Below are 102,684 nucleotides of genomic sequence, written 5' to 3' on the forward strand. Positions count from 1 at the left end.
ACCACCGCTACCATCAGCTAAAACAATGATAAGGGAAAATAACAAGGGAAGAGAATACACTACCACCGGCCAAGAAAATGAGTTCCACCCGGAAGCCCCTGTCCTTCTGGGTAACTCCCAGTTACCCCTCACCCCGGGCATGACGTGCTGTGGTATGGAATACCTCCCCGGCTAGCCCGGGTCAGGCGCCCCGTCTCTGCTTCCTCACAGCCTCCCCTCCTCCCTGGCAGAGCATGAGCCTCACAAAGTCCTTGGTCAGGGTAAACATCACTTAGCAACAACTGAAAACATCGGCTTCACCAACACTGTTCTCAGGCTGGAAGTCAAAACACAGCACTGCACCAGCTAACACAAAGGAAAAAACATGACTGCTACTGCTGAACCCAGGACATTATCCACCCCTTATTCCATACCATTCACGTCGTGCTCAGATCCCACATTTTCAATACACCATCGCTCTCCCATATATATACATCCGTATACATACAGACCAAGAGGAAAAGATCATTTTCTTAGTGCATGGACCAATCCCTATAATGCTGCCGAGTCCATTCGGTCCATGATGTTCAAAGTTCATTCTCTGTTGGGATGATGGCTGGAGGGAAGTCAGGGCCAGTCGCTGGTGACCTGGAGACATCTAGTTGATGGGCTATAAAAGCATTACACAGCAGGCAACAGCATACAATTGAGTTCACTGGCTGTTTTCCCCTAAAATCAAATCCCCTTGAGGTATACATCGGACTTCCCCATCTTCCCGCATTACCCACCAAGTATATCCAGGTCCCTGAGCAAAAGCAATCCCACGAGTGGGTTTGCCTTTACCTGAAGCGGGAATTACCCAGACTGTCTTCCCCAGCAAATTCTTCATATGCACCACGGGAACTTTGTCCCCCTCTACAATATGTAAAAGTTCTGACTGGGCTGGGCCGGCCCTGTTGGCAGATCCTCTGGTGTTGACCAACCAGGTGGCCTTTGGTAAGTGTGTATCCCAATGCTTGAAAGTTCCCCCACCCATTGCTCTCAGTGTAGTTTTTAACAGCCCATTGTACCGTTCCATTTTCCCAGAGGCTGGTGCATGGTAGGGGATGTGATATACCCACTCAATGCCATGCTCTTTGGCCCAAATATCTATAAGGTTATTCTGGAAATGAGTCCCATTGTCTGACTCAATTCTCTCTGGGGAGCCGTGTCGCCACAAAATCTGTTTCTCAAGGCCCAGGATAGTGTTCCGGGCAGTGGCATGGGGCACGGCGTATGTTTCCAGCCACCTGGTGGTTGCTTCCACTATGGTAAGCACATGGCGCTTGCCTTGGCGGGTTGGTGGCAGTGTGATATAGTCAATCTGCCAGGCCTCCCCATATTTATACTTCAACCATCGTCCTCCATACCAAAGAGGCTTTAACTGCTTGGCTTGTTTAATTGCAGCACATGTTTCACACTCATGAATAACCTGGGCAATAGTGTCCATTGTTAAGTCCACCCCTCGATCACGGGCCCATCTATATGTTGCATCTCTGCCCTGATGGCCTGAAGTGTCATGGGCCCACCAGGCCAAAAATAATTCACCTTTATGTTGCCAATCTAAGTCCATCTGAGCCACTTCAATCTTAGCCGCTTTATCCACTTGTTGGTTGTTCTGGTGTTCCTCAGTGGCCCGACTCTTGGGTACATGGGCATCTACATGACGTACCTTCACCACCAGGTTCTGCATCCTGGCAGCAATATCTTTCCACAGTGCAGCAGCCCAGATGGGTTTACCTCTGCGTTGCCAGTTGCTCTGCTTCCATTGCTTCAACCACCCCCACAGGGCATTTGCCACCATCCATGAGTCAGTATAGAGATAAAGTACTGGCCACTTTTCTCGCTCAGCAATGTCCAGGGGCAGCTGGATGGCTTTCACCTCGGCAAACTGACTCGATTCACCCTCTCCTTCAGCAGTTTGTGCAACTTGTCGTCCAGGACTCCATACAGCTGCCTTCCATCTCCGATGCTTTCCCACAATACGGCAAGAGCCATCAGTTAACAAGGCATACTGCTTTTCACTTTCTGACAGTTTATTATATGGTGGGGCCTCTTCAGAGCGCACCACCTCCTCCTTTGGTGACATTCCAAAATCTTTGCCCTCTGGCCAGTCCATGATGACTTCTAGAATGCCTGGACGACTGAGATTTCCTATTCGAGTTCATTGTGTAATTAGTGCAGCCCATTTACTCCATGTAGCATCGGTTGCATGATGTGTAGAGGAGACCCTGCCTTTGAACATCCAGCCCAGCACGGGCAACCGGGGTGCCAGAAGGAGCTGTGCTTCAGTGCCAATCACTTCCGAAGCAGTTAGAACCCCTTCATAGGCTGCCAGTATCTCTTTCTCAGTTGGGGTATAGCTGGCCTCAGATCCTTTATATCCCCAACTCCAAAAGCCGAGGGGTCGACCTCGAGTCTCCCCTGGAGCTTTCTGCCAGAGGCTCCAGGTAGGACCGTTCTCCCCAGCTGCAGTGTACAGTACATTTTTTACAACTGGTCCGGTCCGGACTGGTCCAAGGGCTACTGCATGAACTATCTCGTGTTTAATTCGCTCAAAGGCTTGTTGCTGCTCAGGGCCCCATTTAAAATCATTCTTCTTCCGGGTCACATGATAGAGAGGGCTTACAATCGAACTGTAATTCGGGATGTGCATTCTCCAGAACCCCACTGCACCCAAGAAAGCTTGCGTTTCTTTCTTATTAGTTGGTGGAGACATTGCTGTTATCTTGTTGATCACATCTGTGGGGATCTGTCTACGTCCATCTTGCCATTTTATTCCCAAAAATTGAATCTCCTGTGCAGGTCCCTTGACCTTACTCCGTTTTATGGCAAAACCGGCTTTCAGCAGGATTTGGATTATTTTCCTCCCTTTCTCAAAGACTTCTTCCACTGTATCGCCCCACACAATAATGTCATCAATGTATTGCAGGTGTTCTCGAGCTTGCCCCTGTTCCAGTGCAGTCTGGATCAGTCCGTGGCAAATGGTAGGGCTGTGTTTCCACCCCTGGGGCAGTCAGTTCCAAGTGAACGGGACACCCCTCCAAGTAAAAGCAAACTGTGGCCTGCACTCTGCTGCCAAAGGAATTGAGAAAAATGCATTGGCAATATCAATCGTGGCATACCACTTGGCTGCCTTTGACTCTAGTTCATACTGAAGTTCTAGCATGTCCGGTACGGCAGCACTCAATGGTGGTGTGACTTCATTCAGGCCACGATAGTCTACTGTTAGTCTCCATTCTCCATTAGACTTTCGCACTGGCCACATGGGGCTATTAAAGGGTGAGCGGGTCCTGCTGATCACCCCCTGACTCTCCAGTCTACGGATCAGCTGATGGATGGGAATCGGGGAGTCTCGGTTGGTGCGATATTGCCGCCGGTTCACTGTTGTGGTCGCAATTGGCACTTGTTGTTCTTCAACTTTCAGCAACCCCACAGCAGAGGGATCTTCTGAGAGACCAGGCAAGGTGGACAGCTGCTCAATTTCCTCAGTCTCCAAAGCAGCAATACCAAAAGCCCACCGGTACCCTTTTGGGTCTTTGAAGTACCCTCTCTTGAGGTAGTCTATGCCGAGGATGCATGGAGCCTCTGGACCAGTCACAATAGGGTGCTTTTGCCACTCCCTCCCAGTCAGGCTGATTTCAGCCTCCAGCACAGTCAACTCTTGGGATCCTCCTGTTACTCCAGAAATATAGATGGATTCCACCCCTTGACAGCTTGATGGCATCAGGGTACACTGTGCACCGGTATCTACTAGAGCCTTATGTGGGACTGATGTGCCAGGCCACCTGATCCACGCAGTCCAGTAAATCCGATTGTCCCCTACCTCCACCTGGCTGGAGGCAGGGCCCCTCTAATGGTCGTCACAGCACTGGACACTTAAGTCATGGTGAAAGGGATTATTCTTCGTTATCACAGGAGCTGGAGTAAAATCGGCTCTTCCATTCCATCTGGGAAACTGCTCACCAGAGACTGAAGCCGTAGCTCTCATGGGACGATCAGTCTTGGCCCTTGCTCCCCTCTTCAGTTCACTCACCCGTTCCTCCAAAGCTGAAGTAGGTTTTCCATCCCACTTTGTCATGTCTTCTCCGTGATCCAGCAGGTAAAACCATAGGGTACCCCGTGGCGTATACCTCCTGTATCTCCTCTCTTGAACAATAGGACGCCTTTTGTTAATAGCTGAGACGTGTGTTGGTACACGTGAGGAGCTGGATAAATCAGATAGATCGTCCCTCAATTGTTTGAGGTCCTGGGACAGTTTTTTCACAGCTGAGATGATGGAAGGGGTGAGATTGTCTTCGAACTCTCGGAGTTTATGAACCATTTCATCCACTGTTAGTGGTACTATGTCATTCCAGGTTACTGTTGCCAATGAATGGGCATATGATGACGGTGCATTCCGTGTAAGTTTTCGCCACATGGGTCGTGTACATTCAACTTCATCTGGATCTATAGGTGTATCCCCGTTATTCGGCTTGATGTGATAGAGCATCTCTACGATGGCCGATTCCCTCAGAGACTGGATGCCTTTGTCTATAGTAGTCCACTTGGCCGAACGACTCGTAACACCGTCCTTGTACGGAAACCTTTCTTTCACAGCTGCCAAGAGCCGCCTCCAAAGGCTGAGGGACGTTTTCTCTCTTGCAATTGCTTTGTCAATTCCCCCTTCTCTAGCAAGTGATCCCAGCTGCTTGGCTTCTGTACCTTCTAGTTCGTGACCATCGGCCCCATTGTCCCAGCATCGGAGTAACCAGATGATGATGTGCTCCCCTGGTTGACGGGTAAAATCTTTTTGCATATTCCGCAGCTCGGTTGAGGTCCGAGGTCGAGAAGTTACCTCTTCTTCTTCTTCGTCATGTGATGATGACTCCTGATCAGATTCTGGACCGGGTGGTGAATTCATTGGTTCTTCATCTCGCTTCACCCTTTTTGCCTCCTTTTTGCTTGTTCTCTTGCGTACAGGGGCAACCGATATTGGTACGAATTGGTCCTCTGGTTTGGCTGCCGTGATTATCACTGTGGTTTGAGTAGCAACTGTACTTGTTGCTGGGGGTGGTGTAGCTGCTGTGCTTGGAGCTGGGGTAACCACGCTGTCGGTTGCAGTTGAAGTTTAAGCAGCTGCTGTACTTGCCACTGGGGTAGCTGCGCAGTTCATTGAGGCCAGAGTTTGAGTAGCAACTGTACTTGTCGCTGGGGTTGGTGCAGCTGCTGTGCTTGGAGCTGGGGTAACCGCACTGTCTGTTGCAGTTGAAGTTTGAGCAGCTGCTGTACTTGCCGCTGGGGTAGCTGCGCAGTTCACTGCAGCCAAAGTTTGAGTAGCGACTGTTGCTTTGCCCTCAGATCCGCCGACATTCTTTTGCTTTTGAAGGTGCTGGATAGTGTTGAACAAGGCCCTGTAAGCATAGGCCAAGCCCCAGAACGTTGCCATGATTTGTCCATCTCTGGTACGGCCAGAATGACCACACACCTCATTTAAGTGTTTTACTAATTCTTCTGGATTTTGCAGTTGTTCGGTAGTGAAATTCCAAAGTACTGGAGGGGCCCACTGACCTAGATACTTGCCCATACTATCCCACACACCCTGCCACTCATGGCTGTCCAGCCTCAGGGAAAATCTCTCGGTCCTCCTACATCGTCGTTTGACCCCAGACAAGACCCAAACCTGACTCTGCTTAACTCTTGAAATCAGTAGTGGGCAAAACACACTCTGTATGCATGTTAGCATGGTGATTCCCATCACCATCAGCAAACAAGTCTCAACAGCATTAAAATGCCATTCAAAAAATTCAAAACTCTCAAATGTAAATGGTCTGGGGGGACGACTGGGAGGGTAAAAGGATGTCTCCTTCACAGGTTGAGCACCTGAGAAGGAGAAAAAAGATGTGTAATTGCTAAGCACCTCCATCATATATACCTCCCAAAGTATAAAGGTGGTGACCACACTGGGAACATAAGCCAGATCAGTTTCATGATCAATGATTCTATTGTATTACAAGTCATTACCATAAAGTACAATGGGACAAAAACCTTAGCCCAAGCCCCACACTTGAAAAACACTAATACAGCAAATACCGGATGGACGTAAGATACGATATACTGAAACTGTGAGATCAAGAGGAACAACCTTGAGAGCCAATAAATCAGCATTGTGACGAGTGACTATCAATCCAGTCAGATCTGTTCTTATCTCAACCCCTCGTGCCCCACGTTGGGCGCCAAAAAGAACTGTCGTGGTTTAAACCCAGTCAGGTAACTTGTTCACTCACTCCCAGTGAGTGGTGCCGAGCTGACAACAATCGAGGTCCGTGTCCCCCCCCCACCGGGGTTCTCCCCTTCCCCACTCCCAGAGGAATGGGGAGGAGGATCAAAAAAGTGCAACTCCCACGGGTTGAGACAAGAACAGTCCAGCAACCAATGTACACAAATCACCACCGCTACTATCAACTACAACAATGATAAGGGAAAATAACAAGGGAAGAGAATACGATACCACTGGCCAAGAAAACGAGTTCCACCCAGAAGCCCGTGTCCTTCCGGGTAACTCCCAGTCACCCCCCACCCCGGGCATGACGTGCTGTGGTGTGGAATACCTCCCCGGCTAGCCCGGGTCAGGCACCCCCGGTCTCTGCTTCCTCCCAGCTTCCCCTCCTCCCTGGCAGAGCATGAGCCTCACAAAGTCCTTGGTCAGGGTAAACATCACTTAGCAACAACTGAAAACATCGGCTTCACCAACACTGTTCTCAGGCTGGAAGTCAAAACACAGCACTGGCCCAGCTAACACAAAGGAAAAAAAAAACATGACTGCTATTGCTGAACCCAGGACACCTCCCTTGCTGCCAGGGCACACTCTGCCTCCTGTCTAGCTCCTGCCCACCCAGACCTTTCCCATGGGCTGCTCCCAGCCAGGCAGCCCCAGGCTGTGCCATTGCAGGGGAGAACCCTGCAGGGACCCCTGTGTCCCCTGCTCCCCTGCCCAGGACACCCTGAGAGCTCTGCAGCACCCCCCCCCCTCCCCCCCGCCATCCCATCTCCCCACACCAGCTCAACAGCCCCGGCCCTTGGGCTCCCCGAGAGCTCTTTCTGCTCCAGGCACACAGCAGCCATCCCAGAGCTGGAGCAGCCAGAAAGCTGATTTCATTCCCCTTCATTCCTGCCATGTGAAGACACATCACAGAGAAGAAGTTGCTGCAGGATCATTTTTTTTGCCTTAAACAAAATGAGAGACTCCCAATGACACAAAGTCTGTGCGTCAGGCAAGGTGGGCAGATACTGAAGAAGCCTGGGATGAAAATTGACATGTCTTTGAAGACAGCAACATAACAAGTGGAAAAAGGAAAACAACTGGAAAGCAGAAAAGACAGACTTGGCCTGGCAGGACCTACACCCGCAGGTGCTGAGGGAACTGGCGGAAGTCATTGCTAGACCACTCTCCATCACCTTTACCAAGTCTTGGGAAACGGGAGAGGTGCCTGAGGACTGGAGGAAAGCAAATGCCACTCCAGTCTTCAGAAAGGGCAAGAAGGAGGACCCGGGTAACTATAGACCGGTCGGCCACACCTCCATCCCTGGGAAAGTGATGGAACACCTTATCCTTGGTGCCATCTTAAGGCATATCAAGGATAAGAGGGTTATGAGGGGCAGTCAACATGGCTTCACCAAGGGGAAATCATGCTTGACCAATCTCTTAGCCTTTTATGAGGAAATAACACGGTGGATGGATGATGGCAGAGCGGTGGATGTAGTCTACCTTGACTTCAGCAAAGCATTTGACACAGTCTCCCACAGCATCCTCACAGCTAAATTGAGGAAGTGTGGTCTGGATGATCAGGTAGTGAGGTGGACTGCGAACTGGCTGAAGGAGAGAAGCCAGAGAGTTGTAGTCTATGGGGCAGAGTCTAGTTGGAGGCCTGTAACTAGTGGAGTGCCTCAAGGGTCAGTACTGGGACCAGTATTATTTAATATATTCATCAACGATTTAGATGAGGGAATTGAGTGTACTATCAGCAAGTTTGCTGATGACACTAAGCTGGGAGGAGTGGCTGACACGCCAGAAGGCTGTGCTGCCATCCAGCGAGACCTGGACAGGCTGGAGAGTTGGGCAGGGAGTAACTTGATGAAATATAACAAGGGAAAGTGTAGAGTCCTGCATCTGGGCAGGAACAACCCCAGGTTCCAGTATAGGTTGGGAAGCGACCTGTTAGAGAGCAGTGTAGGGGAGAGGGACCTGGGGGTCCTAGTGGACGACAGGATGACCATGAGCCAACACTGTGCCCTTGTGGCCAAGAAGGCCAATGGCATCCTGGGGTGTATTAGAAGGGGGGTGGTTAGTAGGTCGAGAGAGGTCCTCCTTCCCTTCTACTCTGCCCTGGTGAGACCGCATCTGGAATATTGTGTCCAGTTCTGGGCCCCTCAGTTCAAGAAGGACAGGGAGCTGCTGGAGAGAGTCCAGCGCAGGGCAACAAAGATGATTAAGGGAGTGGAGCATCTCCCTTATGAGGAAAGACTGAGGGAGCTGGGTCTCTATAGTTTAGAGGAGACTGAGGGGTGACCTTATTAGTGTATAGAAATATAGAAATATAGAAAGGGGGAGTGTCACGAGGATGGAGCCAGGCTCTACTCAGTGGCAAACAATGATAGGACAAGGGGTAATGGGTACAAACTGGAACACAAGAGGTTCCACTTAAACTTGAGAAGAAACTTCTTCTCAGTGAGGGTGACAGAACACTGGAACAGGCTGCCCAGGGAGGTTGTGGAGTCTCCTTCCCTGAAGACATTCAAAACCCGCCTGGACACGTTCCTGTGTAACATTATCTAGGTGTTCCTGCTGCGGCAGGGGGATTGGACTAGATGATCTTTTGAGGTCCCTTCCAATCTCTAGCATACTGTGATACTGTGATACTGTGACAGCAGGCAGTGTATGGCTGCTGAAACACATCCAAGTCACCAGCTTCCTCAGAGCATCCTTGAGATCCTGCTTCCTCAGGCTGCAGATGAGGGGGTTCACTGCTGGAGGCACAACCCAGTACTGCACTGACACCACCAGATCCAGGGATGGGGAGGAGATGGAGGGGAGCCCCAGATACTGCTGGCGTTTCAATATTCCAGTGCTCCCAGTCCCTGCTGCAGGTGCTCCCAGTATCTCTCAGTCCTTCCCAGTGCTCCCAGTCCTTGCTGCAGGTGCTCCTGCTCATCCCCCATCAGACCTCCTTGGTCTTTTTGGGGGGACACCCCAAATTAGGCACCCCTCTACTCTGGGGCTGCCCCCCAGTCCCCTGATACCACAGGGGAGCTGGAATGCCCCATGGGGAGTAGTTTGGGGGCAACAAGGAGCGTTTTGGTGCTGGTGGCTTTTTTTGCAGCTTTTTGGGGGCATCCCCATTTGGGGTGGGGATGTTTGGTGGAGCCCCTCCAGGATTTTGAGTCCCCTGGGTTCATTTGGGGTTGGAGGCTCTGGGATGATGGGAGGGTGCAGGTCACTTTTGGGTTACCCCACTTGGGGGTTCTGCCTGCTCTTGTGGTGCTTCAGGGAGATTTGAGGTACCCCAGGATTTAGGGAGGCAGCACAATTGCTTTGGGTGCCTCCTGGGCCCTTTGAGGGGGCAGCATGGTTTTGGGGTGCCCCTTTATTGTGGTGCCCCTTTTGGGGGGGGGGGCTCTGCCTCCCTGAATTCTCTACTGAATCCAAAGCAACGTTGGGTTCCCCCAAGTGGATTTGGGGTCCCAGAGCATCTTGGGGGACCCCCAGGGTGGATGCTGGGGGGACCCCACTTTTTGGGACACCCTTTTTTTAGCAAGTCTGTGCCACTGTGCTGAGATCACAGCTTCTCCTCCCTTCACAGCACGCACCCACAATGTTTCAAGCCAACACCAAAACAGCATTGCAAAGTCAAAGAACACATACCTGGATGCGCAGGGCTGCCATGGGAGATGCAGCCTCCCAAGGGAGGGGTCTCCTCTGCACTGGTTACTGCAGGGCTCTGGCTCCTTAAATAGCCCACGCTCACTGTGGGGGCCCCGTCACAGCTCCTCTGGGCACCCTGAGACAGTTTCCCAGCACCCTCACAAGTGAAGAACTTCCTATGATCTCATTTTGATCTCCCCTCGCTGTCAGGTTAAAGTTGCTCCCCCTTGTCCCATTCCCACAGGCCCTTGTTCTCCCTAGAAGAAATGAGGGGAGATCTATCTATCTATTTATATCTATCTATCTAATCTATTTATATCTATCTATCTAATATATCTGTATCTATCTATCTATATCTAATCTGTCTATATCTATCTATCGATATCTAATCTGTCCATATCTATCTATCTCTCTATCTCATCTCTATCTATCTCTCACCCTTCCGCTGCAGCAATCGCCCGCAGGGCCCGCACCCTCCCCCCCCCCCCGTTTCCAGTGGGATGGCTTCTGTGCATAGAAACACGCGCGCACCCCGTTTCGTTTCCTATTCTCCTTCCCTTTCTGCCCTCGGTTCCGGTCTCGCTCTCCCCATCCCTCCCTCCCGCTTTCCGTTACCGGGCTGTTTCTCGATCCTGTTTCTCGCCGCCGGGGGCCCGCCCGTCTCTCCTGTCCCGCAACGCTACGGCTCTGCCGCTGGGGACGTGGACGTGCATGCCCACGCCATGCGGGTGCGGAGGTGGGTGGGTGCTGCGGCGTCTGCGGCACCCCAGCCGCATCGGCTGCTGTATTTCAGTGTCAACATAACCCAGCCTCAATGACAGGACACGAAGGAGAGTGATGCGACGATGCGAGGGACCAACCTCGACCCCCAAAGCACGCTCCCCGCTGTGCACACACAGCCCCGTCCCGTCCTACCCCTCCAACCCAGCAAACGAAACCCGCACCGCACAACCCTTGTCTCACGCCAGGGGCCACCGCCACTGCCCGGTCAAACGCCCCCGCCAGGGAGAGAGTGTCCCGGGAGGGAAGGAAAACCCAAAATCCCCCCCAAACACCCACAAAACCCTGAAGCAAAGAACAATCACACCCAGCAGGCAGTGAGGCTGTCCAGCCCGTATTCCTTTATTGCAGCGCTGGGGTTGCACTGGGATTTCTCCTCGCAAGTGCTCCCCAGTAATAGTCTATCAGTGCACAGTTTAGATTTTCTTAATACAGAAGTATTACTTTATGCAGAAACTTTCAGAGAATTAGTTAGCATTCCCCCCCCCCCCCCCCCCCCAAGCACTGGGTACGTTAGCCATGAGGTTCGTTATTTCAGGGTCTCTGCTGCCGTCTATTGACCTGTCGCTGGAACTTCAGTCCCTCTGGTGGTCCTTCCTCAGACGGGTTTTCCTTCATCACTTGCCCTTCAGTCACCTTAGCTTAAGCATGCACAGGTTCTGTTCTGATTATATAAGCTCTCTGGACTTGCTTCAGCCTTTGTTGCGGTTGTTTCATAGGGACAAAGAGTCTGTTTTACAACATAGTTACATCCATCCTATTCTAGCAATGTGGTTACATTTTCCAGGCCTTCCTTACAATAGATTTGATTTGTGAACAACCAAGCAAACCAAGCAATCACTGGATCAAAATACAAGTCAACAAAATTAAAAGTCCAACAGTTATCACAAAGATAAAAAGTTGTTTTAACCATGCAAAAATTGGAAGCCAAGATGTGATTTTATCCCATAATTCTTTAAATCCCCAAGAGGCATCATCTTTAGTTACCTCATGTAGGGCCTTTACGTGGTTCCAGATGTCCTCAATACCCGTGGAAGTTCTTTTGTCCTGATCTATATATGTACAACAGCTACCATTAATCACAGCACAAACTCCTCCCTGGGAGGCGTATAACATATCTAATGCCATCCTGGTTTGTATAGCTTTGTATATAGGAGAGACTTGTTATTTCTTTCTGTTGCGCTATCAGGGCATCCACTGTATTATTTATAACAATTCCTATGGTTGCTGAAATATTGACTAGTGCCTTTTCTAATCTCTTACTCCTAACTAAGGTTAAAAACCATCTGGCAAACCCATGGAAAACCAACAGTCTGTCTATCAAAGGGTTGAAGGTTCATTTAGTATGTTTCCAAAAGGACCTAACCAATCTCACCTTTAACTGGGATTCAACTGATATATGGGGAAGAAGTGGCCCCTAGGCACATTCTCCTTTCCACCTCAGGGGTAAAACCTTTCGGGCCTTCTTGCCACATAACCAATACCATTCTTCAGGTCCTTCAGGTGCTTTCTTTACTCGAGAATAGTGTCACCAAGTCAACTGTTCTCCAGTCTTGATTGCAGTAAAGGTTGGCACCTCATAAGGTCCATTCCACTTTTCTTCCAGTGGTTGTCCTAAAAAAGTTTTAACATATGGCCAATGTGTTGATTGGTCCAAACCCCTGTTTCTAGTACTTAACACAGTTTTGTGGAGTTTGTTCAACTCTTTCCCTAAGGCTATTACATGCAGGTCCCTGATACCCGGTTCCTTCAACTCTCGTAGCTTTCTCCCAATATCCTCAGACAACTGTCCTAAAAATAAAGATCTTCCCTCCTCGTCAGAGCGATCCTGGGTGGTATCCCCTGGGAGAGATCCCATAGCTTCCCATAAAAGGGCTTGTATCACCAGCCCCATCTCACTTCTAGTTCTTATCAGGGAGAACGTGGGCTCTTCAGGTTCTCCCACACTTCCCCCTTTGGGTGTTACAGACTCGGGGGTGCCTGAAGTGGAAGGCGGAGCTGGAGGGGCAGGAGACACATGGTCCTCCAACCTCTCGTCCCCTTCCTCTGCTTTCTTAGACCCAGGCTAGTTTACTTTTCCCCACTCTCTTTTTTTCTGACTCCCTTTCCTTTTCTAATGTTAACACAAATGGATCCTGGGCAGCTAAATTAATCTCACATTCTTTTTGCCACCCTGGATGATTCCGCAAAGTAAAGAATATATCTGCATTTAACACTTCACCCCATTTGCGATCTCAGACGACTTATGGGGTGCCCCCTTATAGCCAACCTGGGCCCCTACAGATCGATCTTGCCCAAAACTCCATGTAGAATGCTTTTTTCCTTACCAGAGGTCCTCGCGTTGCTTGTGTTCACAAGATTAATGCATATTCACTACAATGCTCGGAAGTCATTCCCACGAGCGTGCTGGTATCTCTGGGGCGCTCTGGGGCTGGTATTTCACAGTCTTCGCTGCCATCTGGTGTCGAAATGATTTCTTCCCGTTCCACTTAGCTCAGCTAAAGCTCCTCCTAAGCATCTGTTGGGTTCAGATACCTTTAACCTAAGCATCCTGCTCTGCTTACTGTTGGCGTTGTACAGTGATTTATCTTATACAAAGTTCCTTATCATGTTCCTTGGTCACAGTTCACAAGACTGGGCAGCATCTGGAATGCAGTGTTTAAATTCTTTGTCTCACCGTGGCCACCAGAAGAGACAGGATGTTCCTGCACAAATGACTGCACCTGATCCTGGGGCTGACTCAGTGCTGAGAGCTCTTCTGCAGCCAAATGGGGATTGTATTTTACAGTCAGACAGTCACAGCCTGGTTTGGGGTGGAAGGGACCTCAAATCTCACCCAGTCACAACCCCCTGCTGCAGGCAGCACCACCTTCCACTAGAGCAGCTTGCTCCAAGCCTCATCCAGCCCAGCCCAGTGGTGCTGCACTTTGGCTTCATTACTTGTCCCAGAAGCCTTGCTAGTGGGCATTAGGGCTAAGTTCCAGTGCTTTAGGAGTCAAACCCCTCTCATAGGATTCCTCCCCAAACAGCCTCTGCCCCGTCCAGAGCAGCATATGGCAGCCATTGTCAAAGACAGAAAAGGTCATTTTAATCTCAACAGCAACAGCAAAGCTGCAGTGGGTAGGTGGGTGGATGGGGGCAGCAGGAGTGCCAGGGCTTCAAAAAGCAACAGGAGGCTGGCACCTGCAATGAGAGAGTCAGAAAGCACTGAGAAATCCACAAAGGCAGGAACAGGCATGACTTGGTTCCCCTTTCCTTGGCCTTTACAAGGAATTGTGTTGCACTGAGAAGAGAGAGCAATTGCAGGCACTGGCTGGGGGATGGCTCTGGCACCTTATCCTCATGGGTGATGCACTTAGAGAGCCATTCCCATGCAGAGACGCACAGTACCCCTGTGCCATGAAGCAGGGCTGGGTGGGGAGCCCCTGGGGAGCTGCCATGGCATTACTGCCAAACCCTGCCAGCAGCAGTCCCCACCATCCCTTGCCAGCCAGTTGGATGGACTCTTCCCAAATGGGAAGACTACCACCTCTTGTAAGGGGACAGGGAGAAAGAGGGTGAACCTTGGTGACAGGGCTTCTGTGGGCACTGCAGAACCTACTAGACCCTCCTCCTCACCTATCTCCTGCTCCTACAACTGGGATGGCAGCAGCACCTGAAGTGGCAGCTTTCCAGACAGAGTGGGAAGGTGACCTTACACTTGATCCGATGGGAATGAATCCTGGTCCATTTTTACAAAAAGGAAGCAGAGCATTTTACAAGAAGGAAGTGGACCAGGACTAGAGGGGCCCTGCCTCCAGCCATGTGCAGGACAGGGACAACCAGGTTTACTGAGACTCCCTGATTCCCATCCAGGAGCTGATCCATTGGTTAGAGAGCCCAGGAGTGACCAGCAGCACCCGCTCACCCTTTAATAGCCCCATGTGGCCAGTGCGAAAATCTAACAGAGAGTGGAGACTAACAGTAGACTGTCGTGGCCACCGAGTGTTGCCATACCGGACATGCTAGAACTTCAGTATGAACTAGAGTCAAAGGCAGCCAAGTGGTATGCCACGACTGATACTGCCAATGCATTTTTCTCAATTCCTTTGGCAGCAGAGTGCAGGCCACAGTTTGCTTTTACATGGAGGGGCATTCAGTACACTTGGAACTGACTGCCCCAGGGATGGAAACACAGCCCTACCATCTGCCATGGACTGATCCAGACTGCACTGGAACAGGGGCAAGCTCCAGAAGACCTGCAATACATTGATGACATTAGCTTGTGGGGTGATTAAGCAGAAGTCCTTGAGAAAGGGAGGAAAATAATGCAAATCCTGCTGAAAGCTGGTTTTGCCATAAAGCAGAGTAAGGTCAAGGGACCTACACAGGCGATTCAGTTTTTGGGAATAAAAAGGCACCGTGACTCCTGGAGCACCCCGTTTGCCCAGTGGCCATGGGCTCGATGCTGCCACCATCACAAAGCCATGGCTGTCGCTGTGGAGACGCCCATTGTGATGGGGCCCCCACGGCAAGTGTGGGCTATTTAAGGTGTGAGAGCCCTGCAGTAACCAGTGCAGAGGAGACCCCTCCCTTGGGAGGCTGCATCTCCCGTGGCTGCCCTGCGCATCCACGTACGTGTTCTTTGACTTTGCAATGCTGTCTTGGTGTTGGCCTCAAACACATTGTGGGTGCGTGCTGTGAAAGGAGGAGAAGCTGTCAGGAGATGAGCTGGTGCCATCCCAGCTGTAGGAGCAGGGGATGGGTGAGGAGGAGGCACTGGCCTTGTTCATGTGCTTGGAGCTCCCCTCTGCCTGCAGAGGTGCTGGGGGAAAAGCAGGAGCCTTCTGTGTGCAGGAGCTGGTGGCTCCTTCCTCTTGGGCATGACATCAGGTTTGGAGGGTGTGCATGGCTGGTGCTGCAGGAACCCGGTTGTTGTGTGTTCTGGATGCTGCTTCTTACTTAGGCGTGTTCTGCTTGGGCTCATGCAGTTTAGATACAAGTGAACAACTGCCCAGAAAGCCTTGGCTTTAACCTAGACATTGCACAGTGCCTGAGATTAGACGACACAAATTCTCCTCGCCACCAGGGTGTGAGATGCAGGCACCCTGCTGTTCAGATCCACTGCACTGTGTTGGTTCCCAGTTGCTGCAGATTCTCTTGGGAGTTCACTGTGACAGGAGCTGGTTTGCCTGAGGACTGCAGCCAAAGCCGTTCAGAGGCAGCAGCAGCTGTTTGCTGTATTAAGGCTCCTGGGTGCATTTAAAGACATGACAGACTGGCTGTGGGGGTATTTGAGAGCAGGCACACTGCTGCGGGAGGAGAGTGTGCTGCTTTATCTGAAGAGCATCACGCTTTAAAAGCACCCCCTCCACTTATTCATGGCTCTCACCATCCGTGTGCACTTGAAGTGAGAAACTTAACAGATTTCTTGTGTCCAGGGAGAGTGTCATAAGGGGAAGGCAGGTATCCTCAGTACCCTAAGCAACATCCAAAAGCAAGCAAACCCCATGAATTGAAACATGAATTACTTTGAATTGCTTACTATTTTGTGCAATGAAGGCTCTTGAGTTTGGTCTTCCTAGGGGTGGCCAAAGGTGATGACAGGCTTGTGTGTCACTGGCAGCTTTTGCAGACCATTGTCTCCAGCTGTGTTAAAGGGGGCTCTCTTGTCCAGGACATGGATTCTGTTTCACTTTGCTGCTCCTGCATTCTGTTCCCTGGCTGGAATGTACCCAACTCTGAATTTATGGGCCCTGTGCCTTACTACTGGCAGAGCTGAGGATGTCATAAAAGGCCATTCAAAACTCTTCCCCAGCAGACAAATCCCTGCTTGTAGACCTGAAGAGGTCCCAATTGCCTTTTGCTATGAGCTTGACCTTGTGTTCCATTTCTTGTTGAAATGCAGGGGAAGGGAGAATTTGTGGTGCTCAGGGGCGCAGGGATGAAATTTGCACATCACTTACCTAAAGTATTCCAAGCTGAGTGGAACAGAGTGTTCTGTTTACCTGGGAAGAGCAAGGACCTTGAGTCTCCCCTGGAGCTTTCTGCCAGCCGCTCCTGGTAGGACCGTCTTTGCTGGCTGTGATGCAGAGCACACTTGTCACATCTTGCCTGGTCTGCACTGCTCCAAGGTCCTGTTTAGTTTGTTCAAAGGTTTCTTGTTACTTGAGACTCCATCTGAAACCGCTCTCTGGGTCGCTTGGCAGAGAGGGCTTACAATAGACTGATTTTGGATGTGCATTCTCCAGAACCCCACAGCACCTGCAGACTTTGCTGGTGTCCTGTTGATCCCCCAGTGACATCCGTCTTGCCATTGCCATAGAATCATGGCAGTGTTTGGGTCGAAGGGACCTTAAAGCTCCTCCAGTTCTGTCTGCCCGCAGCGAGGGCTGGGGCGTCCGCGTCTCCACGGGGCACACAAGAAGGGCTCTGTTTGACCCTGCATTATTGGTTGTCCAGAAGAGTTTGTGCGAGCGCGTTCTGTGACAGCACCGCTGCTGCCTCTGGAGCCGTGCCGCCCATGTCCCTTCTCCCCACGGACCTGTGCCCAAGGCTGCAGCCCAGGGGCAGGTCCCCGAGGCTCCAGGCGGCCTCCTCCGCTGCCGGAGCTGAGCCAGAGCCCCCGGCCTTCGCTCGGGCCCTCAGGATCCCTGGCAAAAGACTCGCTCCGAGGCCCCTCCCGCCACGGCCGTGCCGCGCTTCACGCTCTGCGCCTGCGCACGCAGGGACTCGGACTCGGGCGCGGCGCGCTGAGCGCAATCAAGCGCCGGAGCCCGGACTACAACTCCCGGCGTGCCCCGCGCGACGGGGGGGGGGGGGGCACGCGTCAGAGAGCGAGAGGAAGGAGGGGGGCGGGAGCGGGGCGGGGCTGCAGAGCCCGGGGGGCGGGGCCGGGCGCTCCGAGGGGCGGGGCCGGGCGCAGGGGAGGGGGGTGCGGCTGCTTGGGAGTGTGGGGGGTGCTGGGAAGCCCCCCCGGAACGTCCCGGAGGCAACTCGGGAGCCCTGAGCACAACCCAAAACCTCTGCGGGACAACGGGAACACCTTGAGAACATCCGGGTGGAGCTGGGAGTGACTGGGAACCCCCAAAAGCTACTGGGAAGCTTTCTGGGGCAGCGGAGGGTAACTGGGAACCCCGTGTGAGTCTATGAGAGCCTGGGGGGGGGGGGGGGGGGGCTCCTGGGAACCACTGAGGGCAACCCAGAACCCTGCTGGGGGCAACTGGGAGTAACTGGGAATCCCTCAAGAGCCTCTGGTGGCAACTGGGGCTAACGGGGCACCCCTTGAGAGCCTTTGGGAGACCCTGGAGGTAACTGGGAATCCCTCGAGAGCCCTGGTCAATCCTATGGAACACGCCTAATGCAGGTGCTGAGCCCTGCCTACCCCTGCTTGTGGCAGCCCCAAGCAGAGCCTGCTCCCCAGCCCAACCAGTTTGGAACTGGGCTGTTGAGGAGCTGGGCTGCCCAGGAGCACCGGTGTGACCAGCACCACTTCAGGCTTCTCCACGGCCAACATCCGACAAACTGGGGGTTAATTGGGTTCTTTATTCCCATCTTCCCCCAAGCAGGGAGCATTTCCTCAGTCCCGACTCTTTTAAACAGAATTTCTCTGCTTCCCAGCAAATCTCCATTAAATCAATGGCAAATCCATGCAGAGCTGCTTCTCTGAGTGCCTTGAACCAGGAACGGACCTGCTGCAGGACAGATACTGAGGTGGGGGCTCCTCCTGGCCTGGCCTTATCCCAGCTTTATTCCCTTATTTATCACGGACCAAGACCTTGATCTGCTTGAGGCCATGGGGCACAGCCCATATCCCTGCACATGGCGACTCGGGCATCACAATGACCACGGGGACCAAAGGGAAGGCTGATTCTGGAACACCACACGTTCAGGTGTGCAAGGCCTCAGAACCCGTCACCGGAAGCAACAGGAGATGACAACTGCCCCATGGAACACAAGCTACCACATGTAGGTCACCATGGAGGGCACCACGTGTAGGCAATGCCCAGCACCAGCTTTCTGTCCTGGTCCCTTGTGTGTGGGAGCAGTGGCTGGACGTTTGCACTTTGGGAGCTGTTTTGTGGGATGCTTCAGAGCACTGCTCAATAGGCAGTACACAGAGGGAGTTTTAGGGGGCAGAGCAAGGGTGGTTGGCCATGTTGGTGGCACTCTTCTGGTGCCCCCCCTACAGCCTTGTTGCTCGTGGGTGGGGACAGCAGAAAGTGGCGTGTTCCTCCTCATGCCCTCCTCACACGCTTTCCAGGTGTTTGGGTGTTAAGAAAGGTTTTCTCCAGGCATTTGAACCCTTTTTTAAGGGAATCATTGAAGTGAAAGTGGGTGATTAACCCTGCTGCATGTGGGCTTAGGGCTGTGGTTTCTCATGGCCTTTCTCCTTCCAGAAAGGCCAGGCTGGAGGAGGTCACTGGGCAACAGCCAGAACTGTCCAAGCTGTGATTTATCAGTGTTCAAACAGCCCTGCCTCTTGCTTCTGTCCCAGCCTTGGCTGAAGTACCCCATGAGGCTCTAGTCATGGAGCAGCATCTCTATTTCCAGCCCTGGCTGCCCTAATCCAAAAGCATGCCTCTACCTGTGGCATAGCCAGCTCCTTCATGTCACTGGCTTGGGCAGGATCTGGCATCTGCTCCAAGGGCCACGGAGAACCAGAGGGGAGTTAATCCTTCTGCTCCTCTCCACAGCTGATCCCGAGCTTCCCAGCACCTGCCCAAGCCCCTTCCCAACAGCACTAGGGTTTCCCTCCACTCCCACCCGGGAAGGGGTGATGGAGAGAGGGGCTGCGCCCCAAAATAGCAACATAAGGTGCACATAAGGGCAAGGTGCAGGGGAGTGGCTTTGCCTTGCTCACTGTCCCATCTCGCACTGTCTGGGCTGGAGGAGGTAGGAACAGGCCCCCTCTGCAACCCAAGCTGTACATATATATAGACATATAAAATGTAATATGTATATACATTAAACCCAGCACCCCATCCTGCAGCAGGGATGCACAGACATGAAAGGAGACAACCCCTCCCCTGCACATTTGGTTTGCCTGTCCCTGCTAATCCTCAGCAATCCAACATGATGGGAGACCTGTAACCTCATCACAGTCCATAGTGGAGTTTAGAGATGAATTGCCAGAAGAACCAGCTACTGCTTGCGAGGCTGGACGGGGAGGCTTCCAAGCTTGGAGGGTTTGGGTTCCCCTTTCCAGTGGCTGTGGAGCAGGAGCAGCTCCAGGACATGGTCGCATGTCCTGGTTCCTGTGTGTGGTGCTTTTCCCTGCTGTGCTGGTTTGTGCCTGTGGAACACCCTGACCTTGGCATCTCTGGGCTAGGGCTTGCATGATGCCATGAGTCCAGGAGGGGGTATTTAAGGAAATAAAAGCCCCAAACTTCTCCAGCCCTCTGTTGTTTGCAGGGGGTTTTGTCCAAGCAGCAGGACTAAAGACAGGGTGGGGTTTGGGACTCAAGCAATCCCAGCGCAGGAGCACACAGGTCCTGCTGCTTGGCTCCTGAGAAGGACCCATCTCCTGAGTGTGTGATGGCAGAGCTGAGCTGTAGGGAGGAAGGATGGGAAGAAGGGAGGAAGGAAGGATGGAAGAGGAAAGAAAAGCAATCTACACTCATCTTTCCCTTCCCTCTCTCAGCCTGCAGGGGTAGTGGCCCTGCAGCACCAGTGAGCGCATCCCATGCTGTGGGATTGCTGACACCAGGACTCCCATCCTTGTCAGATGGAAACAGCCCCTGGGCAGGGCTCTGCAGCCCTGCAAGGAACTCCCAGGCACCACTGAGACCCAGTGACGTGCCCAGGGTGCCCCTGCCTGCTGCTGGCCTCGGCCCTGCTGACGTGAGGCCAGGCTGACGCTGGGGACTATATCAGTCAGTGACAGGCAGGAAAGGAATGCGTGGAGGGAAGCCAAGTGCAGGCTCCTCTCGGAGCTCCCTGTCACCTCGCCTCTTATGGAGAGGAGCAGGAGGGAAGAGGGACCAGGAGCAGCTCCCGTTATGGAGAAGCCCTGAGGAAGCTCTGGCTCACACGGGCATCCAGTGGGGCCCTGGTAGGACACGGGGAGGGGAGAACATGCCTGGAACACGCCATGGGGACAGCCCTGAGACACAGCTTGGAGCTGCCCGACCATGGTGGGACAGGAGGTTGTGTCCCCACCCCAGCTGTCAGGGGAGGTTGGTTTCCCCTGGAGATGCACTAATTCCCACCCGGGTTTAGGCTCACTGTGCACAAGCAGAGAGGCTTGTTGCACTACAGCACACAGAGATTTAAAACCAGCAGGACCACAGGCAGGGCTGGCACCTTCACATTCCTGCTGGAGAGGAGGAAAAGGAGGAAGAGCTCACAGCGGGTGCTGGTGACTTGGCTTGGAACAGCCAGGCCATTAATCTGGGGCTTTCCATGTTCCTAATCCCCATTAGCACTGACCCTTGATGCTTGGGGTCAGCCAGCTTCTGCCAAAGCCCTCATGGGTGCTCAGGGCGGCTGGGTGCCCCGGGGGGCTGGGGCCAGTGCTGGTGCTTCAGCCTTTGCCTTTTGTGCAGGCTCATTCCCCGATTCCCATGTTGTTTCCAAGACAAACTGAGTGGGTGGGAAATGTGCTGCTCCCTGAGCCCAGGAAATGGCTGTGGGGAGGGAGCAGCATTGAGCCAATGTCACTGCACTGGTAGGGCGGGGCAGGAGGGGTTTTTGGTGGTCAGCTGCAGGACAGTCTTGCTTCATAAGCAACAGAAAATGATGCTTTAAAGTACCATTCCCCATTACCCTGTGCAGCCACAGGGAAAAGCCTGAAGCCCTGGCGAGCCTAAAGAGTGGGTGGGAACGCCCAAGCAGAGGGGCGAGGGGCTGGGGGCAGTTTGGGTGTGCTGATGGCACCAGCAAGGATGAGCATCCACCATCCAATATTTAAAGCCCCTTTCCAACAGGTTGGTGCTGCCACCACCGAATAGTGCTCAATTTTATGAAGGATTTTTGGGTAGATTTGGGGTCCTTGCAGACTTCGAGCATCTTTGGCACAGGAGCAAGGTCCTGGTACAGCCGAGGTCCACCTTGAACACCAAGTGAAGTTTCCCGAGGCAGCTGAGCGCGATGCCCCTTTGCTGTAGTACATGGTAAAAGCCTCTTCGTGCAAAGCTGCAGAGCATGAAGAGGTTCAGAACCTGGGCAGCTCAGCACAGTGACAGGTCAGGGCACGGCTGAACCCCCCCCCCCCCAGGATCAAGTGCAGGTCCCTGGGAACCTCCCCCTGGTGCCAGGGAAACAAGCACTCCTCTTTCCCCTCTGGTACTGCACTGGGCAAATATTTGCTTTGAGAAGTGCTGCCTTGCCCCAGGCCCCACAGCCAAGGCCAGCCCTGGCAGGAGAGCTGCTCACACGAGGCAGCGAGGCTGAATCCTACTCACAAACAAACCCTGCTCCTTATCGAAGGGAAGCAGCCAGCCTGGAGCTGGCCCTGTGCTCCAGGGATGCTCTGCAGGAACGTGGGAGCCTCCTCAGAGCAGGATGGGGAGGTGCTGCCACAGCCCATGGAGCTTGTGGGCTCTGGGGAGGGGACACCCCTCCTCCTCCATCCCCTCCTCGGCCACCTGCATGGCCAGGAAATCATCCAGGGAAGGGAGACATGGGGCCAGAGGGAAGGTCTGCAGCACCCTGGGGTGCCAGGAGCATAGGAGAGGCATGCAGGGTGCTCAGGGGTATTGGGTGTCCATACTGGGTTTGGATGCCCCAGGGGAAAGGCTAGAGATAGACCTGCAGAAGGAAGAGCACTGGGAAGGACTGGGAAGCTGCTTGGAGGACAATCCCAGCCCTTGTTGGTTTTCAACCCCTAGAAATCCACTTTTGGCTGGCAAAGGGCAGGTGGTGGGAGCTGGGCAGGAGTTCAGGGCAGGAGCCCCTGCAGCAATGGTGGTTCTAGCTCTGCCCATGCTCCCCGGCCCTGGCCTCCACAGTGCTGGGAGCTGGAGCAGCCCTCGGCGCCTGGGACACTGCCCTTTGTTTCAGAGAATAAAGTTAGTGCTGTTACTCAGCCTGTCGCTATCCCAGCAATTCCTGCCTCCACTCCCGCTCGGCAGCAGGAAACATTCCTGCCTGGGGACTGCCAAGCAAAACATGCACCAGAGGGATGCAAAGGGATGGGGGCTGGCAGCACCATGGTGGCTTCCCTGGGATGGGCATCCCACCCTGTCTCTGAGGTGGTGCCTGTTTTGCATCCCCTAAGATCCCATTCCCAGTGTGGGTCACTGAGTAACCCGTCCTGGGATAGCAATAATCCATCCCATCAGCATGACAGGTAACCTGTGGTTCCTTGGGTGACCAAACAGCAAGTGGTGGACATGGGGACAAGGTAGGTCACCTCCAGCGTGTCCCAGCCAGAAGGCATTATCACCAATGGCCACCATGAAAAGTTCTGCTGATGCCAGTGGGATTCCACAGCCCTGCACTGTGGACAGGTTTGGTTTTGCACCCTGGTTTTGCTGGGAAAGAGGATGCAGAGCCTTCAGGATGCGGGAGCTGCCAGACTGGGGGGCTCCTGTGGCTCAGCACATCCAGCCTGGTGGTGGCAATTCCTCTTTCAGTTCTTGCTGCTGCCAGTGCAAAACATGAAACTGAAACCCAGTAGTGGGGGGAGGCACCGGCACCCTCCTCCTGCACCCATGTACAGGGGAGGCCCTGATGGAGGAATTTAGGTTCTACCAACCCGTGTCCTACCCAGCACCTCCTGCTCGTGCTGGACTAGGACTCTATGACACATTGAGCAAGCCCTGTTCCACCCTTCCTTTGGCATGGTGCTCTCCACTCCCACCACAGAGCATAGCATCCTCCCCCCCTTCTCTGTAAAACCCCCAAGAGCAGACCCCTGCCACATGCATAGCCCTAAACCCCACTGCAAAGCCTTGTGAGCACCAAACCAGCTTTAATCCAGCTGAGCAAAGCCCAAGCAGAAAGCCTGGGGCAGTGCACCCGCAGCTGGGGCTCTGCGCCACGATGCCCAACCTGGGAACAAAGGGAGGAATGTCCCTTCCCAGCTCTGGGGACATTAAACAAACCCCAAGAGCCCATTCTCTCTCTGTCAGCCCTGCAGCTCACCCGAGCTTTGATCTACAGCCCAGCACAGCAGATGGAATAACTCCCAGGGAGGGTTTTGAATCTGGTTCCTGCTGTTTGCTTCTGGCAAAGCTGCTGTGAGAACCCCAAAACACTCTGTCCATCCTTTTGAAGCCCTTCTGAAATGCATCATAGGGTTGTGTTTTCCCCTCCTCCCTTCCTTCTGAAAGCTTTTCAGTCCTTCCTACCTCTGGAAATAAACATTTGAGGTATGGCTGCTGAAGCACAGACCAGCTCAAAGCCTGGACACAGCCTCAAGGTAAGCTCCAGGGCCACAACCCTTTGAGCTCCCATCACCTGCTGTGCTTCCAGCCAAGGATTCTAACACAAATCCCTACCTGCTGCCAACAGTTCCACCAATGTGAAGCTGTATTTCCACTGGAGAAGAGCTGCCGAGGGCTCTGGGGAGAAAACCTCCTTTCTGCGGTGTCCCTGGGTCCTGGGATGCACAGAGAAACAGCCACGTTATTTTCCTCCTGGCTTGTCAAAACACAACAAAACAAGTAAAAAGGTAAAAGCCTCACTTAGCTTTGCCTGACACAAGGTTGGCTGATCCTGAGCGAAGCACAATATTCACACTCACTGCAGCTGATGCTCTTTAGGAACCCAATTTAGCCTTATAATTGCATTATAACCCAAAGTTATTTTAATGTTGCTCTCTCTCTCCAAGAGATAACCCCAAAGTTAGATATATATGTATATGTATGTATGTGTGTATATATGTATGTATATACACACACACGTGTTTAACACTAAATGGCTGTAATTTCCCAGACTGCACACTAAAGCCCACACTGGGAGAAAGTATCAGGATACAAAGGGTGCTGTAATCTTGAAAGACCAGAAGAACAAGGCATGGTGAAGGGAATTTCTTACCTGCTGCCCTGCTGTGCTCCTGTCAGGCCTGCCCAAGCCATGGAGTCATTGGGATGAGTACAAACAGCACCTCTGATAGCAAATAACCCGGCCCTGCTGTGGCTTTAGTGCTGTGATGGTGGTGCAGATGATGCTGCATTACTGGGCTTGGCCTCAGAGAGATAAGAAGGGGATTTTCTAGGCTCACCTCATCTCACCATGCTTCATGGGATGGAGCTCATGCTGGTAGCAGGGTCACCAGCACTGGGGACAGCAGGATCCAACCTCTCCAGCATGCACATGTACACGAGGTAGCTCCATGCCATGCTGACACGCCAGACAGACATGTGGGGTGATGGTGGGGACCCACATCTCTCCTTGGGTGGGCTTGTTTGGTCCTAGGGTAGGACACAACTCACACGCCTGTCCCAGAACACATGTGTGCAGCGGGAACGCTTATCCCCTCTCCCAGGAAGGGAAAGGCTGGATTACCCCACCTCAGCCTGCGTTCAGCGTGCGGACACCAAGTCCTTACCCTGGCTGCCCCTATCACAGCTGGGTACGGTGTCAACCACCACGTGGGGGACAGGCACACGCTGCCTGTGCACAGCCCCTGTGGCACTGGCTGCAGAGGAGCCAGGCAGATGGGTATCACAAAGCACCTCATCACTGCCTCTTTCCAGGCCATGTCCTACAAGGGGACAATTAAAAGGTCTTCCCTTGGTGTGACACGTGGCGTGGGGACTCCCAGAGCTGCTCGGTCTGGTTCAGGAGCGTGATGCTCCCCTGACACCCCCACCCTGTGACCAGCACCCCACTGTGGGGCCCTGGTCCTGCCCTGGCTGTGGCAGCAGGAGGGTGCCTGGGCCCCTCCAGCCCTTCCCAACACCCAAAACCTCATGCTGGCACTTCAGCTCTGCCTATGGCACCTTCTGCACCTCTTCATGACATGAAGAACCAGCCCCAGTGCTTCAAACACCTCCTGAGCTCCCGTGTGACCTGAAGTCAGCCTCAGGGCAGCCCTGGGTGCCCAATGCCCTCTCCATCAATAGTGCAGGTTGAAATCATTCTCCAGTTCTCACACAGCTGGTCCTGCCTGAACTCACCTCTGCATCCTTCCTGATGGATCTGCTCAGTGCATTCACATGCCTGTGCTGGGAAGCCCAGCTGAGGGCTCAGACCACTGGGGAGACCCTGGGGAGTGTCCAGCTCATGCTGGGTGGAACCAGCACATGCATCTCTCCTGTTGCCTCATCCCACAGCCAAGTCCTCCCTGGGAATGGCCCTGGGAGTACTGACCCAGCCTAACCGTGCATGGGTGATTGAGCTCAACTGGCTCTCAGCCGTTTGGCTGAGATCAGGCAGAATTCCATTTCCCTTGCCATAAGGCAGGAGGATTGAGGTTTCCAGGAGAGCTCAGTGCTGTTTTCCTCATAGGCAGCTGTGCCACATCTGGACCTCCCTGGTGAAGGTGGATTCAGATCCAAGTCCCATTACAGGAATGCCCAGAGCCTGGGATAGCCAATGCTCACTGCTCACCAAGGGATGTCCCAGCATGGAATGCAGGAGCTGGGGTGCCAAGGGCCAGGCTCATCAGTGTCCACGCTCCCTTTGGAAGGCTGCAGGGAGGAGCAGGCTCTGCTGGCAGCTCCCGAGGGGAACGCTTTGTGCAGACGATTGATCTTTACCCCAAAGGCAAACGCAGGCAGCTGCGGTGAGAGCAGAGAGAACCAAACCCAGCCCAGCCCCGGGGATGCCGCAGCCTCAGTGCAGCCCTGACGGCTGGGGGAACCCTGCGGCCACACAGCAGCCTGCCAGGCTCCCCGGTCCTGTGCAGGGGCTGAGGGAGCAGGGGGCACCCACTCTAGAAGCAAGGAGGAAAGGGAGTGATGCAGCAGCCACCGATGGGGCTCATGTGAGGGTGGATTCCTCGGTGATAGGATAGCGCCAGAGATCCTGGCTTTCCAAGGTTCAGGCAAGTGACAGCTCCTGTGGGATGAGCCTGGCTCCCTCCCACCCACAGCACGGCCAAGGAGCCTGGATCCTTTGCAGTGCCAGGGAGTGGAGCAGCTCCTTGCCTGCCCACAAACACCAGCACCCAAACACCCTGCAGCACCCTAGCTATCAGCTATGAACCATCAACTGCCCAGGGCAGAGGGACCCTCCAGCCCATCCTGGCAGCACCTAGCCACCAGGTTTTGCACCTACCTTGTGCTGCATGGAGCTGTTGAGGCTGTTGCATGGGGAAGAGCAGCATGCCCTAGGAGCTGGATGCATTCCCTTTAGTCCAGTCAAGAAGACACCATCCCTATTGCTGGGGCAGGATAGTGGGACAGAGCTCGAGGAGCACTTGTGGAGACAGATTTGAAACTGTTTTCCCCCACTGCAGCCCGCTGATCTCCCACAAAAGCCCAGGCTATCTCTTTTATTCTTCCCACCCCAAGCAGCAAAGAAAGAGGTCCTTGGTGATAAGAAGCTGGGTGGATGGCTTAGAGATGAGGCTTGGTTTTGGCACTGGATAAATCATGCTCATCCAGCTGGGAGCTACTGGGAAAAGAGAGATCAATCATAGAATCACCAACTCATTTGGGTTGGAAAGGATCTTAAAGCTCCTCCAGCCCCAACCCCTGCCCCAGGCAGGGACACCTTCCACTAGAGCAGCTTGCTCCAAGCCCCTGTGTCCAACCTGGCCTTGAACACTGCCAGGGATGGGGCAGCCACAGCTTCTCTGTTCAACCCATCCCAGTGTCTCAGCACCCTCACAGGGAAGAACTCCTTCCTACGAGCTCATCTCAATCTCCCCTCTGGCAGGTTAAAGCCATTCCCCTTGTCCTGCCCCTGCAGGCCCTTGTCCAGCTTCCTTGTTGGCCTCTAGCGCTGCTGCCCCAGAGCTGGATCAGGACTGCAGGGGGGTCTCCCCAGAGCACAGGAGGCAGGGGCAGGATCCCCTCCCTGAGCTGCTACTCACACTGTGGGGGTGCAGCCCAGCACGGGGCGGGGGGCAGAATCTGGGCTCAAGCGCACAGTCATGGGCCATGGGGAGCTTCTCATCCACCAACACCCCCAGGTCCTTCTCCTCAGGGCTGCTCCATTCTATGCTTGTGCTGGTCCCCGCACTCTCCTCACTCCCCTGCACAGCCCGGGATGGCCTTGGGCAGATGAGTTGAGGTTGGATGTCAAGCAACCCGCCTGGATCAAACAAATCATCAACTAAATAACCACCAGGCAATTACTGCCATTAGCAATGCTGACCACCTTCAATTCCCTGGGCATTAATGAGAGGTGGAGGGCACCCAGCCGCTCCCAGGGCTAGGTCACCCATGACGTGGGATGGGGGCGAGGATGCTCTTACTCACATCTCCCTGTGCTCTCCATCACGGGCACCTACCGAGTATGAGCTGGAACAGCAGCATCCAGCCCCAAACAGGTTCAAAGGCTCTGCCTTTGGGAGGGCACGTTACAACACTCCTGAACTGCTTGTGGTAGGAGCAATCTCGATGCTGCAGAGGACATTGGTGCTCCACATCCCTTGCAGGTGGGTGTCACCATAGGGAAGGGCTGCATCCCCTCCTGCCTTCCCACCAGGCACCATTAGAGTTGGGTCTTAGCCTTCCAAGGATGGCAGTGCTGCTCATATCCTCACCCAGGCAGTAGATCACCTTTTCAGGGACTGATTCCTCTTGAGCTCCTTTGTGGTTGAGCAAACCCTTCTGCGAAGGGGGGATTCCTCCCTCACTGCTCCACCAGAGCATGCAGGGAATGTGGAGGGCTGCAGGGAAGGAGGAGGAGCAGAAGAAACTGGCTGAACTCGTTACACTGGTGATGTTTGGAAAGGGTGGTAAGTGCTATGTTAACATTATGTCCAGTCTTTAAGGAATGCATCCAGGATTCACCAGGCAGCAGTAGTTAGGTGAGTCAGGCTGCGGACATGCGGATTTAACCAGGATTTCAAGCCCAAGCGACCTCTAATTGCATAGTAGTAGAGGAATGCTTAAAGTAATCAGCTGTTCCAGCCGTGCCGGCCCCATGGCTATGATGGGGGGGAAGGGAGGAGGGCTGGAGGGGTGTCCTGCATCCAGCCCCTCCTTGGATTACAAGGCAAAAATATAGGGCACGCAAATACCCCGGGGAACGCGATGCTTGGTGGCTTTCCCTTTGAAGGGAGGGTGACACTGCTCCTGCTGACACTGGGAGTTGATAGCGGCATGATAAGCAGGGTAAATACGCTGTGGTAGCAGGAGAGGGCAACCATCAACCACCCCAGTGCTGCTGGCTGAGAGCTGCCCCATCTCCATCCATCACCAAAGCTTCTGGCTGGGCAGGAGAGGTGGGAATGGCTCTGGCGCTCGGGAGGAATGCTGTGAGCTGTTAGGATTGAGAATGCGTGTCCTTGCTTGTACACTGAGAGAGATAACCCATTCCACATCACCTGCACCTCCCCTGGCACTGCTCCAGCCTAACGCCTGTCTCCAAAACTATGGTCCCACCTACAAGAGGCATTCTTTCCTGGAAATGCCCTTGGCGTCACCAAAGGAACGCACAGTGGGTCAGGGGAGGGGGTGCAGGAACACCTCATCCTTGGCTGATCTCACAGCTCGGATGTGCCGATTGACTTGTTTCCCTCCTTCCCCAAGAAGACATCCCTTAGCTCCAGTGGTCAGGCATCCCCAGTAACACCTTGGGATGCCAGAGATGATTTCTATCACATTTGTCAGAGCCACCGAGTCTCTACAAGCTAAAATGGGCAGCCAAGCACAGGGATCCACCCAGGGGAGGGAGCAGCAGCTGGATGCTGGGCACACAGCCATTACCACCAGTGCTGCATCTCCCTCCTCAGAGCAGGAGCTCCAGAAGAAGAGGAGCAGGGAGCTGGTGTTGGCTTCTGCAGAAGCACAGAAGAGTTCTGGGGGGAGCTGCGCTGCTGCCCTGGGCAGATCAGGCTCTGCACAAGCCTCTGGTGATGGCTCAGGAGGGAAGGGAACACCTGAGCCTGGATGTGCAAAGTCACAGATGGGAGAAGGCAGCTGATGAAGGGGGTTCATGGAGCTTCCCACTGTGCCTCCTTGCCACCAGCGAACAGGTCTGCAGCAAACTGCCTTTGGAGCTGAGCAGTGCCAATGCCCCACGCACAGAGTGGGGGGAAAAAAAGCCTTTTAAACCCTCTTCCTCCTTCTCCAACATGAGCTGAAAGCCTATTTGTAATACAAGAGCCTGAACCAGAACCTTCAGCAGACAGCAGCCAGGAGATAGGGCAGGAGAGGTCAATGAGAGAGCAAGCTGCAGGGCTCTTCCCATCAACCTTCACCTCCCCAGGGCTCAGGACTACAGCAAAAGGGACCAAGTTGGTGCCATCCTCCAGCAGCTCAGCTCTGCCACAGCCCTCCTGGTATGTCCATATCAATGAAGCATTTGTCTCATGCTTGGCACAAGGCATGAGAGCACAAGGGTCCGTGTGCTGGATCGCCCAACACAGCTATAAATGGAAAGAGAAGCTGCAGACAGACTGTTCTCTCACCCTGCATCATCTCAAATAGCAAAGCGAGCACCCGCGCTGCCCCAGCAGCTCCTGGGGAGAAGGAGGTGGACTACAAGAGAGAGACTAAATACACACACCGAGACACAACTTGGACACAAAGGCTAGGTCTAGCACTGTGCCTGCATAGAGATGGTGCCACCCTTTGAGCAGATTGAGGGAGATTGGAGCAAGATGCTTCCTGCATTACACAGATCCAAGACAAACTACTCCTGTTTCAGTGATCCTGCAGCACGGCTCCATGTCCTTCCAGGAGGAAACTAACCATGGGCAGGGCCGCAGCTGTAAAATCTGCATTGCAAACCCTGGAAATGATCCTGCTGATACAACACCAAATGGTTTTGGCTGCATTTCAAGGCATCACCCCAGCAGCCCTTTGCAGGGGTGCTGCAGGGCACATGCTGTGCTCACACACAGGTTGCACTATGGGCTTGTTATCCAAGCTGGACACTGTCAACGTAACACAGACCATCCTCCTACAGGCACACCACCGTGGTCTATCCCAACACATGCCTTTCCTCAGAGCGAAGCTCCAGATCCAAGGCTGAGAGCAGCACACACCAACACACCCAGCACTGGAGCCCAGATCTCCTCCACCAGATACTCGGGCACATCCCAACTTGTCCATCAGCCTCTGTTCAAAGAGAAAACAACAGTGACAGGCTACAGGCTGTGAGAAGAGAGATGTTGGCTTGGTTTGGGTTTGTTTTTAATTGGCAATTAACAAAAGAGGGATCCAACTCCCCGCTGTAAACATTGATACCTCCTTTCTGATCACTACTAGTACTTTCCACCAATGTCCTTTTGTAGCGCCTGATCCGCTCCAACAATGAGAAGCCGACTCTGTCAGGGCTTTTGCTGCTCAGGGTCACAAATCCAGAGGCAGTTTATGAGCATCAGCAGCACTGACCAATGGCACTGAGAAGACAACTGAAAGACAAAGCTGATGCTTTAGAGCCACGCTCAGGGAAGGCAGCAGCTTTGTGCTGTGTTGTAAGAATCCCCTCTCACTGCGAGCAGGTTGAGAGAAGAATCAGCTTGGCCAAAGCAGAGTCCTACTCAAGCAGGCGACAGAGACACGGTCTTACGTGGTGCCAGGCACAGCAGAACAACCCAGACCTGTCATCAGAGCGAAGCTCAGCCCTCAACAGTAACCATCTGGAGATGCAGAGCCAGCAAGTTTGTTCCAGAGAGGGACTGGCACATCAGCAGTGATTGCTGCAGTGGAACCAGAACTGCCTGTAGCTTGACAAGGGGAAGTGAAACTTCATCTGAAGCTGGAGGGCAGCCAGAGCTGGAAGAGCGTGCACCCAGCTACAGGCAGGCAGCTTCCAGCTATCACACAAGACACTGGCCTGACCATCAGCAGATCCAAGCTCCTGTGGGAGACAAACCTTTCAAAGCCTCCCCTTTCCAAGAGGAACCATCTAGCAGGTGGGTCAGCTGCACAGGAATAAGCAACTCTCAATCACTCAAGCCACCTTCTGCTTGAGAACAAAGCCATAGGAAACACAAGTCTCCCAGTAGCATTCCCAGCAGCAGGGCCCACAGATCACCACCAGTACCGAGCAGGCTCCATGTCAGGCTCCCTCCCCCAGCAGCAACTTGAGGAGCTTCCAGGAAAAGGGAAGACGCAGAACACTAAAGAACACCCTTATAAATAGAAACCTTCCTCACCATGGCAGTGACCTGCCAACAGCGACACCCTTCCCAGGCTCCAGTTCCTTCACTTGGAGGGACTAAGCAACCCCAATGCACTTGGCCAGGTCCAGAACCAGGCTTGCTCCTCTTGAGGCAACCAGTTGGTTCTCGGTGGGAGGAGGGTCAGCATCTCACACCACACTGTCCCCATGGACAAGCAAATAAAAACCCAACAGATTTGAATACACTGTATTTATTTGCAACAGATTCTAAAGAATCTAGTGAGTTTATGTCAAGCCCATCGCATGACAAGTGATACAGGTGTAGGGGAAAAGACATTTAAAACAAAACCCAAGCATCATTCAAGTTACTGGAATCTTCCACTTGCCCCCTCGCGGGAGGCAGCACAGGATCACTGCAAGGTCTAGAAAAAACTCAGGTTCAACCCACTCACAGGAGTCCCACCACACACACGCTGTAAATCAAAAGTGCAATCTCAACATAAGTTGCCCTTTAGGGAACCTTTCTGACATCTGAAAGGGAAGGAGGGAATCTGTTCAGTGTGTCCATGTGCCTGCAGGTAAAGCAGCCTGTAAAAAATAAGCATGCTACAAGTTCAACTGAGATTTCAAATGAAAGCAAAAGCTATCTCCCCTTGCAGCTGTGAAGGCTGCATCCTTTGGATCTCAAAAGCAGCCCTTAAACCAGTTTTACCTCGCACTGGACAAAGCTCAAGCTCCCACCACAGGGACCAGGCTCTGGGCACTGAGAAGTTCCTGGGCTGTGGCACAGCCCACACACCAGCCTGGCCCATGAAGGCAAAGCTGTTCCACGGGAAGGCAGTTAAACATATAATAACAACAATGTTAGTGACACTTCTTCAGCTCTAACTGAATCGGAAGCAAAGCTGGACCAATTTCAAACACGTTAGTTCATGGTAAGTGCAAGAGCCCCCATATCGCTCCCCCCAACCCCTTATGCCCAATCCCCAAAGAAGGTAGCAATCTGGCTATAGACATTCCAAGGATCTAGTCTTTATTAGAGCGTTCAATCTGCCCAGCTAGTACAGTTGTGTCACAACAAAACAAACCCCAAGATAAAGATACTCAAATACCTCGGAGGAAGCACCATGGAGTCACAGTGTTCCCAGAGCAGCATCTCTAGGGAGCACCTGCTTTGCTGGCCCACCTCTCACTCCATGCATAGTTAAAGCCGAGATGATGATTCCAGAGAATGGGCACGGCAATGCAGGCACTGCAGTGAAAGACTGATGCTCCAGACACCTGACTACTTCAAAGCCACATTTGGCTGAGAGAGCCAAACCCTGAACACACAAGAGGGTTTGTTAAGACATACTTTTTCCCCTAAGGCCAACTGACCTTTGCATGCTCACCCACCCCCCCAAGCTCCATTTCTAGCTAGGGAATGAATTTCAAATGCTATCAGTAGCTCACATGTGGAATCACATTGCTGGAAATCGTCTGCTTCTGGAGATAGGCCCTGGCAGAGGGAAGATCCCCACCACAGGACGCTGGAAGAGGTCTGCCTATCTCCTAGAACACCACTGGCTTCAGCCCCCAACACAGCAACAGCTGGAGATACCTGACTAGTGAACAAGTTTGTTTGTGCTTCAAAGGACAAGCCTCATCTCTCCAGATAACCCAGCTGGTCTCTGGCTTTGTACATTAACACCACACTGCACGCCAAAAACCAAGAAAAATCAGCAGCATTTCAAATTCTCCTACAAAACACAGGATTAGGTAGAGGAGCCCGGGGCAGGCTCCTGGACAGATCTGCCTCATCGTTCCTGTACATGATTACACTTTGGCACTGCAGACTTGAAGTAAATTCCTGTATGTATCTTCCTGCTGCCTCCTCTCCAGACAGCTCTGCACAGCATTGCCCACCATGCACGCCCCCTACCCCACTTCTATTTTGGCATTTACATGGAATCCAAGCCCACCCCTGTTAATACAACTCCACTTGGAGAGCTCTTTGCTCCAGCTGGCCCTTCACAGGCAGAAGCCATGCCAGAAAACCTCAGCAACACGTAACCTGCAGCCCCAGTCATGCTTCAGCAAGGTTACTAGAAATGATCTTATGACCCCCCCCTCCCTCCCCAGCAGAAACATTTGCCTCTTCAGATACCCCCACTTGAGCTCCTGGGATGTCAGCCCCTGCAGAGGTTTACAGTACAGTTGTGTTTGTATGGTTACAGGCACTTAAACAGGATTCTTTGGTCCTTCAAAGGAATTCGCCACTCTGGCTCCTAACTTCAGAAGCCACAAGTCTGCACACCCCTAACACCTCCCACACTAAAAACCAGCCCCGTTCAGAGCCATTCCAGGGCAGTGCAGCTCTACCTTAGTGTAATTCTACAATCTCCCCTCACACACACCCCCACCCACCCCCATGACCTCCACAATTCAATAAGCAATTGAGTCTTCCTGTAAACGTCCAGGTCATCTGGTTTCCATAGCACTGCACTTCCCATCACAGTGTACAGGCCTCATTCCAACAAACCCAGGAACGAGGCACTCGAGTCCAGGAAGCTTCTTTTCATTGCAGTTCTAGGAAGGTTGGTTGCTTTGTCTCTTTTTCTTGCCCCCACCCTCCCCATTCCCCCCAAGGTATGGGATTACCTTGGAGGAAAGACCCTGAAGTCTGTTCTGGCTCAGTTACAGGGAAGCCATGTTGGGTAAGACTGATTGCAAGGCAGGAAGGGCTGCACGTGGGTGACATAGTAGTTGAAGTTTATTTCACTGACGTAAGGGGCTGGCTGGTAGTAGCAGGTAACGTTTGTGACCGTGGGGATGATGTTCTGCTCAGCCAGGACTCTCACAGCCAGCATGGCAATGAGGTTCAGGGTCTGTCTCCTTTCGTGTCCCATAAGACAGACTGTGCTTTCATTGACCACCCTGTGGAGGGTCATCAAATAGTCATATCGTTTGTTCTCCATCCCCACAAAGTGGCTCTGAAGGTAGCACTCTAGCTTCCTCTGCTGCTCACTGATGTCAGAGAAGTCTATGAAAAACCTGGAGCACATGTATCTCTGGAGCGCCTTCATATCCACTTCTGATTTGGGCTTAAATCCCCTCACCAAGAGGTTGCAGTATTTCAGAAGCCCCCCACCTCTGATCTCCTCTGGGTTCCTCGTGGCGATGACCCTGTTCCGGAGATGGTCCATTGCCTCCTCAAAGTCCCCGTACATGCTCTCCCCAGTGACCGTTGGGTGGAAGTTCTCGGCCATGGGGTTCTCCGAGCACTCTCCGAAGAGCAGAAGCGAATCCAGGATGATCTGGAAGGAATCCACGCTGAACTCGAACTGCCGCCTGAGGGAGTCCACAAACTTGAGCTCCACGTTCTTGCCGCTGTTGTTGGAGAGGGATATGAGGCTCCAGCGGTCGGTCTCATTGCACACCTTCACCAGCTTCTGCACGTACGCCTCCTTCAGCGTCATGGGTGTGATCTTGTCTTTGTTGACACCTTCGGGGAGGAAGTCAAGCAGGCAGTCCATGACCACATCTTTAACAAGCTGGAAGACGTCTTCGGTCTTCAGATCCACGCCAAAGATGAGATCCAGGTCTTTGTACCCCAAGCCACTGTCTTGATGTAGAACGTGACTAGCTGCTGAACCATTCAACCTGACGTTATGGACTGCAATTCCTTTCTTCTCCAGGCGACTACGGACAACCTGAGATATGGAGAGAGTCAGTGAGAAGCAAGAAAACATTCCTGGAGCAGCCTGGTTACAGCAGCAGGATTCACTCCCGGCACTTAATATGGGTCACTCCAGTGCAAGACAGTGAAATAAAGAGCTAATCCATCAGAAATAGGTCACTTTGGAAAGCATCCAGAGTTTTGCCAACAGCCAAGGGGTGGTTCTCCTTTACTTTTTCCCCTTGCAGTAGAGGTCTCCTACTGCACAAGTGGCTCTTTGCTCTTCCCCTCCTTCCCCCACCAAAGCCAGGTTACCTGCACTCATCTTTGGGGTGGTCTCTGCTCCCTTCATCCCCCCCCTCCCCAGGTTGCAGCCTTTCCAAGCATCAAGAGAGCAGCCATTCCAACAAGGATTCCAACTAGAAGGCAGCAGCAAAGTCTGCAGCTGCCCCTGGTGATTTAATGAGGGTGGCTCACTCCTTTCAGCCATCCCCTTTGCCTGTCAAGATTCATTAAAGGCAAATCAAGATGCCAGAACTGCTCCAAAGCCCCAGCCAGGCATATGCAAGTTCATGTCCTAACTAGTAAGTGTATCCTAACAATTTCCAGTGTGTCAGAGCTTCGCGCTGCACTTGGCATGCTATCAAGCACAAGAGACGGCTTTCATCTTGCGGGTGTTACTCCAGTGATTTTAATGCTGCCTGCTCAGTCCTGGCACACCCACCAGTACCTCCAAAGCTTTGTTCCTTCGGAGCAAAGCTGAATCACTTGCCCGATTACTTAACATGCAAGAGGCTGAAATAACCCCAAGACCATAAAATAAACTATCTAGACACCAGCTTATAATTTGAGTTTAACTAAACTCAAAGATCCCAGGAAGATTAAGTTCACCTCTTCCCATCTCTCATCCTTTCATGTTCCTCTCCAGCAATTACCCACTACCCTGGGAGCCCCACCGAGCCAGCCAGCTCCCCCAGTGCCCAAAGCAAGGCTAGAGCTTGAAAGAGCAAAAGCTTGGGATACAGATGGACAAATCATATCACTGGGAGCCAGTGCGACCAGGTGAGCTCTGCCAGGCTGTCCTACTTTGAGAGGCCCCACTGAAACTCAAAGCTGGGAACCTGCTTGCTGGACACAGCCCTGAGCAGGTAGTTTGGGGGTCACCAAAGCGTTACAGCTCCATGGGTCTCAGCAGGTATCAAACTGCCCCTCAGCAAACAGCACATCTCTTGATACAAATTGAGGAGTGGTTTTCAACAGGGACTTGGTTAAATCTCATGATGCAGCTTCTCCACTGGTGTTTCCCTATTGCTCCCCGACATAAGCCACTGCTGCTTAGTCCAGAAGTGCACCCAGGCTCTTTGCCAGCCCAATGGTGACAGCCACATGCCAGGCAACAGTTAACCAGCAAGCTCCCAAGTCCCCATCAGCACATCCAATCCAGCCATAAAAAGGGCTATTTCCAAAGGCAGAGAATCTGGAAACTGAATTTACCCCTGGAAGAGACACAGGGTTATTCCCCCCTATAGAACAAACATCACAGAGGCCACCAAGACAACTCCTGGTGCGTGTCTGGTGCCAAGAGCCGCTGGAGCTGCTCACCCAAGGCACAGCTCCAGCACTACTTGTGGAGTTGGGTGTTGTGCTATTGGGCTTAGAGAGAGAAGACAGAAATCACAAAAGTGCCTGCTGCAGAACTCGGGCCAGTGCTTTGAGAGGATCTCAGTCCACGTTAACTTCCTAGAGCCAAAGAGCACCGGCTCAAGCCCTTTCTGGGCACAGCTCAGGACCAGCAGCACCACAGACCCATAAGCTTCAGACTCGTAGCACACCTATGAGAGATGTACTCAGAAAAGGTGGAAACCCCCCCATCTGCTCAAACGTGCTTTGTCCCAAATCACCCCAAGGCAGCTCCAGCCTGCAGCCTCACCACTGCCCCCAGTTCTCCAGCCGGAGCACATCTCCCTGGCTGCAGGCAGTGGGCTCAGGTATGTGTCTTCCCCAGAGGGTTGGATATTTAGAGGGTTAGGCAGCTGCTGACCTGCTTCCCAAAACAGCACCTCACATTATGTGTGGTTCACATAATTGACTCTGACAGACAGGCAGGAGCAAAGCCTGCCTGCATCCTGACCGGCCGCTTCCCACCTCCCACAACAACAACAGCACGCAATAAAGAACTGCCTTTTAGGTTACTCGTTTCACATTAGTCAGCCCTAAATACAGGGTCTGCCGGTGTGGCTGGTCCGAATGACAGCCCTCAGTTATGTGGTGCCTGAAGTTGCCAGTAGCAACATCCTTTTCAGCAGCTCTGACAGCAAATGTCTTTACTTTGGTAGAATTAAGCAGTAAGACACTGTGGAACATCTGATGCTGCACCACGCCAGGCTTCGCTGGCCTTGCACAACCTGAGGGCAATGTCCTGACAGGAGCTCTCACACTCACTTTAAAGTGTCATCAGCCAAGATTTAGCACTTCTGCCCCCACCAGATGCAGCAGGAACTCGAGGCATTGGGATTCACAGAGCAGCCTTTCAAATGTCACCTTCTCATTTTCCAGGCTCTAGCAGGAATATTTCTCAAGGCTTCAGAATCCCAACGATGGGTTTCTTGTGAAAGCCAGGCTGGGGTGAGCTTTGTGAAGAGCCCTTTTAATTAGAAGCCAACATGCCCGATTTTACATTTGATGAGTCATTACTGAGGCATGAAGTTGCCTCCCAAATATGAATATGCATCAGCTCATTTGAACTACATCCTTAGTTCAACATTAAACACAGTTATTACCTTATGGTTAAACTAACAGGAACTCTTTAGCAAGACAGAGTCTTGGGCAGGCCCTGGAGGATACAGATGACAACCAAAGGGCCACTGACACTCGATCTAACACAGCAAACAGTAACTGCTCCAAGACATCCAGCCCAACAAGCCCACCAGCATGAAGCAATCCTATGGGAGCAGCTCTGGAGAACCCACTCTGCCTCAGCCACCAAAACAGCTCAAGAACAGGAGGGCTGCAGGGTGGGAGCAAGTCGAGCAGGATCAGGCATTAGGAACGCGTTCATTTTCCTATACAAGGCTATTTCAAGGTCGGTTTTCCTAAACTTAGGCATTACCGGGGAGGGGGCAGCAGCCACACCACCGACACCAACAGCACCGGGAAGCGGGACCCAGCCCTCCCGCACCGGGAGCCCGGCCCTCAGCCCGCAGGGGGGGCCGGGCTGGCCCAGGGCCCGGTAACCGCCGCCTCAGCACTTTGGCTCCTTCCCGCCCCCCCCCCCCGGGACCGGGGCAGAGTCCAGCGGCAGAGCGGCTCCTCCTGCCCCCGCGCTCACCTGCACGATGGTGCGGGGTCGCACCGACAGCGTGGGGAAGTTGCCGCGGCCGTGGATGGGCACGGCCTCGCCCAGGATCTGGTCCAGCCGCTGCACCTGCTCCCAGGACAGGACGCTGAAGCGGTCTCCGCCGGGCTGCTCCGCGCCGCCCGGAGCGGGCCCCGCCGCTGCCGCCAGCATGGCCCAGCCCCGCCGGAAGAGCCGCGCCGATCACCCGGAAGCGGCGCCGGAGCACGGGGGGGGGGAAGCGAAGGGGGAGCCGTGCGCGGAGCACAGCGGGGCCTGCAGGCGCCGTCAGTGCCCGGTGCAGCCGCAGCGCCCGCCCCGCCGCCGCCTGCCCCAGCACTGCGGGGCCCCCGCCGCGCCGCCGCTTTACATAGCCCCGCCGGCGCGGCACCCATTGGCCCGGCCCCGCCGCCAATGGCCGCCCCGCAGCGCCGCCTCTCCCGCGCTCCCATAGGCCCAGAGGGAAGGGTGGGGGTGAGCTGATGGCCAATTAGAGGAGAGGAGGGAGGAAAGAGGCGGGGCGAAAGGGGAGGGGGCGGGGCACGGTGGTGGGGCCCCGCCTTTCCGGCGGGTGCTGGTGCCAGCGGTGATTGGCTTGAGACGGAGCGCGGGTTACCGGGGCGCCGCGCTGGTGCCGTGGGTACCGGGTGGCACCCGCGGGTACCTCGCTGACGGCTGTTGACGTCTGTTGGTGCCCTGTGACACCCACTGATGTCCCGTTGATACCCGTTGACTCCCCATTGATGACCGTTGATGCCCCACTGATGCCCTTTGATACCCATTGATGCCCATCGATGTCCCATTGATGCCCGTTGATAACCGTTGATACCCATTGATACCCCATTGACTCCCCACTGATGACCGTTGATGCCCCACTGATGCCCTTTGATACTCATTGATGCCCATCAATGCCCCATTGATGGCCATTGATGCCTACTGACGCCTGTTGATACCCGTTGATACCCATTGATATCCCATTGATGCCCGTTGATACCCACTGATACCCATTGATGCCCCATTGATGCCCATTGATGCTCCAAGGTCTGAAACCCCATTGCTACACCATGGCCTAGCACCCCCAGAGCCCAGTGCCCCCTGGCCTGACACCCCCCCCCCCCCCTTCCAGCAGTGTCCCCAGGGACTCACTGCAGCAGCTGCATGCAGGGAGCTGTGCTACCCAGGACACACAGGGAAGCATCCCCTGATGATGGGATCCACCAGCTTGGGATGCTGAGTAGCCCCTGCCCCATGGCCCTGCTGCGGGCCGAGCCCCCGCCTCCTCCTCAGGCCATCCCTGTTCTCTGCCACCCATTTCCTTTTATCCCAACAATTCCCATCCCTTTAAAGAGCTCATTTCTCCTCAGCAGTTAACAGACAGCTCCAGGAGGCACCTCCCTGCCGCGCTGCTGCCCTCGGGGAGGCTCTTGCAGAGCTCTTCCAAGCTGTCTCCAAAGCCCAGGCAGGTTTCTCCCCTTCCATATCCCAGGGGTTTGCCGCTGGAAGCTGCAGGAAGAGTAACTTAAGTGATGGGGCATTTGGGTTTGGGGGGAAATGAGGTGTTCAGGAGCACCCACAACTGGGGTTGGGGATAGAGCAGGCAAAAGGGTGCCCCAAGCCCTGGTCCCTTCTGAGATCCTCTCCATCCCAACAGCCTGAGTGGTCCCCAGGGGTGTCTGGGGTCCCCTCTACCAGGGTCCCCATGTGAGGATGTTCCTTGTGCCACCATGGTTTGCTCTCTGGCATTATTGTGGGGATCCATTCGAAACCTCCACCAGGATTAAATGCTGCTCCTGCTCACTGCCAGCAAGGCTTCAGACGGGTGCAAGAGGAGAGGATCCCTGCTGGAAAGTGATTTTCCAAGGAACTTAAAAAACCAGGAAGGCTGCCTCCTGTTGCAAACCAGTTTTGGTCCTGGCAGCAAGAGCTGGATCAGGAAGAGCTTCCCAAGACACTGGGAGAGGGCAAATGGCTTTAGGGATCTACCAGCCCATCCTGGAAGGACTGGGGTGCAGGAGGCTGGTGATGAGCCTAAGAGGGACTGGAGTGCTGAGGGCCCGTTAAAAGAGCTGCTCCTTAACATCCATCACCAAACCATTATCCCAAGGAGCCACCGGAGCTGGGAATGGCACTGAGGCTGCTTCCTCCCAGCTCAGCAAGGGCTGATCCAGGCTTCCTTTGTTTTGTTGGCAATTAAGGACTAATCATTGTCTGGGGGTGACACTCAGGTGGTGCCCCTGGGGTGGTGGCACAAGGATTGCAAAGCCCCTTTGAGGCTGTTGGAGTGGGGCAGGGGGGCTGTGGTCCTGCTTGATCCACGGATGCAGGGCAGCATCCTGATGCTTCCATCACCCCACTGGGACATCAGTGGGATGAGCTGGGATGCCTGTGGGGAGGAAGGGGCAGCTCTGGCAGGGGTCTGGAGAGGGGCAGGGGGTGAAATCCAACCTGGAGGTGAGGAGGAACCTCAGGGACTCCCTGGCTCTGTCCCGCCCTCCATTAAGCAGGGTGTGAGCCAGCTCCCGGAGCAAGCAGAGGGACTGAGCCCTTCTCCCAGAGCCACCACCGTCACCCAGAGCACCTAAGAGAGCAGCAGGATGGGGTGGTGCCATCCTCCTGCCCCATTCCCATGGCATCGCCACCCTGCACACCCCAGGCTGTCCCCATGCCCATGGCTGCTGTCCCCACACATGCACCAGCCACCTCTGTGCATGTCCAGGCTGTCCCCATGCACCCCTGCGCACATCCCTGCCTCCCCATGTCCACTGTGGGTTGAGGAGGTGGAGCCCTTCTCCATGGCCACATCCAAACCCCGCTCCTGGGCACCTCCAGTGTCCATCCACCACCCAGCCTCGCTTGCTCACACACAGCCTGTCCCAGAGGTGCCACCGCTGCTCACTGTCCCCACATCCTCACTGACAAGGCACCCATGGCCCTGGCTTGGTGCCACTGGCTTCCTCCATGGCCCCAATGGTCACAGTTGCCCAAAGAAGGGGCTTCCCCATGGTGAGCACTGGTGTTTCCTGCCCAGCATGAGGGATGCCCCCATTCAGGATCCCCAGGCTCCAGTCCCCACCTGGAGCTAATGACAAGTGATGCTGTTGGGACACCCTCGCCCTGGAGAGGAGGCACTGAGATGAAAGGGAGCGCAGGGTGTCATTACTGGAGGTGACACAGAGCTGGGGAATGGCCCCATCACCTCCCTGGGCTGCTGCCTGGGGAGCTGGGGGCAACACGCACTGCTGGGGCAAAGGGACAGGGACCCCTGTCCCCAGAGCAGGGCAGGGACTGAGCTGTCCCCTCCAAGCTGCCCATGGTGTCACTGCTCCCATTCCCTGCTCCTGTGTCCCGCTCTCGGTGGCTTCCCACTGACCCCGAGTGCTTGGTGTGATTTGTGCTCTGAAACCCGTGGCAGGAGGTGACCATCTCAGCACCACTCACCTGAGCTGGGCACGGGCTCTCCCTGCACTTGGCATCACCAGGACCCTGACATGCTCGGGGGGGGAGCAGAGGGAGCCAAGGGGTACAGAGGGGAAGGGCATCACAAGCACAGGCTAGGCCCGGTCCTTCCCTCCTGCGTGTGTGTTGGCAGTTGCTCAGCGGTGACAGCCCAGCCCCGCGGGGATCATTACTCCTCCCTCATTACGAGGAGTTATTCACCCTTTGAGACAGAGACAGAAATACCCTGGAAATGCCTCAGTTTGTGGGTTCTTGCAGTAAAGGTGTGACTGGGACCAAGGGGGGCTGCACGTGATGCTTGCTGGCACGTGGGGGATGCGCAGGCAGCAGCCTCTGTGCCTGCACAGGGGCCATCCCCTGCCTCCGGGCTGTGCTGGCACCTCTTGGTGCTCCTGGCACTGGGATGGCAACGCTGCTGCTCCTGCACAGTGAGGACGGAGCCGAGGCCCATTCCTGACAAATCTTCCTGGCTCGGGTCCCCCATGCCCTGGGCATGAGCCTCCCACGGAGGCTGTAGGGACGGCACCCACCAAACCAGCCCCACCATGGGCCATATGGCATCACCTACCCCACGCTCCACCTCATCCTGCCCAGGGACCCCTTGGCAAGGGGGGAAGCCCTGTGCTGGGGTGGCCACGTTCTGGCCCAGGATCACGGGGAACCCTGGGCCTCAGGTATGTGAAGCACATGAGCATCACCAGCGCTGATGCTGGAGCTGGATGGCAAGGGCCTGAGTCACAGCCTCTGGAGTCAGAGCTTTAACGTGCAGCAATGAGACATGCTCCCACTGCAAGTGACAGCAAAGAGCTCCAGGGCACCCCCAGCCGGGGTGGAGGTGGGGTTGATGAGAGAGGGCTTGACTTTAGCCAAGGGGTCAGATGAGCCCCCTCCCCTGGGCACACAGCCCCCAAACCTGTCTGCAGTGTAGGCAGGGACCCCAGTGCTGCTGCAGCAGGACCCTGCCCCTTCAGCCACAGCAGGAAGGCGAAGGGCGAACACTGAACATCCCAGTGGGAATGAGGCCTCCCAGGATGCTGTGGCACAGGTTGGATCCCAAAGAGCTGGAAAAACCTCTGCTAAAAATTACCATTAATTTATTAGAATATTCATGATAAAAACCCAGATTCTCTTTATGCGTGTTTGTCTTTCCTTTAGATACCAGAGAATCCGCATTGCTTTCTTTCCCTCCTGGACACAGAGCAGGGCAGCAGCAGCACAGGCAGCAGGGGGGCTCTCGCCCTGGTGTGACAGAGCCACATGGACACCAGGCCCCCACTGTCCCCATCGGGACGCGGCGCCCACCAGGGCAGCGATGACATGTGGCAAGGCACAGCATGGGGAGGGCTGGTCAGCACCCCACAGCACGGCAGAGGCAGCCCCATGGTGAAGGGTGGCACATGGGGGGCGGGCTGGCACCACAGGACACCCCTGAGCCCAGGGAGCGCTGCCAACACCCGGCCAAGCCATGCGGAGAGATGGGGCCTTCCAAGCTCAGGACCCCCAACCCCCCCAGCCTGACCGACCCCTCCTGCCACCCTCCCCAGTGGCCCCACCATGTCTCTTCCCCAGCTCCTCGTGGCTGCAGGGAGCGATACAGAACCCCCCTCTGTAGTCAGCTGAACCCCCACATGCCCCCTCCCCACACCGGGGAGCCTGGACCCATCTTTGGTTAAGGAGCAGCCAGTGCCGCGCAGGCACGGGGCGAGGGGCAGAGAGTCCCATGGGGACGGGTGGCAGCGGTTCCAGGAGGGATGGAGAGGCCCAGGCTTGCAGGGCCGCTCCGAGCGAGGGGCCCCAGCTCCCCCCTTGCATGGCTCTAGGATATCTATTGAACAAGACCTGGCGTGAAATGCAGGGCCAGAGGAGCTCTGGGGGGGAAGCGGCCGAGGCGGGAGTAGCAACGTGACCCTGAGGTCCCCGGAAGGGTCCCTGGTGTGGAGCCTGGCTCCTGTCCTCCCACCTCTGCTCCAGAGCAGGTAAAGCACAAGGCAGGGAGAGGTGAACCTGTGCCATGGGGCAGCCTTCACAGACACCCCCAGCTCCCTGGCCAGAGCCCACCCTGTGGGCAGCCTCCAGGGAAGCCCCTCCAGGGCACCTGCAAATCCCAAAGCCCAGCCCTGGCGGGTGAATTGTCCGTCACCCCCAGGCTGAGGAGCTCAGTGCATCCCGGGGGCTCCTTCCCCGCTCCTCGGGGCCAGCCCAGGGCACGCTAGGCAGAGCTGTCCTGGTGATCCCAGTCCATCCAGGACAGTCTCCCCTTCCTGAAGCCGGTGTGTAGTGACAGAGGAAACCGAAAGGGAGAACAGAGAAAGAAGAAATGAAGAAAGAGAAATGGTCTGGAGGCGCGTGAGACTTCACGCGCTGGCTACTGCCCCTTGGGGATGAAGGGCTCCCCCTCCTCAGGCTCTGGCCGAGGCCCTGGGTCACTGAGGCATCGCAGCATTCGCTGGTTGCTGGGGCTGTCACCGGTGCCCGGGGTGAAGACATCGTCAGTGCCCGGGGAGGAAGGCTCCTTCACCCGCATCACCAGCCCTTCCTCATCCTCCTCCGGCGAGGGTGGGAGCCCACTGCAGCCCTTGGGCTCCTCATTCATCAGGTCCACGGACTCCGGGGACTGCGGCGAGGCTGGGTCGATGGTGATGATGGGCAGGTTCTCAGAGTCTGCCTTGGGTTCATAGGCCAGAGGGTCTGGGGAGGCAGAGAGCGGTGTTACAGACAACGGGGGTCAGGATAACCCAGGAGCCCGGATGTTTCGGGACTTCCACAGTCCGTATGGAGCGGTCCCAGACAGCCCCGCGCACCATTGGTGAGGGCTGAAGCTGCCCTCTGCTGATGAACCACCGGTTCTACAAGCACCAGCACCACACTGCCACACCCGACCCGTCACACCCCGTCGCACCCCGTCACACCCCGTCACGCTGTCCTCAGAGCAGGAGAGGACACACGGGACAGGAGGAACCAAAGATGGCAAAGCAAAAATGGGTGATGGAGAAGCTGTGAGTCCAGGACTTGGGACTGAGCACTCCTGGTCTCCTCCCCAAAGCATGGCCAGGAATGTGGTTGTGGATGGAGCCAGCTGAGTTCTGGACAGAGCTACCAACCAGCCAAGCTGAATTCCCAGTGGGATACATTCCAGGAAGCAAGTGGGGTGCTTCAGTCCCCTGGCCTGGTTGCTTTGCCCCAGGGGAGTGGGATGGGGATGATGCAGAGGAACTGAGTAGGTGCAGGACAATACAATCTCTGAGTGCTTCAGCACCCAAGTACTGGGGGTGCCCAGGAAGGCACTGGCAGTGGTGACCCCCCCTCAGTTCAGTCCCACCTACCCGAGCCTATGCGAGCCCGGGACATGGTGGGTGAATCCAGCCTGTGAGCCGGCACCGTCAGGTAGTTGTTCATCTGGAAGCAGAGCACAGGGATGTGTCCATTGGGGTGGCCAAGGTAAATGGGAAAGGGGAAGTGGGGAATTGACCCCAATGTCCTTCCCAGGGTGGGAAGCCCCCCTCAGCTCCTCGACCTCCACCCCCTGTGCTGGCAGCCCTGCCCCAGCATCCCCTTGGCACCTTCTGTTCCAGCTGCCGGACCTTCTGCCTCCGCAGCAGCATCTGGTTCCAGGCCTCCTCATAGGGGTCGGCCACAAGCGTGTGCCGGTTGTAAGATCTCAACTGGGAAAAGGCCCCAAGAAAATGAGACGGGTTAAAAAAGAACACATGGAAAGGCAAAGAAAGGTCCCCTTGGAGATGGCTCAAAGAGCCACCAGTGGGCAGAGCGCGTCCAGGGAACCTCGTCCTTTGCGTGCCCAATTCACCCACCCTGGCCCAGCAAGGGTTTAAGTGCTGGGCTTAGACACCAACCAAGCCAGCATCCCCTGCAGCACTATTCCGGCACCATTCCTGGAGGAAAAGCCAGACCAGGAACACACAGGGCAGCAGGGCACAGGGTGAAGGGCCCTAAGAGCTCCTGGTGGGAAGTGGCTGTGGGCACCCCCGGGGAAGCAAAGCAGGCACCTCACCCTCTGCCTGGTTTTCTGCAGGTTGTTGCGGAGGATTTTCCGGATTTCCTCCTCCTTGTCCTTGGACAGGGCAGGAAGGGCGCGCTCCACAGGGAGCGTCTTGGGGTTGATGTTCCTGTGTGGACAGACAGGATTCAGCGTGACACTGCCATGGCCATGGCAGGACAAGTGGCTGCTTGCCCTGCAGCATGGGGGGGGGGGGGGGGGGCCGGGCAGCCAGGGCTGAGGAACTCACTGGATGGACACAGTGGAGACAGCAGAGGGGATCTTGCCTATGCCCCCGCTCTCCACCAGCTCAATTGCCTGCTTCATCTCCATCTTATGGTAGAACGCGATGAGCTGGGGCTCCTTGGAGCGCTCCCCCGCGATCAGGCACTTCTTCACATACTTCTTGTTGAAGCGATTCAGCCTTCCCAAGCACAAGGGGAAAGGAGGAGCAGAGACATCAGAGCTCCCCTGACCCAGCACCCACTGCCTGCTCCTCAGCCCTGGCTCAGGCCAGCAGCAGATGTTTCAGTGGCCCCCAGCACAGGTCAGGCCAGGCTTCCCTGGGCAGCCTCCAGAACACCCAGCACCAGCTTGCACCCACAACGGGTGGTCCTGAGCTCCTGCAGGGACTGGCCACTGGCAGCTCCTGCACTGCTGTGGAAGTGCCATGGTGAAGGGGTGCAGTCCTGCAGCCCCACCTACACACCCCAGGTGGAGTAATTCATCAAGGAGGGGGTGTATGTGGATATACAAGGCCAGGCTGGATGGGGCTCAGAGCAACCTGGTCTGGTGGAAGGTGTCCCTGCCTGTGGCAGGGGTTGGAGCTGGATGAGCTTTAAAGTTCTTTCCAAACCATTCTGGGATTCGATGATTACAGCCCAGGAAAAAGCCTGGCCAGGTGGTGATCCAGACACTTCCCCACATTCCCCACAGGCCCCTCAAGTCACCAAACCTCCACACTCACTTGTCCTTCCAGTGGTGATGCCCGTAGTGACCACAGATATCTTCGATCCCTGTCAGCAGGTGATCCAAAAACTGAAAGAGAAGTTCCAAGGTGTAGGAAGCTTGCGGGGCTGCTGCTCACTCTCTCCCCATCCCAAGACCCATGCTGACACAGGGGTGAGGGCACTGAGGGTTGTGAGTCCAGGCTGGGCCGGCCTCAGGAGGGCAGCACGGTCCTACACAACCGGGCTGCTGCTCTACCAGGTCCAAGGGAGGTTCTGGGTCACAGCAGGCACTGGATAACACAGACAGGGAATAGCCCTTTCTCCATCCCCCTTACCTTGGGCACTGATTTAGGGGCAGGTCCTGCTCTGTAAACCTGCCTGGTTACAGTGATGGAGGTGGCCAAAGCAGAGAGAAGAGGACTAAGGTGGTGGAGAAGGCCCAGCCTGTAGGTTACCTGCGTGTGGATCTCTTCGTTGATGGAGCGCTTTGTCTCCTGCTTCTTCTTTACAGCCAGCAGGTCCACCAAGGGCCGGATGGTCATGCCCTAAGGATCAGGGATGGTGGTCAGACCTCTTCCCAAGGCACACCAGTGGGAGTGGGATGGGTTCAGCAAAGCCAAACCACGGGCCTCCACGCTGCCGGTGTCACTTGGCAGCCCCATGAGCTTTTGGAGAAAGGGACAGTGACAGTGTCTGGGATGAAACTGAAACAGGGGAAGTTCAGGTTAGATGTAAGGCTCTTCCCTGTGAGGGTGCTGAGGCGCTGGCGCAGGGTGCCCAGAGAAGCTGTGAATGCTCCATCCCTGGCAGTGTTCAAGGCCAGGTTGGACAGAGCCTTGGGTGACCTGGTTTAGTGTGAGGTGTCTCTGCCCATGGCAGGGGGTTGGAACTGGATGATCTTAAGGTCCTTTCCAACCCAAACCATTCTATGACTATGATACAAGGAACAATCCCCTTGCTCTCTGAAAGCACACTGTGACCACTGCATGCCACCAACCTGCACGAAAACGGTGAAGAAGATGACTGTGATGATGGCTGTGAGGAACATGTCCCTCATGCCAAAATGCCTGTAGTCCAGGAGGTACCCGAGGGAGAAGGCGATGGCTCCCCGCAGGCCCCCATAGGCGATGATGAATTGGTCTTTTGGTGTCAGCTTCACAATTCGGAACTTGTTGATGAACCAGGTGAGGACCAGGACACCTGAGGAGTGGGACAGGATGGTGAAGGATGCTCTCCAGTCTCTCCTGAAAAGGCAAACTAGGGCCTCATGCCCCCCAGAGCTGCCCATCACCCAGGACCATCCCAAAGGCCTTTGCCACCACACTGACACTCACCTAGAACCCTTGCAATGAGGCAGAAGAGCAGTGTGCTGATGACAAAGGTCCAGTTCCAGTAGTGGTGGCCAGCCACAGTGGAGACACCCAGGAAGATGAAGATGAGGGTCTCGCTCACACTGCTCCACATCTTGAGGAAGTACTTGATAGTGGTGTGGGACTTGTGGGAGATGTTGGCTTCTACATAGGGCCGCATGACCACACCGGAGGCGATGAGCCTAGGGGCAAGGTTGGGGCCCTCAGCAGCCATAGGAACATGGGGACAGCCCCGACCCCTGGCCCTGCAGCTCCTATGCCAAAACCCAGAGCAGGACAGGGCTTGCAAGACACCAACATCAATTCAAAGCCTCCAGAGAAGGCAACAGGAGGTTTCTCCTTCCCTCTGGTAGGGCAGGAGTGAGCACTGGAGCTCAAAACCACATTGTCTTGAGCACTCACCAGGCCCTGCCTGTCACTGTGTGCCCAGGAGAAAGGGCATTGGGCTGATAGCACCCCACGATCTGTAGGACAACTCAAGAGAGTTGCTTCCCTCATAGGTCTCCCTGCACATCCCAGCTCAAACACACCTCTGGCCCTTACTGGGCATGTACTGGCCATGCTGGGACAGCCAGAGGGCTGTGGTTGCATCACCTCCAAACGGTCTTGGGGCCAGGAGGGCACCACATCCCACCCATGCCCAACTCACGCCATGATGCCAGAGAGGTGGAAGAGCTCAGCAGAGAGATAGGCCATGTAGCTGTAGAGGAAGACGAAGAGGGGCTCGATGACTCGGATGTGGGAGGTGAAGCGGGACGTGAAGGCAGCGATCACCCCATAAATGACACCCACGAAGACCCCGCCCAGCGACACCACGAAGAAGCTGAGGAAGCCGAGGATGATGTCAATGATGGTCACCTGCTCGAAGTTGGCAAACTCCTCAAAGAGGTGGTAGAGGACCTGGGCAGGAGGAGGGAGATGAGGGTTCAAACGGTCCTGCTGCCAAGAGACAACCCCACCTCAGAGGGGACCTGCATGGGAACACTGCATAGGGCCCATATATAGGCCCATAGGGCTCACAGGGACACGGTGCCATTGGAGAAGTGTCTGGGACAGGTCTGCTCCCCAACACAGCTCCGACCACTGTCCCAGGGGGCTTCAGTCAAAGTGTGAACCAGTCAGAGCCTGCTCCTGTTTCCCAGTGAGTAGGTCAGGACAGATCCAGGCTGGGGGACACTTGACAAAACCAACATCTGCCCTGTTCAGCCCAGAGGACAGCCCAAACCCTTCATGCAGCTTTAGGGCATCCTAAGGGATGGCAGTGCTGGCAAGCAGGGAGAGGCCCAAGTGCCAGCTCCTGCCTACCAAGGCTGGGTCCTGGTACATGAGCAGGGACAGACGTGAGAGCAGAAGGCAAAAGCATTCCCTAGGGATGGGAGCAAGGACACAGACCCTGCAGGCAGCCCCTCTGGTGAAAAGGGCAGGGGGGAATTGCCTGGGAAAAGCCCTGTGGTGGGACAGCGTGTTCCTCGTCAGCAGGAGCCTCGTCAGCAGCCAGCTCTGGAATGGACAGCTGGGATATGGGAGAAGAGCCAGGAAAAAGCCGTGGGCTAGAAGTGAATGCAGAGGTCAGCTCTGCAGCAGGAGAACGGCCAAGCCAGCACCTGTACGCAGATGTCCTTTGGAAGCGGCCTGGTCCCCAAACCTTCCAAAGGTCTGTGCTAAGCTGCTGCTCCAAGGCTGGGGCTGTGGGTGATCTGGGTGGGATCCAGCCTAGCCACAGCCCCTGGGGCTCCCCCCTTGCCATGGCTGGGCCATGTCCTGCCCTCCCACCTCCTTGGTGCTGCAACCGGAGGACAGGGAGGAAGACCACACGAGGAAGGAACAGGAGGGAGCAGCAACTCTGTGGCAGTGCTGCCCAAACCAGCACCAGCCCAAGCTCCTGCTCGCTTCCCCAGGCACCAGCACGTCAGCAGGAGGCAACTCAAAGCGGGAGAACAGACTCCCAGGAGAGCAAGGCACCAGGAGCAGCCCTGCTCTACGCTGGCTGAGAGCATGCTCCTGGTCAACCCAAACCACCAAGTAAAATGCTTCACCTCAACCAACCTCTGCAGTGCTTTAAGCCACTATATTTAGCTTTGCATCCGCAGAGGGTTAGGAGCAAGACGAGCTGCTGCAGTTTGGTTGGCAGGAGGCACCTGGAGGCTGGGAATGACCCAGTCTACAGCTCTGCCTACAGGGATTGACTGAGAGCTGCCAACCCTGGTGCCAGCACCCAGAGAGGCTCCACCAAAGCAAAGGCCATCCCCTTGGCCGATGCCCCTCATCCACTCACCACCGTGACAGCATCATTGAGCAGGGACTCCCCGAAGACCAGGATGTGGAGCAGCTCGTTGATGTGGATCTCCTCAAAGACAGCAAGCACGGCTACCGGGTCCACAGCCGAGATGATGCTGCCGAAAAGCAGGTTGGCCAAGAGGCCAATGTGGTTGAGGCCAGGGCCACCGAGCTGGCACACGGCATACATCAAGCCACCCAAGAAGAAGGCATTCCAGAGCGTCCCCACCACGGCGAAGATGAGGATGGTGCCCAGGTTCTCGGTGAATTGGCGCAAGGGGAGGAAATAGCCGGCATCCAAGATGATGGGTGGGAGGAGGAAGAGGAAGAAGATGTCTGACTTGAGGATGGGGGGCTTTTCACCCACCCCTTTGATGAGGCCCCCGACCAAAAGGCCCACCACGATGAGCAGGCAGCTCTCAGGAACAATGCTGGACACTGAAGGGATCACATGGAAGCCTGGAGAGGAGGAAAGAGCAAGACACGTCGCATGAATGGAGCATGCTCTCTGTGGGAGGACACCCCTGCAAGAGTCAGGGACCAGTCCCAGCCTTCCCTGCGCTCTTCAGGATCCTCTGTGTGCCTCAGTTTCCTCTTCCAAACCCCTTCTTCGTCATGCTGTAAAGTGGAAACTGCAGCCTCACCAGACCCACATCCCCTGGCATTGCTTGATCTCAGGCCAGAAAGTGAGACCTGGCACCAGAGTTTACCAGGCGGCAGCCACCCATGCCCAGTGCCCCTCCAGACTCCGCTGGCAGCTGTGTGCAGCACACGCAGTTCTCCCAGCACAAGCTGTTGCTGGCTCCAGCTCTTCCATCACAGCTCCTCATCCCCGGTACACGTGGGCTCTGGCATTTCCCTCCTGTCAGACAGCAGCCTGCCCACCGGCGCTGCTGCACCCGGTGTGCCAGGCTGGCAGGAGGCAGCCGTGCCCATCCCCACATGTCCCTGGTGCAGGGGATGGAGGGGAGATGGTGCTCAATGGGGCTGAGGATGTAGTTGGAGCTGCTCCTGCAGCATCAGGAGGTTTTAGGTGGCCACTTGCTGCTCCCAGGCATGGAGAAGGGACAGGACACATCAGGGCTGCTCCTCGGGGTGAAGGGTGAGAGGAAACTCATTTCTCCCTTTGGGAATCAAAGCACAACCCCGAACGCAGGTCTCTGAGCCAGCCATGACCCACTGGGACAACAGCCACCCACCAAGCTCCCCCTCTGCAACGTGGGCACCTGCCTGCGTGATGACAACCACGAAGCAGCACTTCAGCCAACGCACCAGTGCCCACAGAAGGATTTTGGGTTCCCTGGATCCGCTCCCAGGCTTTATAATGATTATTTTGAAGGGAGGCACATTTGCTCCCTGGCAAGGGAAGCAGTTTAAAATAAGGAACCCTGCTTTGGCATCCCGTGTTCCTCTGTTCCTTCCGGCCTGTGCCATCTGTGCATGCATTCACTACAGATTTAACCCTCGCTCTCTAATGAGCCACCATCCTGCTGCTGGTATGGAGCTGCTCAGCACCAATCTCCAAGCAAACTGCTTGGTGGCCTTCTTCAGGTTTGGGCATGAGAGGAAGCCCATGGGAGATGGGAAGCATTCAAGCTCTCTCCCAGTGCTCTCCCAGTGTCCAGCCACCAGCATTCAGGGACCTCCTGGGCTGGAAATGATTCCTGATCGTTCCTGTCTCTGACCCCTCAGCAGCTCACATAAGCGCTGAGCACCCCAGATCAGCCCTGGCACGGAGCTCCCTATGGGAGGGGAGTGATAATCCCTGTTCCAAGCACAGCTCATGCAAACACCAGGAACAAGTGTCCCGTTCCAGCACTCTGGGGCAATTACCCACCCCAGCACACACCAGCTCTGGGCCACAGTAAGATGGAGAGTCTCACAAGTAGGGAGAAGCCCACAGAGCAGCTCTTGCTTGCTAAGTATGTTCAGTCATGACTAGAACACAAACGGTGCCAATTAAGCAGCTCTCACTCCTTCCCCACAGGGCCCAGGATGCCATTCCTTTGGAACATTCGTGTGCTGATGTGAATTTAGTGGCTTAGAACCTTCTTGTAGAGCTCTAAAAATACACTCACACGGGCTGCATTTTAATTATGCCTTTGATTTAGTTGAATCTCATCCATGTTTTGCTCCTTGCTTGCTCTGCTCAGTATTTTTAGAGCACTCGGAAGCTGATCAGTACCAAGCTGCTGCTGGGATCCTGCTGGGATCCTGCTCCGGCTGCTGGGCCAACATCCTGCTTTGGGGTGGGGGAGCTGGATCAGGACTGCAGGGGGGGTCTCATGACAGCAGAGTAGGTAAGTAGCCTTACTAATAATGCTAAGCCATAATAACCCCCAGGTTAAATCTCATGGGGGCCCTGCTGCAAACTGGGAGAAGCGCCCACTGGGCTTTGGCTGGTTTCTCATGGCAGAGAGGTCCCATGAGACCCCATTTCCATGAGGGCCCCCCAGAGCCCCCAGATCACCAGCACAGGCACCCAAGCTTCTTCCTCTGGAAAACAAACTCCATGGGAGCAGTTCCCCATCAACAGCATGACACAGCTCCCAGACTATTAAAGGCAAGACCAGTTGAGTAAACACCAGCACTGAGAGCTTGAGCAAACAAGGAAAAGGGGATTCAGAAGTGAAGAGTTCCTATTAAGATGGCTCCTTGTCCTCATCATGCATGTGCCCAACATGGGAATCGCTCTCTGCTGATCCTCAGCTAAGGCAGAAAGGTTCCCTACCAAGGGGGAGCCAGGCTGCTGTTCCCAAGGTGGATGCTGTGCCATGTAAATATTTACTCCCAAGCAAACAGCTTGGGAAAGCCTCTGACCTATGTGTGGTTTTCTCCTTCCTCAGCTGCTTGTGGGTTACTGCAGTCCCGGAGCATAGCTTGGAAGCAGCGCCTGGCTTTTACATAAGCTCCATACAGCAGCAGCTGCTCCTTTGCTGCCTCATGACTCCAAACCCACCATATCTGATCTGCTTTCATCCTCAGCCTGGGCAGGAAGAGCCTGAAGGGATACGGAGGTAAGAGAGGCAGATGGAAGGCTGCTGGGCACCCAGCCCCTGCATCCCACCCTGCTTCCAGAGAAGAGCTTGGTCCCACACAAGCATTTGCCTGCAGTGATGTTCTTGCAGTGGCCTCATGCCCTGAGCTGCTCTGAAGGCCAGAAGAGGAAGATTTCCAGCTCTCAACCCAACAGCAGCTCTCAAGGTGCTGGGAACCCACTGCACACGGAGCAGGGAGCATCCCCCTTTGCTCAGCCCAGCCTCATCCCACAACAGAAAGCCCCAAGGCCAACAAGCGCCATGTCCTGCAGCATCTGAAGGTCTCTGCCCTCTCCACCTCACAGCATTTCCACGTCCCAGCCATGCAGAACTCCTCCCCCCCCTCACACTGGCTGCTGCAATACAGCTCCATATGGCACGAGACCCAGGGTCAGGCTTAGAGCTCTGGCACTGCTCCCCTGGTTTTAAAGACCTCTCCCAAAGCACACAGTGTTAATCAAACACTTACAATGAAAGGAAGGAGGCAAAGCCTTCACATGCTGCCCTGCTCAAGGCCAGGTCATGGGGAGCTTCTCCTCAACCAACACCCCCAAGTCCTTCTCCTCAGGGCTGGAGCTGGAACTGTGAGAGCCCCTGCAATGTCCATGGCCCTGACAAACACTGCTGTCCAGGGGGGATAACTTGCTGCTGCTGGAGGCGGCCTGAACCATGAGACAGTGGCCCAGCCTTGGGGACTACAGGGTCCCCTCAGGGCCAGTGCCCACCACTTGGACCAGCATCACATCCTCCTTAGAGCTGCAGGTTGAATTTGGCTGGGATTAACATCCCCTCAAAAGGAATGTGATGGAGGAGGGATGAAAACCCACCCAGTGCTTGAGCTGGAGCTGGGTGAAGAGAGGGAGGAAGGAGGGAAGGAGCATGTGGCATGGCTGGAGAGACCCAGCACATTCACAGTTAAGTGGATTAGAGCTTCTCCACCCCTGGAAGCCCTCCAGGTGATGCTCTCTGCAGCCCCAGGCACCCATGGGTGCCCGTCTGGACTTCAGGGTGGGACCGAGCAGCCTCGTGGCTTAGGTACAGAGAGGACTGCGGTGCTGGCAAAGCCCTGGGAGAAGGCACGGAGTCCAGGAATGGGGAGCAGGCATGCTCAGACGGCTGCCCTTCTGAAGGACACTGCAGAGAGCAGGGCTGGAGGAGACACACGTGGCTCAGCAGCACCAGGGCCCCTCCAAAGGCCACTTTAACCCTTCAGGACACCAGGCAGGCAGGGTCTGGGGGCTGGACAGAGATGCTCTGTGCCACCAGCAAAGCCGTCACCCCCTTGGTGAGGGATGCAGGTGGGTATGGACGCCTGCCATGCTCCCGTGGGACACAGGGACCATGGGGAGCCCCGACAGGGCAGTGCTTTGCTGGATGAGCCCCAGAGTCACTGAGGTGGCACCAGCCATGGGGACGAGTCATCTGCAAAGCATTCCCCTGCTCCATCCCTTCCTCTTTCTCCAGTGAGAAGCAGCAGGCAGGGAGAAGGTCTGGGAATGGGCTCTGGGGTCTGCAGAGCACAGAGACCACCACGGCCTGACTTTCATGCCCTGTGTTTTGGGGGGCTTGAGGATGTGGGGCTGAGCCCCTGGCAGGGGGCTGTGTGTGTCTCAGCCCTGCTGTGTAATGGAGCTTGTAAAATGGAGCTGGATCCATGGACCTGCCTGCACAGACAGGGGGCAAGGAGCCTGGGGAAGGGCACAGAAGGGAAGCAGTGTGCACCCAGCACCAGCACAGATGTAATGGGCACATCTCGAGGGAAGGGGAGGAACTAAACAGCTGGTAATTTACACCTAAAACTAGAGCGAGGCCAGGCTCCTATCACCCTGCAAGGGGAGGTGGGAAACCCAGGATACTTAAATTGCATCCACTGCATCTCACAAGCTTCACCGTCACCTCCTGCCACCGAGCACCAAGGCAGCCAGGGATGGCACGTGTGAGGCCCTGCAGCAGCTCCGGCTTTGCCAAGCTCTCTTCAGCTTCACCATGGAGCAAGTCCCAGTCTCCCAAGTGCTCTCCTGCAGCTCTCTTTGGGCTGGTGTCAGCAATGTGGCTTGGATGGGGCAGCCTCTTAGAGACACATCAGATGGTGTCAACGTCCAGAAGGGAATAACTTTGATCTTCCACCCCAAAAGTGACATTTCCTGCTTAGAACTCGACTTGTTTTGTTGTTTGGTTCAAAGACAGGTACAGAACAAGCTCCTACGCAAAACCATTTCCTCCAGATCAACCCAAATGCTTCATTCAAGCCTCATTATTTTCTTGTCACTAATTACAAAGCAAAGCCAAGGAGCGGGAAGGGAATTAATTACAACTGCTTTTTGTGACTCACTGAGTTAATGTAGATACCACACAGGGGCCACGCAGCCAGCACCCACCCAGACCTCGCTGCAAAACAAGCACAGGGAGAGAAGGGAAAAGCAAGACATCCAGCCCTGATCTGGGGGATCCCTCTTCTGCACCCCAGCCTCCCATGAGCAGGGATGTAGGCAGGGAGGGAGATGAAGCCACAGGGTCTGTGCGCCCTAATGCAAAGTGCCCAGCACAGCCTGGCTCAGCTGGTGCCCAGCCAGACCTCAGTGCTGAGCTGGATGCTGCAGTCAATAGCCATTAACACCCATTGCTAAAGGTACGGCTTTGTTTTCCTTGGTGCACCATGTCCCTTTGCTCAAACAGTGGGTCCCACCTCAGGTATTGAATTAGCCCTTGTTTTCCCTCTCTTGCCACCATTCTGCAAACAAAGCAGAAGCAAAGGGAAGGAGTTCCCTGCGATAGGAGACCCAGAGCTGCCTGGTACAGCCTCCAGCTCCTCAGTCTCACACACTCAACCCCAAGGCCTGTGGCGAGGCAAGCGTGCATGGGAAAGTGACCTGCCCGCACCCTGCCTGCTTTCCAGAGGAGAACAACTCCGATAGCACGGGGCCAACCCGCAAGGGAGTCAAAACCCAGCAGCTACAGAACAAGCAGCAGACACTGTCAGGTACAAGCATGCAGCTGAGCCACTCAGCCCCAGCACCGAGCGTGCATTGGCCTGACCCCTGCAGACCTGGCAAGCACTCCTGCAAGCCAGCTTGGCCAAGCTCTTGAAGTACAGCCATGTTAGCAAAAGCAGGGATCCTGCTGGGCAGCACCATAAGGGAAGAGCCCTCCATCCCAAGCAAAGGGCAGACAGCATCCCTGCATCCCTACCCTGTATCCCTGCCAGGAGCTGGCAGGGTTTGCAGCAGGGCTGCGACATCTGATCCCTTCCCAGTTGCACCATCCTCCTGCAGCAGCATTTTGCAGCCTGTTCCAACTGGCAGGCCCTGAATAAACCATCTGATGGAAGGGGAGACAAATCCAGACACCCCCAAGGCAGCTGGATAGAGCAGGCAGGCACTTGCCTTTCCCACTGTCCCCTAGAGACCTTTGGGGAGCAAAGCCCATGCCCCAGGATAGGATGAGCAGAGAATAAGCTGCAGCCAGAGCCTTCCTCCTCAGAGGCATGCTAAAGGCTCCCTGTGCACACAGGGCATAAGCAGGAGTGATGCTGGTCTGTCTCTCTACAAGGTCCAGGGCTAAGGAGAGGACAGCTCAGAGCTGGTCTGGGGTGCAGGGCCCTGCTGTTCCATGCCTGGAACCTTTCAGAGAGGAGGTGAGCAGGGGGGCAGAGTGATGTAAAGCAGGGCAAAGACTCTTCTGGTAACTCAGTGCCTGCAGCAGCATCATGTAGGAAAGTGCCTCTCATCCTCATCACTGTGCCAGAACCTTGCCTTCCCCTGGGAGCACCTCCCTGCGCCCCATGGGCTGCCAGGTCTGCCAAGAGCAGTCATTCACTGGCTCCAGAAGGATGCAGGGGTGTCAAACATGACACCCCATCACTGCAGCCCCCATCCCAGGCATGAGCTATGTCACCCAGTGATGGTGATGGCACTATCTGGAAACCATGGAGTTGCTCTTTTCGGGTAGGGCTGGATGTGGAGATGCAGAAAGGTCTCAGAAAGAGGAGCAGCCGCGGGAACACAACCAAAGGCATTGCTGCATGCTGCAGCAGATGGAATGACGAGCTGCATGCAGATGAGCCCAGCTCTGACACCCCCCAGGAGCCAAACACTCCCCATTGAGAGGGAAAACCCATTTGCTCTGCCCAGAGCCCTGCTGGAAGGTGGCAGGGAAGGAGGCCGCTGTGCTTCAGGGGCTGGGGGCCCTCGGTGGCAGTGCTGCATAGCAGGAGGAGGATGCAACAGGAGAGCTCTGAATCATCCGCAGGCACCCTGGCTATCAGCCTGCCAGGATGGGCAGCCCCTGCAGAGAGCTGCACTTATAAACAGGCTGTTTACACAGAGCCACAGATCTTCAGTAGTAACAAGGAGAGAGCCCTTCTTGGGGCCCGGGGCAGGCACAGCACCAGCTCAGCCGTCAGCACAAAGCTGTTTGCCCACTCAGCTTCTCCCCCATGCAAAGGGGCTGTGTCCCTTTCTTCTCCCAGGCACCCAGCATGGAACAGCTCAAGCTGGGCTGAGAGAGCTCAGCCTCCCAGGAGAAGGCACCTGTATGCTCACGTAACACACTGCGGTGCAACCCATGGACAGGGGTGTAGTAGAAACACTTGAATACTCTCTTTCATTCCAAGAGCAGGCAGAAGCAATGCAGCAAAGTACACACCCTCATTTTACCTCCAAAGCACTCACAAGAAATTAACAGATCAATTGGGAGTCTTTTACAGAGCTGGTATTAATTTCCTCCCAGCTGTAAAAGGAAATGAGAGACAAAAGGCATTAAATGGATTTGCCCAAGTCCCCAAGTGAGCGGCGCGAGAGCTGGCGTGAGAACCCAGCGGCTCCCCCTTTCCAGCCCTATGTTTAGATGTTTCTCCTTCAAACCAGAAGAAAAGCCAAGGACACACTGCAAGAGAAGGAGATACTAAGAAAGACCTATTAAAGACTGAGAAACATACAGTTTCATCCACAGCGACACCATATCAAGTAAGGAGGAGCTGGAGCCAACTGGAGATGCTGCTGTAGCAATCGCTGGTGGCTTGGGAGGCTTCAAGTTTGGTCCCATCACATTGTGAAGAAACCCCTTGCAGATCCAGCTGTGCTGAGCACAGCAGCTCCCCTCCACCCTCCACCTCTCTCCAGCTCTATAATGAGATGCTGCAAAACCCAATGTCCTCCTCTAGAGGAGCAATGAGAAACCCGTCGAGGGTTTGGCGCTACGTGGCCATTAACAACCTGCAGTGATTCCGGTAACCCCACTCCCTGCTGACTGCATTCCTCTAACGGGCATGGTACAAGGCTGCTCCCAAGCCACAGGCTGAGATTAGCAAACCTGTTGGAAGCCCTCAGGCATGCTCCACACGCAGGTTTTCTAAGGTGGGACCATATGGATCCTTACCAGCCTTTGGCAGTCACGCAGCAGGAACCGGACACACAGGTATGGAGGTGAACTGACATGCAAATGTCCTGCTGCTGTGGCTCCAAGGCTCATTTTAACCTTTTTCCCACCATCTCCCATCCAGAGCCAAGCCAGCAAGCCTGGGTTCTTCCTGCCATAGCTCTTTTACCCCAGAAAACCCAGTTCTCTATGGCGCAACAGCATCCTCATCCTGTTTTATATCCTTCAGAAGTATCAGAACAGCGACAACTTGAGCATTTGGAGCTAATAAAAGAGTGTCTGGAAACACTGCTCCAGCACAAGGGAAAGGGGCCAGGAGCTAAACACAGCTCTTCCCAGGCTGCATCATCTGGATGCCATGAATAGCTGGGCTAGGAGAGGTCAGTGCAACACATCTGCCTCGAGCTGGGGGTCTCCTAGAACAGGATCCTCCCAGTTACTTTCTGCATGACGCAAAGCAAGACTGCACGCTGTTTAACTGAATACTGAACTGCTCTGGAGCAGAAAAGACTCCAGGCCTTGTGAAGAGATGGTTCCTGCTCACCCAGAGTAAGGCTCTATGGTTCCCCGCAGCTCCCTGACCTCAAGCACATGGCGCAGCACACAAGGCTCCTGCTGGCCCTTGAAGCCTCGGGATGAGTTAAAGCTGAGCCAGCCCAAGGTGAGCAGGGTCAAGCTCCCGAGGCAGAGCAGTGCCAATCGCCCTTCCCAGGAAGGGCAGATTTCCTACCGGGAACAGGGGCAGGAAGGACAAACAAAAGCTTTTCAGGAAACAACCTGTTGCTCCCCCCTCCACCAGGAGGGAGGAGGTAATTGCAATTAGCACTGATTACTACCGGGCTTTGCAAACCCAGACAAAGCAACACCGCTTGCAGCACCAGGTTGAGAGCCAACAGGAGCACCCAGTCACCTTCTCTTCCCCAGCTCTTGGCAGGAGCTGCCAGCACGAAGAGATCCCACCGCCTGAGGCACCCTGGTGAGACCAGGAGCTGGAGAAGCATCCCCATCAGGTGCTGTTTCCAGCATCCCCTCTCCAGCCAAGCGAACAGAAGTGCTCTGGGAGCAGATGCTCTCCCCTCTCGGCAGCACTTCACAGAGAGAAGAGCCTGTACCTTGCAAAATGCATCCCCCAGGGACCAAAGCTGCAGTGGGAAAAGTGCTCCCAAGGGAAACTGAGGCACTAGTAGGGCTGGATACACCAGCTCTTCTCTTTAAAGGTGTATGCACATGTGGCATTTGTACTCCAGCAGCAGGATGGGAAGCTGCCTTCTCTCCATATCCATCAGTAAGAATTTGGATGTCATGACTCCAAACTGCAGCAGAATTCCAGGCACTGGGAAAGGGAGTCTGCTTCTGCAGATTTGCATCTTGCAGCCTTGCTAAAGAGAGTGGAATGACTTCCCTGCCAGCACTCACTAGCAAGTGAATTTAAAAGCTGTCCCTCAAGGTTGATGTGTTGTGACTTTCTGGAGACAAAGAGCATCGATGCTCCGACATGTATGAGTCACTCTTGGGCAACCCAAGGAAAGCATTTGTTCTCTTCCCGTTACAAGAGGTACTTTGCATTCCCCAACCTTCCACTCAAAACATCACCCCAGCTTCAAACAAGCCTTTGGTCTGTCATGCCCCTCTCAAATCCATCACCAAAGGGCATCCCAGCACCAGATTTATTCTCACTACTCTCCTCCAAGCACTGATCAATCTTTGATCACACCTTTTGTGCCAAACACACAGCAACGTGTGCGTGCACGCCCGCCTGCAGAGCTCTGCATTTCAGGTCTTCCTTCCCAAGCACAAACACGTGTTCTGCCCCAGGAAAGAGCAGGAGAACAAAGCATGCCAAGATAGGCGTCCCTCCATTAACACACAACTGGAGGGTGTTGGGAAATTAGAGGGAAGAGCAAAACATCAAGTGCCATGTAGAATGGCAAATGCAGAGCTTGCCTCTTTCTCATGGAGTCACATAATCCCAGACTGGTTTGAGTTCGAAGGACCTTAAAACTCACCCAGCTCCAACCCCTGCCACAGCCAGGGACCCCTTCCACTAGAGCAGCTTGCTCCAAGCGCCTGTGTCCAACCTGGCCTTGAACCACGAAATGAGAGGAGCAAGCCTGGATACTTGGTTCAAGTCAACCCTTGCCACAACCTCTCTTCCCTTTGAAGGCAGCCAGCCCAGATTTCAAACCACTGAGGCTGTTCTCAAACCTACCCCAGCAGCTTTGAGTCCCAATGGGTGAGAAGAAACTGCTGACAAGCCAGGCAAGGCAAGGAAGCCAGCACATGGGAGAGGTGTAACCCAGCTCCATCTGTGTTTTCACAGAGCATTTCGGATGGATTTCAGCTTTTATTTGAACAAACGAAGCTTTGGGGAGCCAAAAGAGAGAAATAATGCAGAAAATCAAATGTTTACAAGGCAGCTGCAGTAACTCATCCTCATTATTGCTTAAAGTTTCCTCTCATACCCACAACTCAAATGCTGCTCTAGTAAAGGCCTCACTCCTGCGTGACTCCTACAGCCCCATCATCTTTGCAGTGTACAGCCAAATCGCAGGGCTTGCAAGATGGAAAAGGGAAGGGATTATGTGAATGAAATACTCTTTGGAAGCCTAATGAGCTTCTGGCTTATACAGGAGCCACTGAGATGCCTGTCATGTCTGCAGAAGGGCTCCAGTCCCTTGGTACCACAGGTTTGTCACTCACAGAACTACTCTCTCCCCTTCCCTCCACCACTGTGTGGCTTCCCCTTCTCCCACGTGTGATTCTCAATCCCTATTTAGCCACACTAATTATGGACAAAAGACTGGTAGACTGGTTCTCCACCCCACTTACTCCCAAGGGAGCTCCAGCACCTCTGGCTATCGTGGATAAGCCGTGGTTGGATGCCTGGGCAATGCGGGATGGAGGACATGAGCCAAACAGTGGTGTGTTCTGCTCCTACCCCACAAACCAGCCTGGCTCTGTTGGAGAACTCAGGGGAGGGAGAATGTCACAGCATCTCCCTGAAAGCCAGACCAGCACCCATGTGGGCTCTGGCCACTGCAGGACCTGCAAGTCAGCACCCCCATCCCACCCCTGCACTGGGTGTCCAAGCCTTCCTTAATAAACGGGATGAAACAACAGCTTCAGCTCCTGAGTGGCCTCAAGGTGCAGAAAGCAGACCCAGGCATCACTGCAGGCCTGAGGGTCCCCATGGGGTGCAAAGCCAGGGCTGCAACCCAGGGTAATCATGCTTTAATGGACATTAGGGCTCACCGGGGAGGTAGCAGCAGTGATTACAGACATCTTCAGCTTTTCCCACTCCATCACCACCCTGTACTTCACAGCAGGAATCTTTCACTCTTCCAGCCCTAATTAATGTAATGGTTTTCTCAGATCCATAGAGGGAACAGTTTGGAGGGTTTTTGCTCAGGCATCAACAATGGGCAGAGCAGGGAAGGGGAAAAACAGGCCATGGCTGTTCTTTCTGAGATGGCAAAGCAGAGAGAAAGGGAAACCACAGCATGTGTTTGGATTCTTCCCCAATAAGGAAGTGGGAATGCAACAAGTCTACATTAGAAGAGGTTGTTTAACTTCATTATCATCACAATTTACACTTCTGTAGCACCAGCTGCATGGGTATTTCAAAATACTTTCCTAACATCTATTCATCGAGCCTCAATTCCCCGCAGAACAGGCACAAGCTCACCAACACAAACCGGGAAGCATGTGGGGTGATCTCACCACACAGCACCTTGCTATCTGCACCCACACGTGAAATCAGCCATGGCTTTAAAACAACATTCCCCACATCAACCAGTCCCATGGATCCAGCTGAAACAACCCCGACACCTCCATCCCTTCCCACCAGCCAGGCTTTGCTGATGGCCATTCCCAGTACAGCCCAGAAGAAGCCAATCTTGTGGTGGCAGAAGAGAACCCCCGGTGTGCTCATCCCATCCACCAGACACACAATTCCAACACAAGGACAGTGCTGGGCCAGTGCACATCTTGGGAAGTTTCTTTGCTGTCCCCTTCCCAACCCTTGGAGGTGGCACCAGCAGCCATGTCTCCACACCCCACACCAGTGGCTCTGCTCCACATCCGGTCTCCCACATCCAATTCCTACATTCTGTGCCATGTTTCCTGCCCTACTTATCACATCCCCCACCCCAGCCAAACCAACCCTCCAGTCCATTAACCGACAGGTCCCTGTGAGACCTATGGGTTGGCCCTTCCAAAATCCAGGGTTTCAGGGGAGTGGGCTGCTTAAAGCATCCAGAAAGCACCTGAGTGTTTTAGCAGCCAAATCTCACTGCCAGCCTCTACACGTTTCTCTAGCTTGAAATCATCCCTGCTCCTCCACGAGGCTCCACAACCCCACTTGCACCCATCATGTTTCGCTCTTCTTTTCCCAGCTCCTATCACCAGCCCACAGGCCCTGGGAACTTCCTTCATCTTCTTCCTCCCCAGACAGCAGCACTGGGGACAGTTGGTGAGGCCAACGGCAACTGCCACTGCCAGAGCCTGACGCCGGGATACCCCATGCCCGAGATCTGTCACCAAACACCCCCAAAGCAGCAGCACATCCCCACATACCACAGAGCTCCCTGCAGCTCTGGGCCCCCTTTCTGCTCGCTCAGCACAGCCCCTCCCAGCCCAACAATCACACGCGACAACCAGTCTGCAGGTACCAGTTTGGTGCTGGTTGGGAGGGAGGGAAGGAGAAGGAACACCCTGACAACAGCCTGACCCAGACACACACACTGAGTGCTGTGAAGGGGGGAGAGACAGCAATGACTCAGTTCTTGCTACAGGCTCCAAGCCCAAGTGGGGCACTGCATCAGGCAGCGAGCTCGCGTCTAGCGCACATCAGTGAGCAAAAGTAGGGTAAGAGCTCAGCTTTAAGGCAGTGCCTCATGGGGACCCTCTGCAGTAACAGCCAGCATGGGCACGTAGGACATCAAGTCCTCATGTACTGGGATGAGACGGAGCTCGTTTTCTCCGTAGCTGTCCTCTATGCATTAGTTTTCCCCACGGTGCTGTGTGCTGGTGGCCAGGAGGAGAACACTCCAATCTGGCCACTGCTGAGCAGCACTCCACAACAGCAAGGCTGTCTCCAACATTCCTCCCTTAGCAGGAGGCTGGAGCTGGTCAAGATCCTGGGAGGGGACACAGCCAGGACAGCAGACCCCAACTGACCAAAGGGACATTCCACACCACAGGATATCTGCTCAGCAATAGAAGTAAAGAGAAAAGAGGAGGACCGGGGACATTCCTTACTACAATGTTTGTCTTTCAGAGCAATCACTGCTGCTTCCTGGGAAGTGGCTGGACATGGCCTGCTGATGGGAAGTAGAGAATGAATCTTCTGTGTTTTCCTTTGCTTCCATGTGTGGCCTTCCCTCTTTCCTTATTTATCTGCCTTTAAGAGTTTCTTCCATCTCATTTTCTCCCCACCCTCTCCTGCCAGGAGGGAAGGGACAGAGCAACTTGGTCGGCACATGGTGTCCATCCAAGGCCAAGCCATCACATTTCACTACACACTTGAGCAGCAAAGTGGAATGGCCAGGATGCTCCGAGGATTCTTGGGAAGAGGCTGAAAAGTCAATTGGTGCAGACAGACAGGAAGGCAGCCTCCTAATGCACTATGGAAATGACTGCAATGCTTTGCGGCTTTGGAAGATGTCCTTGGGAGACACAGGTAACCCTAATTCTTCTCCAAGAGCTGGTGCTCTGACCAGCAGGCCACAGCCAAAGGCGTGCTAACCACAATCTGTTATTTACATTCCTGACTCACTGCTTCCCTTCCCCCTGAAACGGAGAGATCTGAATTCCCCTGAACATCTCCTGGAGCCACGTCAGCTCCTCAGTGCCAGGAAACCAGGTTCTTGTGCCCTGGCCCTTTCCTACCACTCCTTGGGCACAGAGGGAAGGAAACCCTTACAATAGCCTTGCAAACCCTTGCAGACCAGCACAGAGGGCTTCAGGCCTGGGTGGTTTATGGTTTATGTTTTCTGACCTTGTGCAGCAGTGCAACAGGTTAAGATAATGTCCAGTTGCAACCCTCAGCCGGGAAGGCTTCTCCACTTTTGCTGGCCAAGTCAAGCCACCACCAGATGTGGTCTGCACATGGCTTTGTAGAGGCACGGTTGTAGCTATCCCTCACCCCCTCTTCTCCTACTCAGTCTTAAAATACCGTGTGAGTATGAAGTGAAGCAGCCGGCACCAGCATTCTCCTTCTCATCTGGAATTAGCAAAGCTGAAAGAGCCCATGGCTGTAGGACACATGGGGGTAACCAGTCCCACTGTTCCAGAAAGCTAGCCCCTCTCACATGTGAATCCTCCAGGAATCAACAAAGACTGTGTCAAGAAGGGAAGGGCTCCACTCACACCTTTGATTCCCCAACCTAACTCACACTCAGGGCTGCTGGAGACAGGATAAATCCTCTGGAAAGGACTGCCTAAAGTGTCAAGAGTGATGAGGGGAAACTGAGCAATAGGACAAGGGTCAGGCTGTATCTCCTAGCCCAGAGGAGAGCCCTGTAAAGACTTCTGGGCTCCAAGTGGTCGCCCTGCACTGTGTGCAGTGTGTGGGTGACACCCCAAAGCCACTCACAGGGGTGAAGATTCACTTTTGCAGCAACATGAGGCTCAATGACCAGCACTAAGCCAGTAAAGGGGTGTCTGGAGGTTGGGGAGAAGCTGGGGCAGGTGGCAAGCTGTCATGCACAGCCCATGCTGCACACTTGCCCCTCTTGGAGTAAAGCTGTTCCCCCTTTGCATCAATGGTTACACATGAACAGGACGGGGGGAGAGAAGGCACTGCTTCTGCTCACCATCCCCCTTCCTCTCTAAATGGCAGCTGGATGCTCCAAACCCTGCCTGCTTTAGGGAGCCTGGAGACTTGTGAGTCTCATCCTGCCCTCACAGCTTATACCACACAGGCACAAGAGCTACCCCTGGGTGGAAAAAAAGGCTATTTTGCTGCTCTCAAACAACATCTTCTGATCCAAGGTGTCACTGATGGAGCCAGTACTTAGACAGTGAGCAACACAAGCAGAGCGAGGCTGACAGTTCAGCTGCACCAGCAGCTTGGGAACCCCACACCAAGACAAGGTGAACAAGCAACACTCTTCCCTTCACAACCCTGGAGAGGAGGCCAAGCAGAAGGATGCTCCAGGACTGCTGCTGAAGCCCCTGTGAAAGGGGTAGGCAACCCAGGGTACGGATTGTGGCATAATCCACATCCCTGGAGGGCTGCAGAGCACCTGCCATCTCCTAAGGCCCCTTGCCAAGTTCGCAAGGCAGCTCCTCCTAAAATATACCCCCTCATCCCCAGCCTTGCGTAATGCTCATAGCACGGAAGAACCAGTGGGGCTCAGCTCACCGCCAGAAATAACTTCTGCAGCACACCCAAGCCCTAACTTCAGGCAAGCAGCAGCTTCACGCAGCCCCAGTGACGGAGGGTCCCCACAGGAGGGGCACAGGCAGCGGGCAGCGATGTCCCCAGTGTCCCCCCCCCGCGGAGCCGCTTTCTGCTGCCCTTTCTGGCGCTTTCCAGCCGCGGTTCCTCGGAGCAGGGCACAGGCCAGCGCCGCTGGCCCCTCCTTTCCCCACGAGCTTCCGCACTGATACTTCTGCTTCCATCACTCCCCGCGCTGCGAGGCAGGAGGACGGCAAGCGCAGTGCAATAGCCCCGAGCAGCTACCAGAGGTCGCTTGATCCGCGCTGGGAGAGCCCTTGGAAAGCAGATTGATTTGGCGGCTGCGTTTCGCGCGAGGCACCTTCCAGTTAAACGCACCTTAAATCGTCGTAGGCAAAGCTGGGAAGGGAGAAACCCACCTGGATCTGCCCCTACCTTGCCTCCCAGACAGGCAGGAAACCTTCGGCTCTGAAGCGTTCGCTCTCCTGCATGTAAATAAACCACCCAGGAGGGATGTGGAAATAGGGCTCTGCTGCCTCCGCATCCCCAGGGGGCTGGGAAGAGGATGAGGCAAAGCTGCGAAGGGAGAATTAAGCTGCTGGGGGTATCTCGTACCCCTCCAGGCCAGGCCAGGGCACAGTTTCCAACAAGCACCAGCTTCTGAAGAGTTCCCAAAGCAAGATTTCCATGGGCAGAGCTATCCTGAGCATTCTTAGATGGCTGGTGGTGATTGAGAGGCAAAATGAAGGCAGAGCTGCCTTCCCTCCCAGCACTGCGCTACGGCAGAACAGGCAAACGCTTCACCTGTCCTGGCTTTGTATGACCACTGGTGGGAGCGGGGCCAGCCCAGCCTCCCGGCTGAGATTTGAGCTGTATCCCAAAGTTACATCACTTTGGGATATTTCGGTTGCTATTGATTCAGCTGCACAAGTTTGGAAAACACTTTGTCAACAACCCCCACCCCGTCAGCCGGATGCTTGCCCAGAGAGGGGCATTGCAGAGGGTCTTTTCCAGCCCTCTGGCCCCTGATGCTCCTCAGCTTTAAGACAGGAATCCTCTGGATGCTCTGCAGCAGGGGCAGCTCCCCTCTGCTTTGCTATGGAGAGGGAGGAAGGGGAGGCTGGGGCACCGGGAGGTTTTGAAGTGACTTCTCCAAGGTTACAAAATCTATCTGTGGCTGAGAAAGGCAGGAAACAAACCAGATGCATCCTCCACAGTGCCGAAGGGAGGAAAGGAAACCAAGCAGGGGAATGCTCAAGGGTTGGGGAGCATCTCCAGCCCTGTTCCCAGCCGGTGAAATGCGCAAGGCTGTGTTGAGCAAGGCCGGGATGTTGCTGCCCTGTCTACCAGGCCTTGACAGACCCAAGGTCGCGGGGAGACCAGTGCCCACCCCTGCCTCAGGGTGCCTGGGGGGGATGCAGGGGATGCTCCGGCAGGTCCCTCCCTGGCATACTCTGGCAGTCCCACCCTGGGCTGTCTGTGCTGCCCAACCAGTGACTGCCACCCTGGGATGCTCCAGGAGAGCCCTCCTTAGGATGCCTGGGGGGTCCCACCCTGGGATGCTCCAGGGGATGCTCAGGGTGCCTGCTCCTGGGGTGCTGGAGGCTCCCTCCCCGCCTTTCCAACCTACCCAGCTTCATGAGGCAGGCCAGGAGGATCCAGAGGGAGATCTCGAAGGGGATGCGGACGTGGGTGTAGTCAATGCCCAGGACGGGGAAGGCTTTGCGGGGCTTGGCGTGCTCCTCTGCCGAGGCGTTGGCCGGCTGCCGGTGCAGCGGCATGATCTCCTGGGCAGAGCCGGGCGGCGCCGTGGTGAAGCCGCCGCTCTCGCCCGCGGGCAGAGGGGCCGGGTGCCGCTGCGGAGCCTCGGAGTTGGCCTGCAAGCCCTGGCCGGGCAGCAGCGGCCCCAGCAGCAGCAGGGCCCAGGGCAGGGCGCGCAGGGCCGCGGCGCCCATGGCGGCGGGCGCGGGGGGCGGCGGGGCGCTGGGCCCGCCGGCGGCTGGGGCTGGAGCCGCCCCGCCGAGCGCCGGAGCGAGCTGGGGCGGCCGCGGAGCTGGGCACATCCCACCGGCGGCGGGGGGCGGGCGCAGCGGCGGGGCGGGTGCAGGGCGGCGGGGAGGGGAGAGCGGGATGGAGGGGGGGTTGCTGCGGGGTAAGGGGAGCAGGAGCGGGGACTGGTGCAAGGGGGGTGCTCTGTAAGGCCGGGGGTCCTGCAGAGGAACAGCGGGAGCGCTGATACAGGAGGGGAGCGATGCAAAGGGGATGCAAGGGTGAAGACGGGGTGCTTTACACAGCCGGGTGCCCTGCATGGGAACGGGGGCTGCTGGACCTGGGGGTGCTGACACAAGAGGGGTGCAATGGAGGGGGAGTGCAATGCAAAGGGATGCAAGGGAGGAGATGGACTGCTCTAGAAAGCCAGATGTCCTGCAGAGGAACGGAGGGGTAGGAATAGGGCATGCGGGACCTTGAGCTGCTGATACAAGGGGGGTGCGGTGGATTGGATGTGATGGAAAGTGGAGAGCAAGGGAGATGGGGGGGGGGACACCTTGAGGTGCATGATACAAGGTGGGGTACAAAGCGGTGAGTAGGGGTTCCTGTGGAAGATGGGGTGCAGAGCAAAGCGAGGTGCAACTGCAAAGTGGGACTGGAGCAGAAAAGGGGAACATGGAGCGGTGGGTACTAATGGGAGGAGGAGTGCAGGGCAAAGGGGGTGTATGGAGGAGGAGGATGTGATGCAAGGAGGGAAGGAAGGTACAACACAAGGTGGGTGCTCCTGCAAAGGGTGTACAGCACAAAGGGGAGCAGAGAAGCAGGAGGGTGCTCAGGCAAGGTGAGATGCATCTGGAAAGGGGGTGCACAGAGTAGAGGCAAGCAGTGGGTGAGGGTGTAAGCCTCAGAGGGAGATGCAGTGCAAGGTTGGGTACAGGGAGACAAGGGGGTGCAACACAAAGAGGATGTGCATGGAGGCAGAAGCTGCTGATGCAAGGCTGAGGCCCTGTGGGGAATTACAAGGAGGTAATTCCAGTCATGGAGATGGGTGGGGTGCAAGGAGCCAAAGGAACCCTAAAGAAAGGGAGGAAAATGGGATCTGCAGGATGCGTGGACTGGCCTTGTGGGTGCTGGCTGCTGGAGGGGTGCACTGGGGTGACACCATGCCCAGCAGCATGGGCCTGGCAGGGAGATGGTGGGTCCATGGCCCAGGTACCCTGGGCCACTGGGGAGAAGAGAAGCCACCGTGTTTGCTGCTTCGAGAGGGCCAGCCATGAGCTGCAGAGCCTCATCACAGGGGAGAGCTCTGGGTGGCAGGAGGTGCAAAGGGATGACTTCCAGGGGTATAGGATGTGGTGCTTGTTGGTACTGCCATGCCCTTCGTCCCAGTCACCGGCGAAGTGTGAGTCACCAGGAAACCTGATGAGGCTCCAATAAAATCACTGGAGTAGGGAGGGGGGGGTTGCTCACACTGTGCAGCAGGGATCAGCCACCCTCGTTTCTTGGCTCTGCTCCATCCTCACATGTGTGTGACCGGAGCAATCAAAACCAGTTCTGAACGGATTGATTTGCTCAACTTGAGGGGCTAAGAACCCTTTCGGTAAAGGTGCAGCCCTTAATCCTTGGGGGCCCAGGGTGTGGGGAGGACATGAGCCCTTGACATGCCACATTGCAGTTAAAACTGGAGCTTTGGAGGTTACACTTGCTGGTTTGCACCAGCTATGTTATTGGTTTAAGATGGTATCAGCTCCTAAAGCGCAGGTGGTTGGAGTCGCCCCGGGAGGGCTGCAGGGAACGTGGCCCCTTGCCTCCCCTGCTACAGGCAAAGGGCACAGCAGCCTTGCTGCTTCATGGAAATCATCAACCAATATGAGACATCCACTAAAGCAAGTCATTAGGCTGAGCAGGAACCAGGTAGGTGTGTCAGTTCCTCTCTTGGTTATGTTCTGCACACTCAAATTGAGCTGGTTTAGCAATTAAGCAAGAAATCCTGAGCATTTCTGGCTTTGAAAGGGCTTAGTCATATCTGGGTGAGAAGCTGATCCTGGCTGACAGCTTCAGCTGAAGCAGGACCGTGCTGTGGGAGACGCTAAAGACTCAGGAGAAAAAGGGTACAATTCACCTGTACCTAACAGTGGCCTACAGGAAAGCTGGAGAGGGGCTTTGGACAAGAGCCTGTAGGGACAGGCCAAAGGAAATGGCTTTAACCTGCCAGAGGGGAGACTGAGATGAGCTCTTAGGCAGAAGCTCTTCCCTGTGAGGGTGCTGAGGCGCTGGCACAGGGTGCCCAGAGAAGCTGTGGCTGCCCCATCCCTGGCAGTGCTCAAGGCCAGGTTGGACACAGGGGCTTGGAGCAAGCTGCTCCAGTGGAAGGTGTCCCTGCCCGTGGCAGGGGTTGGAGCTGGATGAGCTTTAAGGTCCCTTCCAACCCAAACCAGGCTGGGGCTCTATGAAATAACCAGGTCAGGTTTCCTTAGCTCCTCGTGCCTGGGTCGGTTGGCAGCTTTGGTGGGTCTGAGCTGGGCAGGAGCTCATTGCTGGATGTTTGCCAGTGGTGGATGCAGCACCAGATGAATTTCTTGCTCCTTTGGTACCATCCGTTCCCAACTCACTTGGCTGAGCACTGTCTGTGTTCCTGAGTTAATCCATGAGCACTGCAGCTCTCTGGTGGTGGAAATATCCCCACCAGGATCTTGGGGCTCGAGCTGCCTTGCATCTTTAGTTATTTGTATCTCCTGTGTTAGGCTCCAGTTAACTCCAGCTTCTCATGGCCCTGCTAGAGATCCCCCTGTGATCCATGGAAGTTGACCATCCTCACACTGGGAGGGAGCATAATTAGGATTAAGCTTCTTAGCAAAGGGAAAGCAGGATAACTGTATGAATGGGCAGAGGGAGCTTTAGAAACATGCCATCAAGCAAATTACTTAAATTCTAATCCACCAGAGCTTATCCTGTTGTATCTTGGGGTGCAAAATCAGACACTGTTCATACCTGAGTTTGGAATTGCTTTCCTTGGCTGCTGGAAATACTTCACACCTCCTGCCTCTGAGCAGCTCTGCAGTGAGGCACCTTCTTTGACTCATACAGTGGTGTTCCTCCAGGCCCACAGGTGTGTTTCCATATAAATCCCACAGAGTTCAGCCCTTGTACTGGGAGAATCCTCCAGGAAGCTTTGATATTCTATAGCAGCTTTGGTCAGAGGCTCTAAATATTCTCCAGCAGATGTTAATCATCAGCAGGAGAACATCATGCACATGGCGCACAGAGTCAAAGCCATGTCACAGAGACCAAAAGGGAACTGTTTTCTAGAGTCATGCAACAGATTGGCTCAAAGAAGAATGGACTGCAGACTCTGCTGGCTCCAGGAATGTTTCTATACATTTATAGTCCATTTCTGTATGACACCCAGCTCTTTCCTTCTGCATTTATTTGCTGAAGATGAACTCAGCACCACTACTTCCCTCTCTGCTTCCACTTTGCTGCAGTTCCCCCATCCCCATTTTGCCTGTGCAAACTGGGTGGAAGTCTGGCTTTGTGTCTCAGTCAAATGATAGTCTTTGTCTCTGCTCGGCTTCAACAAACAGCACAGCAAAGTGGCAAGTAAAGGCTGTTTTCACCCTCCAAGTTCCCTTTGAGCCTGACAGCAGAACCAGCAAGCACCTCCTTAACTTCAGACGCTGTTCTGTCTCGGTTCTGTCTGTCACCAGCTCAGAAAAGACCAAGCTCCTGTGCCCCAGTTTTCTTTCAATCAGCACATAAAGCTTCCATGTCAAGGGCATCCGAAACCTGCCTGATGTTCTGTGGGGAGCTTTAGATCCACATGAGTACAGCATCTGAGGAAAGAAGATAAACCCTGCTGTAAGGTTGACAGTGATAGATCCCCATTATTATTTGTTCAATTAAAGAACTCCAGACAGATGCAGAGGCAACAACTATGTCCCTTAAAGAACTTTGACAAGAGCTGAATGAGTTAATGGCTTATGAGAAGCAGACAAACTATCACAGCTGATGGTCGGGCTGTCATTTACGAGCCTGGGGTATATGGAAGTAACCATTGACAGACCAGAATGTGCACCACATAAGGACCACAGAGCCCATATAATGTCAGCTTTAAGGGGCTTTTTGCTCCTTCCATTAACACAGAGCAGGCAGGCAGCAGTTTCCTTCTGTCACAAAGGAGTCACGGAATGAAGCTTCATTCAACTTAATTCATTACACTTTATTAATAGACTTCGGAATGTTTAATTGTGGAAATATATTATATTTAAACTATATTTATTTCACACACCCCGTTTTCTGAGGCGTGCGTTGGGATAACGGGGACTGGTGGAGATGCCACTTGCCTTGGACAGACAACACGGCCACCACCCATTCCAGGCGGCCGGAAAGTCAATGGGAAGCCTTGCAAACACTGCCACCCCCTGGCTCTCCTTTACATCCCCCCCAAACCCATCCGTGCTGCACTCCATATCCCCGAATTCCACTGGGAAACCCACCGCGCGCGGGCAGGGATCGGCTCTTCCGCACCCTGCTGGAGGCACGGAGCGCTGCGTCCTGCCACTAGGCCGCCATGGCTCCTCCTCCGACTACAACTCCCAGCAGCCCCTTCGCGGCGCCGCACTCCCGCCTTCCCTCCGTGATGATTGGTCGAGCCCGCAGCGAGGCGCTGTGCCCTTTCCCATTGGCTTGCAGAGCTGTCAGTCACGAGGTGGCCGGCCGCCCGGAGGGCAGGCCGTAGGACGTATTCTCGAACGCGAATTACGCCATTTCCGTGGAGTCGGGTTAGCTGCTGGTGCGATGGGGGTGGTGGCGCAGTTGGCGTGGCGCATGCGCAGAGCCGAGCGGGGCGAGCGGCGGCGGGGGGTGCTGCTGAGCCCCGGACAGCTGAGGGGGTAAACAGGGGCCGGGCCGGGGTACGGCGGGGCCTGCGTTGGGGGCTCCGTGGGACGAGGTCCGGGGCTCGCGGTGCTCCTCCGGCTGCTCCTTCCTCGTGTCCTGCGCTGCCCCCTGCATGGATGGAGCCTCGCAACTTCCAGTGCCCGCGGCGCTCGGGAGGCCTGACAGGTAACGGTCCCAGGGCCGGCCCGAGCCCGCGCAGCGCCCCCAGCCCTGTCAGCGGCCCCCGTGCCCGGGGCGGGCGGGTCACCGGCCCCGCGTCCCTTGTGTCCCTTTCCTGACGGTGCCCCGCTGCTCTCCCTCTCTTTCCTGGCGGTCACCCCCAGCCCAGCTCCCATCCCAGGCACTCCCCACACCTCTCTTCTAGGAGCCTGACCCCATCCCCATTGAGACCCCCCCGCTTTACCCATCCCCCCCATTATCCTCCCCTTTATCCCCCCATTTATCCATTGCTTCTCTACCCTTCCCCTCCTTTATCCATTCCCTCTTTATTTCTTCCTCCCCTTTACGCAGCCTCCCCCTTTATCCAGCCTTTCCCCCTGCTAACAAGCACCTCTTTCCCCTTTAGCCCTGATGATACCTGTATCTTCTGGCTGGTCCTACCCCCTTGCCAGGTTCAGCCTCTACTTCCTCACTCCTCATTCCCCCTCCTGCATCTGGTGCTGCCCTGTCCTCACTTTCTCCTCCCCTTTACTAAGGGCTGACTCTGCCCTGCTTGCCTTTCCCGTGCTAAAGTCTTCCCGTGGAGCTTTCAGTGAGTGTCCTGCAGCCTTTTCCCTTGGGAAGCAGATGAGCCTTTTCTCTGCCAGTGTCTGCTGCCTGAACTCCTTCCTGCAGCTCCTGGACCATGTGGGTCTTGCCATTGGCCTGTTACTTGTGCTGGGCTGGTGAAGGGTGGCTGGAGGATGGCTGAGCTATAACCACCCCATGGGCATAGCAGAGTTGTCTGGACACGGCTGTCCTCTTCTGCTGGCTCTGTCAGCTCTCAGATCTACCTCTTCTCCTGCCCACCTCTGTTGTAAGCAGCTGCTTCCTGTTTTGTTGGTTGGCTCCATCTGTCCTGAGGAGTGACTGCTGCTCCTGGTGACTCCTTCAGCCATAGCAAAACCTGGTTCTGAGGTGTCTGCTGCTCACCAGGTCCTTGCCTCTTCTTTCTGGAGGTTTGTTAAAACCAATCTCTATGTATCTCTCTTCATTTGATCTGTGACCTCTTGGAAAATCAAGGTAAAGAGGAAAGGGAAAATAAGTGGTGAGGTTAAAGTTGGGGCTTAGGTGGTGTTTGAATGGGTGATGTCATTTGTGGATGCTTCAGGGCAGGGTCAGAGCAAGCTTCCTTTGGGATGAGCTGTGTGTCTGCAAGGCTTGGAGCATGCAGGGTGCTGCTTTTTTCTTCAATGACCTTGAGTTTGGAGACTGGGAAACTTGGGCTCATCAAACAGTGAGGAGTTGGGTTGCTCATTTAGTGTCGCTCATTCAAGAATGATCCCCAGAACTCCATTTGGAAGTGGACTTTTCCAGGAGCTGAAAGGGCTCGGAAGGTACTGTCAGTGTCAGCCCCGAGCTGGAGCCTGCAGAGATCTCTGCCTTGTTAATTTTTGACTGCAGGTTTAAAGGCTGAGTGTTGCGAAAGTTCTTCTGCCTCTGGAGCTTTGCGTTACAGGAGCAGAAGAGGCCAGGAGTGACCTGCAGCTGACTGCACCTCTCTGTGCTTCTGGGTGCAGTGTGAGGACACTGTCACTGTGGCTGAGGTGACAGCTGGAACTAGAGCCCAGGTTTTGAGTCCTGCCTGGGTGTTCCAGGCAGGTTGAGAACAGTGAGGGATAACAGAAGGTTGTCCTGCCTTGGAATTGAGTGCAGAGATGCCCTTGAAGGGGGAGAGAGAAATGTGCTCCAGTGTCAGCTAAGGGTCATCATCCCTTATGTGTAGTCAAAGTGAAGCTCCCTGTGGGGTCATCACTGGTAGCAATAGTGCAGATTGATCCAAAATTGTTCTGTGTCACTGGGACTTAATCCTCTCATTTCAGCATGAGTTGGTTGAGCAAGTTTTGTTCAAAGACAGCTGCATGAATGGGTTAGGAAACCGTATGTCTAAAAGTTAGGGGTTTTGTTGAAAGAGGAGCATCCTATGCCAATTTACATGCCTTTACTGATAACAAATGGCCAGAGGTTTCAAAGGAGCTTTGTGAAGCCTATAGGTGGATGAGAAATTGGAGTCACAGTTGATTCTTGTCAAAATACTGATGTGTATTTTCCAGAAGACCTACAAATATTGGGGCATTTTATGCTTTATGCCATGGTCAAGTCATAACGTAATTAGAAACTTGTTCTACATGTACAGTGGGGTGGTCAATATAGTCTTCAGCATTAGGAGCAGCCCTGGGAGAAGGACTTGGGAGTGTTGGTGGATGAGAAGCTCCCCAGGACCCATCAGCGTGGCATGAGCCCGGGACCCCCCCCATGTGCTGGGCTGCACCCCCACAGTGTGAGCAGGAGCTCAGGGAGGGGATCCTGCCCCTCTGCTGTGCTCTGGGGAGACCCCTGCCTGCAGTCCTGATCCAGCTCTGGGGCAACAGCACAAGAGGGACGTGGAGCTGCTGGAGGGAGTGCACAGGAGGCCACGGAGCTGCTGCGAGGGCTGGAGGAGCTCTGCTCTGAAGCCAGGCTGAGAGAGCTGGGCTGGGGCAGCCTGGAGAAGAGAAGGCTCCTGAAGGGGGGTCCTTAGAGCAGCTCCAGTGCCTGAAGGGGCTGCAGGAAACCTGGAGAGGGGCTTGGGACAAGGGCCTGTAGGGACAGGCCAAGGGGAATGGCTTTAACCTGCCCGAGGGGAGACTGAGATGAGCTCTTAGGCAGAAGGTCTTCCCTGTGAGGGTGCTGAGGCGCTGGCACAGGGTGCCCAGAGAAGCTGTGGCTGCCCCATCCCTGGCAGTGCTCAAGGCCAGGTTGGACACAGGGGCTTGGAGCAAGCTGCTCTAGTGGAAGGGGTCCCTGTGTGTGGCAGGGGTTGGGGCTGGAGGAGCTTTAAGGTCCCTTCAACCCAAACCACTTTGGGATTCTATAATGCGTGTTTCATATAGGATCTCTACATGTGTTAACTCAAGAACTAAGTAACTGTCATATTCATGGTGTGCGTGAGTCAGGGATTGCAACCACTTGTAGCTAATGGACAATGTCTGATGTGGAAAGAGACAATTTGGGACTTCCTGTGATGCCATGATCATTTCAGGTTGCCAAAGTCTTTGCAGTGGTGGAATACCTGTACAGCAACAAAGCCCCCCAGCTCTGTGAAGGCAAGAAAGGCTCTTAGAGTCTTCTCAGCCAAGCATATACAGCACAGCCTTGGATGCTGGTATTGGCATCTTTAAAGTCAGTTTTGGTTTAAACTCTGGCTTATTCCACTTTGTCAAGCACAGGGTTGATTTTGTGGATGATCTTCTTGATCTATATCTTTTAAGAAATAAAGTTAAGATGTGTTGATGAGCTGTTCAGAACACCTCTGAGTTACTGACAGTGACCTGTCCAGAGAGTTGGGAAGCTCCACAACACATCTATAACCCTAAAACCACTCGCATGTGCTTTGCTGCACTCCCCTGGCCAGTGGGAGAAGGTATCAAATGCTATGGCAGAGGAGACCTGGTTGACAAGCAAGAGAATTTGAGTCTTTCTTCAGGAGTGGTAGGTTTTGAGAGGGTTGAATGTTTGAGGTCTCTTTGGGGTCTAAAGAGCAAAAGAAACCCAAACTGCTCTTACAGAGGAAGACAAGCGGGCCCTGGCAAGGAAGAAATCAGCTGGATGCTGCCTGGAGAAGGGGACTGCAGATGGTGGTTGGAAGTGTTGTAGGGAAGCTCTGAGAAGAGTGACACACTGAGATCTGCTGGAATATTGTCCCTCATGTCTCTTGACAGTGTACTTTGTAATAATGGGTCATTCACTTCTCTGGGAAAAGTTGATTAAGTGTCACTAGTCACTGGTCACAAGCAGTGGGGTTGGGTGGCTGGTGTGTTTAGTAGGGCTACAAAGAGGGAGGGGAGCCTTGGGATATCAGCTTAGAGGTAAGAATTTCTTAGAGTCCTTGGCCTGAGGGCTGAACTGTTGAGGTGTCACAGTGATGGAGGGTCTCTCTGCCCCATTGTAGCTATGGATGGAGAGAGCATCTCTGTACACTGGAGGGTTTGGTAAGGAGGGCAGTCTGTGGGGATCCAGCCCAGGAGAAGGGAAGGTAGAGGCTTTTTAGCTGGGAAGGATATCTGGATTCATACTGTTGTGGTTTAAGCCCATCCAGTAACTGAGAACCATGCAGCCACTTGCTCACTCTACCCCTTCTTCCTTCCCCTGCTCCCAGAGGGATGGGGAGGAGAACCAAAAGAATGTAACTGCCTTGGGCTGAGATAAGAGCAGTCCAGTAACTAAGGTATAACACAGATCACTGCTGCTGCTACCAATAATAATAATGATAAGGGAAATAACCAGGGAAGAGAATACAACCGCTCACCACCTGCTGACCGGTACCCAGCCTGACCCAAGCAGTGATCTAGCCCTTCCGGGTAACTGCCCCCAGTTTATATACTGGGCATGATGTGCTCTGGTACGGAATACCTCTTTGGCTAGTTTGGGTCAGGTGTCCTGTCTCTGCTTCCTCCCAGCTTCCCCTCCTCCGTGGCAGAGCACAAGACTCAGAAAGTCTTTGGTCAGAGTAAACATTACTGAGCAGCAACTGAAAACATCAGTGTTATCCGTGCTGTTCTCAGGCTGAAAGTCAAAAACACAGCACTGCACCAGCTACTAAGGAGAAAAATGACTGCTACTGCTGAACCCAGGACACATCCCTGCATGCTTGGTCTATCCAAACCTGGAGCTGCTTTTTTGAATTAGCAGTTCTCTGTCTTGGAGAGCTTGGCAGAGAATTGTTCCTGGAAAGCACATCCTCATGGATATCTCCAGCAATGGAGCTTATCCAGCCCAGCTGGCATGTGTATGTAGATCTGGCCTTGGAAACAAGCAGCAAGGGGTCTCCCCTGTGCTTACCTCTGTGCTGCAGAGTCCAGAGGATCCACCTGCCCTTGTGCTGAGGTGCTCTGCTGCTTCCTCTCCCTCCCATGCTTGTGAGCTGTTCAGAAGGCAGTTGGTGGTGTCTGCTTATAGACTCCGTCTCCATGCAGAAGCAGGACAATACCTATGGAAAACCAGAGGCCAAGTATCAAAATCTGACCACTTCATCATCTTACTACAAGAATTAGCATGAAATACTGATGATCAAACACAGTCATGGTGCTGCAACTTGCTGTTAACCCTGGGAGGGAAGCAACTCTTGCTTACCACGAGAGTGAGTGAAGGTAGAGGTGCTTAAAACATGAGGTGTCCTCCTGGTGTCTTTCCTGGAACTACTTCTGGAGTAAAAAGAATACGGATTAAATACACTTGTGATGAACTAATATGTAGGGAGTAGTAGCTCAGTTTCAGGCTGACCAGTGGATGCTGGGGGAGTGTGCCTTTTGTCTGTGTTACATTGGATTGATCCTATGGCTACCCTGAAAGTCCTGCTTGGAAGCCCACTGCAAGAAACCTGGCTTTTCTGTTTGTTTGGATGGTGGTTCTTGCTGTCTATACGTCTAACAAGGTTTCTGTGTTCATGGAGGAGCCAGCTGTGTTAGGAAAGCAACTGAAACTTCTACCTGGAGCAAATTCTGCTGTCAGGAAGAATGAACTCCTGGTGCTTCCTACCCATGGGGAGATGCCTGTGTATGCACACTAGCAGGTTTTGGGAAGCAAATGGAAGCTGAAGCCCAGGGCTTCGGAGCTCCTGGGATGCAGGAACTTCATGGTTTCGCTGTGCACAGCAGGTCTGCCTCATTCTACAGGCTTTAAATTATTTAGCTTAGTGCATTAAATATGGAATTCCATTAGGAGGGTGGCAAACTCTCATTCCTCCTGGGTATACAACTTTCAATAATCACCCCTTTCCTAGTGCTAATGTAATTGGGTGTCCAAGTGATGGCACTTGATGGGTGGCTGATTCCAAAGAAACACTTAATGTCGTTTTTGGGGGGTTGGTTTTTGGCTGATAATCAAACGTAGTAAATGAGAGAGGAGAGGTGGCCACAAATATCAATGCCTTCTTTACTCATGGTGTAAGAGGTGGTGAGGCACTGGCACAGGCTGGACAGGAGTTGAACCAAGCTGCTCTAGTGGAAGGTGTCACTGCCCGTGGCAGGGGTGTGGAACTGCATGAGCTTTAAGGTCCCTTCCAACCCAAACCAGGCTGGGATTTTATAAGTGGACACAGAATGGTTGGAGGCAAGCTGTGAACCAGATGCTGCCCTGGACTGGCAGGGTCTTTGGCACAGAAACATGGCTTTTCTAGGCTGAGTAATCCTGGAGTTCTGCTTGGTGGGTATTCCTCTGCAAACTCAGGGTGTTCTTCAGTCTTGCATTGCTCCTTCTCATCCTCGAGTTTCTTCAATGAGCCTTTATACAAAGCTTTTCACTTCTTAGCCACTGCTATTGAAGTACTTGACATTGTATATGACTGGCCTAAGGTTTGTATGCCTGCCTTTACTTTCTTCCTGTTCTGTCCTGCAGGTAATTAAATGCCCTCTGTGTGGATCTTTGCTCTGGTGGCATGCTTGGATGTACAGCAGCTCTTCCGATAGCTTCTTTTTGTCTGCCCCATCACAAGAAGATGGCAAAAGCAAACATTACCAGAGACATCATCCACAGACAGATCAAGGTATGTGTTAGCCAAGTGTTGCTCCTGGTGAGTGGACAGCACGTAGAGGATTGGTGTTCATGGCCTGGGAAATACTCGTGGTGTTGCCTTTACTTCTGAAAAGACCTCTGCTCTTTACATATTGATAAGCTGTGTAAGAAGCTTAAGAGAACAAATACATAGGACCTGTTACTATCCTTAATGAAGAGGTAGGCTGAAGTATGGCAGAACAGGAATATAGCCCTTCTCCCTAGCAGGAGCTCCCTGTGCTAGTTTGACATCAGCAGGTACGTTCCTTTTGAGTACAAGGATGAAGAGAGGAATACAGCTACTTGTGTTTGAGCACCAAAAGGACCCTTAGCTCCCCACATGAGCTTTCTGTCTGCTGCTTTCTGTGTTCTCTTTGTGTGATCTTGCCATCAGAGGTATTTTCTGACTGCAGTAAAGCTAATGATCTGTCTCAGTCTTCTGGCTCTCTTTCTTCACAAAGTGCTGTGTTGCTTCCTCTGTATAGAGAAAAACTTGTCCTGTGGTCACATCAGTCATCTGATGGCTGCATTTGGTGAAAGATCTCTTAACATGAAAGGACCAGCTACAGCAGACACAATAGACAATTATTGCTTAGACTCGGAAGCCTTAAATCACTTGCAGCTTTGCTGGTAATCAGCATTCATGCAAGTGGGCTGGTAGTGGCCAGAATAAGGAACTAGGAACTTGAATTCTCTCTCCACTTTGCAGTTTGGTACCACACTTTGTGGTATAAATTTGTGATTTAATCCATGTATAGAGATTTGTTTTGCTGCTCTAACAAGGAAGGGATGGGTCTGTGCTTAGAGCCTTAGCCTGGCACTCTTTCACACTCTCTGCTCTCTTAGACTTTGATGCCTGACCTTGGGAAGATTTCTAAGTCTGACACTTCCTTGTAGGAAAAGCAGAATCCCACAAACCTCAAAGCCACTGGGGTTGCCGTAACAAGGCAGTTAGAACTGCTGCACCTTGCACTGTGCCTAGGAGTGTTTTGGGAATGTTATCGTATAAAAAGTGATTTGTCCTACAAAAAGCCTGTTTTGCTTCTCCTTTCCCCCTTTCTTTCTGTCTCCATTTTGTTTTCCAGTAGCTTTTGCTGTGTGGAGTTCATTACTTCATATGGGGCTGCAGAGCTGTAATGTGGTGTGCCAGTTCTCTGTGACTGCTAGCATGTTCCTAGTACCTAATCTAATGTTTAATGCCGGTGCTCCCATCTCTAAATGGTGCTAATGAAGACTTAAGTTATCTTCACCTGAGGGTAGCATGGCACGAGATGAGACCAAGGAATGAACCTCCTTGGACATTATATGTTCCATTCAGAATATGACTTGCATTCCCTGTTCCTCAGGCCTGCCTCAGCAGTTGGCCTTCTTTCATCGAAGCCATCTGCTCATGCATCTGCAAAGCCTGTGAGATCACAGGGGAAACAACTGCCCTGCTTTTCTTCACCTTCATTTGTACTGACGCAGTCCTGTGGCAGCTGCTCTTCTCCCTGTAGAACAGGCTGTGCTGTGGCACTGCAGCTACGTGCTCCCACTCCAGTCCTGCTGAAAGAAGCCATCTCTAAAGGATGCTGTCCAGTGATGTGCCCTAGTCTTTGCCCTGTGGTGGTGGTGGTGCTTCAGGGCAGGATCTGTGCAATGACAGACGTCTCCTGAGCAGCTGTGCTTTAGTACTGCAGTGGCTGCTGAAATCCTTGCCAAGAGATAATGACAGGCATTGCCAAGCTCTTTTGTATCTCCTGGTTATAGCTCGAAGTAGGCACAGTATTCTGGCCTAGTGTGGGCATCAAACCTTGTCTTGGCCACACAGCTGGAGCTTAGCAATGAGAAAAATGTCACTTTAAACCAATTCAGGAGCAAGAATTACACACTACCTATCTGGTCATGCAAATGACGTCTCCTTCCTACTGGACAGGTACTTGATGCTATGGATACCCCAATACTTGGCAAGGTCCCAGCTTGAGTTTTGAACCTTCTTTTAAAGGGCAAAAGGAGTGTTTTGTTTGCTGTAGTGAGTGTGCTGCTTGTTTGCCTCCCAGGAGAGGGGTGCGCTGGGCTTCGAGCGACACTATCACGTCACCGACCCTTTCATTCAACGCCTGGGCCTAGAAGCAGAGCTGCAGGTAAGTGGGTTGTGCTTAAAGAGCAATCAGGGCTACTTGTACAGCAGGAGTATATGAAATTCTCTCTTGTATGGGATAGATGCTGATTACTTAGTCCCCTAGACTGCATTAGAGCCAAGAATAGCTCAGTGAGAGCTTGTATGAGCTTTCTGCATTACCTAACACACACCTACAAGAGCCTTTAACGAGTGTGTAGCAGCTAATCCCAACAGTGGTGCCTGAAGAAGGCAACTGTCAACTGTTCAAGATACTCAGCTGGAATGTTGAAGAGGGTGATGTGTTGCCTAAAGAATAGGTTGTTGTATTGCAGTCTGACACGGCTTAAAAAGATCTTAAGATTCTCTTGGTTTGGGGGAGGATGGATTCTTTTGTTCCCCTTTTCAGTTGCATCTCTTGTGTTAAAGACTGCTCAATGCTCCCTTAGTCTACCTTGGGACAGCTGTTAGTTCATTTGGATGGAGATGGGTTATACAGTCACCCAGCAGCAAGGTGCATCTACAGGAGTAACCAGAAGTGCATTTCCCATGCATTTCCAGAGAACCTGTACATGTAATTTGTCAGCCTAGCCAAGGGCTTTGGAAGCAAAGTCACCTTTCCATGTGTGCAGCAGGAATTTCTCTGTAGCCTGTGAGATTCAACTGCCATTTTATTCAACGCTACCTATTTTTGGCTTATTTATTTCATTTTGCCTGTTCTAACCCAACTGCTAGAGCATGACTTGAGGTGCTTATCTGCTATGTGGGTGGGTTTTTCCACATTGGAACAAGCTGTTATGTGTGGGGAGCTCTCTGTGTCCTTGTCTTGGAGCAGCTCTGTTTGAGAAGTCTGAAGTTTGTGTAATTCTCTCTTCCCATTATGTTTTCTTCCTCAGGGTCACTCTGGGTGTGTCAACTGCCTAGAATGGAATGAAAAAGGAGAGTAAGTATGTGGCGTGACTCAGGGGATCAACCAACTGATAACCGCAGGTTCTCCCAGGAGTAAGATGCTTCCCATTCCTAGTAAAGCTCCAGCTCCAAGTTTTGAACTATAGTAGAGCTCACACTTCAAAAGCAGTTTTATTTTGTTAAATAGATCTGTATATTATTAGAAATGCCCTTTTGGTGACTTCAGAAGGGAAATGGTCAGCCTAAGAAGTGGAGATTGAAGCCTGCTTCTCTTCTCTTAAATGGTATTATGGATTAAAATGGAGCTTTAGGATTTGCCCAGCTGGTGGTGACCCCACCCCCTTCCCAATGCTCTTAAAAGCTTCTGCTGGGGGACAAATACATAGGGAAGTGAGGTAGAGCACTTAGTCCTCTGCAGTTTTAGAGGGAAACTAAATACAAGAGCATTATCTGCATGAGAAATGACTGGGTGTAAGGAAGAGCATGTATTTCTTGCCATGCCTCTCACAAGATCCCAAGTCTGATGCTCTTTAGAATGACTTCCCAGTAAAAATGTGTTCTTGAAAGAGATCTGGCTACAAGGAAGTAAGTTTAAGCAAGCTAATGGTTGGGGATGTCAAATGCTTTTGCTTCATTGACACAGATGTAAAAGCAAACAGTGCCTTGTAATGTCACTGCCACACCCTGCACTTAGTGAATCACTACATGAGCCCTGGCTTGGGACTGCTTGGGCCCATCCGAAGTCCAGGAATGAATGCCTTGGCTTGGGTTCGGGGATGATGTGGAGCAGTTCATGCAGCCAGGCTAATAAGCAAAAAGGAGGCTCTGCATTTTGTTGTTGACCAGATGCTCCTATTGTCTTCCCCTGTGCCACTGGAGTCTGTGCTGAACCAAAACCCACTGACTTTATTATCTATGGAGTTGCTGTTTGGCTAGTTTAGCTCCCTAAACTGGCTCAGTGGATGGGTGCATGGGGAGCAGCAAGAACACACAGCTAAGAACAGAGAGGGGAAGTGGGCTTCTTAGAACTGAACTAACTTACTGGGTGCCTGTGGTCAAAGCACTGCAAGAAATTGGTCACAGCGTAGAACAGAAGAATACATGATGCATATTTCTCTTCTGCTTCTTTTAGCTTGTTGGCCTCTGGCTCTGATGACCAGCATACCATTGTCTGGGATCCTCTGCACCACAAGAAGCTCCTTTCTATGCACACAGGACATACTGCAAACATATTTTCTGTCAAGGTATATCATTAGATAGAATGAGCAACTACCAAAATGAGCAACCTGAGCAGCAAGAGAACAGATCCTTGCTGGGAAACGTTTGCCTGCAAGCAAATTCCCCCACCCCAAAAAACTGGATTCAGTATTGCTAATGCTAGCAGAAAATACCTGCACTTCTTAGGTTGTGCAGCTCCCACGTTTATCTCATGCTCCCTATAAAGGCAAAGGGAATGATTGTAGCAGATTAGGATGTGTGATGAAGAGACTGTTTTGTGTGCTGCTGTAGCTGGTGCCTCCTGAGTGTGGGTGCGTTGCAATGTAGGTAAGAACCCAGGTCATCCTGTGTTCCGAAACCTGTGGGAACAGGCTCAGCACTTCAGGTTTGAATGTCAAATGTGTCTCCCAACAGTTCTTGCCACATTCAGGGGATCGGATCCTCATCACGGGAGCTGCAGATTCCAAGGTGCATGTCCATGACTTGACCGTCAAGGAGACCATCCACATGTTTGGAGATCACACCAACAGAGTTAAGAGGATTGCCACAGCTCCCATGTGGCCTAACACCTTCTGGAGTGCAGCAGAAGATGGGCTCATCAGGTACAAAACTCTTGTTGTTCTACCCCAGAATGAACTGGATTAGTCTCCACTGCAGTATATGTTATGCACACATCTGTCTGTCTCTGAGGAGCTTAAGCTCATTTCTCCCTTTTCTGGCACTGGAAGGATTCATCTTGAAATGTAGACTCCTCTGATAAAGACTCTCCTCAGCTTCTCTGTTTTCCTCTACTGCAAAGGGAGGCCAAGAAAGGAGGAGCCATGTTGAGTGGAAGGGAGATGCAACACTGAGCAATGTTTTTCTCCACAGTCATTGAGACTCTTCAAAGAGTAAAGTTACTATGAGACTCTGTTCCACTTTTCATACAAGCATACACCAAATGACCTGAAGGACACACATGGAGAAATGCATGTTCATGCCTCCCCATACTCAATAGACAAGCTAAGCCCTCTCTTAGTGCTGATTCTGTTACCTGGTGGAACGGATTGACCCTCTCTTCCCTTTGCAGACAGTACGACCTGCGAGAGAACAGCAAACGTTCAGAGGTCCTCATAGACCTCACAGAGTACTGTGGGCAGCTGGTGGAGGCCAAGTGCCTGACGGTCAACCCGCAGGATAACAACTACTTGGCAGTGGGGGCAAGTGGCCCCTTTGTGCGGCTCTACGACATACGCATGATCCACAACCACAGGTATTGGCTCTTCTGGGCAGACAGGAGTGGTCCAGGGATCTGTTCAAGGCTCTGGTGGGAAGGGGAAAGACAGGGAGCAATGTCTGGGGCTCACTGTGAAGTTTTGCCCAATCTGTGTGGTGTGGAGCAGGCTGGTGAGCGCACAGCTGTATAAGCAGGAGGCCTTGCCCTTGTGTGTGAGCGAGAAGTGTCAGTCTAGACCAGGCTTCCAGCAGTTGAATGCTGTGGTTATAAGGCTGTTCTTCTTTCTGGCTAGGAAAAGCATGAAGCAGAGCCCTTCAGCTGGAGTACACACGTTCTGTGATCGACAGAAACCCCTCCCGGATGGCGCAGCACAGTACTATGTGGCAGGTACTGGCTAGGGGGACACTGATGGGACTTAATGCCTGAAGAAGTGGAGTTCTACGCATGACAGAAGCACTGCTTGGAACAGTTCTCTGATACAGGGATGGTCCATGGAATAGCAGTTTATTTCACTTCTATGCTGTGAATTCTTGCTTATGGTACCTACATAACAGGTTACCTGCATATTTTACCTGCATAACACTCCCTGATTTGGCAGTGGTGTGTGGTGGTGAGCTGGCCTTACTTCTTGGATAACTGGGGGGCTATAGGTTTCTTCCTGGAACTGGTCCCAGTAAGGCTGCTGTTCATTGTCATCACTGTCTTTCTGGCACAGAAGATAAGTGGATTGCCCTCATTCTGCAGGTGAAGCATCAATGCTGCAGTATCTGGGCAACAAAGGTGACATTCTCTCCAGTGCTTGTTATTTACTACCTTTTTTTCCCAAAAATGTTTGTTTTTTTTATCAAACTCTTAGACCAGCATGTTCAGCAGACCAGTTCTGACAGTCTTGCTGCTGCTGAGCCCCGCTAGAGGATTTCTTAGGTCTCCTGAATTGGTCATGCAACACATCTGCTGTCTGAAGCAAAAGAACTTGTGTGTGAGCTGAATATTTAGGAGCTTTGGGTTGGTTGTGCTAAGGGCTCTATGAAGGGAGTCTGATGAGAGGGTTGAGGATGGAGGTATTTGCTTGCAGATGGCCATGAATCACAGAGGCCAAATCCAAAATGAATCCCTAAAATTGAGATTTACTGGGTTCTGCAGGCTTTGTTGCTAGCAAACTAGTTGTAACCCAGTCTTCATATGGAGATGGCCTTTCAGAATTGGTATCTAGAGTTTGTGAAAAGGCAGCTTTGCACATTTGTGTGTTTTCATAGAATCGTGGAATGGTTTGGGTTCAAGGGACCTTAAAGCTCATCCAGTTCCAACCTCCTGCCATGGGCAGGAACACCTTCTACTAGACTAGGTTTCTCTAGCGTGGTCTTGAACACTGCCAGAGATGGAGCAGCCACAGCTTCTCTGGGCACCCTGTGCCAGTGTCCCACCACTTCATGGCAGAGGATTTCTTCTGAAGATCTAAATATGGTGGCTGATGGAAGGATTCAGTAAACATCAGGAGGAAATGGAAAATCACTTCATACATTGCTCTCCTACCAAGCCCCTGTAGAAGGGAGCAGCTGGGGTGGGACAAAGACAACAGTTGCAAGTGAAGCTTATGTGTATGGACCATTTCTTTCCCCAGGGCACCTTCCAGTAAAGCTTCCAGACTACAACAACAGGCTGAGAGTTCTCGTGGCCACATACGTCACCTTCAGTCCTGATGGCACTGAGCTTTTGGTCAACATGGGAGGAGAGCAGGTAAGGAGGCAGCTCGAAAGCTTCATGTGGGGCTGTGTGTGTTGGGTCACCACATGTTGTTGCGTGTTTAAAAAGGGGTGTAGCCACTTCTCTGTGAGTGCTGTGATTGTTTTTTAACCTGCTTTCTGATTCATTCAGCCTAAATGCCTGGTGTTAGGGATTGATTTGTTGTGCTGCCACTGATCAGACTTGAACCACATTCTCTTCAGGTTTCCCAATTCCCATTTTATCTTCTGAAAGAGGGAAAAAAAAAACAGTTCTGGAACTGACCCGTGCAGTCCTAGAGAAGATTTCATAACTCATTCCTGAAACATCAGACTGCTTCTGGAATAGAATCTAGTAAATTAAGGAACTTATGGAAGCAAAGGCCTTCACCTGGAATCTTGATTGCCTTAATTAGAAGTGATATTCATGGATCTTTGTAAAGCCTAGCAATGAAATGAGAAAATCCTCCTGCCAGCATTCATCCGCATGGATGAAGTAGGACCTTCGCTTGTCCTCAACAGATCTTTCTCACACGTGCGCTCATTCTCTTTGAGAGAAGATGCTGGGTTAGATGAGTTGCAGCTCTGAGCTGAGCTCTCAATTCCTATCCCAGTGCTACATTAGGGCTTTGCAGGGCTGCTTTCCAAGCTTCTCAGGAAATCCTGGTTTCGTCTTAGAGACACTTTTGCCTTGGTTTAGGGTTTTCTCACCTCTTCAGTAAGACAAGGCTCCTGTTTTTCAATGTTCTAGTTTCTGAAGCCATTGCTGGAATGAGACACACCACTGGTGCTGCTGTCAGCCTGTGTGTACCCAATCTTTAACCAAGGTTCCCAGTTAGAAAACTGGAAATAGTAGAATGCAGGGTGGAAGTGAATACCCAGCCAGCCCTGTGTTTCTGTGACTTGAGCAGCTATGTGTCACGCACTTTTGTCTCATTCTTTTTCTTCATTCCTTAGGTCTATTTGTTTGATTTAACATACAAACAGCGACCGTACACTTTTCTCCTCCCAAAGAAGTGCCACACTTCAGGGGGTGAGTATGATGCTAGCGTGGAAGTGAGTGAAAGGCAGAGGGAAATGGTGTACTACACAACTCTTTTCAGGGGTCAGCCCAGTCTGGGCAGGAACAAGGAAAATGAAGCAGGGGTTAGCTGTTGCTGGGTTGTTTCTGCAGTGTAGTTCATACCCTGGGTTCTAAACCCCTTCTGGAGAGTGACAAAATGTGTGTCTTGAGGGGAGAAGTGAGCTGTTGCATGTGTGAACTAAGGAGAATGCTTAAAGCTGCACACAAAGAATAAAGTAGACTTCATAGAGGGTTGAAGACCTCAGGGGGAAGCTTTGTGGACAGGCAGGGAAGTGGTATATTGTTTAAACTTACTAGTAAAATGTTATCCCCTCATGTCTGTTATCCCCTCCTTCACCCATTAGGAAGGAAGAGAGAACAATTTCTTCCCTAGTCTAGGAATTGGGGGTTGGAACTAAGTGATCTGTAAGGTCCCTTCTAACCCAAACCATTCTGTGACTCTGAATCAGGCCTGGCACCGCCATCCCTCCTGGTGCTGAGACAGTTGAATCAAAGTAATTTATTTGATGAGCAAGTGTATCCAAAAGCCTTTTTATTCTTGGCCCTGTTTCTTCCAGGGCCTGTTTGTACACACAGATACTGCAGTGCTCAGAGCACTCTGGCACAGTTTGATCTGTGTACTCAGTGTGCTTTAGGCCTTAATCTAACCCTCACATCCTGGTAGCAAACACATGCCCTGCCTTTCTCTTATGTCTTGAATGCGTGTGGGTGATCTGGACTGTTGTATCTGGTGAGGTCAGGCTTCCACTGGTAGGAAAGTGTTTGAACAGGCTCACAGGGGTGCAGCAAATGCTCCTCCCTGTTGGGCACAGAAAGTTCAGGTACAGGCAGTGGGAGTACAAAGGCTGATCTTCATGTGCATGCATGTCTGTGCACACTGCAGTCACTGAGCAGTGCAGTGCATGGCTTGGAGAGTGGCCCCAGTTTTCCAGGCTGTGAAGCTGCAACAGAAATGCAGGTTGTAGCCATTTAAGCTGGGTATTTTGGGTAGAAATGGCAGATGATGTGGCTGCACGACCTTCAGAGGGTTACTTCAGCTTGTAACAGCTCCTGGAGCAGTGGGGTAAGGAAAGCACAGAAGGCAGAAAGCATGTAGAATTCCTTTCCTGAATTCCTCCAGTTGTTCTACTCCTCCTTGTTCTATTAAACATAGCTCTGTGATTCTTTATCTGAGTGAATCTAAACTAGAAAGTTACTGATGTTAATAAACAGTTCTGCAGTGTTAAATATCAGGCTCTTGGTGATTACATACTAAAGAGTCAGTCTGAAGGCAGTTCAGTTCAAGCTGCCCTCTCTGTACGTACTTTGTTCTATATGCATCTATTTTCAAGCATTAGCTTGTATAATCCCCATTGATGCATAGCATGGCTGTGTATTTTTGGTGTCTTTCCTAACCTTCAGAAGTGCAGAATGGCAAAACCTCTACCAACGGAGTGTCCAATGGCATCCACCTCCACAGCAACGGCTTCCGCTTGGCTGAAGGAAGAGCACATGTGAGGTAAGGGGCATGAAAGCCCCTACTGGTTGTTCTTGTCCCCCTGTATTGGAGGGAGCTATTTGATTCTATGGTTCTTCCTCTTGCCATGGTTAGGTGCGGCTAAACAAGGGGTGACGTGCGGATTCACTCGGTGTGTTGACTTGATTGTTAAGTTGCCTCTGTCCTAGGAGCTGTATTTGCTTCTGGTGTGAACAAGAGTCAGATCAGCCAAGAGCGGCCTAGGAGAAATGTTGTCCGTGAGGATTTTTCCCCTCTTTATAATGAATTACTGTGGACAAAATGAAGGAATTACTTTTCAGGCCTGGAAGCAGAGTGTTCTTAGTTGTTCTGACCTGCAGAAACTGTGTCTTGGTAAATGGGAGAGGCTGTCAGGTCCAAAGAGCTTTGCTTCCCTTTGCCATTGTTTAGGGGCATCTGCCTGCTGCAAACTGAACTGAAGCAGCCAGAATTGCTTTACGCCAATGCCACTGGAGTCATTACTCCTGCAGTCTGCATGGTTGCTAGGAACGGGTGGAGAACCCTCCTCTATTGTTCCTGGGGCTCTCTTTTAAGAGCAGAACGCAGCTGGGTGAAGCAGCAGCAGACTGGAAGCACATCTTGCTGCCTGCTTTTCCTCCGGCTGATGAGCCACAGTTAAAAGTCAAGACACAGTTGCTTAATACCATATATGGGTAGTCTGGGTTCTACAAAGTCACTTTGTTCGATGTTTTCAGCTTGTTTCCTCTAGATGGCCCCTCCAGCACAGCAGCAGAGATGTAGCTGGAATGGTGGGCTGCTGAGCATGGGCCTTGTGCAGCTTGGGATGCCTGGTTTCCTGCTGAACTGGTGTTCTGGGATTGGCGATGTTGTTTATCCAGTCAAAGCAAAGCTGTCTGAGGGATTAGATGCTTATAATACCCACTGTTCAATTGTGGGTATATGTCTGTCATATAAATGATGGTCAAAAAAAACCTTCCTCCTAAGTCCAGTTTATGCAGGTACAGGATATCTTCTGCCTTTGTCTGACATTTCTGGTATTAGCTAATGCTTGCTGGGACTTATTAAGCTAGAACAAAGCACTGCAGACAATTAACTGGAGTTCACAGAGCATGTGAGACTTACCTGTGCTCCTTCCTTCTTTCTCTTCAGTCCCCAAGTGGAATTACCTCCATACCTGGAGAGAATCAAGCAGCAAGCCAACGAGGCCTTTGCTTGCCAGCTCTGGACTCAAGCCATCCAGCTCTACAGCAAAGCAGTCCAGAAAGCCCCCAACAATGCCATGCTGTATGGAAACAGAGCTGCTGCCTACATGAAACGCAAGTGGTAAGGAAGCAGTGGGTGTCAGAGGTGACAGAGATCTGGGCAGCACTGATGCCTTATCCACTGTACAGAACCTTTGTGCAGAGCAGGGTTGGGGTTTTTGGATCAAGTGGGTCACCTCTGGCATAGAACAAGGGGATTGCACAGCCACAGATACTGCACAGGCAAGTACAGCTGGTAGTAGCTCCTCATTTTGCCTACTGGCATGCTGAGTAATGTTCTGTTCCTTTCCTGTTTCAAAAGAAACCCAAAATCCACTTCTGAGTAACAGCATTATGAGTGTCTGAAAGGGTGTTTGCATTTCTTTGGATAGTTCTGATCTGCATTAGAGTATGGCTCAAAATCTGCTGGCAACAGATGAGGTAATGGTTATAGTGTTTTCTGACTTCATCTCTCATGATAGAAGATTGTTGTAGGGCTGCCTGGAGTTGCTTTGCTTGCTGCTTTATCCAGGTAACTAGTACTGCAGATGATCAGGCGTGACCTGGTGGTTCCTGTGTTAGCCCAGCTAACCCACCTTCCCCTTTACTGAAAGCAAACCTCTCTGAGGGATGTGGGGAGGTGGCAACTGGTGTCTCGGAGTCTGGGGGAGGTTCTGTCTTTACTGTTGCAAGACACACTGGTAGCCTCTGCAGTAGGTAATGTCTTCTCTGACCAACAGCCAGAGCTGCATCTGCAAGGTACACCTGACTTATTTTAGTGTCTGTCCCCTTGAGCAGAGGAAGACTGAGCAGAATGACTTGCTATGAACATAGTTAAAATAGCTGTCGTCCTTCATCTCCATTTGCTTTGTGAGGATATCCTTCTCCTCTCCCTGCTGAAATCCCCAGGATGAATTCTCCTCTCTTCTTGCCAAGATAAAGAGCAGCCAGCAGTTGTTGTGACTGTTGGTAACTGGCCTACTCGCTGTTTTGCAATAGCAGAGATTTGGGAGCTGCCTCAAAAAGACCTCGGTGTTCAGAGGGAGAAGAACAATAGCTTGGGATTAAGGAATGGAAGGCAGAAGCTGAGTGCTGAGCTCATGAATGACGTTTTCCTTATAGGAATTTTTTTTCCCCAAGGATGTTGGCAGATCTGAACCTTTCTGTGTGTCAGCCCCTGCTTTGCTACAGCTTTCAGTAGCAGGAAGATATGAAAATGTATGCATGATGGGTTTCTGTGGTGGGCAATGATTAGAATTTAAATAGTCCTGAGCTGGAATCTGCTCGGGTATAGGAAAGACTGGACAGTTTCCTGCTGCTGGATGGCAGAAGGTGATGGGATGTTGCTGAGTAGCTGGACAGTGACCCATGCTGTACTCTTCTGTGTCTCTGAGGTGTGCTTTGTGTTCGCAGCAGGAGCTGTGCAGGATGCTGCAGGTCTTGATTTGGCCTCATTCTCTGAGTAACACAGAGACAGATCTCCCCCCTTGCTCACCTCCCCTAAGATGCTCCTGGTATCTGCAGCACTTCTAAAGCTGTCCTCTTAAAATCTGCTTCTAAGAGCCAGCTCCATCAGTATCCAGCCCTGCTTTTAGCTGTCCATGTTGACAGTACTTAGCTGATTCAAACCTATAACAGTGGGAGAAGTCAGGTCCTGCTTTACATCTCAGTGTTTCTACACCAGTCTCTTGGGCTGGCTGACACTGGGATTCAAGGTTGGAAGGGTTTTGGGGGTGGCAAAGTAGCTAATAGTCCGTTCTGCTCTGAACTGATGAGACGCCCATCTGTGTCATCCAGTTCCAAACCCCTGCTACAAGCAGGGACCCCTTCCACTGGAGCAGCTTGCTCCAAGCCCCTGTGTCCAACCTGGCCTTGAGCACTGCCAGGGATGGGACAGCCACAGCTTCTCTGGGCACCCTGTGCCAGCACCTCAGCCCCTTCACAGGGAAGAGCTTCTGCCTAAGAGCTTGTCTCAGTCTTATGACGGCTAAGAATAACAACGTTCCACCAGCAATGGTGATCACTGGTCAGCAATAACAGATCCTGTGGAGACCTGGCATTCCCTTAGGAGAAGGTCTTTTCCGTGCTGCCTCTGGACAGTTGAGGCTCCGTGCTGGTGCAGCAGGCGTACAGCCCTGCCTGACTTCTCAGCCTCTGTCAAGCTGAAGGGAATGCCAGCATGCAAAACTCAGCAAGTCTCTCCTGCTTCCAGAGCACAAGCAGAGGCGTTCTTATTCCCACAGCTCTGGAGCTTAGGGGAATCAAGCATAGCCTCCAGGAACTGTACCCAGGATATAAATATCCATTATGATCCCAGTCTGCTGTAACACTTACTTCCAAAACTTAAAGCTTTTTCCTCTAAAGGTGAGAAAAAACTGCTGCAATAGAGATTTCTCCGTCAGGGTGCTGAAGTGTGCTTCTGTACCTCCTTCTTGAAGCCTACAAGTGATTGGGAGTGTGGGCAGCAAAAGATGCTACCACACTGTGTGTCCACAAAGGGGCACGCGTGAGCTGCCGTGCTCCGAGGAGGCCCTGCTCTCCTTGCAGAGAGGCCTTGTGTCTGCTTGGCCAGAGGGCTGGAGCATCCTCCATCTTCAAAGGACTTCCCGAAATGTGTTCTATCCGTCAGCTCTGCACAGTCGGTTCTAAAATGGCAGGTCAGGACTTGCTGGGTTTCCCTGTGTGCTCACACTGCAGTCAAGGATCTGGGCTTGGTCAGATGGGGCCCCTGAGAAGCAGTAAATGGTATTAGCATCAGAGGTTGTGGGGTGTTTGAGTGCATAGAGAAAGCTGGAAACAACAAGCTTTGAAGTGAAATGAGGGCTGGGAGCAGTGGTGGGAAATGTGTGCTGGCAATGCTTGGGCTGTCTAATCCATGCTCCCTTTTCTTCAGGGATGGGGACCATTATGATGCTTTAAGAGACTGCCTGAAGGCCATATCCTTGAATCCGTGCCACCTGAAGGCCCATTTCCGCCTTGCCCGCTGTCTCTTTGAACTCAAGTACGTGGCAGAAGCACTGGAGTGTCTGGATGACTTTAAAGGGAAGTTCCCAGAGCAAGCACACAGCAGTGCCTGTGATGCACTAGACAGGGACATCAATGCAGCCCTCTTCTCCAAGAGCGATAACGGTGAGTGCCAGTGCCTGCTGTGGTGCTTCAAGGTTATACTGCAGTCTAATGATGGGACAAGGAATGTTCTCCTTAAACTGTCCTTCTGAAGTAAAACTCCAATTGGAGAGAGAGATTGATTGTTCTTGTGCACAAAAACTGGCCTGAGCCTGTTCTTTCCTTGTGCCTGGGCCTGGTTTGCTCTTGAGCAAGACTGTGATAAAAGGAATCTGATGTACCCAGGAGATAATGTGGAAGGAAGCTTGTGCTCTAAGCCCTGCTCCCTGCTGGAGTTGTCCTTAACTCTCCTATAAAGCTCTTGGGGTCTCCTGGAGTGCTGTTTGCTTTGAACATGTTCCTCCCCCAGTTGTGATGAGGGAAATGTGTTGTCCTTCCAGCTGAAGACAAGAAAGGGGGTGGCCCCATCCGGCTGCGAGCCACAGGCCGCAAGGATTCCATCTCGGAGGATGAGATGGTTCTGAGGGAGCGCAGCTACGACTACAAGTTCCGATACTGTGGCCACTGTAACACTACTACCGACATCAAAGAGGCCAATTTCTTTGGCAGGTATGTGGCAGAGTGTAGGAGGGATGCAGCAGCAGAATGAAAATGCTCCCTTCCGTCAGGTAAAGCCTCATATAGCCCCATGTGACTGTTCATAAAGTGATGCTGACACTGGTTTGCAGGGTTGAGAAAGATGACAGAAACCCTCCTCTCTGTGTGGTTGCATGAACAACGGGTTCAGTAGCAGACCCATAGAGGACCCAGTTGGGGTGGCATTTCAGACAGTCCATTTGGGATTGAAAACATGAATCCCACGGATGGAGGGAACCAACACAGGAAGCTTTATGTGGATCTGTGAGTGTGAGGGGTGGCAGCCTGCTGATTATAGAAACCAACTGAGATTCTCATGTCTGCTAGAGACTAGCTGTGGCTCTAAGCTGTGATCTCCAGCCTCTGCTCCTCTCACCCTAGCAATGCGCAGTACATAGTCAGTGGGTCAGACGACGGCTCCTTCTTCATCTGGGAGAAAGAAACCACCAACCTTGTTAGAGTGCTGCAGGGAGACGAGTCCATCGTGAACTGTCTCCAGCCTCATCCCAGTTACTGCTTCCTGGCTACCAGCGGCATTGACCCGGTTGTACGACTGTGGAACCCCAGGCCAGAGGTAAGAGCTGTGCTTGGTAAGGTAAGGCTGTCTTGGTGTCATGAGATGTAACACACACTGGGCTTTCCCACTGGGATCTCTTAGGAGCTGCAGCAGCAGTAACCTCTTTAGCCCCAGTTTGGTGCTGGCATTGCCTTGCTGAGTTCTCTCCCTTCTTGTGTTGCAGAGTGAAACCCTGAATGGCCGCGTGGTGGTGGACATGGAAGGTGCTTCCCAAGCTAACCAGAGGCGCATGAACGCAGACCCACTGGAGGTGATGTTGCTGAACATGGGGTACCGGATTACAGGACTGACCAGTGGTGGGGCTGGAGGCTCAGATGATGAAGACAGCTCAGAGGGGCAAGTCCAGTGCCGGCCCAGCTAAAACAGAACTGCCTCTCCTCCCTCTTAACTGTCTGGCTGAAAGGGAACCTAGTTTCCTTGGTCCTGGACTTCCTCTGATGAATGACTGCACTGTTTCGCACTATGCACAGAGTAGGACAAGCTGGCAGGGGCAGGAGTGGCCGTCTCTAAACCATCACCACCACCTTCTCCTCCTCCCCTCATGCTACTGAGCAGCATGGCAGTGCAGTCCAGGGTTTGCCTTTAGTGGAATTTAGTCCCAACAGGGGTCTTTGAGTTGTCTGTAAGCAGTGTAAGCTGGTGATGTTGTTTTCCAGAGTTGCTGTATGTTCTGGTACAGGGTTGGCTGCATTCATTCATTTGCAGGGGGAATGTGAAATTCCTGAATAAAATACAAACCTAGGGCAGGGCTTATGGAATGAATTCACTGCAGTGAGCTTGATCTTGAAAGCTTGACTCTGCTTTTGTGCTGCCAGCCTGTTTAGAGGCCCCTGGTTTAGGGTTGTTGGCCATAAAACACCTCGTATGTCCCATAACATCTTTCTTCTGGCTTTCATCTCTTAACATTTTGTCACCAGATGTAGCTGTGTTGTGTTAAGGACTGGATGTTGCCCATGTTGTCCCTGGGCATCTGTCTTAGTTGATGGATCAGTGAAGGCACTGAGTATGCGCAGCTCAGCAGGGCAGGGGGTGCTTGCCATGGAGAAAGGTGACAGCAATGAGAGCAGGTTCGAGCAGAGGCTTAGGACTCATGTAGCTGAAGCTACTGAGGAAAGAGGCTGGTCTCTCCATTGCCTAAAACGTGTGTACCTGTGTTCATCTCCTCTCCACATCCCCTGTCCTCGAGCTGAGAACGTTGCCACAATGTACATGTATCTAAAGTGTCAAGCTTTTAGACGGCAGCATGTGTGTGCAGTCAGCTGTTCTGTCTTGGCCAAGGTGGGCCTCATTGGGCTGGCATCTGATGGGTTAGTGGTTCTCTCAGGAGCCCTCCTCCTTCTTCCTTCTCTCCCGAAATGGCTGCAAAGCCAGGAGTGCACCTAGAAATACAGCACTGCACTTCCATCCTTTCCCCTGTCATGTCACATGCAGCCCTGATCTTCCCTCCTGCAGTTGCCAAGCACTAACTATCAAACAGATCTTCCACAGCTGTGCTTACAACCGGATCCGAAGAGGTTGTTTTTTCTAGGACTATCAACTAAGACCAAAGAGCCCCTGGAGATCTTCACTGCTCTGTGCTGTCTCATATCTCTTCCTGCTGAAGGTCTGAACATGGACCCCTTGGTCCCAGGGGTGTGAGATGTGTGTCTGGGAGTGTGTGCGCATGTGTGTGTGCTGCATTAGGGCTGTTCTTCCATGTGGTGCAATCCCTGGTCTTCCTGTTGCTGCTGTGGATGAGAGGCCTCCCTTTCCTCCTCTGGCTGCCAAGCACTGATGAGAGAGACTGCACAGTTCTGGCTGATCGAGGTAACTGCTTCCTCTCCCTTCCAGAGCAGTCTTGGACATAAGTGAGCCTTTTACAGGAGGGAAAGAGGCCACAGAGCCTCGTAGCTGCAGCATCTCTCCAAGGACGCTGCTTCCTGCACAGAGAAATCCCCCAGTGGAGTTAACCAGGACCAGGTCTCTACCCCTTAGACAAAGATGTCTATCTGCTCTGTCCCGGGTGGCACTGAGCCCTAGTGACCCCCAGCCTTGTGGGAGCATGGTCCTTACCATCTGGGCACTGCTGAGCTGTGAGGAAGGCTGAGTCAGCCGTTCTTCGCTGGAGCAGAGCTCTCCTGGGACAGATCCAGATCCTCACTTGGCTCTGAGGGCATGGTGTAGGTGTGCCTGCTCACTCCATGTACCTGTGTGGGGTTCACAAGGTGTCCCAGGTGTACTCCAACACTCGGTGCTCTTCCCAACCCAGAGACAGCAAAAAACCTCTTCTCACTTGGGTGGCTCTTTGCCATGGTCTGGCCTTTTCTTTCCTTGCTTCAGGCTTCCCTCTTTTTTTTGCAGCCTCTTTTTTTCTCCTCTTCTCCTCCCACTCAAACTTTGTTTTCCCAGCTTTCAGGAGACAACGTCTGCACACTTTGATTTCTAACCGGAGACACCAAGATTGGAAAGCTCTGAAGAGAACAGGCCTCTCCCTCCCCATTCACCTTGTGCTGTGGCAGCTATTTCTTGTTGGGTTTCCCCTTGTGAGCTGTGGGAGAGCTGGAAGATTCCCTGCCTCTGCAGTGGGTTGCTTGTTGTTAATGGCTGCTTTGGTTTAAAGATGAGGAATGATAATGGGAGAGAAGGGGAGAGAAGAACCTTTCTGCCTCTGGCCCCTTGTCCTGGGCAGATTACCTGCTCTGTCACTTGATAATGAGGGCTTTGTATTTATTGGTGAAGAAATAAAACCCATGCTGGGGAAGTAGGGAGAAGATGTTGCTTTATTGACCTCTGCTGTTTACTTCAACCCCCTCTTTGGGAAAGCTTCTTCCTGCTCTATCTGGTTAACTCTTTCTAGGCTGGGATATGCAGGGATGCCTCCTCTATTTTTGTACTCTAGCAGCGAGCTCTCTGTAAGGAGAGCCCAGGATTCTCTTTAGTAGTGCAATGACCATTGCTTCTCGCTTTTCCAAGTACTAAAAGTGATCAATCATCTCGTAAACTCTGCCCCTGCAGTTGTAGAAGTAACACACAAGCCTTACTGCCCTCGTTAGAAGGAGCAGAACACTTGATTCTCTGGTCCTGGAAGAGAAAGGGTTAAAGAGATTAAACAATTCTTTCTTCTAGTTTTTTTCTTGGTGTCATTTTGTTTGGGGGATTGATCTGCCTTTGTTCTACCTTTCTGCTCTCTGGAAGTGGATAGGGAGGGAGGAGGGAGGCCTGGTGGGGCTGGGTGTTGTCTACTCAACAGGGCTTCATGGGAAGCTCCAGAACTCGTTTGGAAGCTGTGGTGGCTGCTGGGTTAGTGCTGATACTGGTTTATCAGGTGTGGGAGCTTGGCTCTGTCAGTGCAAGGAGGCTGGGGCTGTGTTCAGGAGCAGAACCCACCTCTGGCTTGGTTCAGAGCCAGAGCTGTGGATGTTGGGGTGAGGAGGAACAAGCTGGGGCTTGCTGGGGAGGGAGAAGTGACGCACATGTCTGACAGGGAGAGGAGTGGTGTGAGATGGGGCTGGTTTCTCTGAGTCATGTCTTGTCAGGGTGGGGGATACATCTGATCAAATCCTCATGGAGTCCCTGCTGAACCCAAGAGTTAGAGGTGAGCAAAGGGGAGGCAAAGAGCCAAGGAGGGAAAATGGTCCCATCTTGCCTTGTAGCTCATCTCAAATAGCCTCATGCCCTGAGGAACAGAGCCCTGGGGACTTAGGCTGTGGGTCACTGGCCTGAATCACCACATAAGTAAGAGTTTGAAACCCACTTTGCTATTTTCAGCATCCGCTGGAACTCTCTTTAAAAGATTCCCATTGGACATCTTTCAGCTGTAGGTCTTTGGAGGCCTCTTCATTCCCAATCCTGTCTGAATGAAATGATGGGTTTAAAAGGCAGCTCTGCTTCTAACAAAGCAATGTGCATCCACAGCTGGAATTGGCAATCAGCTAATTGGGTCAGATCATGGAGTGAATGGTTGGACAAAGAGGAAGTGGGGAAGGGAAAGCCGAGTGGTTAATTTGTGGGTAGAAATGGGTAGAAGGACCCAGCAAATGAGTTTTGGTTGTGATTTAGGTAAAGGAATTGGGTTGAGGAGGAACATGTGCTGGGATGTGGGGAGAGGAGCAGGCCCAGCCGTGCTGATGAGGTCACTTTTCTCTGATGTAACACTTCCCAGTGCCAGGAACACATCTGCAAAGGGCTCGAGATGGTTCCTGTCTGAGCAAAATGGGAGCAGGATGTCGGGAAGCTGCCTGCTGTTGCTGCAGTGAGGAATTCAGGCCTCTGCCTGTTCTTCTCCTTGGAGCTGATTCAGGCCTTGCTGCTACAGGAGGTGAGGCTAATCAGGACTCCCTCTGGGGCCAGCAAAGAGAGAAGACGGGCCTGTAGGTGGATGTGATAGCTAAGGAATCCTCATGAACTGCATTTGGCTCTCTGTGCTCTTCCACTTTGTCCCCGAGAAACTGGTGGTTTTTCCTTTAACCAGAGAAGTTGACTGTGGATGGGCTGTGTCACTTGGAGAGGGAGAGGAGATGCGGCTTTCAAGTGCCAGGGAAGCAGCGAAGCCATGCAGCTTAGAGCTGGGGGGTGCAATGGCTTAGGGGCATGCTTTTGGGGTGGGTGGCTGAGCTTGTGACTGTTCTCACCCTGTTGAGGAGCAGCCCCATCAACACAGCTGCAAGTGACTTCTCTGGTTCCTGCTGAGCAATTTGAGGCTGTCAGATTGCAGCAGGCACAGACCACAGGAAGGGAACAACAAACCAGCAGCCCACCCCAGCATCACCTCCAGCACGGGGAAGGACGCCGCGGTGGTGACATCCTCACTAGGCTCCTGTACGGTGGTGCTGCTGCTGCCTCTGCTGTCAATGTCAGCAGGGGGAGGGGATCTCTTCCTTGAGTGGTTTGGTTCTGGCAGTCCCTGCAATGTTTGAGCTGTCACAACAGGGAAGGTTCCCAAGGAAGCCGCTCTCTGAACAGGAGCTGGCTGGGTGCCTGCTATTTGCAGGCTCTGCGATGAGCTGGGGTGGGAAGGGGAGGTAACTGCATCCCCGCAGGCTCAGCTCCAGCTCCAGCCATGGTGCTGTTGGGCTTCCACAGACTCACATGGGTGCTTGGTCTGGGCAGAATGGATGGACTCCCCTTCAGAAAGACTCCGGTGTGCTGGCACCTGCACTGAGCAGGCAAACGTTTTCTGTGTCCTGAGAATGCTCTGGCCCAACAGGAGGTAGAGCCGCATCCTGGCAGACAACGGTGGCAAGTTGCTGGCAGAAGTGGGAGTGAAACCTTTTGTTTCTCACATGAGAGATTGCAGAGGCAATGATGGCAGCATTCCTGCTCCCTCCATCGATCCAGCCTTGGCGGCAGGCAGGAGAGCTGCAATCAAAAGCCCGACCTTTCATTTTATGCATGGAGAACTTCTTACCTGCTCTCCCCTCCCTGTCGTGTCCACTCCCCCACCACTACCCCCCTAGCCCCCCCGCAGTTCCTTTCCCAACTGCAGCTATTTTTCCCTGCTGACTTCAGGTGTTTTGTATTCTGCTTCGATCAATAGGCACAGAGCAGCGGCAGCTTCCCAGTTGTCACTAGGAAGACCCTGCTGGCAGCTACAGCTCACCCCTTTTTTCTGCCAGTGCGATGCTGGGGATGGAGAGCCCTTCTGCTCGCCTGACAAACAAAGCTGTGCAGTACAGGAGTGCTGCAGTGGTTTGTGTTATTGCTATTCGTATGATTTCCTGTCATTCGAGCCTGAGGAAGTGTTCTCCCTGTGCTCCAGCAGCTGCCTTTGCCTTCCTGCCCTTGGCTGAGGAGGGAATGAGCTGCACTGCCCCTGCCCATGCAGTGAGGCCGCACTGCAGGGAGACGTGTCCTGCTGTGGCTGTTGGCATTGTCCTTGCTGCATGGCTTTGCCAAGGGAGCTGCTCCCTGGTGATAGGCTGCTGAGCAGCCTCCGAAACACAAGCAGGAAGAGCAAATCCGTTGCCTAATCTGAGGGCCGTGCCAGGCCCACATGAGCTGATGTGAACATTGGCCCCATTCATGGGTTTTTAACAGTCTCTGATATTTATGTTAGCCCCGAGCAAATCAATGTAAGGATTTTTCCTCACCGAACAGAAAGTGTTCACTTGAAATACAAACAACTTCTGTGTGCATCTTCCAGCCCAAGTGCCACAATGGGAAGTGTCTATCAGGAGCCAAAGCACCAGGCATGGCTTTGTGCTCAAGTGCCTGCCTTTCCTCAGCGTTCTCTCCTTTGGAACTGGACTGATTTGTGCGTTCCCTCATGCTCCCATTCTCAGGAGCACAATCTCAGGCTCTTGATCGATTCTTGATGCAGTGACAGGTCCTGCTGCGATGATGCCCGTGCTGCAGCTGGACCTGGGGCACTCATGGCTCTGCTTCCACCCAGCAGCTCCTTCCCTCTTGGAAGCACTGTCCTAAAACATGGGCTACACTAGGAAATAAAGTGGGATGTTAGGAAATGTCATCTGCAGTGCTTTACTAAGCCAGTTGTGTTGAAGCCTGAGTACTCCTACAACAGACATAGTGTGTATTGAGGTCGTGCAGGCCACCTCTGGCCTGTCAGCCAGCCCTTCCTACTGCCATTCCCAGCTCCACAGGGGCATCCCCTTTGAGGTTTTCAAGCTGGAAGCTTCACTGGTATGTAATGCAGCCTCAGAACAGCGAGTGCGTTGATGAATGGGGATGGGTGGACTTGGTTTCATCATTGAGCAAAGGCAGGTACGGGAAAACAGAACTCTTGGCTGAAGGAGCTGCATGGGAGGAGAGCCCGGCCGTGTGTGGGAACCAGCCAAGGCGCGGGTGAGCAGAACCGCTGGGCTCGGCGCTGGGAACTCCACAGCCAGGGCGGAGCTGGGCACTGCAGCCCCAGGGCTCCGGGCAGAGGGCAGGAGCCAAGGAGCGCACGGCAGGACGCGATGGGAGCAGGGGCCGTCCTCCCTCTTCTTCCCCCTCCCGCAGCACGTTGTCCCTGCTGGGTGAACCCACTCCTCCCTGCGCAGTTTGACCCCAGCCACCAAAGCAATGGTTGCGTTCCTAACCCGCCTCTCCCTGCGCTCTGCGGTCCCGTCTGAGCCGGTTCGTCCCCTTCGGCTCTACGGAGGAGCCACGCGGAGCCGCCCCGCGGGGCAGGGGCTCCCGGTGCTGCCCCCCGCGGGCCGGGCCGCGCACT

The 102,684-nt window shown here is 53.4% G+C and overlaps 3 protein-coding genes and 1 long non-coding RNA gene across 7 annotated transcripts; 2 read left to right on the plus strand and 2 right to left on the minus strand.

Moving 5' to 3' along the window:
* The first annotated feature begins 18,134 nt into the window (after positions 1–18,134).
* On the plus strand, positions 18,135–20,077 carry LOC134172143 (uncharacterized). Its single transcript, XR_009967845.1, has 2 exons — positions 18,135–18,646; positions 19,671–20,077. It is a non-coding gene; the product is annotated as an uncharacterized LOC134172143 (long non-coding RNA).
* Positions 20,078–32,051: 11,974 nt separating this feature from the next.
* LOC134172147 (terminal nucleotidyltransferase 5B-like) lies at positions 32,052–39,058 on the minus strand. Its single transcript, XM_062635009.1, has 2 exons — positions 38,803–39,058; positions 32,052–35,508 (listed from the first exon to the last, which is right to left on the minus strand). Exons 1-2 carry the CDS (start codon positions 38,980–38,982, stop codon positions 34,489–34,491), a joined length of 1,200 nt encoding a protein of 399 aa, XP_062490993.1. The 5' UTR covers positions 38,983–39,058; the 3' UTR covers positions 32,052–34,488.
* Positions 39,059–43,341: 4,283 nt separating this feature from the next.
* SLC9A1 (solute carrier family 9 member A1) lies at positions 43,342–68,658 on the minus strand. Of its 3 annotated transcripts, none has more exons than XM_062635006.1 (12): positions 68,302–68,658; positions 50,854–51,314; positions 49,228–49,478; positions 48,543–48,760; positions 48,206–48,408; positions 47,664–47,753; positions 47,226–47,296; positions 46,509–46,682; positions 46,274–46,388; positions 45,846–45,926; positions 45,588–45,660; positions 43,342–44,952 (listed from the first exon to the last, which is right to left on the minus strand). In XM_062635006.1, the coding sequence occupies exons 1-12, from the start codon at positions 68,624–68,626 to the stop codon at positions 44,630–44,632; spliced, it is 2,385 nt and encodes a 794-aa protein (XP_062490990.1). In that variant the 5' UTR covers positions 68,627–68,658; the 3' UTR covers positions 43,342–44,629. The 3 variants fall into 3 exon arrangements, with proteins under 3 accessions (XP_062490990.1, XP_062490988.1, XP_062490989.1); XM_062635004.1 differs by having other exon boundaries at positions 45,825–45,926; positions 68,302–68,657; XM_062635005.1 differs by having other exon boundaries at positions 45,825–45,921; positions 46,269–46,388; positions 68,302–68,657.
* Positions 68,659–73,331: 4,673 nt separating this feature from the next.
* On the plus strand, positions 73,332–98,635 carry WDTC1 (WD and tetratricopeptide repeats 1). Of its 2 annotated transcripts, none has more exons than XM_062635008.1 (16): positions 73,332–73,452; positions 80,133–80,280; positions 82,328–82,411; positions 83,283–83,329; positions 84,428–84,539; positions 84,928–85,115; positions 85,583–85,765; positions 86,022–86,116; positions 87,351–87,466; positions 88,408–88,483; positions 89,936–90,032; positions 91,161–91,334; positions 94,146–94,381; positions 94,759–94,927; positions 95,336–95,528; positions 95,695–98,635. In XM_062635008.1, the coding sequence occupies exons 2-16, from the start codon at positions 80,173–80,175 to the stop codon at positions 95,890–95,892; spliced, it is 2,076 nt and encodes a 691-aa protein (XP_062490992.1). In that variant the 5' UTR covers positions 73,332–73,452; positions 80,133–80,172; the 3' UTR covers positions 95,893–98,635. The 2 variants fall into 2 exon arrangements, with proteins under 2 accessions (XP_062490992.1, XP_062490991.1); XM_062635007.1 differs by lacking the exon at positions 73,332–73,452 and adding an exon at positions 73,508–73,724.
* The last annotated feature ends 4,049 nt before the right edge of the window (positions 98,636–102,684 follow it).

This window comes from Pezoporus occidentalis, unplaced genomic scaffold (assembly GCF_034315485.1).
Source record: "Pezoporus occidentalis ecotype Australia unplaced genomic scaffold, CSIRO_AGI_Poc_V1 ctg443, whole genome shotgun sequence".
In the NCBI taxonomy this organism is placed as follows: Eukaryota; Metazoa; Chordata; class Aves; order Psittaciformes; family Psittacidae; genus Pezoporus; species Pezoporus occidentalis.

Bases quoted from the DNA above. Each gene is read 5' to 3' on its own strand.
- LOC134172147 (XM_062635009.1), bottom strand. From the start codon at position 38,982: ATGCTGGCGGCAGCGGCGGGGCCCGCTCCGGGCGGCGCGGAGCAGCCC. The intron at 35,509-38,802 runs GTGAGCGCGGGG...TCCATATCTCAG, and splicing joins GACCCCGCACCATCGTGCAG to GTTGTCCGTAGTCGCCTGGA.
- SLC9A1 (XM_062635004.1), bottom strand. From the start codon at position 68,626: ATGGGCGCCGCGGCCCTGCGCGCCCTGCCCTGGGCCCTGCTGCTGCTG. The intron at 49,479-50,853 runs GTGAGTGGATGA...CCTCCTGCCCAG, and splicing joins TCAATGATGCTGTCACGGTG to GTCCTCTACCACCTCTTTGA. The intron at 47,297-47,663 runs GTAACCTACAGG...CTTCTCTTTCAG, and splicing joins ACGAAGAGATCCACACGCAG to TTTTTGGATCACCTGCTGAC.
- WDTC1 (XM_062635008.1), top strand. From the start codon at position 80,173: ATGCTTGGATGTACAGCAGCTCTTCCGATAGCTTCTTTTTGTCTGCCC. The intron at 85,116-85,582 runs GTACAAAACTCT...TTCCCTTTGCAG, and splicing joins GCAGAAGATGGGCTCATCAG to ACAGTACGACCTGCGAGAGA. The intron at 87,467-88,407 runs GTAAGGAGGCAG...TTCATTCCTTAG, and splicing joins TCAACATGGGAGGAGAGCAG to GTCTATTTGTTTGATTTAAC.